The sequence below is a fragment of the Agelaius tricolor genome, unplaced genomic scaffold (genome assembly GCF_023055355.1).
Source record: "Agelaius tricolor isolate 1412-34295 unplaced genomic scaffold, bAgeTri1.0.p SCAF_1, whole genome shotgun sequence".
Lineage (NCBI taxonomy): Eukaryota > Metazoa > Chordata > Aves > Passeriformes > Icteridae > Agelaius > Agelaius tricolor.
This window is the reverse complement of record NW_027269261.1, coordinates 18,280,523-18,402,418: the sequence shown is the minus strand read 5'-3', so window position 1 is coordinate 18,402,418 and position 121,896 is coordinate 18,280,523. Positions and strand designations below refer to the sequence as shown.

At 39.6% G+C, this 121,896-nt stretch overlaps 1 protein-coding gene across 7 annotated transcripts; it reads left to right on the top strand.

Annotated features, from left to right (window-relative positions):
- The first annotated feature begins 5,467 nt into the window (after positions 1–5,467).
- On the top strand, positions 5,468–93,221 carry DISP1 (dispatched RND transporter family member 1). 7 transcript variants are annotated; one of them, XM_071425484.1, is made up of 9 exons: positions 5,468–5,724; positions 61,362–61,898; positions 71,757–71,837; positions 77,483–77,512; positions 81,143–81,266; positions 82,247–82,374; positions 82,810–82,907; positions 84,999–85,096; positions 89,566–93,221. In XM_071425484.1, the coding sequence occupies exons 1-9, from the start codon at positions 5,603–5,605 to the stop codon at positions 93,208–93,210; spliced, it is 4,863 nt and encodes a 1,620-aa protein (XP_071281585.1). In that variant the 5' UTR covers positions 5,468–5,602; the 3' UTR covers positions 93,211–93,221. The 7 variants fall into 7 exon arrangements, with proteins under 7 accessions (XP_071281585.1, XP_071281593.1, XP_071281566.1 ...); XM_071425465.1 differs by lacking the exon at positions 5,468–5,724 and adding an exon at positions 53,753–54,089 and having other exon boundaries at positions 71,772–71,837; XM_071425455.1 differs by lacking the exon at positions 5,468–5,724 and adding an exon at positions 53,753–54,089.
- The last annotated feature ends 28,675 nt before the right edge of the window (positions 93,222–121,896 follow it).

The following is a 121,896-nucleotide window of genomic DNA, read 5'->3' as shown; positions in this document are numbered from 1 at the left end:
AGAACTTTGGCTAACTGGAACACGTAAAATTTACCTATATTCAGCAAAGCAAGTAGTTGAACATTAAAAATAGTGATTTTCTTAATTCTTGCACTCCAGGTTCCATATTTTTGTTGCAGAATAAAGTGTTGGTCAGTATTCATAAAGAAGGTAGATTTACTTTATAGATCAACTAAACTAATAAAAGAAGAATACTTTTATTCTAGTTGATATGCTGCTGCAGTAATCTCCTATGAGATACTTAATATTGTCCTAAACTACTCTTGGTTACACATTTTTGTTTACTGGTATGCCTGAAGAAAGTGACGGGAACCACTGGATTGGGTAAAGTACTATGCAAGACAAGTTTTCTGGACATGTTTTGAAGGGATATTCAAATTATGCTTTTGCCAGACATTTTCATGGTAGTTGAGAAAAAGCATCCCCAAAATTTGGCATGGGCCTGTGTGGCTTCTGGCTAGCTAAACAGTATGAACAAAATTTTCCAGCCGCTGGGCTGACAGTTGAAAATGCAAATCAGTGTTAATACTGTTGCCTCCCCTACCTTTTCCTTTTCCCTCCATTTTTTTGAAAAGAAAATGTCAGTCTGAGTGTAATGGTTTACAGCATGGAGATATTTAGAAGGGCAATATATCTTCCCAAAAGCTGTTTTCTCTCTCAGCTAGGGAAAACCAAGACAGAAATACAATCACTGAAAGGAGAAGTTTCATTCATCCACATGCAAATCGCCACCTTAAGCCATGCTTGAGTCTAACAGGAAAGATTGGAAGTGACACAACCTCCAAAGCAAAACTGAGAGCTCAGTCTTTTTCTGCATAACATGTGCTGTGAGTGATTGAAAGTTGTTCATTTTTCATCTCTCTCACCAACCAGCTGCTGAGTGTCTCATTTCCTTGGCGTTTCTGCTTTTTCCTAATTTCAGAATTGGAGAGTTGAATTTGTCACTTTCTGGCTCCTACTGTATAAACCAGTGGTCAGACTCAGTAAGTGCTCCAGCTAAGACAACACACTTCACAGGCCTGGCTGTATTGCTGGGTGAAATACCAAAACTGAAATTATTTCCATTATACAGAAGCACTGTCTTATGATAATTCTGTTGCACATTAGGTCCCAGGATTTGCAAAAGTAATTCTGTGGTCAAAGCAGTGGAATTTATTCCCATTAGTTATTCTAGTTATTCTCTGTGGGGTTTCTTTTAAATTTTTTGGTGGTTTTTGGTGGGTTTTTTTGGGTTTTTTTTGTTTTGTTTTTTTCTTTTAATTTCACTTCTCTTTAGAATCATATGCCCACTGGAGAGAGAACTTTTACAGCTATGCTCTTCCTTGTTAATGTTCTGAATGACATCTTTCAGTGAGAGCTCTGATTTTTTGTTTCAGCTAAGGCTGCTAAGCACTGTCTAGGGGAGGCTACTGTCCTGACTGTACATGATAAACCTTGGGAAGGAACAGCTATTTCCCTCATTAGTTTTGATGTTTCGCTGCAAGGCAGAAAATGCCCACAGTGCCCCTTTGCTCACAGAGCTGTGTTTGTCTTTATCTTGATTTCATAGGTAAGCAAAAACAATAGAGGACGCCTGTGGTGAGCAATTTCTGTCTGGGTCACATCCACCCCATCAAAGCTTTTGGCAGACTTGGGCAGTCTTCTGGAGTTTTAGGATTGACAGATTGTCTCTGGCTACTGCTGAGAGGCAGATATTTTCTAGTCATTGACAAAAAAGAAAGAAAAAGAAATTCTGGATCCCAAGCTCTGTCCTTGCTAACCATTTAAAATGCTTTTTCTGGAGAATACCCAGTGTTCATCAAACTGGATATTTGATGTGCAATAATCAAAGTGCTCAAACGTGCAACGAGGGGCTCTAATGTAGCATTCCGACAAGCTGCACTAAATGCTTTGACAAAAACCACACACTCTCTGAAATGAAATCTTATTTACTGTGGTGTTATTAAAGTGCTAAACAAACAGACAAACTCAGAAGGGCTGCTAGGAAGTGGGTGAATAAATAAGCTTTGATGCTAATGTCAGTCAATGCTAATTTCTATCCTTTGAAGAAAGTGTGATAAACACAGCTGTCAGAATTGTGATCTGAAATTGCTCTAATTAAATTAGATTTTTACTAGAATGAAAGCAGCACCTTGTTTTGTTTCCTCTTTAGCTGGACCAATTCAGAGAATAGTGACTTTCCAGTTCTTTCATGGCCAGGTAGGAAAGGTAAGATTTGTTACATATAAACAAGGATCTGAATATGCACAATTGTACACAATTCTATATATAGAATTCCATATTCATATTCCTTTTGTTGTATTTGCTACCCACAATTAGCATCTTAATTTAGAATCTGAGATCTTCAAGGGGGAATTATCTGTACTGGCCATTAAGTGATTTCTCTGCAGTATTATGGGGAGGTGACATAACTGTCATGTGCATCTCTCAAGTATATGTGTTACAGTAAAAGACAGACAAGGGTGTTTTAAGGTTAAGAACTATTTCACTGGTGATGAGAATAATAACTAGCATCACTGTAAAGAAAGGCATGAAGGGATAAAAGACATAAACCTGAAATCAGATGATCTCTGGATAACCTTTCATCTTTTGTCTCTTCCTCAAAAATCACCTTGTTCCTTTTTGTAGATGGATAGAAAGACCTGTCACTCCAAGCCTTGCAAACTTACTTTGTAAACGAAATTGTCATTTGGCTCAGATCTGGGGGGCCACTCCTTTTCAGTAGAGCTGAAAATGAAGAAGGTGATAAATTATTTCAGTAGTTTTTTTTAATGAGCCCACTATTTTCCAAAGCAGTCTAATTCATTACAGAGAACAGCATAGCCAAAAATAATTATCTGATATACATACATACGTTTGATTTGTGAGTGCTATTGATTTTAATTTAATTAATGTAAAAGAGAGCTATGTCAGAATTTAGTGTCATAAAAGAAAAATATGAATTTATATATCGCTAGATTTATATAGAGAAATATTATATTAATATACCTTCTACTGGTGCCATCTATCAATTTCCAAAATGCATTAATTATAGCAAATCGATCTGATGAGGAGAAATTCGATTAATTACACCATCTCTTCCATGAGTGGGCACTAGATGGCAGTAAAAGATAGGAGCTGGGGTGTGGAAATTTTCTTGATGTTCGTGCACTTCAGTGAAGGATCACTACATGAATATCCTGTAATCTGTTCTGGGGGGGGGGCGGTGCGGGAAGGAAGGAAAAAAGAGTCATAGGAATTACAGAAGCTTTATTGCATGACTCAGCTGTTTCTTGAGTCTACGGAAGAAATTTGTACAATTAGAGGCAAAGTGGCAGAACATGATATTAAGTGACCAGGGCTGACAGCAAAGTCCTTTGCAGATGGGAGAAATGTAACTTTCTCTCTTGGTCATGTTGCTTCACAGAAAAATCTCCTCCAGAATTCGTATGCTCTCTCCATGTCACCACAGCGCTCCTTGAGTGCAGTTCTAGTCCCAACATGACAGTGTTAAAAACATCAATTTTCACAACATTTTACACTCTGATTCTGACCCATCTGACAAAAGGCAAACCCTTGGGCTGGTGGAGGACACACAGCAATGGTTGTGTTCAGGAGGAGGCCTGGATCAGAACTGGAGATTACAACGAGCCCTCAATAAAAACCACTACAAATGAACCCCAGGGGGAGAATTAGCAGGGAAGGAGGGGATTGGAGTCTGACTCAGGCTGCAGACTCCGGCTCTCAAATCATTAGCAGCCTGACCCGGGTATTTCACATGCTTCAGAAGGGTTTTTGGAGAGCCAGTTACCCTCGGGACAGGATGAAAGTGAAACAGCTCATCATGTGCAAGGGATCACTGCAGATTATCCCATGTGTTACTACGGTTTTAAAAATTACAAAGACATACTTTTATTCCAACTGCAAAAGGAAGCACTCAAAGGTTAGGAAACTCTGCATCTGTGTTTTAGCCCATTCTGTGCACTAAATAAGAAAGACGCCCTTTGGGACAAAAAAGTACGCAACCACGTCATTAAAAATTGAAACCTTTGCACAAATTGGCACAACTTGTCTGGAGCAAGCTTTTCCTAGGAATTCAGCACCAGGTTTATCCGTACAGATAATGTTGTTTCCTCTGTGCAATTTTATGTGCAATATTGACATGTTTTTAGACATGAGGAGTGTTATGAGTAAAAAGTTGTTCATATTTTTAAAAGTTGCAAAGTTCACAAGTTAAACCAATTGCTGCCAAGTTGGAGTTCCAACTATTTATTGTTAATAATTTCATGTTGCAATCTCCTGTTAACAGTTTCCTTTTGATTACCTGTAGTGCCCCGAGCCGGCCCGCCGCTGCCTGCCCGCCCGGGAGCGGCGGGGCTCCAGGCACACCTTTCGGCGCGGGCCCGCCCGTGCCGGAAGTAGTCCGAGGGTGCCGCGGGAGCGGTGAGGCGCCCCTCCCTCAGCGCGGGTCCCGGCCGTGCCGGGGGAGCCCCGTGGGCGGTGTCCCAGGGGTGAGGACCCTCCCCGGGAGCTGCGGGGCGCCCCCCCCTCAAGCGCGGGTCCCAGCCGCACCGGGGAAGCTCCGCGGGGGTGCCCCAGGGGTGTCCCGGGAGCGGGGACCCGCCCCGGGAGCGGCGGGGCGCCCCCTCGCCTCGGCGCGGGTCCCGGCCGTGCTGGGGGGGGCCCGCAAAGACCGGTCCAGGTCGCAGGGGCAGCTGCTGGTCGACGCCCTTACCTGGGCGTCGCCCTGCTGCTTCCGGGAAGATGGCACCCAGACGGTGAAGAGGAAGGGGCATCGAGCCGGCATGCAAATGACATCGGATCCAGCATGCAACGGGAGAAACCCCTCACCAAACCTAGCCAAAACCCCCTAAAAACAACGAGCAAACACAAAATTGAGGAATCAAAGTGATGTCTCGACGTGAGGAACAGAACCTAGTATCCGCTAAGACCCTTTTTACCCCTCACCCTAACTGTTGATGTCGGCTAGACAGAGCACTCCGACTGTTGAAGGAAAGATGTGTCTTTTCTGTAAGTTGGTGAGGACTCATAACCCCCTTTTGGACCCGCACTTAGCGGATAACGCTGCGCTCTTCCTCGTTTTCTGAGTCACTCTTGGGAGTAGTGGTGGCCCGAGTGAGGACCCGTCGATTCTCCCCACCCGAGCTGATCGTTTCTAATAAAAGCAGCATTAACAAGGAGAAAAGTCTTCAGCCCGTGTCTATTTCAAAGAGTGGTCCATCACATGGACCTTGATCTATGTCACTGCCTGGGACGAAACTGTTTGGGGGTCACTGTGGCCCTTGTGGTGTAATCGCCTAAGAGTAAAGGGGAATCCTTTAAACCCCAGACACGACTTTCCGACAGTTTCGATACATTATTAAAAGTGTGTCTATTAGGCTGTGGCTCTTTGGGGAGATTTGGACATGCTCAGTTCATCGCAGCCACTACCGCAGGAGCCCGGCACTCTGCTAGAGGCGGAGAGGGTCTTCACGCCACGCTCAAGATGGCGGCCCGCAGGAGCCGGGCCGGGCGCCACGCTCAAGATGCCGTGTCAGCCGCCCCGCCTTCCCCGCCTCGCCGGCTGTGACTTCCGGAGCGAGCGGGAGAGGGCGTCCGTCCCATGGTAACTGCGCCACGGTGGGGACGCTGCGGCCGCCTTTCGCTTCCTGCCGCCGTCCGGCCCGCGAACACGGGCAGCCGCCGCCTCCGGGGTCGCGCTGCCGGCAGCCGCCAGGTCGCGAGGTGAGAGGAGCCCGCCAGGGCGGGCGGGCCGACCGCGCCGGGCGGTCTTTCCGCGCCGCCGAGGTACCAGGTCGGGCCGGCGGCGCCGGGGGAGGTGGAGGAGCTGGTGGCGGTGGCGATGGCCGTGGCCGTGGCGGCCGCGGTGGTGGCGGCGGCCGCGGCCGCCCCGTGCTCGTGTAGCGAGGGAGGAAGCCCCGGTCCAGGGGTAGCACCCCGGGGAGCCGCGCCCGCGGGACAGCGGCGGCCCCGCCGTGGAGAGAGCCCTGTTGGGGGCGGCGGTGCCCTTGTGTCGGCTGAGCCCTACCTTAAAATATCTTGTAAAAATGAATTAATTCTTCACCTTCACTTCTGAATCTTTTGTATTTATTTTACTGGGACCTGGGGCCTTTTTTTCCCCTTTATTTAAAGGTGTTCAAGCACCTAACTTTTTTCGTTCGCTACGGGCTGAAGTGTGATCAGCCTTTCGTGTGCTCCTGTCCTGCCCTTTGTTCAGACACAAGGTTCTTGTAGTTGCCTGTTTTATTTGTTAGGAGCAAAGACTCCTTGAGAGCAGATATACAGGCAGTGGTTTCGAAAGGGAGCTCATATGGCACCCTTTGTCTTGGAAAATAAGGATACGGTTATTCCCGACTTCTGGTCGTACAACAGATGTTATGATAAGGTTGCTCATTGCTTCCAGTGGCGGTGGAAAACGCTGAAGGTGTTGGAGAGACTATTAGGGCAGAGGTCTGTCCAGAGAGGTGTGGAAACCTCTTCAATTTCTGGATTCAGTGCGAGCAACCAGTTCCTATGTCTTTTGTGGAGCTGGCACCTGCAGCCAGTGCAGGAGCTCTCGCTGTACCCCACTTTGGGAATGGCTTAGTTCCTGCATCAGGGACAGCTCACCTGCTGGTTCTTCACATCCTCATCCTAGGAGAGATTGAGAGGATACTAGAAGCTTAATGAAAAACTTTTCTGTGAGTAAGGCAATATGACACTCTATCTCTTTTTCTCAGCCTCTGGAGGAGATGGAAAAATAGATTTTTGCAGTATGGTTGATGGTTCACGTTGCATGGATGTAAATGAGAACCAGCTTTTCAGGAAAGAGATGAAGAGTTGTAGTTACTCAAAGTGTGTCTGTAGCATGTGTGTGATTTAAATGAACAAAAACTCTCTGATCAGACTTGCAAGTAGCTTGTTATAGAATATCTGGCATGGATAAACATGTAAAATAGTAACAAACATTTAGGACAAGGCATCTCTGTTGTCAGTGAGTTTATAAAAGTGCTCAGCTTCAAGAGTGTTGACTGGTGGAACTACAGGCAAAAATAGGTGGCAGGAAGCAGATGGGATGAATTGAGACTGGAAGGAATGAGGGATTTCTTAACTGAATAAATGAATAAGAGCCTGAAGCAAGCAGCCTGCAGGGATGGGCGTGGAAGAGATCTAGTGTCAAACAGCCAAGGTGGGGCCAGGGAAAAGTGCATTAGAAAAATATAAATATTTCAGACGTTGGCATGGCACTAAGGTTGCCAGAGTTCAAGTGTTTGGACAATGCTCTCAGACACATGGTGTGATTCTTGGGGCTATCCCGTGCAGGTGTTGGACTGGATGATTCTTGTGGTTCTTTTCCAACCCAGGAGATTCTGTGATTTGTAGTCTCTTGTGGCAGATATTTAAGCTTGTAATCAAACCTTCACACTGTATTAGAATGTATATAACATTTACAGATTGTATTTATTTTACATATATTTATGTTTTACTCTGAATATAAAATAAATTACTTGTGCTTCTTCAGTTTTTTAGTAGCTCCTGGAAACTACTACTGGGGGACTGCTGTGCTGATTGCTGAATGCTTGTGTAAATTGAAACACAAAGAGGCAAATATCCAGGTGGGGGCTTTCTTTCTTAAGTAATTGTCTTTAAATGTTAAAGTAAGGAAACAAAACAGCCTTTGACACTCATGTTCTGTTTCTGAATATCGTGGTTGAACTTTATCATTATTGTAGAGTAGGATATTTTGGTGGTCATTAAATAGAAAGAAAAATCAGATTCCACAGGAAGATTTGTTTTCTCCTTTAGAATGAAGGGAGTGATATCCGGTAGTAATATCATAGCCTAGTTGGAGGACAGTTATTTTGAGATTAGAAGCTTAAATATGTATGTTGGTTAGAAGCAGATGGATGTTGAAGTGGGGACTTGACACTAGAGTGGTGTCAAGTATGGAAGAGTGCCTTAGGCCCCTTGTGCAGTCACTCAGGAGGGCTTTTCCCCCTTTTGAGGGACACAGTATATATGTAGGGAATAAAACTGATTGGCTTTTTCCATTTTTTTTTTGCCTGCTTTTGAGCTCACTGTAGCAAAGTTAAGGTTGTTTGCCGGTTATATGAAGTGATAAATAAGGCCACAGCGATGTCTGTTTGACTTCAAGGCACCTGGGAGAAGACAGTGTCAGTGGCTGGGCTTTCCTCTCTGTAGAGCCAAAACTTTGCTTCAATGGATTTGCCTTCTCCAGGGCAGGGGGAGACACAACTTGAGGATGAAGCTTTCTTAGCAGAGTCTCAACATTGCTGAGAATGGGTTTTTTTTTCTCTTCACTTCAATTTTTTTTTTTTCACTCCTTCTTTCCATATACACTACCATCACACATTCCTGGCTCTGTTGGAGCATGCCATGTGAAGCTGTTTTTGACTGCTCAGAGAATTACTGTAGCAGGAACAAAGGACAGTAATTGGGGCCTTGAGAAGAAGGTCCCAAGGGGCCTTGAGAAGAAAGAGATGGAATTCAGATTAGTAGCCTCCAAAAAAATCTTGCCATAGAAGAGGTGAAAAGTAAAACTTTGAAAGAACAAAGGTAAAAACAACATGTGAAAACACTTAGTTCTCGAAATGTTACCCTTTCCCACGAGGAGGCTTTTTGAATGGCTTTCATAGTAATGTTTCTCATATGTTGACCATAGATTTATTTGGGCAGTAAGCTTGACTTTTTCTCTCAGTCTTTAATAAAGATGATTGATTTACTGGCTTTGATAGAGGGATAGAATTACTTTCAAACTTCAAAATACATAATAAGCACCTCAGGTAATTAGCAAGCCTACATCTGTCTCTCTTTAAAGTGATCAGTGGCATGAATTTGGTTTGGTAATCATGGCTATTTTCTTGTTCAGCAGCCATATGGTGTTTCTGAGTTTAGTGTAATTTCCTGTACGTGGTTTTTTACAGAGTCGGCTGGGCTTTGGTGTGAAGTGCAGCAAAAATTAAATACTGTGGGAAGGTGTGAAAATGTTCTTATATGAAAAGAGAGAAAAAAAAAGGTTGCTTTAACTTTGGGGTAAGAGTAGATTGTAACCTCTAAATCACACTTTCAGGGAGACTGTTATGGGAAAGCAGTACAAATTTGTAACTGCTGCTTGTATGACACTGAAGTTTTTAATGCAAATAATGATCAACAGATCAGTGTTTAGTTGTAAACAAAATACTTTTTAGCTTTTCTGTAAAAAGGAGACCCTTCTTCAGTATCATACCCTTTTAAGGGGTTTTCTTCTTGAGGTGATACGTTAATGCTGTTGTTAAATGTGTTATGACATTAATAGAACAGCCATAGGAAATTTCCATCTGAGTTCTGATTTTTTGAGGCCTGCAGTAATGAAAAAAGTGTGAATTGTATTGTCACATGAGAAGTGGCTGAGGGAACTGGGGTTGTTTAGTCTGGAGAAAAGGAGGTCCAGGAGGACCTTACTGCTTTTTACAACCACCTGAAACGAGGTTTTTGACAGGTGGGAGTTGGTTCCTTCTCCCATGTACCAAGTGATAGCAAAAAATGAAACAGCCTCAGGTTGCTCCAGAGGAGGTTTAGATTGGATATTAGGAAAAATGTCTTCATTAAAAAGATGGGTCATGCATTGAAACAGGCTGCCCAGGGAAGTGATGGAGTCACCATCCCTAGAAGTGTTCAAAAAACACGCAGATGTGATGCTTACAGATGGGATTTAGTGGTGGACTTGGCCGATGTTTGTTTAATGGTCAGACTAGATGATCTTAGAGATCTTTTCCAACTGTAATGATTCTAAGATTGGAAATGAAGATCTGAGAAACTTTCTGAGCATCAAGGAGCATAGTCCGTCTTAGCTGAGGAAAGCTAGGATAACAGAGGAGTCTGGTTGGGAAGCTCAGAGCTGTTTCTGAAGCAGTTTTATAAAGTTTTATAAAGGTGGAAAATCCTGGGGTTTTTTTTAAGCTGACCTTTATGCTTATAAATAGCAGCTTAAATTTCTCTGTGTGAGATTCTCCAGCATGCAATATTAACAGAAATAAATCTGTCTGAGGGAGTTGTGGGAAGGGGAACCAGTGTCAGATGATCTTGGAAGGAGATCTGGAAGTGGAAGCATTCAAGTAAGGGGAGTGGGGAAAGAAAAGCAGCAGAAGTGGTATTGGGAAATGGAATGGGGCAAAGCCAGGGATCACAGAAGAGTAAAGGTTGCTAATGGTGTTGTAGAGTAGTGTAGACCTTGTGAGCATAGTTTTCTGGTTAGTAAAGGTGGCATTGAGGAGAGACAGAGAAAGAAACCGTATGGGATATAGGCAGGAAAGTGCCATTTAAAATTAAGTAGAAATACATCTGAAAGGCACCAGAGAAAGAATTAGTGATTGTAAGGTGCATGTTCTTGGAGTGTGTGGAAGGAAATGAGAATAAGGGCATCTGGAGCCAATTCCTATGAGGGGGGAGAACCTCAGTGCTGAGGTGGGAAAGCAGAGGTCTTGTGATACGGAGACAGCTTAACACTTGCAGCCCCAAATGAGAGAAGCTGTATGGTAACCTAGGGGCATGTTAGTGTGCCATGCTGGGTGTTCTCATTGATGCAGAGCCCAGAGTGCTGCTCACAGGGTGTGCAGCTTTATAGAAGCTGTGAAAGAAACATTCTTTTTGTCCTCTCTGTTCTTATTTCCCCCCCCCATCTTTATCCTCTATGGGAGACATGAAAAACTTGCTTTCATGGGTTGGTACAGTCAACATATGACTGGAAATAACATCTTTCCGCGTTCAAATTTCTGAAGAAAGGTCTTGCTGTGTATCTTTTTGTATAGCATTGTTGTTTTTGTAGAAACAGATAAACACAGCATGATAAACACATTCTTGTGCTGTCGAGAGTACAACATAACTCTTGTGCTATGTAACACAAATTAATAAAAATGACCATAACTAATAGCAGATGGAAACTGTGGTTTAGTCTTGTGCAGTCTTTCCTTGTTAATGAACTTCACATGCAGATGAAATGGGAGGGAGATAGGCTTTAATAAGGGAAAATGTTTGCCTTGTCATCTGAAAACACTTATGCTCCTGGGTGAAGCTTGTGTGCTCAGCAGTACTCCTTTCTTGTGCAGAGCCAGAGTGTTTAGAAATTAAACTTGTTACTCCTGGGTTGACAAGAATATGTCCCCCTCCTGGAGCTTTAATTCTTATCTTTCCTCTTTATGTAACCAGGGTTGGTCAGGGGCTGTAAACAGCCTTGTTTTAGATTTCCTGGTATTTCCCTGTGTCATTGCCATCCTTGCATGTGATAAGATATGCCTGCTGGAGCTGAACCAGGAAGTCAGTCTCAAAGGCACTAAGGTTTATTGCCACAGCTAATACTGGGCTTGCGCCTTGCTTTTTAAAAGCATCCTGTCTGCTGTTTACTTCGTGTTTGGAGAGAGTCTCGAGGAGAATTGTTTCAGTATTCAAAGTTTAAGTACAGCATCATCTTCCTGTGACTTGTACATGTCTGGTCAATGAATACGCTTGAAAAATATTTTAGCTCTAAAGTTACTGACTTAAGAAATTGCTTCTTTGAATACATCTCTCTTTAAGGCTTCTTTTCCAATACCTTGTTTATTTGTAACATAATTTTTCTTTTTTTTTACTTATAGAAGATTCATCTGCCGATGAGCTGCCTTTTGTGAAGTGTTTGTGATTAAGTATTTATAGGCAGGATGGAGCATCGGCAGTGAGATTTGAGAAGACGAATTTTGTAAACACAAAATCCATTCTACCTGGAATGTGAGTGGAATGGTGCAGCTCAGATTACACTTGTGCTTCAGGGTAGTGTTGGAATTAAAGCTGGGAGTTTTGGAGCATGTTTGTTAGTTTTTTTGCAAAGCCTCAATTGTGGTCTTCTGAGTTTTGCACTTTCTTATTACTTGTTGTAAGACCTAGAGGGTGCTTGATACTTACAAGCTTAGACTGAAAATGCTTTTAGACTTGATGTGAACTTAAAAGACTTTCTTAGGAATTTCTCCCTGTTGTGTTTACTGAAAGTAGTTGCTATGCTCAGCAATACAGCTGATAAGATCCATTTCTAATGGTAAAAGTATTTTATATTGAAACACCCCTCTTGGGCAGCAGTTCTTGAAGTTGCATCAAAACTGGGTGATGTGGAGATATCTTCGGGTGGGAGGAAGGAAGAGGGGATTTTGAGAACTAGCTGATTAAAGATTGCTGTGGTTATGATGTTTTAGGCTTAGAAAATTACAGAGTGCTATACCACATACTTTGAATTTGCAAGTAAGTTAAAATATTTTCTTTAATACATATGCTGTTCTAAATAATTATGTAAAGCTGAAGGGAATTTTTGCCTTTTGGAATAAACTTTACCCTAGTCTTAAACATATGTTCTCACTTATTGTTGATAGCTTCTTTACTACTATAAAAAACTACGCTCGGCATTGCAAGAATTCAGTAACTTAACCCTTTGAAGTTAAGTCCTGTGAAATGTATGTCATGCTGATAGCTTTATAAAAACATAATGCAATTAAAACCAAAATCCATTATTAAAGCTAAAAGTAAGATCATTAATATAGTTTAGAACTCACTTCTGTGGCAGTGACGTCTAAGATCATGAATAGTCCTGTACACTTTCTGGGCCTGAATTAGGCATCAGGTATTTTCTGCGACAGTGAAACTTTACAAACAAGATTTGCTTTAAGGGTTTTGAAAATGTCATTGTGTAATAATGTTTATACACCATGACAGCTGAAGAAAGTAGTTGTGGATGACTGTGAGCTGTAACTGGGGGGATTTGTGTTACTGCTTAACTGTTGCATCAATAAACTGCTTTTCTTTGCTGTCAAGCAAAGCCAGTTTGATCTGCTGCAAACTGAGTAGTTTGGCAACTTGTTCTCTGTTAAAAAATGATGGAGATGGCATTAGTGGGAAAACAATTACTTGCTTTGTAAGTAGTGAAATTGAGTTATGACTAACTGTATTGATTTGCCTGGCCAACACAAACTCCAGACAATTTTTTTTTCATGGCCTTTCCATAAGAGGGTCACATGGTGGTTTGTTATTTCCCTGTACATGGTTGAATTTTACAAACCAAACCGCTTTCTGGGGAAATTGAAAGGGGGTTGAATTTTTTTTTTAATAGATTTTGATCACTGATGTGTAATGTTGAATGGATTAGGGAAGGCTTGTGCTTCTCTTAGCTTTTGTTACTTTGCAAAGCTCTTTAACTTCTCCTCTTTTATGGCTTTACTAATTGCATACACAATAAAGAAGTTACTGACTTCCAAAAAGATAAGATTTTCTATTTTTTTTTTTACTATCTAGGCAGGAGAAATTGCATCTGTTTGCTTGTGCCAATCATGATTTTGTTTTTTCTTAAACTGGCATCTTATCCTCCAACCCCCAAAGGCAATTTGAATATACTGTTTAGAGTTCTTAGCTGATTTTAGAACTTAGGATGCTGTATCTGTAGAACCTACAAGTTGAAGGCTGCTAAAACTGTAAAACCCACAAACAGAAGCCATTATAACAGGATTATGAGACTCTGAGACGAATGCTTCATTTTGAGTGCTCTCTCTTACCTACTGTTCCTCTCATCATTGCCCTCTCTGGTTCAGGGAAGGCTTTGGTGGTCAGTGCCTTAGTGTAAAAGATGTAGTAGGTTAACATTTAGTTAACTGATAATAATGGGTCTGAATGATAGCTCAAAGCAGTTGTACTATTTTACTCTTCGAGAAATAACACCAGCCCTTCTGTCAGCCCCATTAAGAGGATGTTCTGTGGTATCTTGTTTGTCTTTTCTGGAAATTTGTGTTCATATTTGTGTTGCGAATTTTCCCCATTGTATTACATCTTTGAGCAGAATGACTGGAGTGGAGTAGAAAACTGAAATGCAGCGAGTGAAAAGTTTAAATAAAGTCAGTATTTTGGTAGCTGTGAATTGGATGTGGTTATCTTTTCTGTGAGCTGTTTCTGGGTAGCCTTCCATGGCATGTGGCATGTAATAAACCATGGGCCAAAACAAGCACTTGTGGCTATTACATGGAGAAGGGCAGGTGCTTTGTTCCACTGCTTAAATTCTTCTTTTCTCACAATTACCTCCTTCCAGTAAATTCAGACATGTACAGACAGCTTGCTGAGAGGCTGTCTATAATTTACAATATCAAGTAGTTTTAGGTGTAGATGTGGCTGCTGTGTGCAGTAGCTGTGCTCCAGTGATGTGGTCATCCTTTGTCCTTGTAAGGTCCTGGCTGGAGGCTACAGAGAATGAGCTCAAGGCATGGTGGGATGTATGACAGGAGGCAAGAGACCTCAGTTAGCACCAAGGAGATGTTTGGTGATCAGTGAGATCATTTATGTTTGCAACATAAGACTTTGTTTTCCCAGTTTACCAAACTGGACTGTTGTTAACTTGAATGTGAAATGCTGCTGGGTTTTATAAATCAGGGTGCAGACAACTAATAAAAGACCTGAGTGGTGAAAATGTTCTAAAAAATCAATTGGTTGCAGCCTTTTTGGAAAAGGTTCAAATGAACTTTCTTCCCAGGAAAACATTTAAAAATTCTAGACTGTATGTATACTTGTTTCAGATATATCTTTATTACAGGATAAGCTGTAGTTATACCTGACACCAGAAACAGAAGCATAGGAATTTTTCTTATGTAAGGAAGATGATGAGGAACACTTACAAAAGGGGTAATTTGGAAAGCAGGTGAAACTTAAAGGATAATTTAAGGTTTACCTGCTTCCTGGTCACAGAATTATTATCAGTTTCCATGTAGACAGATAAAATTCTTAAAGTGGGGAGACAAGCCAGGCTGAGCACCTGTATCTAAGTGGGTCAGGTAGAAAAGAAGCATAAGAGTTCTGGAGTCCACTTGCAAAAATATTGCAACAAATGTGAGCTATTGGATAAGTTTTTCAAGTAATAAATACAAAAAGTGTTAAATAAACATAAGTGTGGATTTTCTCAAATCCAAATTCACAACCAGTCAAATCTCCTTTTATGGCATGGTATCCAGTCTTTTTTGGGAGGAACAAATGTGTTCTGAGTTTAGTTAGTTATTCTAATGGCTTTTTATGTATTATAAGCAAGGATGTTTCTCTGAATACCATAAAGTTGGTGAAAAACCTTAAATAGTTTCATGGATCACTGTCAGACCAGAGGATATGGAGACTGAATGCTCTCTGCAAGGTTCTGTCACTAATTTTGACTTCAGTGAAACGTTAAGGCTGTGCAGTATTAGCAGCAGATGGTATCAAGCTTGGAATTGCTGTGAGTGTGTTGGAAAATGTGGATAGGGTTCAGAGAGACTTGAGGACAGAGAAGAAGCAGTCTGGAAGGGAGAAAACCGTGCCTTTTGGATGAGGACAAGATTCAAGGTCCTCCATTTATCATCTTTGTACAAGAAGACCGTGGAGGAGTAGAATTGAGTGTTGTGCAGAGTGCTGGGGATGATGCAATTGAGAAGCCAGATATGATTCTGTTAACACAGCTGCTGCAAACAGCTTGGATGTACTGTGACATGTAAGCAGGATGAGTTTTTACAAAGCACATAATAGTCCTTCATGCCAGGCTTAAGCATTTCACCCCTTGATTACAAGACAGTGTAGAGGAAAGTAGAGAATGAAGTCTTGAAAATGTAATTATTTTATTCACAGAATGATTGAGAAGTGTTTCCCTTACAGAATGGCAGACTACAGAGGGAAGGAAGAGGTGAGGTACAAACACGGAGAGCATTTTTCAGTTTAGTCTCTCTGACAACAGAACCACTGGTAATGTGCTTAAACTGCAACAGAGAGAGTGGAAATGGACACTAGAAAAGAACTGTGACCCACTGAAACAGATTGCTTGGGAAACCTGTGGAATTGCCATTTTTAGAGTGCATTGTAAGGCACAGATTAACTCAGTCTAGACTGTGTTTTTCTCCCTCAGTCCTGAGAGGCAGGATTAGCTGATTTATTGAGCTGCTTTCTAACCATTAGAGTATTAGGAAATCGTAGAAGGCTTTCTAGAAAGCAGGGACATTCAAATTAAAAAGGTATCAAAGTGGTTAATAGCACTGGATGCATGTTAATCACCTTCTCATTTTGTGATAATGGGTCTTGCTGTCAAAATCACACCTCCGTACTCCTGCATTTCCACTCCCTGCTCTTCAAAGAAAGTAATCTTGCGCTGGGGGAGAGGGGGAAATATTTTTATAAATCTTCTGACTCACTTCCATTTCACATCTGTAAGTATCTTCCAGTTGATACACCAAATGTATACTGATGGCTACAAATTTCCAGAATCATCTTTCTTCCCTAGCTGTATGTAAAATTGCTTTGGGGATGAGGGAGAAATTAGATTCTTCAAACTCCATGGTAAGTTTGATATCAGATTCTAAGATTTCTGACCGCTTAGCTCATTCCTCTGAGTCAGAATTAAGATATAAAATAAACAATATCCTCATTAGCAGATAGCAGCCTTTATCTTGCATGCCTTTTTTTTTTCTAAATCTGGCAATTAAAATGCATGAATAAGAGGCAGTGTACTCTGATAGCAGGAGCTGGGGCATGGGAAACAGAACTGTCAGTATCTTAATCTTAGACAAATTGTTGAATTATGATTTGCTGAAAGGAGTGTTTAATTCCTGGCCCTGTTTTCCACACACAGAATGTAATGCTGCAGGGATTAATTTTTGTCTGTAGCTGCAGAGTTAAAACTCTCTGACTTCCCACATTAAAAGTTAGTATATAAGCCCAAGGTTTTCATTCATGAAATCCTAAGTTGTGTTTGAATTCTTCTGCAACAGTATCCTCAGGTTAAAGAACAATAATTTAAAATTCTGATAGGTTAAAAATATCTAACCTTATGGTAATTTCCTTAGTTTTTAATATATGGAAAATGCAATTTTTTTTTCTTCCTTTCCTTTTTTGGTTCCCTGCTGTTGTTGAAGACAGCTCCTTTCTCAAAGACTTCAAATGTATACTGTAGTTTTTTACTTCATTCATGGTTTATAAGGATACAGAAAGATTGCAGAATTCAAATTTTACTGGAATCCCAGTCCTGTTATTTTATAAGCATGGAAGCTGCATTGATATAAGCTGGTTTGTCTTGGAGCATTGATATAGCGATACAGCCAAAGGATTTTTTTTTTTAATTTAAGTTCCTTTAGAGGCTGAGGGCAATGCTGTATGATGTCATTCTGGTTCAACAGACCACCAGTGTTGAAGAGTGAGAGGGTGTGGGGGGTCTTTAGGGCAATGAAATACTTTTTCCAAGGCTGGTAGCATCAGGTTGAAATCCCTGTGGGCTTCTTCCTGCAGGTTTTAAGTTAGGTCTGCACAGACATTTAAATTTATTATTATGGTGTCACCCTACAGGGTCTATAGTTCTTTCAGTGAATTCTTCGTAAAAGAGCTGGCATCATTTTTTCTCATTTCCTCAGCAAGTTGCCATGGATATGTGTCAGGTTCTTAATGTTTGTTTACAGAGGAATGAGGTAGAGAAGGTTTATGGTAGCTATTTTCAAATGCACGTTCAGCGTTCAAGTGATGCTGTTCTCACTGAAGCTAACTGGCCAATGAATGTGAATTCTGCTGTCTGCCTGCTTTGAGAAGAGTTAACACAGAGATGTTCATGTGTATATCCTTACTTGGCATTAACTTGTCAGTTGTTCAGGTTGCTTTATTCCCACTGCAGTAAAAAGACCCTGCTGATTTTGTGTGCCCTGTGTTGTGTGTTGGAGTCCTGTCAGTAAGCATTGAAACAGGACCGCAATGCACACACCTAGAACTAAGGAACTGCTGCTTCAAAATGAGCTGCATCTCCTGCACTTGCACAAAGCAAAGAGGTCCTAGACCTGCTGTGATTGGGAAAAGGGGATGATGAATTTTTCTGGCTAAGAGCAGGCATGACAAGGAAATCAAGCCATAAAACTCCTGCATGCATAGATGAAATGCCCACGAGAGAGCATTTGTATGTTGTATTACATAACACAATACTTGAAGTATGTTTCTGGTCTGTTCTCTGCCTTCCAGGTCATCTGCTTTGCTCCTTTGTAGCTGCACACTTACTTTTCTCCTCTTCCAAAATAAAGCCCACAAAGATAAATGTGCTTATGTAACCTTTCAAATCTTGATTCAGAAATACAAACTGCTGACTTTGGAGCCCATACAAATGACCTGTACAGCACTAGATTCTGCTGTCAAGTAACCACTAGAAAAAGTATGCAATTAAACAGAAGTCAAACTTTAACTTGTTCCTTTCCCAGGTCACACTGGAAGAGGTGTGGGCAGGCATTTTTGAAAGCTGAGGAAAACGAACCCTGTTCACAGCGAAGGTATCATTAAGTGTTGCTCATGTCTCACCGTAAGCTGTGCAGCCCTTAAGGATGAGACAAACAACTGCTACAGGACAACTTGTTTCAGTTTTGGGTCAAATAGCCAAAAGAGTAACAAAAAGTCAAGAGGCAACATAGTGGAAAAGAATGAAAAGGTGAATATCCTGTTGTGGAAAGTGAAGGATGAGAAACACCTGTTAAAGAAGCAGCTGCTAAAAATGGATGACCACTCTTAGTGGAGTAAAAGAATTAGCAGCTTTCTTGGTAAAATTGGTCCTTGTGTACATTCTGTGATTAATTTAGTTGTGAAACTCCACAGCCACAATGATTCTGTTCCCTTCCACTCTGTAATCAAAGGTGATTTCTTGAGTGGGGGAGCATGCCTGGGCGTGGTCAGTCTGTGCCAGTCAGTTCCCATATAAGCTCTACTGTCAGCCTTTTAGAGTTACCTCACATGTAAAGTTTATTAAAAGTATTTTGAGAAAAGTGTGGTAGTCTTATGCCTTGTGTGTTCCAAAACCTTCAAATGTCTCTACAAAGAAGTGTCTTGTGTATTTTTAAAGGTGTAAATGAAATACCCTCAGTGTGCTAATTTTAGTGCAGTAGGTCTGAGTTTCCAGATGAAGGTGACAAGATGTTCTCTTGCTTCTCTGTTAGTATCCATAGCAATAGCCAGAGATGCCTTTGTGAAGTGACAGGTACAGAGATAGCTATGTTTGAAACTGTTTGTGTTTCATAGAAGAGCTCTTTCATTGCTTTTATAGATGTAGTGCAAAATATCTTGAGTGGTTCATGTAAGCTAAATACCAGCCCCATTAACCATTGAATGCATGGAAAATGCATTTTCCATTCAGAATGAGCAATGTGGAGTCTGTACTTTCTGTACTTCTTTAGAGATACAGCTTCATTGGATCCTTCCCTGTAGCCAAACATCCAGTCAGGAGTGTGTACCAGGGAGGGAACCCTTACAGAGCAGTGAGACAAGCTGTAGTCTAGTTTGTTTCACATGAGTTCAGCTTCTTTGGGAAGAAGGTGGGCATGGATCTGAAGACACGTCCAGGACTAAATGAAGTTGTGAGAATCTTTACTGGAATTGCCAAGAAGTGGGTTTCTAGCTTCACATTGTGAGGCCTGATGTGGTACTGGCTCCACGTGCTGCTCTAATATAGTCCATATCCTACAAGTGTACAAACTCAGCAAGATGCTAAAACATGACAGTGCTTGGGGATGAATGTCTTTTGCAGTCCATGATTATTTCATTTTATTAGATGTCGTCTTAACAATACTAATCTGTCTCTTCTGCTGATAATCACCAGTGACCAAATGCTCTTTGGTTGGAATGCTTTTATGATAGTTCAAGCCTAATTTCCAAGTAGATTTCTAGATAAAAAGCCACTATGTTTTTGTTTTCTGTGTTGGGGTTTTTTTTCAATCATCCCATATGTTGATTTTGCATACCTGGAGATTGTGCTGTACACAGAAATGCCACTTGGTCCTACTGACAGGGAAGAAAACCTAAAGTGCTGTGTACATCTGTTCAATTATCTCAGTTTTCATCAATCCTCATGGCCTGACCCAACAGCCAGCTTCCAAAGCTGACAGTACAAACCATCAAGATCCTAATATTCACAGAGTAATCTGTATTAAATGCTCTTTGGTTAACCCTTAATACACTCTGAGAAAATGCCCCAGATGCAGAATGTTGGGATTAAAAAAGAGATACTTAAATTTTTTTCTCTTATTCCAAAAGGCATGACTGCTCCCACGAGTGTTTCAGTGTGAAGGAAGCTGAGCAGCCACCTTGTTCTTAAGTGCTCCTTGCTTCCCCATTGCTCTTCTGGAACAGGTCATGTGGTTTGGGTTATGTTTTGAACTGAATTAGATGAGGCTTTAAAGTGAGAATGCTCAATATATGACAAGTGTCAAGTTCTGTTTTGCTGGAAAATATTTAGTATTTATCTGTTTTTTTCCTCAAGGTGTTTTCACATAAAAGATCCCCTGTTGCATGCAAGAACTGAAGCTTGTTCTATGAACCATAAAAATCAATCTTAATATTCTGAACTAACGAGACTTAATTCTTCAGTATTGCTGTTTTTCTGTAATCTGCTTTTAGTGTAATTATTTCCCTTTGGGAGAGAAATGATTGTGTATTACTCTGCTTAAAAGAGTCATATTTGAGACGTTTGTCCCAAACCATAGGTTAGGTTTTAAAACTTAAAAGTTCCCTTTGTATGCAGATGGGATGTGGGAGTCTCATGAGAGTTCATGATTTGCACTTTTATGCTGCTTTGTGCAAACAGTACTCGATAGCAGGAACTTAGCTCCAACTGTGTTCCTGCAGGAATTTGTTTTTTCTCAATCTCAGGGGGTATTGCTTGTTTGATGCACATGCTCTTTATTAATCTTCTCTGCTGAATGCCTGAGAGAAATTGTGATAGGCAGGTATGGTCAGCTTAATGAATGAAGGCATTGTTGTATCTATTTGAAACGTCTTAAGAGGACCTCTTTGCTGGCTGGGCCTGTGACTGTTCTGTAAGGCTACCAGGTCAAAGAAAATTCATGCTGAGAAATGTTATTTTGAAGGTTCTTGAAGGGTGTGGTTGAATTCATACTTGTCTTATCCACATAAGAAAAATAATTACATAAACAGTATGCCATGATTCTTTCTCAAAGTAGTAAAGAGCAGGTATGTGGATTTACAAAATAAAGGAATAAGAAATTATTCTCAGCTGGTTTTGCATTCTCATTTAAATAGCTGAACTATCTGATCTTATTTCCTGTTGCTTTTAGTGATAATTTAGCTGAAATTTGGAGAAGGGATTCTTTGCTTGTGGTGCTGTTGATGTGATGTCTATCATCTATAAAGTCGTGACCAGGTCAGAGACCTAAAGCCTTGGAAGACTTTTACGTTGCATTGGATTTTTTTTTTTAATACATAAGTGTATTAATTTTAAGTATTCTTTTTTTTTTTTTTCCTGTATTATTCCTTTCTCCTCCTTTTGGGATTAGCAGGAGAGCAATTATCAGCTACTTAGTACCAGAATTCTGTATTTTAATTTCAGGGAAAAAAAATCTCCTAAATAGAGAAATCAAGTGAATTACTGTAAGCATGTGATTTTCTTGAAACTCTGAATTAGGCTTATAAAACGTCACTCTTTTCAATGTCTTGCTGTGCTAGAAAGGAGGATTTTTACACAGGGAGAGTTATGCATACTTTTGAAAGCATGTCAAGAATGTCAGTGTTCATAAGTAAAATGCACTTTCAAATATAGTGGCAATGCACTTAAAGTGGATGTTATCAAGTTTACTTACTTGCTCATCAGTTATCTATAACCTTTACTTTCTTGCTATATATCTGTCTTTACACATTTTGCAGAATAAAAAATTGATGTTTTGAGATTGATTCATTTAAAATTTCTTTTTGGATTAGCATTTGTGCTCTTGGTGTCACTTCTTGAGCAGGCTTTTTGCTCTGTTTTCTGTTTCCGGCTAAATAGGATAGGTGTGCATGTTAGAGATGTGTGCTGGGAAGTCTCTGCTAGGGATTCCTTAGGTCTCTAAAACTCTGGAAGTGCACAGGCAGCCTGCTCACCCTCCTGGTCTAGAAGCAGTTGTTGCACAGAGGCACTGGCATTCCTGCAGACAGAAACACTAAGTTTTGAGTTATAGTGGTGGTGAAGGGAGTCTGAAAAAGTGCAAATTCACGTTACTGGGGTATTGTATGTGTTATAATGATTCATAGTTAGCAAAAGACCATGGCTTGCCTCAATCCTGCATAGCTGCTGTTACACTTTTATTTGTTTTCCCTGATATTTTAGACTTTTTAGCAGCTGTCATTAATCATGCGGTTGAACAGTGTGAGAGCTAGTTGGAAACAGGTGGTGCATGCTCCAAATATCTTGAGATACAAATGATGGTCAACAGTGTTGTTACTGAAATGTAGATATTTGTGCTAGCTTGTGTTGGTTTTGCTTCAGCAGACCTTCTGTATTCTTTGCTGTGGAGAACTACGTACAAAGCGTTCAAAAATGAATTTAGGCATAAAATGTTGCTGAAACATCAATTTATTTTGCATTGCTAAGGCTGTACAAAACCAGCATAGAATTTGCTGGCTTTATTGTAGAAGGTATGGGTTAAAGCAGCAGCAGAATGTCACAACTCTCAGCTTAAAGACAGCTTTGTATGGAGCATTTCATTTAGCTGCAATTCTCACCCCAAATATTCCCATGTCTAGTGAATGTGTGTATAACTGGGGGATACACTTGCATAGCACAGTGATATCTTTCACAAGCAGGTACTTTGGAAAGGCTCAAACTTCAGGCAGGATCTGGTATTTTGTACCTTATTTAATTTGCAATCGTCTATCCTGTAGCACAACATTAGTTTTTTGTCTTAAATCTGTTTGCAAATTGAGCCTTGTAAAGTTGCAGCTAAAAGTGCATAGTTTTGAGTGTTCTGTAATGAAGATTTTGGAGAAGAAGAAAATTGAGGCAATTAATTGGAGCTCCTTAATTGAATCTGTGGCTGAAAGACTCTTATTAAACCCTTTAAAAATATTATCTTGTGTCTCTGTACAATGTTGTTTTGCTATTCAAGTAAATGAGGGTTGATTCAGAGCTTTCTTTTAAACCAAGTCCCTAGACCATTAAGCTGGCTAAAATAAATGTAGACATTTGGTTTTCATTAGTGCTGTAACTGAAACAAAAACATTTTAATGACTGATCCCAGAGTGTTTTGAGGTTTGTGCAACTTTGCTAGGAAGGTATGTAAACTGTAGTATCAGTTGCAAGTTGGCCATAAGCCAGCGTTTCAAACCTGTTTCAAAGCGAGATGTTGGGTTTCCAGACTGTTACAAAACAGGAAAACTTTGAGAGGGGAGAAGTACTGGAAGGTAATTACAATAAAATTTGCACTGAAATGAAATTATCTGCTAAAAGGAGACAGTGACAATGTTCATGGTATACTACAGCCTGCTGCTTTGTTAAAGAGATGTTTCAGTTATTTGGAAAGAAACATGATTTTGAGCTTTAATACTTACATTTACAAAGAATTAACTTTGCTGAAGAAATAATGTGCATTTTTAGGTGAGCTTTTGGTATCTTAAACTTGCACAAAATGAGATCCTGCTTCTAAGGGAAAGAACTTAATGTATTGCTTACAAGATGTAATTTAAAAAGTACTTTTTGGGAAAATATTTAGGTTGGTCTTGAAAAATGATGTCAGTGAAACTGGACAAACATTAGCATGTGATCTTGGTCTTGGACAAATAAAATAATCAATACCTTGCATTTGTGGGAGAAGCTGGAGATTGTTAAAGTGCTGTAAGATGAAGATTGCTTATTCTGTATCTTGTAGTCACAATAATGTCTAGGGGCAAACCTGCAGAAATTGTTGAAATGTTCTGGGTGATTGGGGTCAATCAGGGAGGCCAGGACTGGATATCAAGAGCTTCATTGTGGCCAGACTGCATTCTTGTGGGTGCTGCTTGGCTTGGGTACCAAAAGTACTGTTTACCAGAATAGTCTTAGTTTTTTGGTGTTTCTGTTTTATTTTTTATCCTCATCGTAATTTGGGCCTAAGTGGTAATTAGAAAAAGACTTCAGATGATTTCATTTAAAATATTAGAAATGGGAGCTATTTGAGCTAGGGAAAACAACAACCACTTCTAGGAAAAAACTCCAGAACTTCTCAGATGGAATTACAGAAAGGTTCATCTGAGCCTGTTTGAATTTTGATGGGTTCTTTTGCATAGTTATAACCTTAGTGATTTGTCTGTAGTTGACAAAAACCAAGTGTTCTTACGAAAATCCCTCTGTCTTAAGCAAGAAGCAGAGATCTGAGAGTTTCATCCCAGTTTTCCAGTTGGTATGTTTATACTCCACTTTATATATTCACCTTCTTGGCATCGTGTTCTTATGTAGAGATTTTGCATATCATGAAGGTTTTATTTGAATGCCTGAATTAAAGATTTTTGCAAATGTCAAATAATAAAAAGTTGCTGTCCTTCTGGGATGGGTCAGAAGGGCAGTTTGCCTTTCCTCTTCTCCCATATTCTGTCTGCAGGATATTACTTTGGTGGTTTCACTCTTGGGATGTTCTAGCTGAATTGTCCCATCTCCTAAAGTTTGTGGAGAACATTGTGTATTTACACCTTCATGTTCTGCAAATGGAAATAAAGAAACAGATGCAAATGAATGTTTACTTTGGTTCCCTTAGCTATAGGTTAGAAATATATTCACATTAAAGTTGGTTTGTCATTTGACCACAAGATCATAATAGAGATAAAAAATTTTGCTAAAGATACCTTGCCTCAGCTGAAGATTTTGGTAGTACCAGTTTTGTGTTGTTCTACACCTGAGAAGGAACAGTTTGTCATAATTCAGTTTAAGATAACTTCTTTTTGTGATCCTAAAATGCTAGAAGCTCATCTATAATTACACAGTTCTTTGAAACCACTTCAGTCAGTTTTCCTTTTTTTTGTACCTTTCCCCATTCTAATAGTTATTAGAGGTTCTAAAAGAAATATTACTTTCAAGTCTAATTTTAGAACTTAATTTCTTGAGAATGTTTAGTTGAGATTTACTACTATTTGGTAGCACCATAGTCTTCGTGTGCTGAAAGGAAATACTAACTTGGTGCTTGTACTAACATGAAGAGAAACGTCTGATCTAGCCTAAGGCATTAAAAACCTTATTAGAAAGGGAAGAGCTGTTCAGTACTATTTCACTGTACCATTTATTCACTACTTTTTTTTGGTATTGTGGTAGTTTGAGGAGAGATGAGATGGAGAATGGCAGAAGACTGAATAACTGTGAGAAAGCAGAAAGAAGCCAAATCCTTATTTGTACAAAGCCTATCAGAGTGCTGGGTATGTATAGGAGCAGTGATGTTTTTTGCAAGTGTGGAGGATCAGAATAAGCAGGAGGAGAATGCACCATTATTAAGCTGGAGAAAAGGCAAGTTGAGGAAGAATGTGGAATCTTACTGTCTCAGAGGATGTGAAGTTATTTGAGCCAGAGGCATGAAAAGCTTAACATGTGAAACAGCAGATATTCACCTCTCTTCTAATACTCCTTCGGTTTGCATTGATAGTTTGAGCAGCTAAAAGTTCCTGACAACCATAAAAATTTGCAGTGCACTAAACTGCCATATTCCATGGTTAGCATCACGTGGCAGGGAATTTTAAAGGCTGATTGATTTCAAAGACATTAAGGTGCCAAATTTAGATTTTTATTGAATGTTCTTTTGTCAGGAGCAGACAACTTGCTTTGCTTCTGTTGTATTTCTCTCCACTTTTAGGCTGCAACTGGGAGCAATATTCTTTCTAACGAGACTCCTGAGCATGGAGCTGCAGTAAGAGAAGCAACATCTGCCTGTAATAAGGCTTTGCTCTCTTTCCTGCTTTGTTATTTCCATATGCCAAATGCCTGGTGGCTTCATGGAGCTGAATCTTGCTCAAAGCATGTGAAGTATGGGGAAGAAAATGAAGGTGCTGTGTGCAAACCCAGGAGATCCAGGCAACTGAGGGGGGAAAGAATGTAAGGTGGGAATATAAATTGCGAGGTCAGGAATGTGTGAGGCTCTTAAGTCTTTGAGACTGAGGACAGAGTTTTCCCAGTTCTGATGAACCTCTCTGTATGGTTATTCTCCATATAACTTTTAGTAAGTAGTAGTAGTAAGCAGGGGAAATAAATTCTCTAAGTTCAGTGTCTTTTGATATGGAGGGGCTTTTTTTCCACTTTATACCTGGGAAAGTCAGAATGACAGGAGTGTTGTTTTTACTAAGGGAAATTAGGATGGAGGGCAGATAGAAATTCTGTGATTGGGAATTGGTTTCTTGATGCTGATGGAGAAGAAAAGCAGGGACTTGGGGAAAGGTGCTGCAGTAATGATAAGAATGCTTACTTGGAGAGAAGGACCAGAGGAATCAATCAAGAACAATGATGAAGTGGTCTTGGGTGGCAGTTGCATTAAAGGTAAATTTTTACAAATACATTAACTGACTTTTAAATAACAACATTCAAATGAGCCATTATCGTCTCTAAAGAACTGGAAACAGCAAAGTTGAATATATGGGATTTGAAAGACTATTAAGTAACTGAGGAATCTTTTTACTGAATCTTTTTGTTATTTTCATTGTTCTGCTTGTAATTATTGTTATGTCTGATTTGACTCTGTTAAAAAGCAGATAGAACAATTAAATTATTTAAAATATAGTGCAGCCTGCTGGAGAAGTGCAGACCTAATGGATGTGCTTGGGTGGGATGGAAGCTGGGCACAGGCTGTGGAGGGTGACGTCCTGCAGAAGGGGAGGGTGTGCCACTAAAATTACATCAATGCTTCACTTAAACATCGATCCTGTCAGTGGAAGCAAAACAATTTTTGTATGATTCGTGGAATTGTTGACTTGGTCGGATTTCTTCCTTTGGTTTACCTCATTGCTTGGGTGGGTAATTAACATGGCTGTAGGAGTACTTACTTGAAATTTGGAATTAACCCTTTTTCATTTGATGAAAGAAGTACTTTGTCTGGGTGAAGATACTGGCATGGTTTCTTTGTAGAAACGGAAAATTTATAGTTTTTAGGTGACAGAACTGGGGGTGAAAGTTGCAAATAAAACTTGCATATGTGTGCTTTCCTGTTCCCGTGTTTACGTTACCCACTCAACATCTCTAAAGGGCCAGTGGCTGAAAATATTTACCTTCTACTTGTCCAAGCAGAACTGCACCTATATAATAATACCTATATATTAGAGAGGTACTGTGTGTTCATGTAAGCCTTGACAGTTTTAGTCATTTAATTGCAAAGTAGTTCTATGACGGGGAAAGCAGCATCCAGCATTAACTACTTCTACAAATTTATTTGCTTTGTAGAAATGCAAAAATTGCAGTTCTTTGTTTATAAGAGGCATAGTTTGTAGATCAGACAATTTGGTTCCATGGTGCAGAAGTGATGATGCAGAGATAGGACCTCTGCCATGTCTGAAACCTACCTTAAAAATGTCATAGACTCCAAAAGTGAAACATTGTTCAAACATTATTTTTAAAAAAATCATAGTTATGGACTTACAGCTCAAATGACTCCTAGGGAAAGCACTCACTATAGAGTTGTCCATTTTGTGGTAATCATACTTTTATCTGAAGAATCAGATGTTTTGTTGGTTTTGAGGCTTATAAAGTTCTTATTTTGTGGATTGAGTCAGCACAATCATTCCTATATTTCAATCACAGAAATGTAAATACCTACAGTTGTTTACACTGCAATGTGTAGTATTATAGCTGCTTTCTATGACAGACATGATTTCACGAGCTGCAGAAAACAGGAATGGCTTTTCTATTCCATAAACAGATATGCTTCAGTATTGCTAATGTTTTCCCCTAACCTGATAAATATTGGAGAGAACTCTGTTATTTCTGTATTGATTTACATGTGACTTCTCCTCCTAAAGGTGCATGCCTGTCTAAAAACATGCAAATGAAACTAACCTGTCTTTAAAATCCTCAAGAAAAGAGACTTCTGGCTCACTTTTCTTCAGCAAGGAGATTCTTAGTTTTCTTTTTGAGTGTTTAGTTTCAGTGGCCTACTACTTTTCAGTTGAGTGTTTAGTTTCAGTGGCCTACTACTGCCACTGATGACATTCAAGATTCCAGAGGCAAAATTTTAACATGATTAAGCAGAGATTAGAGTTTCTTAAGCATTCTTTGTTCATGGAAAGTAGAGCAAATCAGCAGACTGTGAAATAGGAATTAGTCTGCCTTGAAGTTTTAAGCTGGGAGTAGGTGTGCTGGAATGACAGATTTCTGCCTCCTCCCTGACTTTTACTTTTTGAGACTTTGCACTGCACTTCTTCAAAAAAAGGTCATGAGTAGGAACACAGTCCCCTGCTAATTCTGAGTGCTCTGAGTCTTCTCTGAGAGGAGAGTGAGTGGGGTGATAAACTGTTTTCTGTCTTTCCATTACCTCATCTTCCCACCTCCTTGTTTTTTCAGTATAAGCCAGTGTTGCAGACACCACTTTTTTTTTTTCATCCTCCTACAGTGACCTGATGGGCTGATTGCATGTTTTAATGGTTTGGTACAAAAAGACTAATTCTTGTTTGTGCTATGCTGTAAAATAAAACTGTGCACTTTGTGTTTCTGCTTAGTTTAGTGATTACAGGAGGAGGTGGTGTTTATATTTGTCTTTTCAAATCTCAGAGCTGGATGAGTATCTTTGCAGAGCTCATTTCAAGAGATGTGAGGTGGTTTGTCATTCCCCCTTCTACTTGCATCTACTTTCTATCCCATCCAGCTCTGCTGCAGTGCATAAGAGCAGGTCCTGCCTAGGGAATGGAGCAGTTTCTCATATGCATTTTAGCTCTGTGAGTTTAGTGGCAACAGCTGCTTCCATCTGTGTCCATGTGCAAGAAGAGATGTTCATCTGAATAGGCAGCTTGCCTTTTTATTGTAGTGTGTATAATGCTCACATATGGTCTCAGTTTGCAAAGCTGCAGAATATGACAGATTTTTTATAAAGCTCATTGAGCAAAATATGACTGTAAGAGTGTGTATGTTTTTATTTAAAAACAAACAAACAAACAGCTTCAAAAAACCACCCTGGATCTCATAGTGGTAATTTGAAGCTATGACCTATTTGGTCATCTCTCCAAATGAATTTCTGTTATAAAAGGCAGATACATTATTTTTCTTTCTGTATTCCACCTTAAAAGTGAAATACTGTTTTCTGTCAAGGTCTCCAGAGAGGGAGCCAGGGCTTTTGGCCTGTATTCCCAGTATTGACAGTGCACACAGACTCTATTTGCGACTGGCTGATGTCATCACAGGCAAAGTTTCTATTCATTGAGTCTTTGCACCTCAGTCTACAAAATATATTTTTGATGCAAATATATGTTTGGGCATTGGGATATATAGGAACTGTGGATTTAGTTATTAAAAAAAAAAAAAAGAAACCAAACCAGTAAACTGAGAAGTATAAATTCTATTTTAGGATAAAGACAAGTGAATTTTCACTTTTCCTTCTAAAAAAATATGGATATTGTGTAGCACATAGAAGTCTTTTGCTTAAACAGTGGATATTTGCTCTACTACTTGTGCAAGCTATTGCTTTGCAACATCAGCTAACTTGGAGCCCAGCAGCCAATTCTTTTCTCAAATACTGTGATTAAATACTTGTTTTACTTGTGCTTGCAGACAGAGGGGAAAGAATGGTGTAAGTCTTACTTCTCCACCAGACAGATTAATATACTGACAGTTTAGCTTTTGTGAAGAGGAGCTGTGACTTGGAAAGCTTCACACTAGTGAGTTCCAACAGGACAAGCTGAGGTGTGATGCTGCCTTAGGTCAGCAAGACTGAAGACTGGATCTTCAGTCCCCTGCAGTGGGACTGCAGAAGGGTTGAAGAAGCATGGCATAACTGAAGTTTAAAAGCACTCTAATTATGTTAAGGTATTTGGAGCCAACAGCTTAGTTCTGATGCTTCCAAAGAAGCTTTTGATACAGACGTAAGTAATGTTAGCTGAAAAAAATGAAAAGCAGACCTGCTCAGATATTCTCTCAGTCTCTTCTTATGTTTACTGTAGAGTACAGATTTTTTTTAAAATTCATGTTTTATTCAAGTATTGTTAAAAGTACTGGCTCCCTTTCTGCAGTACTGTGTGTTTCAGTGATCAGTATAGACATGTCCCACTTTGAAGTGGTCTATATCTAATTCTTTTGTTGAAATTCTAGGCAGAGCTGCACTTAAAAATTTACACTGAGATCCCCTCACAAGGCTGATCAGACTGTTTACTTTCAATCCAGGTACAACTGCTCATTCACTCTAAGAAAAATTTGATTTCTTAGAAAAACTATGTAGAAAGTGTGAAGTGGCTTGGTATTCTGATAATGAGAAACTTTGTTCTGCTCTTTCTCATAATTATCCTTTGCAGAGATGTTATTTTCCTAAATGAGCACAAATACTTTGTACTAGTTTGTCTTCCACATCAAATAAAGAATAGATAAACAAGAGATCATATTCCTGATGTTAATCAGGTATTAAGAGTATTAGAAATCTGCCATCAGTCGCACACCTTTTGATTGTTTCAGTTACACAGATTTGATTACATTCTGGGTTTTGAGTAAGGTACTTTATATTCATGTAGTAGGCAAGATCAGCAAGATACTTCAGCCAAGGAATTACAGTTCCTTAGAAAGCTAATTCATGTGGCTTTCCACACCCAGGACAAACTGCATTGTAGAGGCCTTGACTGGAACATCCTTGGGAATCTTCTGCCCCAGTGATAATCTCTGAGGGATGTTGAAATAATATCAGGTCATTTTTGAAGGCAGGTCTGCTCCCTTCCCATCACTCCTGATGTTTCCAGTGAGTAAAACTTTTTACTCTCAGTTCTGAAATCAAGTTCTTTGTTCAATTTGCATGAGCAGTCAAAAAGTTGTCTGATAACTTTTTTTTAATGGACGCTGCCTGAAGCTGAGTATCAACTAGCATGCTAGAGATCTTCCTCTCCTACTCCTAGTATCTAAGCTTTATAGTTATTTTCTGAACCATTTTGCATGCATATATTTAGTGCTTTGGTATCTTTGTGAGTTCTCAATCCTTGTTTTCAGGTTAAGGCATTTAAAATTTTCTTTTTTTTTAATAGCTTTATAAATATTTAAGTAGACACTTGCTGATAATTATTTTGTTGGTAATGTCTAACCTCAAATATGGAGTGTAGATGTTGTCTGCTTTTACTGTGTTGTTTCAGACTTGAAAATTTTTGCTTGAAGATAGTATAGATGAAATAATAAATCCATACCAGTTAATTTGTGGAGAGAATGAGATTGAGATGATAATTTCTATTAAACTTACTGTCTAAAATTTGCATCTTGGTCTAGAAGTCCCAAGATAACATAGTTCTGACAAGAAGTCATCATCCAGAAAATGCAGGCATCAGACAAACCAAAACACGGGGTCACTGGTGAAGCAGCGCGAAAAGGGGAAAAAAGTCATTGTTAATCTTTTTGACAGAGGGGTATGCAGGGCAAATTTTAGGGAGTTGTGCAGATATTGGGCTAGTAGTCATTGGACTCCCTGTGTAATGGCAGGATGAAACTTTGCCTATTGACCAAACTTGGTTGGCTCAAAAAAATCTACAAAAATAAGTGTCAGAAAGCTGATGGATGTGTCTAACTACCAGTAGTTCCAAGACAGACACCTGTTTTTCATAGTGTAAAATTTTCTGTCTTTTTTCAAGATTGACAGATGAGGAAATTGATGTGACTGTTACTTTCAGATAATGCAAATTATCCACACATCTTATCATTGTGACTTCTCCAAGACAGTGTTTTCTTCCATAATCTCCACGATTTACAACCATTTTCTTGTCTGCTGCATCCCTACTGGTATGGATGTCACCAGCCAGTGCACATCTGTCCCATCTGTTGGGTGTTTCAGCTGACACTATGCTGCTTCACCTTAGAAAGCATCATCCAGATATTTGTACCTAGCAGTTTACAAAGTTAAAGGTAGCTGAAGGGCCAAGACAGGCAAGCTGCTGTTATCCACCTACTTAAACAGCAAATTTGGTTCATGTTACTGCTGATGGAGAGAACAAGGTACAAAAAAAGGAGTGGGGCCAAGAGCTGCTGTTGGGATTGGATGGAAATCAGTGAGTCCAAGGCAGGACATGCAGCTCTCCAAGCTCATGATGTAGCAGTAGAGGGAAAGCAAGAGATATCCTTTGTTCCATCTTCTTTGGAGATTTAACTCCAAAGAAGATGGAACCAGTGTAGGTAACTGGTAACTTGGATTATCAATATTTTATGTGCCCATGCTTCTCTGGTCTGAGAGTTTATTAATAGGTTTGTTTCTCTAGTCTTCTCTTCCTCCCTGCTCCCTGGCATGAGTTGTATGAGGAGAAGGGAGAATCTGCCCTGACCAAGGAATTTCTAAACATCATCTTAAGCTTCTGTCAAGAGTGGGCAAAAGTTTCTGCCAACACAAACACGATGATGAACTTGGATGCAGAATGTTGCATGTGACAGCAATCTTTGCAGCACATGGATGAAAACAGTGAATCAGAAGTGTCCAGATAGCAGACAACAGCAGTCTTGTGGGATTTGTTAAAACTGTATGTCATGCAACAGGATTTATGACTTAAAATATCTCAGTTCATTAGGGCTGGTTCTAATGTGCAAAAAAGCATGCAAAGGTTTGCATGGTCAAGTGGTCAATAAGTTCTACTTGTTAACCATTCTCAAGACAGTGAAATTTTATGTACAGCAGTTGAGACACAATCTCATTCCATATTCTGATTTATCTTTCTGTTCTGGAAACTAAGAGCAATGTATTTGGATGGATGTCTGTGCTCCCTCTGCCTTGTGATGCTTATAAGTTTTCAAGTAAAACAGATGTGACTGGCTAAAGACCCTTATTTTCTCTGCCTACTTGGAATCCATTTTGGATTGCCTGGGATGTAGGAGGGGAAGTCAAATATTGCAAAACTTTGTTTTAAGCTGTGACAGTCAATGCCTGATTATCTTACGTTTCCAATGAGTGTATTGATTGAACCAGCAAAATCCTTCCACAAATACTAGTTTCTCTCAAACTGATAAAAAAGTTAACTCAGACTCTTAACCTGTGACAGGCTGTTTTGGGGATTTTGGCCTCTTTTTTGATTTTAGGGAGGGAAGTAAGTTTTGGGGAATTTATTATTCTCTTAGGTTCCAACCTGATGATGACATGCATTCAGTCTCTACTCTTCTCTCGTGTTACTCTTGCTCCCAGACAGGTTCACCCCCTTCAAGTCCTTTCATTTTCTTCTCAGAAAGTTTGTCCAAAAGGCCAAAAGAACGATTTTCAGATGTATAAGATTTCTAGATGTACTTCCAGCAATGCTGGAATGTTTAACCAAGGCCATCACATTAAGGACAAATTGAAATCCTGCTTTCCCATGAGTATTGTTGTCGTGAATGGCAGAAGAAATGCCTCACACAATATGCGTGAATTGCAAATCTCAAAGTTTATTGAAAGCTCACCCATATTTATATTGGTGTTAATGAAGCTTATACATATTGCAAAAGCTGAGCTCATTATTGGTTAAAACACACTTAGATCAACCACACCTACTTCTATGCTCTAATGACTATTCTGTTTCTATGTTTACATTCTTCTAGCTTCTCTACCTAGACTATCTTCATTTTCTGGCAAGCGATTTTCTCCCCCATCTTTCCGTTTCAGCGAAGGTCACTATGACCTTTGTCAGTGATTGGACACTGGTTGCATAATCCCCAGCTTGTTTCCCCTATCCTTATCCAACGGTATCACATCGAAGTGGCCTTTCTCAGCTAACCAATTATCTGAAAAGCTCTCTACATTTTGTCATTTTTATTTGTCTGATCTCTACCAGTTTCTGCTTATTCTTGTGGCTATGAGCTGTCCTTTAGTGGCCATACCAGTTTGGGTTGTTCTCCTGCTGAGCTCCCATCACCAATTCACAGTGAATGTCTGAGCTTCTGGCTGGCAAGCTGTATTTTTGATATCCACCTTGATGTCTGTTTTGTGGGGAACTTCATTGAACCGGGTGCTCAGAATATGAGGTATTTGTGCACAAATAGTGGCTTGGGCCAAAATCCTCAAAGAACCTAAACATGGTGTAGTGAAAACATGTCTGTAGCTAAAATTGTACCATTCCTTCCTTGACAAGGATCTGTTTGAATCATATTCCCCTTTAGTTCCGTTGATATTTAGGATTTTTTTGTGTGTCAAAACAGTTCAATTCAACTTCAAACTCTCATTGTTCAGATTGTTTCTACCTGCCTGAGACCTATTGCAGAATCCCAGATTCCTTGGGGTTGGGAGGTACCTCTGGAGATCACCAGTCCAATCCCCTGTCAAGGGGTCACCTGGAGCAGGTGACACAGGAATGTGTCTAGGTGGGGTTTGAATGTCTCCAGAGACGGAGACTCCATGACCTCCCTAGGCAGCTGTTCAGTGCTATTGTGTTAAATATTTGAAGAAGGAACACTTTCTATGACACTTTAAGGCAATGTTCTATTTGATTATGTACTGAAAGATCAAGAGAATTTGCTTCTATTGTCAGTAATAATATTGATACATAAGTTTTGACATTTATTTTTTCAGTGGTAAATGCACTAAATGCTTAAAAAAGCTATTTCAGAATCATGTAGTGGAAAACTGCTGAAGACTTATCTGTTGCCTTTTTTTTTTTTTTTTTTTGTAACTTTGCCGTTGGAAACACAAAACACATAGGTGGCCAAATAGTGTTCCAGCACAACCTGCTAGCAGGCAGGAGGATTTCTGCTTCAGAGCTGCAGTTCATTTAAAGAGTTGTAAGCTGAAATGCTGGAAAAGTTTCCTGTGGGAATGTGACGGGAGATTTCTGATAACCTCAAGGCTGCCTTCCAAATGATTTTATTAATTCTGTGAGTAATCCAGGGAAAACCAGTTTTCTTTGACTTTTGCCCTCCAAGGTTGCCGTTTTTTTCAGCTCAGAGCAGCTATTAGTAACAATAGCTCTTGAAGTGTGATTTAAGAAGCCCCAGGAAGTGTGTTCCTGTTTTTCTTTCCGGTACTCTTACAACTGACAACTCCTCTTCCTTTAGCCCCTAATTCAGTGTGCAGCTGTTCCTGGAAACCTGTTTTGAATGTTCTAATGAAGTTCTTCACTTGCCTAAAGTACATCAAATGTAACACATGAGCCTGATTTCCAGCAGAGACTTGAGTCTGTGTGCAGTCAGCTGCTTCTCAGGAGTCACTCTTGTGGCTGGGTATGGAAGGATGGGGTTGCTTTGTGCAGGCTCTGGGAAGTTCATGATTTTAATTTTGCTGTATTAGGAAGGTGCTGTTATAGTTGTCAGCTCACTTGTGTTCAGTCCAGAACCAGAAAGTGACTTCTTTCTTGCTTTCATTGAGGAACATCAATGGAAATTTAGATTATAGGACATATGGACCTAGAATGTCATGGTCTGCATTGATGATTGGAAGAAAGGGCAATAAGTGTTTTCATCTCTTTTTGTGAACATGTTCTCTTTTTTATGTAGCTTGAGGTTAGATTTTTTTTTCAGATTCCCTTATTTTCATTATCATTAAAATCTTCTATTGAAGAGTAGCACAAAGAGCTGATTAAAATTGCTTTTTCTCCTTATGCAGTAGCTTTCAGTGTGTTATCATCCCAACTAAAACTGGGCTGCTTCTTTCTAGGTGCCTTGTCTTCTCCTGTTCCTTTTGCCTTTGCTCTCCAGAGTTGACATTATACATTCTGCATTGCAGAGGGCAAGTTTCCTGAGAATAGCACACTATTTGGAAAGGATTGTATCTGTGGTCTGTTGTCTGGATGTTATTTATTATGTACGCAGAACTGTTAACTTTCTCTCTAAACATTTCCCATTTTAAGACTGTTCCTTTCCATGCATATTCACCTTGACTGCTCTTTAAAAGTGGTTTTCCAGCTGAAAATAGGACTCTTACCTTGCTAGTCAGGATTAGCAATGTATTTATTTGCTGCATATCTGTGTAACTTTAATGCTATTATAGTTTCCCATTCAGCTAGCTGTCTTACCTCTCTGCTTTTAATTCAGTTTGGGGAAAGCATACCTTTTAAGTCAGATAAAAGGGAAAGGCAGAATAAAGATTATTAAAAAGTTTGGTCCAATCCCCAGTAGTGTTCAACCTTTGGTTACTGCAGTTGGGAGACTATGAAAAGTTTAGCATTGTTTTCAGCCAAAAATTTTCCTCATAATTACTGGTTTTGAAGCCAGCAGCTGTGTTACTTAATGCATGAAACCCTAACTGTTCAGCTATGAGTTTTAAATGGGAGAGGTAAACAATTGTTTATTTTTTTAATTACTTCTAAGGCAACCGTTATACCTATTACAAAAAAAAAAAGGTTAAGAAAAATACGTGCCTACAATTTGTGAATATCCACTGTTATTTTCTGAAGTTCTATTTAAGGGTTTAAAGTTCCAACACTGGTTTTTCATATTTTCTAAAGATAGGAGCTTCTATGATAAGTAACTATTGCTTGTTCAGTGGTCTTTTGAGAATTTAAAGTAGCTGCCTGGCTTGATGTGAAATTGTTGAAATGTAACTGTATTGTAACTTACCAGTTAAGTTAAAACCCTTTAGAAAGGGTTTTCTGAAGTATTTTTTTGAAGTCAGTCTGTAAAAACAAAGTCATTTTAATGAAGACTTTGAATATTACAGTTTCTCCCTAGTCTCATGAATAAAACTTCAGATTTTGTTTTGCAGCTCTTTCCCTTAGGGGTTAAATACCTTGGAAATAATCTTACCCTAAATTGGAGAACTCAAGGAATGCCTAATGAAGGAGCATTATGGTGACTGGCACTTGAGTGTTTTGTGAGATGCAAGAGCAGAGTACAGGTCACTGCAATTATTAAAAGGTGAAAATGTTTAATGGGGTCTGTAAAACCTGTGTGCCCACAGCAGCTCCTTGGTTATTTGTTCAAACTGTCCTGCACACCTAAACTGCTTGCAGTGATAAGTGGTTTTTATGCAGACAGGTATTCTACACAGGGAGATTGCCTGCAGGACAGAGGCAGATTTCTTCTTCTCTATCTAGACTGCTGCTTCTAGAAATTATTCATCAAAGTTTCTGATTCCTCTGATTTAGAAGGCTTTGTAATTAGGGAAATTCAGGACAAGAGGAGATGAAAACAGAAGCAGGAGATGAGAAAGAAGCAAAGGTCCATGTAAAGTGAGGAGGAATGGTGCAGTACCAGGAGTATAAGGAGAGATTGCTTTTGATAGACGGGTGGAACTGTGTGAAGTGGGTTTGGCAATAACAGCCATTCCTTTGAAATATTTTTTGTCCTGTTTTTTTAAAAATGATGACTTGGTTTTCTTCCTGCCTTAGACAGAAAAGCAGACTGGGACAACCTCTGTTTTGTTCCCTCCTTTTTTGATTTGCCTGTGTGTTCTGAGTCCAGTATTAAGAAACTGTAGCTCCCCACTGTGCAAGAACCACTTTTATTTTAAGTTTCTTTATATTCCTCTGTCAATTACTATGCACTTGTATGGATTCTTCAGGAATTTTGTAATATGTGGAAACAATTATTTCATTTAGATTCTTATCCCCCAAGTTTTCAGCATCCATAAGGGGGCAAGATCCAACTTTATCAGACAGAATCGACACAAAGAAATGTTTACTTTGATAACAAAAGAGGCTCAGTGCTCACAAAGATTTTCTGGAAGGATATTCTTTAGTTAGAGTGCATAATTTGACAACTCCAAAATAAAGAATACTATAATATGTTGATACATTTATTCACATTATTCAGAGCTTCAGCTAAAATGACACAATCAATGGCTTTAGCAAGTTTTAAACAGTCTTCTGTGTATCCTTAGCAACAGATTTCTGTTAAGTAGGAGGATATAACTCGGTGTGTGCTTACAAAAATAGGAAAACTGCTTTTGTCTCAGATTACTCTGTAGTATTTTACATGTTTATATCTCCATTAGATTTACTGTAGCATGACTTTCTAGACTATGGGGTTGATTTAATAATAAACAGTATATGGAGCATTTCTCTTGTAGGTCACTTTGCTGGATGTGTGATGCCAGCAAAGACCAAGCTGACTTCCCTCTTTGATGCCAAGGACTCAGTTGCTCCTATGGAGACTCCAAAAGATTCACTAGACATAAAAATGCATTTTTTCTTTTTCATGTTGTTTATGCTTGCATTTTTTTAGTACTGCCTTCACATTTTTGATTAAGCTTTTATTGAATCCTTATCTATAATGACAGTTTAACTTTTCAGAAGATAAATTGAAGTGACATATACAGAAACTAATTTTTCAGTAGTGCTAAACATTTCCAGCTTTAGATGCAGTTTATTCATATCTACACTTTATGAAAAATGTACATCTGCAGTTCTCTAAGGAATGTTTCCTAATACCTTTAATGTTTATCATTGTACATAGGGAAGATATACATAATCCCTCTGTGTTAGAACGACACTTCAGTTTAAATTTATTAAAGATTACTTTCCTCTGTCAGGAGCAAAGTGTCCCCTAAATCCAGTTCCCTCCCATGAAAGCGTGAGAATTTCTGCACTGCTTGGGGTCTGTGCAAATCATCTGCACTACAAAAGAGCCCTGGCTTCTTCTATTTTAGGAATCTGGGAAGGGTAAATATTTAGAAGTGCTGGTGTAACAATAGTAGAAGGAAATTAAAGTGTAGGATCCAGTGCTGATACACATTTGGCTTAAGTTTGGGGTGAAAAAAACATAAACTTTTTGGTGAATTGGTGAAACGTTACAATTTTTTTACAAGCTTTTTTGGGTGAAAAAAACATAAACTTTTTGGTAAATTGGTGAAACATTACAATTTTCAACTTTGGAGTACAGAATCAGCAGGAACTGTTCTATGTAGAATAAACCACCCAGTTTTGAAAATATGTCCTTTTTGTTCTTGTTTAGGTTTTTTGTTGGTTTTTTTGTCAGACCAGAGTGTGTTGTTGTTCAGTCCCTTTCTGACAGGTTGCAGAAGCTAATATTTCACTGAGCAAATACTAGCTGCTGGTATGAGAACTTCTTGAATATAAAGCTCAGGGGCTGTAGGTTGAATGAATATACAAAGTAAACTGAAATTAAGGCCATGGCATAGAAATTGATTTCATTATAGGAACTCTGGTGTTTAGGTTGCAAAGTAATTTGCTCTATAAAAGATTTTTGTAGAATCTCTTAGAGAGTTTTCAGCATCTGTTGTTTTCAACAGCTGTTCAATATTGAGCAGAAAGATTCATCTGTTCTCTGCATAGCAAGAAAAATGTATTCTTTATCTTGATAAATTCAATTGAACTTGAGTAAATCTTTGGATATTAAAACCAGTTTTCCTGGTGTGTTTCACTTATCTTTGGGAGATTTTTGGCACCATGTTCAAATACTTAAATGTGTCCAAAGACTGAAGTCTGTTTCTGCCAGAATTTGCTTTGTGACATATGAGCCTATATAAAGACGATTATAGTAACTTAAGTTGATACTTGGCTTGTGTTTATGCAAGACAACTCCAAATAATCCTTTAACTTAATTTTGAGCTGTGTTTTTCAGAAAGATACTATATAGAGTTGGCTGGATAAAGAGAACTGTACTTTTGGAAAGAACTTAAGTATTTTGAAATTAGATTTATATTTTTCATCCAATTTAAAAGCTAAAATTAAAAAAAAAAAAATCTGAATTTCATTGTAGAAGGAAATAGAGTTTAACCTCCACAGATAGGAGACTGCTTGGGTAGCTTTATCTGATGCCTCAGGGCTTTTAGCTCTCACTCGGCTTGCTTCAGGTTGTATGGGTCTTCAGAAAAGGTAGGTTTCCAGTCAGTTCTATTGGAAAATTGTCAAGGTTTACCATCACTGTTGTGTTTTAGTAATACTTTTTTCATGTCCCTTCCTATAATTTTGATTTTTACAGTTTCCACATGGCAGAAAATTCAGCACAGCCCCTGACAGAGGTTGAATTTTAGATCACCTAATGTCTGAAGGCTAGGAGAAGTTGCTCTGCAAGAGGACCTAGACTCCTGAAATACAATATAAAATAATATTTGGAGATAATTTAGACCACTCCAAGACTTCAGTGCCTCAGTTTCCTTGCAGACTTTCTCAACATTTTGGTTACCTACTTTAATTAATACTGTTACCTCTAAGTTTCTTTAGCAGGATAAGAAACACTTCAGTATTTAAATGCCTGTCCTTTCTTGGCTTATTCTTACTGAGCCTATTGTGCAAATTCTGAATACTGAGAGTATTTTGCAAATTCTGAATTAGAACAATTCAAAGAAATTCTTATTCCTGTCAGGTCATTTGCCCAGCCTAGACACTGGAGAATGTTTTTTTTTTTTTTTCAATTTAGTCACTCAGTGCCAAGGGGAAGTGGAATAGTACAGTCTTACTCTCTACCACAAAGATATGGAGACTAGTGCAACACAGAGCATGTTTGCCTTCCTTATTCAGAATCAGGTATGTCCTATACAAAAGGTGATATTGAATATTAGAGTTGATTTATCAAGCTCTTTTTCCAGCCTTTTGCATCTTTATCTGTTATGGGTATGTCTAGTTGTTCTATGAGATATATTAGTTATTAAAACAAAACCCCTTACAATAGTAAGCAGAATAAAAGAATTACAAAGAGAAATGAGTTCATAGTAAACTGAATTTAGACCAAGAAACCTGCACTCTATGGTAAGTTAGTCTCTTAATTGCAAATTAGTATCAGTCTGCTTCAAATTCAAGGTCTCTGTCAACTGTGGAATTTTGGTAATAGTTCCATGGAACTCGTGACCAGGGTCAGTGAGATTCTTTGATCTTTGCATAATAGTGTTCCACTGGTAAAATAAATCACAACAGAGCACATTTTAAATCTACATAAGGCTTGTGAGACCATAAGAACTCTGTTAGATTTCTGTTTAATACTAATGAACAGGGCTCAGCTGTGACAGGTGACCCTCATTTGGTGTAAGACTTACCAGGACCATTTCATGGGGTGTTCCATTTCTTCCCCAGTAATTCAGTTATAACCCCATTTTACCTATCAATTCCTTATGAACCAGTAGAATTCAAAGTATTTGTTTTACACTGTGTAAAAACAGACATTTCAAAATGGATTTGGCTAGGTTGGAATGACATTACTTCTGGGAGTTCTTGAAGTAACCTCTGACAAAGTGGATCAGAAGTTGGGAGGCACAGCAGGGATGAAGGCTCTCATTGCTTGTGGGAGGAGTGGAGAGCTTGGTGTAAGCAAATGTGACATCCAGTCTGTCGTGGTTTAGGGCAAATTTGGAGGAGAATTTCCAAATTAGGGCCCCTCCAGTAAGCAAACCCACACAGCCCCTCCCCCCAACCGGTTCGGGAAGGATTCCTCGGCGAGGAGTGGAAAGAACCTGTTTTATTTAACAAGCACAGCACCCCCCAGCACACAAAATGAACAATACCGGATGACACCGCTCTGAAAAAAGATGACAAATTCAGAAAGTCTCTCTTGGGGGATGGTCACTCTGTTCTCAGTCCCTCCGGTGCTGGGGCAGCTGCTGCAGGCCACAAGGTGCAGAATCTTGGTGTTTCCCAGGTCCCAGTCCGGAGCAGGTTCGAAATGGTCAGAAAAAGGAAAGGAGAAACAGTCCAGGAAGAAATTGGACAGTTTAGCTAAACTAGCTAATGAGCAAAAGCAAGCAGAAGCGAAGCAAGCAAGAGCGAGAGAGAGCAAAGCAAAAAGCAAAAGCAGCAAAAGCAAAAGCTGCAGTCTCTGTGTCCCGCCAGGCTGATAAGAAAACCAAAACAAAACTTTCCCGCTTCAGAGCCGGTCTTAAAGGTACAGAACATAATATCCAACATTAACAGAACACATGAATGGGGATACAAGCATCATAACGTCACCCTAGGACACAGCCCCTCTGTGGTCCTAGCAACCAGGCAAACTGGGTGTGCTGGGGAGCACATCTGTGCCCAGTGCTTCTCCTGCCAGCACCCCAGTATCCCAGCACCACACCAATGTCTGCACATGCCCTGCAAAGCTGGGATATAATTGCTGGGCAGCTGTGTGATAACCCTGAGAAACAGAAGACTTGGATTTAATGCTGAAATCCAGCTGAAGGATTTCAAGCTGAGGTTTCTCACCAAGTAGTGGACTCTTTACTCCTCAGCTGTTTCCTGCATTGGGATGAAGGGCATCCTTTGTACTCCTAGGAATGCAAAATTTACGGGACCAGAGCAACAGAGAGCACTAGTAAGAGAAACAGGACTTTATGATCTGGTGGTGAGGTCACTTCCTTAGAAGGGGAAAACACAGGCTGGACTTTGAGGACTCTGTATGTATTTTACACAAAACAGTATACAGAGTATATGAACTGTCTTAGAAGATTAAGCATAACTAAGTGTAACCTATAAAGTGGTGAATTGAACAATTTCTGTCTAAGGTGCTTCATCAATAACTGAGCAAAACTTCAAAATGGTGGTAATAAACATAGAATGAAAGTAAGGTTTTTGTACATGTGGTTTCTTTTTGTTTTTTTCAGATTCTTAATATTGCAAAATTGATTCATTTCATAATAGAATTGTACATGGCGAAAGCTTTTTTTAATCCTGTTTTAAGCCTCTGTATAATCTTATTTTAAATGTGCTAATAAAGCTATGGTTTGTGTACTTGCCAGAAAAATTATTCTTGATTTGTGTTATAGTTCAAAGAGAAATAAGCATATTTAAAATCAACAGAAATTCTACATCCACATCTGTGGATATAAAATGTTGATGTAATAGTGGTGCATGTCAAAACTCTTCTGTTTCTCAGTTTATAACTTCAAAGTGAAGAAACGAAAATGTATTGTACTACAGCATGATGAGATTAGGGTATTAAAGCAGGTTCTTTATTATGTTTATCTCTAATTTAGTTGCTTTCAAAAACTCAGTTGTTATTAGCTAAATTTACAGTGGCAGTTTTAGTTTCCTAGGAAGCTCCAGTGACTTCTGTAAAGAGGTAATTCAGTGAACCTGTCACTAATAATTTCATTCTGCAACTAATAGTAATGGATTTAATTCAGAAATTATGAATTGAGCCACCCTTTCCTGAGGGAAATATTTATTTCCACCTTTAAATATAAGGAGGCGTGAGCATAGGAATTAAAACAGAACCTGTTCTTTTATTTTTGCAGTCATGAGGCTTTTGTGAAGTACTGTGCAGAATCAGTAATGTGCAGTAGAGTTTTCTTTGAATTACCTCCTTCTGAAGGTTTCACTGCTGCCATTTTAATGGAATACAGCTTTATCTGCTGTCACTCACATGTTTACCTGAAAACTAGCTCCTGATGGCTATGGAGTTGGGGTGCGTTCTGTGCACAAGAAGCCTGACTGCTCTCAGTCATACTCTGATAATCTGAAGAGCATTGATGCTCCTTGCTTAGTGTTTACAGTGGCCATTCAAGGAGCTTAGTACTGCAGTACTTGAGAGGAAAGTCATAGCAAAGGATGATGTTGTTGAATTGTCGACTTTTTTTTTCTGAAAGAAAAAGTCATTCAACAAGGAACCTGGGAAAATGCCCATCAGTGCCTTTACCAATTGTACCCCACTATGTTTTAGTATTGAATTCAAATGCTAATCACTGACTTGTTTTCCATCTTGTCCTAATGAAAGAAAGTCCTGTATGTAGGGAACTGGAATTGTAGTTTGTCAGTGTTTGAACACAGCTCTTTGTTTCTGCTTTGTTATTTTGTGAGAATTCAAAACTAGTTCAGCAGTAAGTTTTTGTACAGAAAAATTAGAGGCAGAGATTGTGCATCATGCTTATCCCTATGATTTGCATTTCTGCCTTTTAGATATATTCTATGTACTGCATGCTTTTTCTTAAGCATTTTTAAAAATTTTCTCTTTAGTCCTGTAAAGGCTTTTGCAGTTTGTACTCTAATATACACATTATATGCCCGGGCTCTCCTAAGCGAACCTAAATCATCAGTGCCACTGAAAGAAATGCATCGCCCCCATCTGGTTATCCTTGCCTGCTGTAGCAACCATCCTTACGCCAGAAACAAGCTTGTGCAAGTATGTGGGGAGTTGAATTTAGAAAATTTATTTGGATTAAAACTAATCTCTGAAGAGGAAGTGTGTGGGTGAACATGATTGAGCACATGTTTGCGTGATAGGCACTTCCCTCTTAAAACTGCCACCTAGCTCTGAAATTCTTTGTCCTCTGACCCTGGATAAGCATTCCAGGTTTCTTTCTCTCCCTTCTTCCCAGCCCCCTTCCCCTTGATATATGTGAGCAGTTCGCTCTCACCCCTGGTTTATAATGTGCCAGTAACCAAGGAGCTCAGGGTTACTCAGTGTGCACAAATTGTTGGTCCTGCCTGGCAGCTGACACTCAGCTGTACTGGAAAGGTGGAAGGAATGCTGGCTGGTATTACAGTCTCTACTAGTGCCTAGCAATAACTCTGTGTGCCTTTGAGTACTGTGACCAGATCCATGTGATAGCTTTTTTTTGTCCATTGTGAGGAAAAACATGGATGTGTCATACGAGTATGAACAAGTCATGCAAATCCCAAAGGGATGATTCCCTCAAGGTTAGATTATTTTTGGCTTTGTTTCTAAAGCAAACTCTTTGAGAAAGATTTTTTTTTTTTGCTGGTGGATTTATACTTCACTTGTTTTGGAGAGGGCATATGCAAAGATTAATATCTTCTGACAAATGGAGCAACGTTTCTGAGGCTGGTATTTTTTTTTTTTTTTAATAGCTGGGCTGTGAGCTCTTGCTGGGAAGGTCAGTATATTTTGTATGCATTGCTCTTTAAAATGATATCTGCTGGTGATTGTTAAATCTGTAGACTAAACAAGGCTGTTCTGTGAAGTAAGATTTAAAATTATAAAAAGACTAAAAAGAATATTCAGGTTTTAATATCTGAATACTTGCTATAAAGGTTCAATGGCTTGGTAGTAAACAGATTTCTCAGGTTCATTAAAATTGCCAGTGCCCATGCCCTGGAACAAGTACATGGTGCAATTGAGGGAGCTGGAAGGGAGAGAATTGCAAAGGGACCAAACTTCCCTTGGAGGCATGGAATGGCTGTGCAGCTGCTGCTGCCTAGGGCTGCCAGGAATCTTCAATAGCTGCTGTTTCCTCGTCTCAATGTCTGATATGGAGGTGCTTTGTTGGTGTTAACTTTGTACAGCTCTGGTACTGCTGGCATATAGCCAGGCACTCCTCTTTGCCAGGATATTAAAAAAAAACCAAACAACTGCATAGTTGTAGTCTCTAATGACCAACACTGAGTAGTGTTCTTTCAATTCTCATAGCCTGGCTTCCTTTGCAGATTGCTATCAGTCTTGCTGCTTTTGAGTCCTGATCCTCAAATCCTGGGGTATGGAAACATACTGTACTCCTAAATACATTTCAGCAGCTGATCCTCCTTAGATACCTTAATTCTTGTGTGAAGAGAGTTAACCTGATACTAGAGCTCATACAACCAGTAGAGAACCAAATCCTATTACAATGAAATTCCTAGAAACTGAGCATGTGTAGCCTGTATAGGAATTTGATAAAATGGTAAAATCAGTATTGTCTGAATTTCTACATACATCACAGAATATATAAAGTAATCTAGTCAAAGTCTTCTCTTGAATTCCATATTTAAGTAGGTATCCAGCTGTATTTATTGAATGTAAATCTTAAGAGGTACCCTTAAGCTTGAAAAGCACTCAAGTACCTCACCTTAGATATTTTGGTCAATACTGGGTCATCTTCTGCATAAAAATCTGGTCTGATAAATGGACCTCATGCAGAAAAGCAATTTATCTGCGTTTGTATTACAACTGTAATGCAATGTTTCTGTGCCATGTGCTTTTCTAAAAGATTTTTTGAGTCAAGTATTGATCAGGAAGGTTTGCAATTGCAGTTTTGTACTGACAGCACAAGTTTTGTACTGTACAGTCAGAACTGCGTGGCTCCAGGGAACCTGTGCACAGTAGAAAACACCAAATCAGTTTTTTGAGAAGACACCTCACAACCCTTGGGCATAATACAAAAGGAATATAGATAGCATAGAAAAATCCATAGGGGAATGTTATGTAGGTGTTTTGTAGTCTAGACTTGTCTCGTGGTTTTTCCCATAGATAGCAGGTGAAACAGAAGCATATCAAACTTGGTGAAGAGTTTTGGAAATTATGTGACTTGCATGATTGTCAATAACTGTATTTTAGTCTAAGTAGTGTGAAATCAGAGGCTTCTGCAGAAATCTGACATCTCCTTCTAAAGCCACAGAGGCTGAGGCTCTGAACAGTCTGGTTCTTGATTTATCTGAATGTATGAAGAATTCCCAGGCTCACATCTGTTTGCTAAGAGACAGCCAGAAAAGATTGACTTCACATTGCAGGGGCTGTGTTTGGGTAAGCCTGTGGCAGGCAAGCAGCCTGGTGAGCAAACATTGAGGTTGTGCTCAAATACCATTTTCTCCTGCCTTGTCTGTCAGGCCTTTGTTAGTGTGTCAATAAAGCTCACTTCAAATAAAAGGTCCTCTCTGGGCTCTAGCAATTCTTGTTTATTCCAAACACTTAGATCTCTCTTTTTTTCTGGGGGAAAAAAAAATATTAGCTCTGGTGCTTATTCCACTTTCCTGGTGAAGAAAGGTGAAGGTGTGATGTTGGTTGAGCACAAAAGGAAGGGGAGGTCTTTCATGTATTGTTTGAAGGTTTAGGCAGCTAATTTTGAAAATCTTTAGAACAAAAAAGCTGGTAGGGATTTCCTCTCCCGTTAGTTTTACTAAGCCAAGGGAGCTAGGCTAAGCTGAAGGAAATATGCTGAATGTGCAATAGGTACAAGAAATGTTTTAGAAATGTTTCAGAATTGCTATTGTTACCCAGTTTACTCTTAAATGAATAGCAAGAACCTTCTACTTAGCTAAGTGAATGAATAGCAAAATGAATAGTTTTCTGATATCTGCAACATAAAATTTATTTTGCCCACAGCTGTTAATATTGCATAAGCATTATATGGCAATACTTATGCAGTTGTGTTAAATATGGATTTTACCTTTTTAGTTTCCCTAAATTAATTTCAAAATAGTTGTCCCTATCTTAAAAATAATTTATATTTTTTGAAAGAATCCCATACATTGCAAGACTTTCCTGAACTAAGAATATGAATCTGAAAAAAGTGACATTTCCTTTACTTCCCTAACTGAAATGGAAATAGTGGTACTTGTAGTTTCTGGACTGTTGCTATATGAATTTCTCCAAATGATGGGAGAAATACAGGTTTTTATTACTTCTTTGATTACAGACAAGTTAATGTGGTGGTTATTAAAACAGTATTAGTAAAATACATTTCTCCTGTCTTGGAAAAAAAATTACACTGCAATAGTCTCTTTCACTGCCATCAGGCTAGTGGTTGTAATTTCAGTGCTGGTGTTGTACAAGTGGTAGAATTACTGCTTTTTATGTCACTTGTTTATTTTATACTCAGATAAAGCATTCTGTTAGTTTTCCCCCCAGTCAGTCTGGACTATTTTACAAGTGACATTATACATGTGTGCACATACATAAGATACATTTAAGTTTACTTACTTCATAGTGGAAAAGGTACACCTGTGAGAAAGGAATGTGAATGAGAAAATATAACCATGTGTAAACATGTTTATGCAGCTGCATTTTAATGTAAGTTATTATCGGAGCAGTCTGTTTAGAGAATGAAACTTTTACAGCTGAAGACAAGCTATTAAAAGTTCCTTCAAAATATTGTAAGCTGTAGATAAATCAAAAGTATAGATACTCAATTCTGCTTCCAGATTTATTTGGTTTTTTAACAAGTTTTCTTTGTTTTAGTATTTGAAAACTATTTGAGATGCTAATAAAACTGTCTTATAAATTTTCCATATTAAAGCTTTTTTGCAGAGTATTAAATCTAATGTTTTCTTCTGGTTTTCATGGTTAATACACAACTTTCAGGGTTTTTAGTAATTTCCTCGATATAAAAGCAGTGAGCAAATATTATGTGCCTTTTGTCATTTCTTTGAGGTGATTAGCAAATACAAGGGACACAGTACAACACATAAATAGTTTCATCCAATGTGGGGAATTTTAAATCTTAATAGCTTTTCAAGGCTTTTTGTGTGATGTGGGACTTGAGTTACTGTGGAACCTCAGATATGCATTTCAGTTCAGAGTACATGTCGTTTGGAAACATGGAAAATAAAAGGTTCATGTCTGTTAGATATCCACCAAAAAAAAAAAAAGTCATTAAATCTATATTAGTATTTCTGTGCTGTAAGTAGATAAAACAAGACAGTCTTATATGTCATAAAACTCAGCCTTCACATTTAAAATCTCAGAATCTCAATGAAAAAAGGTTAGGGAAATGCTGACAGTAACTTGTTTCAGTTGGGAGAAGAGGCAAGGCTGTAAAATGTCATTATCATACATTGAGAGCTTTTTTAAACAATCAAAAAAGGCCAAAAATCAATAAAGGAAATAGTTTAGAATCAGGCTCTGTTTTGTGGGGGTCCCAGTTGTCAGTTTCTCTGGGTCTGGATTGAAGGCACTTGAGACGGTAGTTCATATTCGGACTCAAGTGTTTATTATTTCTTATCAGTAAAACAGTCTCATTACTGTGAGTTCAGCAGCTTTTCATTAGAAGGCACAAAATGGCCAACTATCTCTTTTTACAAGGTCTTTTAAGACTAAACTATCCAATTAAGAACTGACACCTAGATTATTTTCCCTTTTAACCCAATAACTGATCCCAAAGAGGCTGCAATGCAGACTTTTCTGCCCAATTAGAAAATGCCACCCAAAATCAGAAGAAGAAGGAAGAAGCATGAAGAAGAAACGCAGGACGACACCCTGTGCCCTCCATCTTGCTTCCATCCACAACATACTAAAAATCCCAAAACCTAAATTTCTCACCAAGTGATACACCTACACTACTCTCTATAATCTATTGCACACTTTTGTGGATTCTAGTTTGTCTTGAAGTCTAGGAAACTTTCTCCATGAATGAGGGTCGAAGTCAGTGCTCCCCAGGGGGTCAGAGCACCCCAGAGCAGATAGAGAAATATTCCTGGTGCCTTGAGTTTCCACAGTATTTGTTTGCAGATTCATACTGAACTAACTTTTTCATTACACTAGGGACTGAGAGGACATTGTTCTAGGCACTTTGTGAATAATGAAAGACCCTCTTTGCCCCAGAAATTTATTTCCGTGCTTTGACTTTCAGTTTTATTTAAGCTGATGTGACCTTAAATGTCCAGTTTCCAGCATATTAAAAAGAATAAATTGGTATCTGGTTTATTGAATGTAGTGTGTGGAGTTTAAATTTCCCAAATCCAAGCAAGATGTCTTTTGCATATCTTAACCCCAAATAGCCAAAACAAACAAACAAACCAAAGCCCAAAAAACAACCAAGGAATAGAGCATGAACAGTGAGCATGTCTGAACTTTTCCCCTGTCACTAGTGCTGGAGAAAGACTGCTTTGCAAGGTTTAAAGATTTCTCAGCCTGTAAACTCACTTAATTCTCAGCCTTTCTCCAGGTTATCAGTTATGAAAGATTTCATTATAAAGTCTGGATGAGTGGAAGCTGGAGAAGGACAATGTACTTCATGTCCTCTATTGATCAGACAATATTTCATCTTTGTGGAGGCAACAGTCTGTAAGTAGAGTCTGTAAGTGCACTTAAGGCTTCTGCCATAAGTATATGATGATACTGAATCAGTTTTGCTTATAGTATGACCTGTAATTATAAGAAGGTCTGTCTTGTACACTTCAAGGGGAAGAAAAAACTGTATAGAAGAATACCAGTGCAAGAGGATGCAGATTTTAATACCTTGAATTTCAATCACTGCATTTTCTTCATCCTGTATCTCAAAAAAATAAATCTACAGATTAAAGTGACAGATTTTCATTGCTGGCTACTTTTGTTTTTATATTTTGCAATATTTTGTTTCTTCTTTGGATAGATAACAGAGGTTGCCAATTAACTCCAATGTTCAGAGCCTTCCAAATGCCAATTTTGAGAGTTTCTGACTTCATTTCCTTATGGACACAGGCATTCTCTTTTCAGGTTCAGTTTATGCTTAGGAGCAGACAGCTCGCATTGGCATGGCTGCAGTCTCAAGTCACTTTGTGTCTGTGCCTCATATTTCTGGACCCAAGAACACTTGGGAACACCGTGTAGGCTCTTGGATCTCTGCAGGTTGTGCGGTGTGAGGATCACTGGTGGTCTAGACCTTGTAATCTCTGATGGATCAAGCTGACTCAGCCCAATTCTCAGTGCAGTGCTGGCATTTCCTAAGTGCTGCTAGAAGCTGGAAGTTCCTGGTCTGTGCCCTGTGTGCCCCTGAGTAAGGTTCTGCTACGTTCGTATTATCTCAAGTGTTGCACAAAAATATACTTCAGTATGAAAAGTAGTAAATGAATGGTTGGTTCCTACCGACCAATATTTTTCCTGCTATGTTGTTTATTTTAAAAGGCATTTGGTAAATTGCCTACTGTGAGTACTGTGCTATGGCATCTAAAAGGCAACAGAGACTTTTGCATCCAAGAAATAAAAAAACCCACCAGCCAGGAAATTCTGGAGGTGGATAGGAATAGTAATAAAAATTCAATGTAGCTGCAATAAAATATGTGCAGAGTACATGTGCCACGTGCAGAACTCATTTTGTTATTTTAACCTCTAATTGGTTCTTTTATTCCGTATACCCTTATTCTCCCCAGTTCATTAGCAATTCATCAGAATTTCTACAGCACCTCTTGTGCCCTCTGTCTGGTTTTTAAAGATTTTGGAAGCCTCTGTGCTTTTTTCCTGAGCACTTGCTGAGTCCTTCATCACCCATTTGTCCCCAGAACACCCAAGACTTCCGCTGGCTCTCTTATTAACGTGCAATGTTCAAAGTCTTTCAGCGTCTTCTGGATCTCTCTTTGGAAGAGTGACACTGTGACAAGAAGAACCTGTAATTAATGTCATATTAAGCTCAGAAAGGCAGGTGAGGGCATCCAGCCAGGAAAAGGTTCAAGGTGTAGCTGCACTTCCTGTGGTAGAAGGGTAGCAGCTTAGTCATGGCTCTTGATCATGGGCAGACAGAGGTCAGAGAAGTGGCTGGCACTCAGTGTCATTGCCTGATGTCTTCAGTCTAGGAGAGGCTATGGAAGGGTCATGACCAAGTACTGCAGCTCTTTGTATCTTGTTTGAAGAGAGAAAACTTCATGCATTACAACACTCTGTCCTGCTTTGTAAATACAAGCTTCAGTTTTTTAGGCTCATTTTCTTGCACAGACTACAGCTCCTTTGAGTCTCTACCATGGTTATCTTCATAATCTTTTTCTGAAGTATTGTATACATAAATCTGGGAACTGTATTAGTCTTTTTACTACTACTTGATTTTATTCATGAAGTATACTGTGAAAAATGTTATTTTAAAATCTCAATTAAAAAAAACATGACTTACGATAGAAAAATAGTTATCATAGGAAATGCTTTCTCTAAGTTAAAGAGTTTTTCTTTGCCTGAACAATCAAAGTACTTGTAAAATGTATTGGCAGATCTGTATACCTATGGACAGAACTTCCTGATACATTGAGGATCATTTTGAATTAAACCAAGGCTGAATTAGTAGTGCAGATGTCCTCCAGATTCCCTGCATAGATGCATTTCCAGGCAGTGAATAGCACAGTTTATAGGATAAACTCATTTATCCTCTCGAGGCTTCCACAGATCAAATCTGACACTCTGCCTTGAATCACTTTAAGTTCTTCTGGTTTTTTTCACAGGATCCTGCATTCCATATGCTGTAGGGCTTAGTTGTATTTTTTAATCACTTGCAAATAAAGAAGTCAGCATTTGTCTGCTATTGCTGGAGATGAATGGTGGGATAAGTAGCAACATTAGAAGTGGTGCAGAAGGGGATGTTAAAGGGTGGATGATGGAAATGTCCAAACCAGGAATATGTTGGGGGGACCCAGGGCAACCAAGGCTCTGCAGGGCCTAAGTGTAACATGGGGAAAAGGTTTTTCAGCACTTAGTGTTGAGTTTGGTTTTCAGGTACTGTAAGGGCAATAATCTACTACAAGGCTGTAATTCTAATATATGATACACTATTTACACATTTGGACAAATACTTTTATTAAGCATATCTCTGAACATAGATTATACATTTGTTTTACAGTCACCCTTGGGAACAAAGTATCTGCATTAAATTTATGTGCTTAGAAACTAACACTATTTTCTGCAGTACATATAATCTTAAGAGTCTTAATAGACTGTAATCCTTTAGATTTATATGGTCCCTTTCCTCCTCGATATAAAAGCGGTGAGCAAATATGTGCCTTTTGTCATTTCTTTGAGGTGATTAGCAAATACAAGGGACACAGTATCTGCAGTGAACTGATACACAATAATACTGACACATTTCAGAAATACTTTTATTAGTAGATATGTTTTTCAAAAATACATGGAGTTGTGTGACTTTGGAAAAGTAACTTTGAGATTATTCTTCTGGTGCTTCCAGGCTATATTATGTGTTTCAGATATTCAGAAAGTGAATACTGTATTGCCATCCTACTTTCATTTTGAATTATGGTTGAGTTACCTGCTTTGTAGTAGTGCTGTTTTGCTTAATAAATAGATTTGAGCAAAATACATTTCTGACATAAAATCTGTCCTCGGTCGTTAACGCTGAATGGTTCTATCTTGGATAGAAAGCAAGTTTTCTGTTAGAGAATCCATTAATGTTAGAAAAATTATGTTCTAGATGGGATACTGATGTTGTGGGGGAGGTGGAGATGGCAGCTGATGCTAGTGAAATTTCCCAGTTTAAGCTCAGTGAGAAAGTCAAGTAAGACAGGTTCAACAAAAAAAGTTTCCCCTTAGAAGTGGGGAAGCAGCACGGTTTTTCACCACCTGTTAAAGACCAGATCCAATTAGCAGGAAAAACTACCTTGTGTGATACAAGCTGACTTGTATCACAATTGGAATGCATAATTCTAAGGTCACACTAAGGGAAATTGCGCTTCAGTGTTTCCTTTGGTTACATCTTTTGCTTTACAAAGAATAAAGGTGTTTATAGATGAGCAGTTAATTTTGCTCCAACTAGTTCAACTTGACTCTGAAATCAGAACTCCCATATTTCAATAGAGAGTACGGAGAGCACTTCTGAAAGCCAGTCAGATGCCTGTGAATTGTGATCTACTTTGGATTTACAGAGACTGATTCACAAGATCTGCCCCAGGAAGATACCAGTTCTGAGTTTTGTATCTGAGATACCCAGAGCTGAGGAAAAACCAGGAGTCAGCTCCCAAAACACAAGGCTTGTGAGCCTATGGGCTTTTGTAGTTTGAACGTAATATTCTAGTAAACCACAGACTGAGACCTGTTTGTAGCACTTCCTCTGGTAGGATTTAAGCTCCTCATAGAACACTTCTGCTAAGTGAGCGAGTACCATGTTCTCCACGTTAATACCTAGAGCTGAGTTAACTATCTCCAGACTTTGGTAATCTCTATTTTTTCATTTTGAGTTGTGAACCATGAAATTTTCAGTTTTCTGCAGTAATAGTCTGTAATAATTATTTTTGTATTTATAAAGTCTTATAAAGAATGGTGATCTGAGATATACGTGGAGATGAACTGCAATTACTCCTCTATGGGTGAAGCTTTTTTAGGTACAAATATCGTAAAATCTGGTGGGGTGAAGGCCCTTAAATCCCAGTAGGTATTCTGTTGCTGGAGACCTGTTGGAGATTTGTAGCCACACACCAATATTTGGCCTGACAACTAAAGGATGAAGTAAGAGCTTGGTGCTTGGGGGAAAAAAGCCCTTGCTAGGAGCTAATGAGGGCTGAAGTGAGTTTGAAAGGCACTCCAAATGAGCCCCGGAGCTCTTTTCAGTCTTCCGCCTTCCTCGGCTCTTTCCCTTTGCAGCAGCCGGTGCCAAGGCAGTGCCACTCGTGTTCTCCATGTGGAGAGGCTGGCGCGGAGCCCGCGGGGCGCGCAGTCCCCGTGGGCGCTGGCAGGTGTGGCGGCAGCGCTCGGCTCGGCCCCGCGTCCGAACCGGATCCGTGGGGGCCGGGAGCGAGGGCGAGGAGCGGCCCGGGGCTCCCGCGGCAGCAGCAGGAGCAGGGAGGAGCCGCCAGGCGCTGCCAGAACCCGGACCTGCCGCGGGGAGGGGCGGCCCCGGCTGCCGGCGCTCCCCGCTCGGGGCCAGTGTTGGGGTGAGCGGAGCAGCGGCTCCGGCTGCGGAGACAGCGGGCTCGGAGCCGGGGGATACCTGGATCGAGACCGGGCTGCCGCCTCCTTCCTGCCCATTTGCCCCGATTTGCGGCTGGTGAGTGGCCAGAGCTGCGTCCTGTTGGGTCGCTTTGGAACCTGGCCGTGCCTTCAGAAAGCGCGGGGATGGAGATTTAACTCTGCGTTATTTATACTGCAATGCTACTTTGTAATGTAAGTGGGCTCCTGGGATTGTGAGAGACTTTTCAGCTGGGTAGAAATGCCGTAGAGTTTAGCACCGGACTCTGCCTGCGCTGAAGAGCCTGGTGAGGAAGCAAACTTCCCCCCGCCCCGACTCGAGATCCGGCTCTTGGGGTAGATACGCTGTGATAAAAGTGCTGTACGAGGTTTATCATTTGACCTTCAGAGCACGGCTCAGCGAATGGGAGAGTTTAAACCCACTCAAGCTTGGGAAATGAAGCGGGGGGGGGGGGAACCAAACAACTTCCATGTTTACTTTTCGAAGAAAATTATTCTGGATTGATAGTGTAAAAGTGCTTTGCTGTGTTTTCTGTAGCCAAGTGCAAAAATGCTCTGTGTTTATCAAATAGGTGTGACTGCCAGTGTGTACCTGCCTGATGTGCCCTGACGGTCTCACTGATTCTTTGCCTTATTTAATGTACTGTAGAGGGAGATTATATTAGTGCTCCTATTAAAATTGGAAGAAAAATGCTAATATTAGTAACAATTCTTATTACTATGTTACTGTGTTCAAACACAGCTTTTAAATTTGGACAGAAAACAGTCTGATTCTAAGAAGATGGTGGAGTGGTTTGTTAAGCTCTTACGTAACATTTATATAGCCAGGGTGCTGGTAGGTATCGCTGGAGCTGTAGCTTAAAGTGTTGCCTTTGTGTCCCTTTACAACTGTAATAATTTCAATGTTAGTCCCACAGCATAATGAAGTAAAAAACCTGTGGAACTGTCAATGCAAGTAACTCTTCTTACAGCCAGAAAGAGCCGTATTTTAATTTCTTCCTATCCTGTGTAAGCACATTAGAGCTATTTTGGATCAGAATATTTGCAATTACAAAAACTTTAAAGTCTTTCATATGGTAATGAAAGTCAGTAAGTTGTGTAAATAAGATTTAGTGCAATGACAGTGTGGCAGTTGTAAGCAATGTTTGGGGTTTTTTAACAGCTTTCTGGGCTCTTAAACTCTGCTGAGGTATACACCTACTTTCCAGAACTATGCACATTTTTTCTTGAAGTAGAATGGTTCCAATAATTTCTGATTCTAGCAGTATCTCATTCCAAAACTCAGAATATTTGAAGCTTTTTCAGACTTTAATACATTTTCTTCCATTTTCCCTACATAGATATGCTTTTTTTTTCTTTTTTTTTTTTAATTAAAACTTTAGAATCATACCAAACTTCTGGAAGAGAAGTCAGAGCTCCTTGTTGTTGCTTCTATCCATAGTCTGATTATATCTATTGTAAATTTTGACTTTGAAAAGACTTCGTAGTTAAAGCACTACCATTGATTTCTGTAGTCGAAGCCCTGCAAATGATTTCTGGAAATGGTCTGCTGTTGTTTGTTCTCTGTGCCAGAAGAAGTAACTTTAGCTTAAAAGCAAAGGAAAATCTGCTTCTGAGGGTCTGAAGAGGTTGGTTTTTCCCATCCTTTGCAGTCTTTCCCAGCTCTCTCACCCCACAGCTGTCTTTGGTGGGTTGGTTCTTGTCAGCTTGGCAGCACTGGTTGCCAGTGCCCATCTGTACATGAGCCGTGGTGCTGGCATGGTGACATCTGGAAACTCCCTGTCACAGGAATTGCGGTTCCGAGCCAACCTGCGACACAGGAAATTAACTCATAGAGTCTCAGGTTCAGAACAGGACAGCTTCAACGCCTTGAAGGCTGTGGAGAGGGATGGCAGGGACAGCTGGCTCTCAGAACACTTGGAGGAGGGGAAATTTCCCCTCTACAAACCTCTTCTGCTTCATAATTGTCTGCTAATTACTACCTCATGGAACAAGGACTTAGATTGCTGAAAATCTGCTTGTTAATAGGGTGACATTAGTTGAGAATATGGGTATTTATAGACTGTGCAGAAAACACACTGACCATAATGGCATTTCTCAAAAATAGGAGCTGTGTTGTACCAATTCTCAAAGTGAAATGGCTGCATTAATAAATACACCAGGTAAACTTGCTCGTTGATGAAATAAAAATTTGAGACTTTCTGAAGCTGAAATGCTTATATTTAATGTACTTGAAATACCTGGGAAAAAAAAGGAGAACACAGGGATGGCTCATTCTGGGAAGCACCTGTATTTTGTACAGAGAAAGCTTTTCAGGGAAGAGGTAGGGGTTAACAGCTGAAATGGAAGAGCAAGAATTAAGGTATTGAGAGAAACCAAGCACCAAATATGATAGCATTGGAGTAAGAGCTGGAGAATTTGAAGAATGTCTAGCGGGGAGCCAAAATGGAGATCAACAACTGTGAAACATTAAAAAGCAGCTTGACTTGCTAAAAACCATTGCAGTGATAGATACGTAGACATCTCACATGAAACCCAGTATCAAACACCAGACACCACCTGTTACTTCTCTGGGCATGGAGAAAAAGCAAATATACAAAGAATTCTGGTAATGTGAAGGAGGAGCAAACCCTCCTTTAGAGTGGCTGTGCACTGGCTGGCAGAGCAGACGAAGGCTGGAGAGGATTTAACTGAGTTTACAGACAGTAAGACTGCTGGCTACATTGGAAAATTTCAGCATCTTGAAGGACTGCAAGGCCATTATCATATTTCATCTGGAAAGAGTCTCGCCAGTTAGCACTGGGATTGTTAAATGTTGCTTATTTTAGAAATGCACTGCTTCTAGAATACAGCTGGTTTAGATGAATTTTTACATGAAAAGACATTTTTGTTACTTTGGACGTTGTGTTTATCTCATAACTATGATGCTTTGTAGCTGACAGGTCTGTGAAGTTCATAAAACCTGGGCTGGTTCAGCTGGCTGAGTGGTGCAATGCTGACTACAGCCGAAAAGCTTTAGGTAACTTTGAAATGAAATTTGAATTCTTTCCTACCTTAAATGAAAAATCTAAAGTCTTACAACAGCTTAGTTTTCATTTTGTGCAAGTTACAGATTTGGAATATTTTTTTTTTCTTACATGGTTAAAAAAACCCTCAACACTTGGCTGTTCTCTCTGTTGTCTTCTAAAAATCTATAAATTATCTGTACTAATATATTAGGTTATACCAAATTTCCGCTACGTCATTCCTTTTTGGATTTGCATTTCTATCATTCCCAATTGCAGACATTGAGTCCAGATGGGATTTGTTGAACCAATGTTTTTTTAAGTCTGGTTGGGTTTTTTTGTTTTTGTTTTTGTTTGGGGTTTTTTTGGGTTTTTTTTTGTTTGTTTGTTTGGTTGGGTTTTTTTGTTTTTTTTTTTTTTTCTTTTAAAGAAACTAAAATCAATGAAAAATTGTTTCAGTTGCAGCCAAAGGAGCAGGTGAACTTAATCCAAGTTTTAAAAGAACATGCTAGTTGGGGAACACCAAATCCCACATAGTTTGTGTTGTACAGGATTACTTTGTTTCCTGAAGCGCTTGCAATGCTTGTCTACTGGGTGAGCTGTTTTCCCTGTTAGCTCCACAAATAATAGATGGATTACTCCATAAAACTGTTAAGAATGAACATCGCCACTGCAGACCATGGTACATTCCAGATATTATGCTCTTCCAGGAGTTATTTTGAACTGCATGGCTCAAGTCCTTTCTGAGCAGTTACTGCTATCAAGAGTGCAGTAATTAAAGACAATTTTGGTTTTCTTCCTTTATCAGTCCAACTGGCATAATTTCTACAGAGATGATCACATTTAAAATACCTTGTGTCCAGCCAGAGACGTGGCACATATTAAATGTGTAGATTAACATTTTTTCTAATTGTATTTAATCTTCTATTAAGTAGAAGATTCTGCCTGCATTGGAACCTGTATTTTCTACCATCTCATTGTTCAGGCTACCTGTTCACTGCTTCAAAGCTTTCAGGTGTAAATTTTTATAAGTCTGAAACCCCACTCTACTGGAGAATGCCAGGTCCTAGAGCAGTCTGACGAATGCAGCAAAAATGAACTTCAACATTGAAGGAATTCAGAATTTTCAAAGACTAAGTTTTCAAAGATTCCTATTTTTAGATTCTTTTTTTTCAAGGTCAGCATGTTCTTAGATTTCCCATCCCATGTCATCTTAAAAATCTTACTATGCTTTTATGTGTCACATCTTAGTTGGCTTATTTATTCATCCTCTAAAGGAAAGACTCTCAGTTAACTATTTCATTGAGCCAGTTTTACATCTCTCTAAGTTCCCAGTCACTGCAATTATGGCAGAGGAGACAAAATGCATTGGAGAGTTAAGAATATATTTTGGTGTGACAGCTGCAGGTAAAGTTTTGCTGTCAGTGGATTTACAGCCACTTCTGTAAAGAGGGACACAAATGAAGTACCACAGTACAGAATTTCTAATCCTCTCAAACATGAGTGAAACAAAACTCTGATGACATTAGCCTGGTCAAATTCAATGACTCAAAAGAGAAAAGTTACCAAACCAAATGAAAATGTACAGCCCAGCTCACATTCTAGAGAATTGGTTTGAGTCCCAGTTCTTCATAGATGTGACTGAATAAAATATTTAATCCGATGGCTACCTTAGCATGCAAAGTACTCTTGCTTTAATGTGTCATTGAAAGAACTTCAAGGCAAACAGGTGCTTCCATTGCCTTTCTAAAAGAGTCCATAAAAATGAACGGAACTCAAGAGTTCCTCAAGGCTTAAGAAAAAAGAATGAATTAGCTCTATCTGTTAAAATTTTAATGTTTGAAATGGTTCATTAATTGTTTGTTCAACAGGAGAACAAACGCAGAATTATATGTTGTGGTACTGAGGATCTTTTCTTCTATTTAGTAGTTCTAAAACATTTCTGAACAAAAGGTACACAGGTAGCTATTATATCTGTGGAAAATAAAGCATTTATCTTTGATTGTATTAAATGGAGGCTGCTGAGCTGTATGGACAAAAGTTACAATTGCCATGTCAGTGTTCTCAAGGGGCACAGATACACTGAAGGGCCAAGGCCATGTGTCTGTGGTGGGGTTGCCCAGCAGTTGCGGGCACGATGTTGGGCATCTGTGTTTGGCACAGAGATGTTTGGTTTCCTTCATGAAGTGGTTGAAAACAGCTACTGAAAATTAATGTTTTAAGTGTCCTGGATTTAAAGCAAAAGAATATGTGTCTCTCTTCCTGAAATATCTGTGTCTCTCTGAATATGTGTCTCTCTTCCTGAAAGATATTTGCAGTCTCTCTATCCCTTCTGTTCGATTATTAGAGTAGACAGTAATTTTGACCAGTGTACAGCAGTTTTCAAGTGATGATATGGATGAATCCAACTAACTTAGAAACAAATGAGCAGCATCACTGTGCAGCCTATCTTTATGTGAGTGAATGTAAAAATAAGCAGCCAGAAATTACAAAAATGCTGCCAGACACCTGGAGAGGAGCTTTCTCTGCCTCAGTGTCCAGCTCTCACAGTGTCCACTGAGGTTTGATGTTACCTGCAGTGTGAGAGAAAACCAGACTGCTGATACACAGTGGAATTTCACATAACTGATACATCTCTTCTGACCAAACTGAAGTTTAGCCAGCCCCTTGAATTTGCTCTCTCTGCTCAGCAGAAAGTCCTCCTTGGGCTTGACTTTCCTGGGCCAGAGGAGGGGGTACCTGTCAGGAATGTGTGGAATTGAAAGCTGGAAAAATCTGCTTGTCAAGCAGCATATTCTCCTCTTGTGAGTGGGTTTCTAAGTGAAAGTGATTTCCCAGGGCATCTGGCTCTGCACATGATCTAGAACAAATAGCAGAGGATTAATTTTCGTTTCAGAAGTGGGGGATTTAGCTCTGTCTCAGGGAGATGCTACACGGAGGGCTGCCAGGGGGAGCATTCCAGTCTGCAAAGCACTTTGCTCAGAATTAGCATACAGGCAATTAAATAGCTCAGCTGGCTGGGCAGTCTTAGCTCTCTGAGCATTAAGCAAAGGTACCAGGGAAGAAAATGAGTTAGAAACTTCCTTGCTTATCTGCCTTAATCTATGTATGTTGTGTCTCCTGCAAAGTTCAGTTGTCTGTAATGCAAGCCTTGCAATTTGGACTTAAAATGATGTTAATTAAATTCGGTATTAAAAAGTCAAAGCAGTTGTAATTAACTGATTCTGTTTTTTCAGGAAGTGTTGATTTATTCTTCTAAGTAGCACATAATTAGTGTTTTTCATGCTCCCTCCTCCTTCCCCCAGGGTCATGTAAATTGGGTTGCAAACTCTTATCTGAGTGTGGTGTTTGACCTTTCATGTTATTTATCAAAATAATGATCTCCAATTTACCTTTTTATCTTATTAAAACAAAGTTATAGTTAAGATGGGAAAAATTGGCTGCTGTAAGCACCTCACGCAAGTTTTGATCTTGAGCTGTGATCACTTCTACAATGTTAATAGTTCTCATTTATCTACACATTGCCTTTAAACCTTAGGAGAAAATCATATGCTTTATTCATATGCTTTATTTATGACACATTACATTATGCACTGCCTTTAGAGTACATGTCGCCGAGAAGTGAAAGCTTCTCAATCAACAGTTATTCAATCCTGGGATTATTTTTTGTCAACCCGGTAAAAACATGTGGTTGTATTCTATCTTTTTAGTATTCACAACAGTTCATTTTGAGCTTCTGCTAAAGATCTAATCTACTATTCATAAAATTTGATATGTCTCCTGAAATAGCTTGATTCATTCAAATAAGGCATATTAAAATTTCTTTATAAACATGAATATGCCTTGTTTTTAATAGAAATTGGAAAGGAGGTTACTGAAACCAGCACATTATTGGTTATTAAATAATCTCTATTGTGTGGGCTCATCTCCTGCAGTTTTTCAAAGCACACAGGTAAATTGCAGTGCAAGGTGTGGTGACAATGTTTATACCAAAATCTGTTTTTATAAATAGTGGCTATAGCTTAGTTTTTTGCACAATGATTTTGCTCTGTGCATGTCAGCCATTACTTGTTAGCTGTGACACAGACACTGACAAATCTGTATTAATCTGATTTATAACTTGGTGTAATCACTGAAAATTGACATAACTTCACTCTTTAACATTTTGTTGAACAAATTTAAGTACTTTAAGACATTCCTGGCAGTGTGCATGGCTCCTTTCCCTGTTTCCCTGTGTTGCAAAAGGTGAAGCTCAGAGCAGAGCTTTACTCATGTTAATTTAAAGTTATTTCTGAGCATCTGAAAATACTGCAGCTCTCTAAACTATGCTTTATTTGTTTCCTCAGGAACATCACGTGTCCACTGAGAACTTGGAGCATGGCTATGAGCAACACCAGTGACTCTGTGGTCCTGAGCAATGGCAGCATCTTGTCAAATGCTGCTGGCCCAGGGGTTGTTGCAGCTAATGACAGAGACATCACGGTCCAACAACTCCCATCCAAGGAAACACCAAGATCAAAACCAAGTCCAAATGGCTGCCTGCAACTAAATGGTACAATCAGACCATCCTTTCTGCCTTTAGACAACCAAAGAACTCAGCAGATGTTGTCGCAATGCTGCCACCCTTGTCCATACCATCATTCTTTAAATAGCCATAATAGCAAGCAAGAATGTCATTCAGTGGTTGGCAGCTCAGCATCATCTCCTATGACCTCGTGCTGTATGCAGCCACACACTGAGTACTCAGCCTCTATTTGCCAAAAACACACCCCTGTCTATCACCCTGCCTGCTGTCTTCAGCCCTCCCCATCCTTCTGCCTTCACCATCAGTGGCCTGACCATTTCCAGCATCAGCCTGTGCAGCAACACCTAGCCAGGATAAGGTAAGCAGGTTGCATTATTTCTTAGTTCTCAGTATGGATAATCTTTCCCTGAACTATTTTGTTTTCTTACAGAAGTAGGAGATCTGAAAGGAAGATGAACCAAATTTCTTTCCCAGTGATTTTACAGATCAATTTTCAATGCATTACCAAGTCATTATTTCCAGGAGAAACCAAGTCAGGACATTTGTTTTGCTGGGTTCCATGAATATTCCTGAAGTGAAATAGTTCTTTCTTGGGAGAAAAAAAACACTGGTGTTTTTTTTTTTTCTTCTTGGGGATTGTTTGGAAGCTTATTAGCTCTTTCAGAAGATACAGGGTACACCTCTATTGTATAAAACAAACCAGTAGAGATAGCTAGGAATACACTGAAAGATCTGGTATGTCTGCACAGTCTAATCAAAATACATATTTCCTTAAAAAGATGCATTGAAAAATATTTTCAACAATCCTATTCTCAAATGTTCAGGGTGTTTTTTCTTTGTCAGGTCAGCTGGTTCCGTGGGTTGCCCTCATGTCTTTTCAGTGTAGGTTATCTGCTAAACTTCAAAATTGTGCTCAGATTGAGGAATTTGGGATTGCTCTAGGTTTTAGTCCTTTCTGTTCTCTATTTCATAGGAATCTGCCTCTTTGTATTTGTTAGCTTTGGAGTTCCAGAGCTTCAGGGAGCAACAAACACAAGAACAATCTTCTACAGCCTCCTGGTCCTGGGCAAAATCAGCCAATCTAAGAAGCAATTTCTAAAAAGCAAATTCCCATTGAAGGAAGACACCCTGAAGCTTTTAAGCAATGTTATTATTTTTTCTGAGTTGCAGTTGGGCTAAAAGGGGTGGATTTTCATGGGAGCATTAAAAATACCCTTCTCCCTGTTATCCAACATCTACACCCATATACAAGAACATATACAAGAGCTGTAAGTGTTTCTCGGTCAGTTACAATGATTTTGTCTTTATGAAATATATGAGCTAATTTTAAACTCCTAAAAATATCAGATGGGGAAAAACATGTAACGTGGAAAAACTCAAAGTGAATAAAGCTTTTTTCCCCTAAGATAAAAGCAGATGAAAATAGGGATGATAACACAGAGCACAAATCAGCGTTCTCCTGCCAGTTATTCCACTTAGAAATGGAAAAAATCTTAGTTGTCAAAACTGCTTATAATCAGACATGTATTTTCCACCCCATTCGTCAAGCAAAGACATTGTATAATTTTGTATGCAAAGGTATGAGGGAAGTTGAACTATTGTAGGATCATCATACTTTTCAAACTGTTGGAATGGTTGCATTGATTTCACTGTTTTTCTCCCTGTGCATCAGGGTTGTTAAACTTCATCTGTATTCCATAGTCATGAGGAAGGGAACAAATGCCATCCATAGTCTGGGTTTCTGGCTTTAGTGTAGAAATAAAAACAGTGAAAATTTCTTCTGGATATGATAAAAAATTGTTTTCAGTCATGCTTCACAGATGCAAAAAATGTTTGAACTGCTCTGATTGGGCTCTTGAGCCAAGACACTGTTTTTTCATCTTCCTTGCCATACCATACACTTCTACAAAAATGTACAGAAATTATGAACAATGATTTATGATAAATGGTTTGTCTTACTGCTAGCAGTCGAAAGATGCAATCCAACCTTTAAAGCACCTATACTTATTTAACCAGCTCTATCTGTTAGCATACCCTGCATATCCCTATCAAATGATTGCTGTACTGCTTCCATGCCTTTTCACTCTGTAAACTGCCCATGGCTGCAGTAATGGACAGTGTACACTGATCTGACTATCACTTAGCATGGAACCAAAGACTTCTTTTCTCTCTTCATACTCAGCAAGGTGTGTCTAAATACAATAGTCTGTCATTGCATTGTGAAGTTATCACCCAGAAAGGCCACTGTCAATGTAGACATGTGGGAGATGGTAAAAACTGGGAGCAACTGGATGCAGTCTTGCAGGTGGATGGATGTGCACTGAGGAGGAAGCAAACTGCCTCATTTGAAGCTCCTTGGCAGGGCTGAAAAGGAGAGGGTGATAAATGTGTATTTATTTTTTACGTGTTCGGGTCACTTCCTGTAAACAGAAGAGTAAGACTTCTGTGATATTTCAATGTGATCATTGTTGCACACTCTTAATTTTATTGCAGTTTGAGCTTATAATCTGCACAGCAGCTTCTCCAGGTATTTTTATTACAAGGTTCATTGGAAATCATCCAGCTTTATGAAATGTGCGTGTTTCAACAGGGTTATTTAAAATGCAGGTTCTTATACTCTACATTAGTTAAATTCAGTATGTAGTCAAACAACACTTAATTTAGCTTCTTTCTTTAAAAAAATGAATTCAAATATTGTTATAATTTTAAGAAGGGGGAAAAGTTGTGATTAGATACAGGAGGGTGAACACTCTGCAGACTGTATCACCGATGCTTACAGCTCTGGGTAGGTAACCAATTGTTTCAGCACAACAGGCTTTGTCAGGTTTTGAAGCCCAAGGCTTAACATTTGTCAGTGACCTAATATTAAAGGAAGGTGGCTCTGGTATATCATTGCAGATTGGAGTGAGTAAAGACTAATTGAAATAATGCCACACTTGTCCTATCCTCTTAAAGCTGGCTGGATCTGGAATTTTGTAGAGGGTTCAGCTTTGAAGTTTAACTAAATTACATGGAAACATCATCTATCCACTGCATCTTGAGAGTCTGGACAACTGATAATTTTTTTAGGTTGGTGAAAACATTCTGTAGCATAAAAGGAAATATTTTTAGTGGTTGGTGTTTTGCAGGATGATTGTGGTAAAAAATTCTATTGTAAAAATAGGTAAAAGAGGTCAACATTTGGTTGTAATGATTCTGATGTTTTTTAGATGTTTTTCTGAGGTTGGAAGATCTTGAGTAAAGTTTCTTGTGTTGGTTTGTGCCCATATTTAAGAAGTAGCTTATGTGAACAGGTTCATACTTCCTTATTTCAGTGGCCATAATATCTTGATCACACAAACACTCCCTGGGAAATTCCAGCCATCTCTCCATATCACAATGCAGTTGTCTTGAGGTTTGATTTGCTCTAACCATTTCTAAATTTACCTGTGTACAAGCATGGCACATTTAATTCTCTTCAGTACTGTTGGATGGTTTTTTTGTTCCTCTATCCTGCCCCTTTGGAGAGCTCATGCTGAAGTATCCGTTTTTGTTGGAATGCACTTATGTATCTCAAGAAACCTGGGGGCTGGGACACCCTGGAAGATATGAGTTACTGCCCCTCCTTTGCTGCAGCTTCTGTAGTCATCAGCAGCCTTCATCAGGGTGGGTAGAAATAGGGGAAACCAAGCAAGTAAGACTGTGAAAGAAGCATGAAAATTGATCCCTAATGACTGGAAGCACTGAGTTAGGAGTCCCTAGGGAAAAGTAAAAATGTGCAGCCCAGTAGCATGCTTAGTGGGATGAAAGGAGGATGAAATAAATAGTGAACAGTTGCATAGTTCTCTAGAAGAACTAAATAGTAGCATTTTTAAAAAGCCAGAAAACTCTTACAATCTTTCCTGGTATTTTTCAAAACCGCTTCTTCATATAGGAATGTATACATATCAGTAGGAGTGGCAGAGGAAGGATGTGCAGAGATCATTTAGGAAGTTGTCTCAGGATTGAGGAAGGCACGTAATAACAATTGTGATATCTCTGGGGCCAAATTGGATTGCTTCCTTCAGACATGTATGGGAAGTTTTTGGTGGGAAAACACCAGTTAAAAGCTACCTGTGTGCCTCTTAATCTTGATGTCAACTCTACTGGAATCTCTCTGATGATAAAATTTAGAAAGCTTAGGTCTGTGGACTCAGAAATAAAAGGTAGGGCAGAAGAGGTCAGGGAGCTGTGAAGGAACTGCTGGTGCCGCTGCTAAGGAAAATGCTCCAGACTGCCAGTTTATGCAGTGCTTGCACTTTCACAGTATCAATCCAATAAATTCAAACAAGCCCTCTTGGATCAGGGTGAACCTGCTTTGTGTCACCCACTGTTTACTTTTTTAGACTATACTGTTGATGCTTTTGACTACGGCAGACAAGTAAGGAAAACTGTTCTGAAAAGCATCTGAATTATCTGTGGTAAAAAAACAGGCTGAAAGGATATATGGAATGATCTCCCCATGATCATGCAATCATCTCAAGCTGGAACAGGAAAGTAAAATCTGTTTAAAGCCCCACAGAATCCTTACTTTGGATAAAATTTAAGAATTGCTCCTCATCCCCAACCAGCCTACTTTGGAGGTTTTAGCTCCTAAAGCTTAGTTTAAATTGCTGAATTCAAAGCTTTTGCTTGTTAGACCAATTTATATTCTGAAGAAGGCAAAAGACAGCATCAGGAAACTGGTAAAACATTCAGACTTTTTGTACATCTTGCTTTTAGTTTGATTTAAACCTTCTTTTGAAGTGTTTCGGCATTGCAGATTTATGTGATGGTTCTGGGACTCTGGGTTCTGCTCTGTCTCGGCGTTCTGTACCACACACTGTTCAGACAGTATTGCAGACACAAGTGAATACTTACACTTTATTTAATACTTTAAAACAAAGCTCTGTAGAAATGAAAAACCTGTGAAGTGAGGATAGAACACTACAGCTGCCTCTTACCCATTTTAGATTTTTCTTTCTAGTTATTTGGCATAAAGATTAGAACCAGAAAAAAATAAAATCTCCTCTGATTTTTCAAAAAGCAAGGAAATGTTTGTCAAATACCAATCTTAATAACAAGACTTTGTTATGAAACTGCTTTCCCTGCTTGATTCCAGGAAAAGGATAATGGTTATCTAGTACATTCTGCATGGCTTGCGGAGCTGATTTTGCATATACACATGTATAAAATATTTTCAAATAGCCTCAGTTCAGCAACATGAACTGTTCACAAAAATTTTTCCACTGAGCTTTTTTAACAACCTATCCTATTTTGAAAGTTGTTAGCGTCTGCTTTTTTTGATGCATTAAAAGATATTTTAGTTTTCACTTTTTATATGAACTGTATACTAATGTCTTTTGTACAAAATACATGTGCATATAATGATTAAAAATTAATAAAGGAACCTTTCTGCCTTCCCCTAAGAAGATTAAAAACAGGAATCTTTAAGAAGAAACCTTCAGGTCAGATTTCTGGAAGTGGGATTTCTGAAATGTTTTATCAACCTTTAGCAACTAAAAAGCAAAAGCTGGGACCATCATTTCATTCATTGTTCAGAGTGTTGCAAATCTTTTGGTTCACGTTATAGATCAGGAGTTCCTGAAATAATATAAATTCTTTCTCTGTTCTCATTTAAGCCATTTTTTCTATGCCAGAGTAGGAGTTCTCCTTATTATGAAGCATTAACAACCCAATGGCATACTTGGGATTTTGATGTAGTTGAGAAAAAAGAAAAGGAATGTGAAGCCATCTCATGCATCCATCTGAGTCCATATGTGGGATCCTCTGTTGAGCCCGTGTGGAAAAGTAGGTTTTCCCTGTGACCAAATGAACTGGGTTTTTTTCTTTCTTTGAAATACTTTTTCATGTCAGTCTAATTTAAGCTGTGCTTCTTCATTTTCACACATTTTTATTTTTAGTCTTGCATGATCTCTGAGTGTGATACCTTAAGAGTTTTATTCTGGTTTTATTAATTCATTTACTCTTCCCATGATAAATACTGTGCATTGTTGGCTGTTGAAACAACTTGCTGCACTTTCTGGAACTGAAAGCAAAGAGCTGACACACAGAGAGTAGAATGCAAATAAAAATGCCATTTATAATTTGGTGGCTGATCAAATTAAAAATAGCATGGCTAAGAAAGTATTAAGTGCATTTAAAAAAAAACCTGTCATTTTGAGCTGTCCAGGGGATTTTTGCAGGCTTTGGAATTGTACTAATTAAATATTAGTGTTTGTCTTGACTTCAGGTTGTTTGGAATCAAGCAGTTTTGCCATGGGGAGGTGGTGCTTGGTGCTTTGGTGTGAGTGCAGCTGAGGACCAGCCTGGCTGTATATTGCTGTGTAGATTCTGCTCCTTAGGAAATTCAGGTCCTGTGTGTGCTTGAATTTCCTGTGCCCTGTATCCCTCACCTTTCCCTGAACAACAGAGGAGCTCACTCATAACTAGCAATCTGCTGGGCCTTTGAACTGCTGTCCTTAGAAGATGTAAAGCTGCGGGAAACTCAGCTTTATGGGAGGGGAACCATAAAAATATGGCTCCTTTCTTTTGTACTAAATTGACTGGAAAACCACCATCAGCTGTGCTCATTCTGGAAAAGGACTAATTGGCGTGGGGTTTGAGATGACTTTTAAAACTGAGCATTTATATGCACTTAGAAAAAACCCACAACATCCAAAATTATGTCAGTTTGTTGGAATATTTTGATGATGTATGGTTGTTTTCATGTACTTTTAATTTAGTAGGACGTTGTAGTAAATGTCTTATTCAAATGTGAATAAGACAACACCAGTAAACAAAGAGCAACAGTCTAAACTATGCATGGCCAATGACCTGATTTACATCACTCTTTAAGAGATGGGTTTTGAAAGATTTGCATATTCCTACATAAAAGTTTTGAGTCTTTCTTCTGATGGGGGAAAGTGCATCCTTCTGATGGGGGAAAGTGCAAATTATCAACATCACCTTTAGAAAGCTCTTTATGAGTTACCATCATTATTTCTGTCTCTAACTCCTTCTAAAATCACTTGTTCTTCCTCTCTGATAATTTCAATGTTGTCTTCATCTCCTAGTGAATAATAGTAGATGTCCACACTTTTAATTGGTCAGTGGTGCTTGAACAGCAAAACAAAACAAAACGCCTAAACACAGTGCAAGAGGGAAATACAGAGGGTACCTGAGCAATTTGGCATTGATTTTGCTACACAAAAATTACAACGAGATTCTACTGAATAAAGAAATCTCTTAAAAACTGGACTATCAATGCAAAATAGAAATGAGTTGGTACCACTGACAGATCAATGGAGGTAAGGGAAGTTACAACTAGAAATCCTGCTGATATTTCAGAGAGCTTAGTCTCACTATTGGCAAATTAGGATTGGTTTGGTTCTTTTCTAGTAAAATCATAAATAGATTTATGTACTGGACTGGAAAAGCTGATTTGCATCACTTCTTCCACTTCTCCCATATTTTCTAGCATGTGAATAGGATCCCTTGCCTCAAAATTCTTATGTTACCTTTCCAGTTTGTAAGATGTTTAGTTTATTCTGTCAAATGGATGAACTTTTGCAAACATTTTGCTGAACATGGATTATGTTAAATCTGTTTTATAGTCTGTTCAATCCTAGAGCGCTTTTTGGGGGTTTTAGGTACCATACTGGATGTATTTAGCTCTTAAAGGTTCAGTAAATATTTCCTTTTTTTTGCTTGCTTTTTACTGAGCATACAAAACAAATTTCATGTCAGGAGATCCAAAAGATAATGTTGCATTATATATGTACAAGTTTTCATTAGCACTAGCAAAAGCTAGAGAGCCTTCTTTGTGCAATTACATATTAAATCCTTTTAAATATATTAATTGTGTTGAATAGACATTTGTTTTATATCACTTAAAAGTGATATAAATTACTAAATTCACAGATATTGGAACAGGACTTCAACACTGAAGAGAAATATTTGACTAAATTTAGAACAAAGATCTGAAGTAACAGTATTTTCATTTGCTCCAAGAGAGTAAATGATCAGAAAGGTAAAAACTATTGTTTGTCCCCATGGTTAGATGAATAATCTGGAGAAATTTTAAGTGCTTTTAGTCTATCTTTAGAAAAGTTCTCTGGACAAAGAAGGTTTTCTGAGAGCAAAACTGAACTCCCTGGTAGCTTATGATCACAAAGTTTTATATCTATACAGGAAGGAAGACTGAAGCATGTATCAGTGTGATTTATGACACTCCAAGTCTCCCCACTCCAGAGCCAAACTTCCATGTGCTTAATATCAGTCTTTAATACTTACAGGAACATGTACTTCAGCCTGCGTGGACAGATGCCATCATAAAAATAGGCACTCCTGGACATTTTCATTCTTGGTGGTATCATGAGATGGGGGTTTTCTTCTGTGTATGTTGTGATTCCTTGAGTCATGTTAATTTCCTGTTTGTCAGAGAAATCCAAGATGTGGCCATAACCTTGTGTTGCTCCATTCAACTGGGAAGTGTGATAAAAACAGCTTTGAAATAAGGAAGGGACTTTTTTGCCAGTAAAAATGTTGAAAACTACTCTAGTCATCATTTAAATCCCAAAACATATCTATTAATTTCACTGTAATTACCAAGAAAAGAGAAAAGACTAATGGTTTTAGACTTGTGAAAGATCTTGAAATAATATTAGTCTGCTACAAATTAGTTGTTGGCTTGTTTTCAAATAATGATTCATGGTGGTATTTTACTAAGCTTTTTTTAAATTCTCTTTAATAGATCAGAACTTTTGTTTAATTTGCCAGGCAGTGCTCTACATAGTCCTGCATTCAGTGCTTCAAAAGTTTAAGGAATATGTATATAGCTTCAATTAAACCTTTTGAAGAAGTATATACTTTAAATTGTACTTTAAATTTATAAACTTGGTCATTTAAAGCAGGGAGAATCCAGTTGAAGTATGCTTGATGGCAGTCTTGTTGATAGTTTTGGAGCAGTGTTTAAAAGTGGCTACTAGTCGTTGGAGAAAAGTTTAGGGAAAGAAGAATACAAGAAAAGTGTTTGGAGAGTCCATATTACTTGTCTCCTTCATATGCTCTCAGATTTTCCTACAGAGAAGATGATTTAATTCCTTTTCAAGATAGGTGAACCAAGTAGATGCTATAAAGGAAAAGAGCCAGCTTTCCTAGTGGTTGATAATACTTAGTCAGTTGTAAAGATAAAAGAGGAAAGACATTAGAAGTCAGTATTGCAAAAATGGGTTTCTGAGGAGCCTTTAACTGAAGATTTGGTCAGTAAATCCTGGGCTCATATGTGGATACCATCCCTATAGAGCAGTGAGAAAAAGGAGCGGGTGGAAAAACCCAACAATACCCCCAGCCTTGGAGTTGATTATAATAGGATCATTTCAGTTTCAAATGACCTGTTATAAGTTTATAGAAGTTTTAATTTTAGCATATAATGAATTATACAGGGTTAGAATAAATTAGACTGTTTCAGTTGGGAGGGACCTGCAAGGATCACCTGACCCATTCAGGGCTGACCCAGTTAAAGCATCTTGTTAAGGGCATTGTCCAAAAGCCTCTTGAACACTGACAGGACTGGGACATCAGCACCTTCCTAAGAAGGTCTGGTTAGGTGTTTGACCACCTTCTAGATAAAGAAGTGTCCAGTCTAAATATCCCCTGGCTCAGCTTTGAACCATTCCTGCATGTCCCAGCACTGGATTCCAGGGAGAAGAGATCACCTCTCCACTTCCCTGCCTCAGGAAGCTGTAGAGAGCAATAAGGTCACTGCTCAGCTTCCTTTTCTCCAAATTAGACAAGTCCAAAGTCCTCAACCCATCTTCTTAGGACATTCGTCACAGCACTGTTACTAAACTTGCAAATGAGAATACATTTAGCTTCTTAATAGGATTGCAGTGACCTTTTCCATCTCTGGTGCCATGATGGAAACATATTTCCCCGTTGTAATCTGGCATGAGCCAGAGTTTTGTCCATGAGAGGTGTCAAAACTCCCTGTTAGTTTTGCAGAGTAGGTTAATAAAGTTTAATATTGATTATATAGCAGAAAGTGAGTGAGTGAAATGCTGGCTTAGTTAAGGATATAGGGTTTGCTTCACTCCATGGAGTTTTATCCAGTAGGCACGCTGTAGGTCAGTAAAGCTTAAATTTCTACGCTGAATTTAAATCAGTAAGAGCAAGAATCGCTCAGACAATTATTTTATTGTTAACACCTTCCTTACAGTTGCTTTCTTCACAGAAAGGCAATCTTATTTGCTCCTATTTGCTGTGAAAGTAGAGCAGATGCTCACTTGGAACTGAAGAGGTAAGTAAGAACACAGCAAGAAAAGCAGATGGGAACTTTTATAAAACTTGATGTCTCAACTGTAAAAATGTGAATTGACATCTGTAATACAGTTGCCAAATAGCATATTGATTTTTGGTCTGCTAAGTTGCATTTTGCTTAATTTTAAGCAAAAGAACAGTCATGTGTACAACATTAAGAGAAGTTGCAACATTGACATTTTAATGGATGAAATAGCAGTTAGTTTCAGATAATTTCACCCTGATAATTTAGACATTAAAAAATATTAAATCCTTTTGGATTATTCCTTGATATTTTATATGGGGAAAACCCATGAAAGTAAGTTGCAATCTTCTTTGTTTTAATAAAACCTTAAAAAAGCAACTTACCAAAAAATGGAATTCTCTCTCTCCTCTACAAGATCATTTTGCTGTGGGTTGTCCTGTTCCTTAGAGATCCAAACAAGTAAAACTAAGTGCAGACAATTACAATGAACACTGCATGTTTAAAAAAAATCTAGATAAAATTCATTATTAAAATAATGGAAAACTGCTCATCGTAGCAAAAAAATTAAATTGGGAGGCTTATAAAAACTTTTTTGGCAATCTAATCTGTTGGATTTGTTGTCTGAGTGATTGTTAAAATGATAAAGCACATAGGTGCTACATCTGATGTAACAGCAAAAGCTAACTTGATATTTAGGAGCAATTCAAATTGGGTCAATGACATTCTGAAAACACAAGGATTTTCTTCCCGTTCAGGGATTTAGTTTGTATTGTATGTTCTGATGGAGAATGTACAATATGATGCATATCTCATTCTGTCCTGCAGGGATTTAGCTTATCCAGGAGTATAATAATGACCAAAAGCTATGTTTTATCACTTCTGGTAACCAGATCTACCAACAAAGGGAATAGTTTCCCTCTGGCAAAGTAAAGCATTGAGGTTAAACACCTCATAATCCTTGGACAGAAGAGTCTTTTTTTTTTTCAGCTATTTATTGCAATGTACCATTTTTGCCTCCAGTGAATCTTTAAGTGAAAAGCAAGAGTGCAAAATGAATCTGTTGCCCTGTGTAGGGCCAGGAGTTGGACTTCAGTGATCTTAATGGGTTCCTTCCATCTCGGGATATTCTGTGATTCTATATTGAGTAAATCATTTTATGATAAATATCAGTAAGCTGTGCATTTATTTTCAAAATTTTTTGCAGCTCAGCACCAAAATGACAGTGCTGGAGGAGCAGCCTCCATTTCCCTTAGCTCATGTCTCCCAGAATGAAACAGAGGAGAAGCACCCACACTGACACAGTCTCAGATTTATCCAATGCTGTTTGCTGTTTCCTTACACCTAAAAATAGGGCACAACAATCACAGACAGTGCCTTTGTGCTGCCCCATGTCAGGCTGGTAGGCATTAATTTCAGCTTAAAGTCTAACTGGCTTGTTGTTCCTCCATGGAAAAAAAAGAGGAAAAGCCTTTCTATATCCAAGTTCCAGTCTCTACATCTGCTCTTGGTGACATAGAAATTAATTGCAGCTAAGTGAAATGGCATAAGTCAGAAATCGAGTGTTTAGCCAGGGCAATATCCAGAATTGTAATAGGAATTTTAGGAAGGTAATGTTTGGATAAGTTAGTACAAAGTTATGATTTGGAATGTGTTGATGCTTTTTAACTGACTCAAAAAAAGACCCCAACCGACATTACTGTCAGTGTAAGCAGGAATGTTCCTATTTAAAATCATATTAATATCTCTTTCAACCTCTTAGGTTATTGATAGCTGCCTTTTTAACACTTCTTTGAAATGATGGGTGCTTCGCAACTGCTAGAAAACTCTTCAAAGTATGCTTCAAAACACAGCCTGTTTTCCTAATTTTCTATTTCATGGCTACCTTCTGCAGGGTTTCTTGCACCCACTAAGGAAGCAGCAAGCATTAATTCCTTGGGGTGTGAGGCCAAGGGGTTGCTTACATTGAAACCTTTCTCACAACCGAGGTTTGTGAAGAAAGCCTGAAAAAGAATGCCTTGGAATATCTAGATACTTTTGTTGTCCTCTGATACATTCAGGTTTGTATTTCCCTTAAATGCATTAGATTTATGAAGCACGCTGCATATGAAGTAAATCAACCATAGTATTATTATTAAGTCCCATGCTGTGGAACATGTTTTGAAATATTGCCTTGTGCCATGCGATGTCCCGGTGACATGAAAGTTCTGAACTAGATTTAATAATACATAGGATTTCCAAAAGCTTGTTTTCCAGTGTGATACTTGAAATTAGGACCAAACTCCCCTCTCTGATGTACCCTATTAACTTCCATGAGAAAACTCATTCAGTGCTGTAATCAAAAGGAGGCTTTGGCTTCCCTGGGAACTCAAAGTCAGGATGCTGCCATGTGGCACAACATGTTCCCCTCCAGGAAGCTCAAGCATTGGTCATTATCTTTCTCAGATTGAAAAATATGTAAAGCAATCATATTTTTTACGCCTGTGAACTGCCCCTATTCGAGTAGGTTTGTTCACAAAGAAATAAATTATTTCTACTGCATCACTGTTCAAAATACCAGTAGAACCCTGAGGTTAAGTGCTTATTTAGGCTGGAAAGGTGAATAATTGGAGCTGTAGTAGTCCACTCCAAAGCTGATTAATCCTCCTGATACTCAGTTATTTCCTAGAGTAAACTCACTGATATTACAGCAGCCTTTTTTAAAGACACCATTCCTCCTTTTCAGCATGTTACGCAGTAGGATGCTGGGCATCCAAAATACATTTCATACTGAGAAACATTTGGGAGTTTTAACCAATCAATTTATCTTTTCTTTATGTATTTCTTAATTCTATGATGTTCAGACAAAACTTGCCACTAGGAAAGGACAGGATGAAGCAAAGCATGTGTTGAGCAGTGGCTGACACTTGCAGTAAATGGTGCTAGAACAGAGCCTGTCCTTTTCTTCCTCTTTCCCTTTTCTCCTCTTGTTGCAGAGTGTTTATTAGATTTTATCAGTGACTGCAGTTTGTGCAGTAACTTGGTTGTGCTGGTCTTGTCACCACCAACTGTGATTGTCACTTTCTGCTACCAGACTTGTGAGAACTAAGTACAAAGGTAATTTAATACACAGATCAACTTGGCTTTTGTCCCATCAAAAGAGTGGAATTCACAACTTCTTTCTCACGAAAACTGATGAGGACTCTCTTTGTCCACACTTTTTTTTGGAGGCTGATAGTGTTGTTTAAACTGGCTCAATGAAAATATAATACTTCAAAAATTAGATACAGCAACATTCATTAAGTGGGAAAGATCTGGTTTTGCCATGCATTTCTGTATTTTAGAGCATAATTAAAGAATTTTGGGTTGTAGTTTTCAGGGATAACTTCTCCTATTGACCAATATAATAAAGTCATCACAACAGCTGCAAGGGATTGGTTACACTGCTGGAATTTACCCGGGTGTACCCAGGTTTTTTCAATGTATGCTTTTCAAAACAAAACAGTTTGATAGCAGGTGTGACCTTTAACCCTCCCTAGCTTTGAAGAACTTAATCATCATCATTTCTTCAGCACTGAATATATTTTGCAGGTGGAGGAAACAGAGGGAAATGTAGTTTGGTTTTGATGGGTCCGGGGGAGGATGTGGAATAATTGTGTTGGTATTTTTACCCACTTTGTGTAAACCAAATTAGACAAATTTAATTTTAAAGTAGCCCCCATGCAGAAGAAAACAATTTAATCTGCTAATATAAACCGGAAGTCATAGAAGCCTTTATACAGGTCAGCATAAACACAAAGCCTGTACTAATCGTTGTTGGGTGGCTCTGCTTGTGCCAAAGTGTTGCCTGATATTATTACTCATGGCAGAGCCTATTATGGCACAGACAAAAACAAATGGCTGAATATATATGGAAATTCAGATCTTTACAAGTGAAAGATAGAAATTAATGTTTGAAATACCTTACTAACAGTAAGTGTGTCTGCTTATATTTTTCTCTCATCAAACCCAGGAGATTATGCTGCAGTTTAAAAAATTGTTATTCCCAGCACTATGACTTTGCCCCCTTTTCCATACAGTCTTGAAGGGACATTCAGTGTGTACTCTGCCTTGGTGAAAGTTCATAAAAAGGACTGTCTGTGTAAACATTTCTCTTCATCCAGAGTCCTGTTACTATTCACTTCAGATTCAAGTTGAGTGAGTTCTGACTTCAGTACCTGGTTTCTGATCCTCCAGTCTAGCCTGAGTTGGGAAAAGTTGATTTTGTGGATGAGGCTGTAGATCAGACAATGAGCAGTTCCCCAAGCCTGCCACAGCTTCTTTTCAGCCTTGGGTAATTTACTGTTCAAAGTAATTTCAGAACTCAGTTTAGTTGAGTTTCTCTACATTCTGGCTGCTGGTGAGTCTGTTGTAGTGGTACCAGCAGCTTTTAGCATCAGTTGGAAAACTGGGTATGTTCTATACCTCTGGAAGTCAGATTTGTGCACCTAGTCTGAAGGTTGGTGACACTTCATAAATTTAATCTTTTGTGGCTGCATTCAACTGAGAATCTTTGTCTATACCTTTCATTAATCCTTGAGTTACTCTGCAACTAGAGAATGGTGAATCTGCTTTTCTCCAATTTTCTTGTGGCTGAAAAGAGCAAATCTTACTCTTGTGTAGTAGTAAACAACTCTTACTACTTTGAAGAACAGCAAATTTCATTTCTATTTAGTGGATTAAGTTTTTCTGAAAATCTCTGAGGAGTCTGACCTGTTTATCTGTGTGTGAAAGCATGCAAATCTATGCTTTTGGCAACTTCATTGTGATGTTACGAAGTGATCTATATTATGCAGGTACCTGCTTCTTAACTCAGTGCTTTCCATACTTTTTAAAAGAAGTAATATTAAATGTGTCCTTGGTGGTAAAACAAATCCATAACTTAACTGAAGTCGTTGTATGGTTACAGCTTTGGAGGGATTTTATGTCACGTTCTTGAAATGACTTGCAGATTGTTTATGAAGGTTTTTTTTTAAGTGAAATTTATGTGAATCTTACTGGTCCAGTAGCTAAGAAATTGAAGTGCACGATGAACAGTGTTAGATAAGAATAATTCTCACTTGGGTTTGCTACCTCCTTCTCAAAATAATATACTTTATATTAGACATTTAAGAAGTAACAAAAAACTTGGATAAAAATATTTTATAGAGGTATCCTATGTCATTCTACTTCCTGTATTATGGCAAGACAGAATTTATGGCCAAAATAATTTTTTGTAATGAAATTACAAAGGACAACTATGAAGTTTTGTGAATTACACTCAGAACATGGTGTTTTTCATGGTTGTCTGTTTCCATCATATGCAAACTTTGTAATGATTTTCAATAGTATTGAATTTTTATCATATTAGTTTATTTGGTCTCTTGTTGAAAACTGGAAAAGCCTCAGGAATAGTAATCCCAAAAATCAGCTGCATAAAATTCCACTTTTGAAAACCCAGCTGCCTGTAGCTGTAATTGTTCTCTGAACTACTTGTTTGCAAAGACTCAATTGAATATGATTGTAGGCCTTTCAAAATAATTCATATCCTAAAATATCTGATTTTTATAATTTATTTTCTTACGTATGAGAATAATTAAACTAATTGGTGTGTGCATGCATATTTCATGCATTCTCAATTACTCTCTTTTTTTCTCTTCTTTCAGGCCAACCAGACCATTGAAGTTACCAAAAAGGTAAGGTTCAGTGCTGTCACAGCTGCAGTTTGTGGAATTATAAAGGTGGTAGATGAGGTGATGGCAAAACTGTTATTCCCCATACAAAGCAAGAATAAGGAATATTCAAAGAAAAAACATATGCATTCAAATTAAATCAGACTTTAAAAGTATTTCTTTAGGCAGTGGGTAGTAAACTTCTGCAACTGCCATGGGAAACCAGATACTATCAACAAGGTCAAACCACATTTAGAAGAATTGATCTGCAATGGGTCCCTAAATAAACTCTGAAACAAGGAGCCAGGGCCAAGTTCTTTTACATCCATAAAAACACATCTGTGAATCCTACAGTAGCAGGAAGGGGATAGAACATGCAGGATATCCAAATTTAGGCTCCATTTACAGACAGAAAAGCAGTCTCCTCATTAGTACTAGGCCAGAATTCTAAAATCTATGCAGATTTAAATGCTTCTTGTTTTCAACTATTTTAGGCTTTTTTATTACAATCTGTGCCTGGATACTCCATGCCTCAGTACTTTTTTGGTTAAGTTTTTTGGTTAAGGGTTGCTCTGAGAAGTGGCTTGGTTGTATCATCAATAGTGATAAACAAACCTGACAGACAAGTTCTGAAAATTTTGTCATAGTAGTTTTTAATTCTTCTAAACCCCCATGCAATCTAGAACACTGGGCTTGGATTCTATAGGCTCCGTAGAATGGCACGGTCAGAGAAAATAACAGACCATTGTATCTAAAACAGTGCATCAGAATGGCGACAAGAAACGATCTCAAGTGAAAAGACATTAAAAACACAATTGTTGGAGTTTATTTATTAAAAACACTATTGTCCACAAAGATGGACAATAGTCCGTCTTTAGGATTTGCTTTCAGTAAAGAGCAAGCCTGTTTGTTAAATGTCATATAATATGTAAGTATTTGAGTAGAATAAGTATTTCTGTAGAAATCTGTGTGTTGATATGATTTGGGTCACACAAATATCTATTGTTAATCGTGACCTTTTTACAATACAAAAACTATATATGGTACATTTCTGTCTCTGTACAAACCTGAGGAGTGGTTGAACCTGAGAACATATGTATATAGGAGCTGAATTGAAAAGTTTTTCACTAGCCACATAGTATGCTTAAAATGGGAAAAGAACCTAAACATTCTCTTTTTTACCTTCTCCTTTCAAAGAAAATATTTGAGGTCATGGATCACCTTTAGACAAATTGCTTTATAGCAGTGGTGCTTTTAGTAGTGCTAAATATAGATTGAATTACTGTATCTCCTAAACATTTTGAGTTACTTAGAACATGAATTAAAAAAAAAAACTACTAAGAAGAAATCAAACCTTTTTTAGGTGTGTGAAACACATCAGGAAGAAATAAATTAGTGAATGCTACATTTTAATGGTACATAGCTAGCTAAAATTAGTACCATTCTAACAGACTGAAAATAGAAAATAGTGAAAAATGGCATAAAAATGGTATTTCACTCAGTGTCAAACTTATATGAGTTCATCATTCAGTGCTGGAATATTTTGGATGAAACAAAACCAAGAAGTTGTAAGTGTGGCTGTATGTCTAGGTCATTGCACGAACAAAAAATAGTTTTAATTAGGCATCCAAAAGTGGGAGGTTATATACTGATTTAGAAAAGTACTAGAGAATGTTCTTAGCACTAAGGATATCCTTTCTCAATGTGATTCCTCCACTGAGGAATTGATTTAAGCATTTTCAGGCAAGTGGCCATTTATGCCCAATCTGTCAGGGTGGTGGCTTCCTCCTCACAGAGAAAAAAAAAGTAATTAAACTCATGTTATAGCTTTTTAATTAAATTATAGTTTTGAATAAAAAAATTCAAAACCCACCATTTCTTTAGCCATGTACAGTGGGTTGGGGTTGAGGCTGGTTTTAGGCAACTTGGTTGGTTGGAGCTGGAGCCCTCAGCAGCATAAATAATGCTCAGACAGGTAAAATTAAAAATAGAGTGGTCAGTCCTCTTGTCAGCCAAGGTCAGCTTTGCTTATCTTTATTTCAGTATGTGGTAAAAGAAACAAGAGAAATTTGCAGGTGTAAACAAGCTCTTCACTGTTTTCTGTATGTGGCTTATTATCACTTAGGACAGAGTTTATTTTATAGCTGAAAGAATTTACCCAATTTAAGAGTGCTCAGCTGAGAATGGAACTGTAGAGACAACATGTCAAAGTGGTAAATCTGGCACTAGTGATAAATAGGAAAATAAATCTTTTGGGTATAACTTTATGACTTCAGAGCAAATGTCTGTAATAACTAGTCAGTCTAGCTTGGAGTTTAGAAAAACATTTGGTCCTATAAATAGGAAAATTCTGTTAGGTCATTTACTTCACTTCTACTTTGTACAATTGCTCATTTGGCAAGCTGCCCCTTTGTGATTGACTTTAATGAAAATTTTGACTTCAGATTGCTTTTCAAGCTTTTGCTAATTAACTTCTTGTGTGAACATGTCAGAATTATTCCATGTTTACTTAATGGGAAATGGAGAAACACCCAGTGCTTTGGATTTCTTTGCTCCTCAACGCTGTACTTAGACCCCTAGAGGTGCCTATTTCCACATGCAACGGAAAAACAGGAATAAGCTTGCATATGCCATTGATTTTGCAGTCAGAGCACTTGGAACCCACTGGGAACCTGGAGTGGGGAGATAGACAATCCCTCCCTTCTTAGCAGCAGGACAGAAAATTTCGGTCAAGATGATAATTGTATTGTGATTAATTAACAAGTTGCTCTTAAAACTGAAAAAGAGCCATAATCTTTCAAGACAGTAGAAATAAGTAAAGGAGCTCTCTGCAGTAAACTTTCATGTTATGCTGCTTGAAGTTGAGGAGGAAATAAGAGTGGAGATCTTGATCAATATTTAATGTTTACAGAGACCATTTGTATAGAAGGATTCATAGCCTGTAATTACTTTTCTAATGCCTTTATGGAACTTCATATACTCTCTTTGCTCCCAGTATTAAACAGTGTTGCTTTTGAAACATAAACTCTATGAATTCAATTCTTTATTGTAAGAAAAATCATTTAGAAATGAAGATTTCTTGATTTCACTTAATTTTCTGAACATTTCTCTTGAATTAACAAAAATAAAAATATTTTACAAAAATAATGAAAATTAGGTTTGCATATAATAATTCTTCCACTCATAAAATTTAGAATGAACTAGGTGTTAAAATCCAAGGATGGATGTTATGCTGTAAGACTAGACAGTTAACGTTAGTTTATATATCATCTTGCCAACCCCTTGCATCTTTGAACTATAACAGATTTCATGGATCATGAGTATGTAGGCTTTGAATATTTTTTAATGACTATTTTAAAAATAGAGGAAGTGTTTTCTTTGGGTTCTACTTTAAAACAGATCTTTTTCTTTCTTGGATATTTTTCTCAAAATGCTTAATTTTTAAAAAGATCCCAAGTAGTCACGTTTTCTCTCACTAAATTTTTGACAAATCACCTTTTTCTAGTGGCTTGCAATCATGGATAAGCTTGCATTTTTTGTCCAAATCCTGGGGAAAAATAATAGTCTGATCTGAAAAGCTCTTGAGAGAAGTATAGATTAGTTCTGTGGGCAGCTTTTGTTGCTGTAGCACCTCTCCCTGCTCCTCTTCCATAGCTATGCTGCGCTCATCGCTGACTGGCCTGTGGTGGTCCTGGGCATGTGCACTGTGCTCATAGTGGTGTGTGCACTCGTGGGAATATTAGTTCCAGATCTTCCAGATTTCTCTGATCCACTGCTGGTAAGTCAATACCCATCAGTTGTCCTGTCAAATAAGTATTTTTCGTTTGCCATGTTTTCCATTGGAACCAGTAAACAGCAAATGCAAATACAGCAATTGATACAGTATTAAATCTTGACATTGGAGCAGCAAGTGATAATAAAAAGCTGCAGTTGCCATCAAAGAATATTACCCGCTAGTTTCCATGCCCTCTGCATTTTGCTAAGATCACGTGTCCTTCAACAGAACTGCTTCAGATTGAATAATGTAAATTCATCCCAGTTTTAGATGTACAGCACAGACCATACATTCTAAATCAGGTTTCAAAGAAGGCCAGGAACTGTTAAAGGAGAGGGTATTCTAAGTCCCTTCTGAGGATAAAGTGATAGCCATATTGAAAGGATAAAAGTTCTTTTTGTCAGATTCTATTAAATATTGCACTAATTTTTTACTTTTATGAGTTGTCTTAAGCATGAGTAGCTTTCAGGATTTTTTTAATTGAAAATATGGCATTTAATCATTATCCTCAAATAAAAATAAACTGTTCCTGTAAGTCATTGATATTTATAGTATAGAATGTGTACCTACAAATCCATATCTAATGAATATTTCTGGAAAAGAGCCAAGTTGTTAAAATTGTTTCAAAGTCACTTTTAAAATTATTTAAATATTTGCCTTATTCTTAATTAAGAGTGATTATTGAGATACCGAAGAGTACTTTGTAGAATGCCCTTCCTCTGAAAACCAAGTGTTGAACATTGGATGAACTAAATCATCTCTTCTCAGCGAGAGCAGTAGGACAGGCAAGAATTCTTAATCCCTTGTCACTCTCAACAATCAGTCATTATTTTGTCATGAAGCATTTTACTTCTAAAAGTAGATGCCTGGAGTAATTATGCTTCATAGTGAAAGCTATCCATCACTTTGATCGTGTTTCCACTCTCCTGTTTGAGCTGAAGAATGAAAAGCATTAGTGGAATTTTGTGCTTCTCTCCCCTTAGGGTTTTGAACCCAGAGGGACAGCCATAGGACAGAAACTGGTCACATGGAACAACATGGTGAAAAACACAGGGTACAAAGCAACACTTGCAAACTACCCTTTCAAATATGCAGATGAGCAAGCTAAAAGGTAAGACTTTATAATAAAAAAGTGAATTTTGTTTTATTGGTGGTTTTGTATGTACATCGTGCTTTCACCAGTACGCTCTGAAGTTAAAATATATACTGCCACTGATTTCAATAAATACAGAATCTAATATTCTGCAGTATTTAAGGCCTTTCATACCAGGCTAGATATTTCCCACTGCAAGCTTTTTTAAAAAATGTATAATTGTACTTTTCTCTATGGATATTTTTGGTACTGGACTCAATGTCCTTTCATTTGAAGTCTCTTAATTTAAAGAAAAAATTAAATTATTGTTTCAGTTTTTGTATCCCAAAATCACATTGGTAAAAATATGTTTTCTCAGGTGTAAGAGCTGTTAAACTGTGTGACTTGTTTGGATGGTGCTTCTTTTAATGATTTCTTTGCTAAGGTAAAGTGAAACCCTTTGTTCTGGTTTAGTCATCAAGATGACAGATGGTCAGATGACCACTATGAAAGAGAGAAGAGGCAAGCAGACTGGAACTTCCACAAGGATACCTTTTTCTGTGATATTCCAAGTAAGTGGAGAAATTATACAAGGAAAGCTAAAAACTTCTGAGAGTTCAGAGTTTTCTGAACTCTTCTGTATATTGTATGCCATATTAGGAAGTTTTTTTTTAACTTAATATATAAACACAATAAATACCTTCTTTCGCCGTGCAGAAATCTTGGTAAAATTGGATTGAAATGTTTCAAAGTCACTTTCAGAATTATTTAAAGATTTGCCTTATTGGTTCCATTCTACTGACTCTTTCTCAGAAAAAAACTGTATTTACTTGAAGTGCTTCCTTTAAATGTTTGCATTTCCTGCAAGGAATTTTATTAGTTCTTGATAGTACTGAACATTGTAAAATCAGTGTTTTGTGTGTGGCTAGAGATCTAGTTCTTAATTCACGTTTGGGAAGAAGTTATGTTTTGTCCATGCCATTAACTTAATTCTAAAAAATCTAAATCAAAAAATACTTTTCCTGTGTATGTCCTAAAGGCATCCACCAATTGTATTTTGTACAGAATGTAGGGGTTTATGTACGGAAAAAAAAAATAGACACAAAAAACCCAATGAAGAAAACATCCCCCTTAAAGAAACAGAAATAAAAATAAAATGTCCCCACCTTAAAGCACTGTAGGCTATGAAGCTGACTAAGTTAAACTAGAGGACAAAAAAGACAAAAGTCTTTTGACATTTTACAAGGCAGACTGCAGAACTTTGATAAGTCCTGTTCTGACAGAGAGATGTAGATCTTGCCTCTATTCATAGAAGGACCTGAGCTCTTTAGTGGCTACTTCCACATGTGAGGACTGATAACAGAGCACAAAAACACAATTGTGAAATTGTTTGTTTAGATTACTTGGTCTAAGAGAGCAATGACCAGGGAAAACCAGAGTGAAAACAGACTTTTATTCTTTTTTTTCAATTGTAGTATAGGCTTACATTTAAGTGAAAGGATGGGAGCAACATCATCATTTCTGCTCCTGTGAACAGAACCATATTAACATATCATGAGTGAGGGACAGAAAATGTACTTGGTACTCTGCTGAGCATTCTTGAAGCAGAATTGACTCCTCTTATCCAGGCTGCTGTTCTACACAGTCTCACTCTCTTCCTTTCCTCTGCTGTTTCTGCATAGTCTCAGTTTGTGACAGTCATGAAGGAATTGCATTTCTCTGGGAAAATTTGCCAGTCCATTATGTAAAGAAAACAGTTGATTTCCTCTTGACACACTTTTGTCATTCCTGGTATCTTTCTTTGTCTGCTGCAGGACCTCTAGATTTCAGTTCCCTTGATCGTAAAGCATCGTTGGAGATCATAAAGCACTGCCCCTGAGTCTTTTCATTGCAGCCTTGTGGAAGGCGAAAATTCTGCAGCTTCACAGCAGTGGGGGAAAATTCAGCCTTTTGGGTTTTTGGAATACTTTAATTAATGTGATCATGTTTCTTAACCCAGAGTACCATACTGTGTTAAACAGTTGTGTATATTTGTGTTTGTATATTTGTTTCCCTTGTGAGCTCTGCAGACAGATCTCATTGCCACTAAGTAATTATTTGCTTTCCTAAATCTGTCTTCTGATAAATATGATTTAATTTGTAATTTAAGCTCCATGTTTCTAAACTGTGGAATTCTTGAAAATGGCCTCAAGGATGTCACAACAATTTCCACTGTAGTCATTTGCTTCTAAAGCAAAAACATTCTTGTAGAAACAGCTTTATAATTATTATTTATATTCCCAAATGACATACTAAATCAGCCTTTGATTACTGTTATCAGTGTACTGCCATTATACTGTGCCAAGAATTTAATAGTTTGCTGATTAGATCTTCTGATTTTTGTTTGTCATATTTCAGAAGATAGTTTGCTTGAATGGAAGTCTGTAGAGCTTCTGAGTGGTGTGTAGTATTGAAGATGCCATATTTACTGTAAGCTCCTTAAGGAAATGGAAACTTTCACGTGGATTGAGTGTTACAGATAAACAGGTCATCTTGAAAAGGAGGTGAATTCCCATGGCTCGACAAAGATTTCCCATGTGCCATTTGAATGGTGGGATTTTGCCTCAGCCTTTGATACCAGGCCCACCCAAACAATCAGTAAAAACCCCTTTCTGTAATTCCAGGTGATCGCTATTCACGAGTGGTGTTTACATCAACAGAAGGAGAGAATTTATGGAATTTGAATGCAATTAAGTCAATGTGCAATGTAGACAACTTGAGGGTAAGTCAATTTGGCATTTGTTTCACTTGCAAATACAGAGCATATATTTGAAACTTTGGTTTGCTGCCCACTGCCATCCAGTAGCATATGAGAGGACTTTATGTGGTTCAACTTCTGTCAAATGATCAGTCAGCATGTACATGCTGTCAAAAAACAACTTTCAATTTGTAGATCAGGTTATATATTGGGGAATTTCTTTGAGTTTTCTACTAATAGCATCCAGATTTGGGTAGAATAAGGTTGCTTCAGGAAAGAATGATCTTAACTTTTACTGTGTGTTTCCTTATAAAATATTATTCTATGGAGTTTTGTTCTTGGGTCCCAGCAAATAATTGATTTTTCTTGTGTTTTCACCTCCAGGTGAACTAACTATAGTCTCATAATATATGCATTTTTCTCTGACACCCAGTGGATCACTCAAATTAATTTCTTTTTGTTAGTTTAGAATAGGCTGTTAAATGGACAGCAAAGGAACTTAGGTAAAATAGCTAGAGATACTAATTTTCATTTAAACTTTACTTTATCTGTAAAATATAAGCTTGTCACTTGCTGGAGTAAACTCCTTTGAACTGAGTAACAATGAACTTTTGGTTCACATACTGATGACTTTGCATGGAAATGAAGCAATATGTTTTTCATCTGTTAATACTGAACAAATTATTTCCACTTTGCTCTTCTCCAAAACAAAAATAATCATAGACAACTTAATTCATATTTCTCATTTATTTAATAGGATATATTTTCATTATTGGATTGATCATTGCCTATTAGACAACTGTATTAATTTAGCAAATTCCCAAACTGTTTTCTTTACAACAGCCGTCATTTGCTGGCTTAAAATGTTGAACTGTAGTGGAGCGTTGTATAATGAATCTCCCTTGGCAGTCTGCTGACAGGCATTTTGTCCTGGTTGGCTCCCTTGTTGGAAGTGAGTTTTGTCCTCACATGCTTGTTAAATCTTCCATATTTCCCCATCAGAGATGATTGCACTGACAGGATGGCTCATGTGGTTTTATCCCTTTTTTCTTGCAATCAGAACAAGCCAGGTGAGCAAGAGTACGGGATCTAAAGCAGCCCAGCTCAGTTTTGAATGAGCTGAGCTAGGGAGTCATCACATCACCAGTTCAATCAGGAGATCCAGGGGAGAATAACCTTTAACAAGGGTAAAAATTGAGGCTAAGTGAGGAAGGAGATGCTAATCTGTGCATTTACTGTAGAGAGGTTCAGTTGCACAGGCAGCTGATGCAGGTAAATCCCAGGTAGTGCAGATCGTTGCAAAGCAATGCAGTCTGAATTAAAAAACATCATTCTGTTTAACAGAGGATAGTTAATTACCTCTGAAGAGAATCTCTCCAATGATTACATTACTACTGAGAATTGTTTCTTTTGTTCCTCCTCATCTGCTCACCTTGATAAAAATGTATTATATCAAATATGGCTGTACCTTCTGAGGGAAGGATGAAACTACTTTACTACAACAAACAAGGCCTATAAAACCAACTCTTCCTTTGAAATAAGAACACTTCAGAAAATGAAATGTTTGATGCATCATCTACACCCACAACTGTGTAGATATTTATAAAAAATTTTGTTGTAAATAATGACCTTGCAGATCTTTCTTTGTAAATTACTTAGGAATAAAGTAATTTAAGGCCTCAGCTGAGCAGAACAACAGTGCATCATGGTAGCAGCATTGATTTTTAGCTAGTTAGTATGGAAAAACGAGTATGGTTAGGTTTTGGTATTTTTGCTGGTCTGTGCATATAAATTTATTTTAAAAATTAGATACTCAGGGCTCAGAAAGGGATGAAGTTTTTTTCATAGTTTCTTTTTAAATGCTTGTTACTTATAAATAACATTTTTAATTATTTGAACACTTTCTGGCAATTTTTAAGTACATCTGACACTTCTTAGAACTCACAAAGTGCTGTGATTATGTCCCACTTTTAAATGCTAAGTTCTGCTAGCAGCCAGTCCCTAGGGAGGCAGAGGATGCTGACTTGCACTGCAGTCATAACAAAAAAATCTATGACTTTGGTGACCTTCTGGTCTTACAGACTCTTTTCTGGCTGTAGTTATTTTTGGTTTTGAGCTCATGCTTGTTCAGGGCCACAGTTCTGTTGAATTAAGTGGAAAAGCTTTCTGTATTCAAAGACAGGAAAATCAGGCGCTCTTTGCTGGAAGTGCAAACCTTTGAATTTATGTATTTTTCTGATGATAAGCAGGATATCAGCACCAACTAGTATTGGCTTTAGTATGGGACTAACAGCATATCCTCTATGTATTAATTGTATTCCTATCTACTTGAAACTACTTTATAGGTTTTACTGACATTTAGGGGCTCTACCCTGCAGCTGTTCAGCATATGCAAGTCCTATAATCATCATGGAAACTTTATATACAAAATAGTTATGGGAGGTCTTCCAATTTTTTTACTTCTTGGATAAGAGGAGCTTTTTTTTTCCACCTGTTAATTGCAGAATGTTTTCCATATAAACTGTAAACAGCTATTTTATAAACTTTAATGACTGTATATTAGGTCTTAAGACTGCTTCCCCACAGCAGTGGATTTGTGATTCTCTGTCACTGCAGAGAGCCATTTGGGCAGATCTGCCCACTGATGTGTGCAGGTTGCAGAGTTTCATTTCTTATTTGTTCCAAAGTAAATTGAAGTGGTGCCAGGGACAGAGCAGGTCTGGAAACACCAGAATGACCTTTCCAGTTCCTTTGGATCACCAACAAAGCCCAATGCTACAATCTATTAACATTTAACGTAGTATTTTAATGAACTATCAGGAGCTAAATTTTGTATTTTACTTTCTAATTTCCAGCTACCACCTCATGTTACTTTATCTTTGCCAGCAGTTACTTTGCCAGTGAATGCTTATGGCCTGCAGCAAGCATAGAACAGTGTATAAATGTCATGGTCCCGTCTTGAACCTGAATACATAGAGAAGACAAATCAATCCTTTCCTCCCAGTTTGCCTATTACATCCTCATAGGACTAACCTGGAGATGTGCCATGAAAAGCACAGATATGCTATTCCAGTGCTTCCTTTTATTTAGTTGATTGTTCAGTTTTTCCCGAGTTTGCATGTGTGAGAGTTTTTATCTGGAAACAATCAAATTTGAATTATCCTGGTTTTTTGGAATGCCAATTTGTTATTGTTCAGAAACTGGTTGACAAAATTTGGTCCATATTAAAGCTTTTATAACTGCTGAGAGAATTCCCAAGTGTATTTTTTGGTCTGCATTATGAAGGATTGCTAATAATAAGCCTGAGCAATTTTGCTGAAGAAAAAAAAAAAAAGAAAAAAGAGGCTAAGTGGTTTCTTTCAGATCACTTAAATTTAAAGCATACATGGACAACTGTTTCAGGATGCACTCCTATAAAATCTGAAGAACATGGCTTTATCTATGTGACTGTATTAATATGTGTAATATTCAGTGTAACTTGATCAAAACATAACTTTGACATATATCTTAACTATTTGAAGGGCTAATTCTACTTTGTCACATATAACAGAAGTTCTGGTTTTGGAGACTTTTATTCCTCATGCTCTCCAAAGATTGAGTTTTCTCATCTTGAGAGAATTTCCCTAATCTAACCTTGTTAGAGTTTCATTTCTGGTTTATAGTTACTTTCAGTTTGTTTAGAAGTGTCTTGAGGTCACATAGCTAAGTCATGCTCTTACTGTCTTCAACTAAGTCTGGAGTATTCTGGAAGTGAAAGAAAAATATCCCCATAAGGGATTAAGACTCACTTGGTTGAGGAGTATCTTTAACCAGAACGTGCTGTGCACTGTGGGTGCAGTGTTCAGAGGCATGACCTGTTATTTTGGGGTGCTTCATGACAGTGGAATTACCTTGTGCTTTGGAAAACCTGCATGACTTAGGGACATGCAGTGCCTGGGTGGCAGGCAGAGCTGTTTGGGGACAGTGCCTGCCAGCTGTACAAGAGCTAAAAGAGATTAATAAAATCAGGGTTGTAGAAGAGAGATCAGGTGATGAAAGTTATGGTAAAGCTGTCACATCCTTCCTTTCAGGATGGTAAGTCCTTGCCTCTCCTAGGAACTTCAGGATATGATTACAAGCAGAATGAAACTTCACTGATGTATGGCTGATTGTTTATTCTCAGGAGAATAGCATGAGAAGAGAGTTAACAGATCTCAGACTGGAAAGAAATACAACATTTCAGTGGATCTTCAAATAATACTCTTTAACACTTTTGCCAATTCTGTGCCACTGTGACAAGTCTGTATACTGGCTGGTTTAGTCTGCTGCATGTAAGAGGATACTGATCAAAAGCAGTGTATGTGGAAATAAGAATTTAATATGTTAACGGCAAATATTAACATAAACTGAAATTTCATAATTTAAAGAAATTTTTTGGGTTGGTTTTTTTTTTTGGTTACTGAATGTTTCAGACTGTTACTTTAAATTGGATTTGTCTCCCTGTCTTTATACAGATCAGATCCCATTCCCAGTTTGGTGATCTCTGCCAGAGAGCCACTGCTGCTTCATGCTGTCCCAGCTGGACACTGGGCAACTATATTGCTATTCTAAACAACAGGTCATCGTGTCAGAAAATTGTCGAACGGGATGTCTCTCACACCCTAAAGCTGCTTCGCACTTGTGCCAAATACTACTACAACGGAACCCTGGGGCCGGACTGCTGGGACATGAATGCCAAAAGGAAGGACCAACTCAAGTGTACAAACGTGCCTCGAAAATGTACCAAGTACAATGCTGTTTACCAGATCCTTCACTATCTAGTGGACAAGGATTTCTTAAGCCCAAAGACAGCTGACTATGTATTACCAGCTTTAAAATACAGCATGCTCTTCTCTCCCACTGAGAAAGGGGAAAGCATGATGAGTATTTACCTAGATAACTTTGAGAACTGGAATGCTTCTGATGGTGTAACAACCATCATGGGGATTGAGTTCGGAATAAAACATAGATTGTTTCAAGATTATCTGTTGATGGATACTGTGTATCCTGCCATAGCCATTGTAATTGTCCTGTTAGTTATGTGTGTGTACACCAAGTCCATGTTTATCACGTTAATGACTATGTTTGCAATAATTAGTTCCTTGATTATTTCTTATTTTCTCTATCGGGTAGTGTTTAATTTTGAGTTCTTCCCATTCATGAATCTCACGGCATTGATTATCCTTGTTGGGATTGGAGCAGATGATGCTTTTGTCTTATGTGATGTTTGGAACTACACAAAGTTTGATAAACCTCATGCTGGCACCTCTGAGACAGTGAGCATCACATTGCAACACGCTGCTCTTTCCATGTTTGTCACAAGTTTTACAACCGCTGCTGCCTTCTATGCTAATTACGTCAGCAATATCACAGCAATCAGGTGTTTCGGTGTTTATGCTGGCACTGCCATTCTGGTTAATTATGTTTTGATGGTTACATGGCTGCCTGCTGTAGTTGTATTACATGAACGATACCTTGTCAATATTTTCAGTTGCTTTAAGAAACCTCAGCAGAGGGTATGCAACAACAAAAACTGCTGGACAGTGTTGTGCCAAATGTTCCACAAGATTATTTTTGCAGTCTCAGAAGCATCCAGGATATTTTTTGAGAAAGTTTTGCCATGCATTGTTATCAAATTTCGGTATATTTGGCTTTTCTGGTTCCTTGCCTTAACAATTGGTGGAGCATATATCGTGTGTGTAAATCCAAAGATGAAATTGCCGTCATTGGAGCTCTCAGAGTTTCAGGTGTTTAGGTCTTCTCACCCATTTGAACGATACGATGCAGAATACAAAAAACTTTTTATGTTTGAACGTGTCCACCACGGAGAAGAGCTCCACATGCCGATTACCGTAATCTGGGGTGTCACACCTGAGGATAATGGTGATCCTTTAAACCCTAAAAGCAAAGGAGAGCTGCAGCTAGATACCAGTTTTAATATTGCTAGCCCAGCTTCGCAGGTTTGGATTTTACGTTTCTGTCAAAAGTTAAGAAATCAAACCTTTTTTTATCAGACAGAAGAACAAGACTTCACAAGCTGCTTCATTGAAACATTTAAGCAATGGATGGAGAATCAAGACTGTGATGAGCCATCTCTTTACCCCTGCTGCAGCCACTGGACCTTTCCATACAAACAAGAAGTTTTTGAATTATGTATTAAGAGAGCTATAATGGAGCTAGAAAGAAGCACAGGGTACCATTTAGATAGCAAAACCCCAGGACCTCGCTTTGACCTTAATGATACCATCAGGGCAGTGGTGTTAGAATTCCAAAGCACCTACCTCTTCACACTGGCTTATGAGAAAATGCATCAGTTCTACAAAGAGGTGGACTCATGGATTTCAAGTGAGCTTAGTTCTGCTCCTGAAGGTCTTAGCAATGGTTGGTTTGTGAGTAACCTTGAATTTTATGATCTTCAGGACAGTCTTTCTGATGGTACTCTGATTGCCATGGGCCTTTCAGTTGCCGTTGCATTTAGCGTAATGCTTCTTACAACTTGGAACATAATCATAAGCCTTTATGCAATCATTTCAATAGCTGGAACTATTTTTGTCACAGTGGGTTCTCTGGTTCTTCTTGGGTGGGAGCTGAATGTGTTGGAATCTGTCACAATCTCAGTGGCTGTTGGCTTGTCAGTGGACTTTGCTGTTCATTATGGAGTGGCTTATCGCTTGGCCCCTGACCCTGACCGAGAGGGGAAGGTAATTTTTTCTTTAAGCCGTATGGGTTCTGCTATTGCAATGGCTGCCTTGACTACATTTGTAGCTGGGGCAATGATGATGCCCTCGACAGTGTTGGCATACACTCAGCTTGGCACTTTCATGATGCTTATAATGTGCATTAGTTGGGCTTTCGCAACATTCTTTTTCCAGTGCATGTGCCGATGCCTTGGGCCCCAGGGCACTTGTGGCCAGATCCCACTACCAAAAAGACTGCGGTGTAATGCCTTCTCTCAGGCCTTTTCAGGAGCCCAAGGGGGCAGAAGTCAAAACAAATCCCACCCTGTTAGCAAGTACCAGATGGACTCCAGAAGCCAAAAACCAGAAATGGAGCATGAGCACTATGAGCTTGAGCCTCTGGCATCACAAACTGGAATCTGTAACCCTGCAGAGAAAGTGACATATGGGGAAACTCATATCTGCTCAGAGCTTTTCAGCAGCAGGCCCCAAAACTCATCTGTGCCTGTGCATCCAGCCTATAATAGTGAAGTGAGTAAAGGCATCAAAAACGTTGCTAATTCATCTGTGCTCCAGACCTCTATTGACCAACACACCATATGCCCAATTTTCTCTCAGAACAGGCAGTGTAGCTGTCCTGATACGTATAAACAGGTGACAGTGAAGTGGAGTCCGCACTCCTGTCAGCAGTTAAGTGACACCTTCTGTTACCAGTGTTCTCCCTCCCCAGGGACCGTACAGATCCAAAGCTCTGTAGTTCCTATAAATGCTTTACAGCAAGCTGCCGAGGGTTACGTGCATCCAGTCCAGCATATCCTCCACTGCGACTGCCTTCAGGGAAGGCTCAAAAGAACAATGACACAAAACTCTCTGCCTAAAAATTTTTTCCTCCGGTCTGTGCAACAGTTCCAGGCACATCAGAGAATAAACAGGACAGATACACATGCTCATCAAAACCCAGAGGAAAACGTAAGAACTGTTCCAAAGGTGATGAGCTCCTCACAGTTCCTCTACCGAAATGCAGCACCTCTAATAGTGCGTTGCTCGGAATGTGAGAACAGTGTCCAAAATAATCAAAAGGGATTCTGTCAGCAGACAGGTAAGTGTGATGAAAAGGGTGGTACAGAAGCAAACGAGGTGGAAAGCAAGAAAGCCTCTCTGTCAAAGCAGAAAAAGAAAGCTGACAGCAAGACAGATCAGTGTTCTTCGCAGAATGACCAAGTTTTGAAAGCAGACCAAAATGATAAAAATCACCTGCTGACCAGGTCAGGGAGAGAGGCTCGCTCCGAGGGTTGCCGTGAAAGTTCACACTGTTGTGGCAAGGCAATTGCTGTAAAGTGCAATTCTGTTGACTGTCAAATGCCAAACATCGAAGCCAATGTGCCTCCTATGTTAATGCGCCCAGAACTTTCCAATGAAAGTTTGTTAATAAAAACACTATAATAAACCTTTAATTTGGCAATCCTGCGTCTTTCTTTTAAAAGTAAGTTTAAAGCACTAGAAAGGAAAGTCCTGAATAAATATGAAATATAATTTGCCTTTTGGAATGAAAAATGTATTTTATAGAACAATAACATTTATACATTTCATAAAGCCATTACATGTAGTAAAACCTGATGTTGTCCAGAATGTTTTTTTGCTATAACTCATAAGGTGGATTATGCTTCATTTAGATTTTGTTCCAGGGCTTTAGTGTTTGATTTCTCCTTATAAACCATCTCAAGAAATAAAGCATTACAAAGAAACTCTTCCCTGTTCTGAAGCCAGGGCTTGTGAGATCAGTATGTGCAATCTCAGTTTGGGGCAGACTGAGATTGCACATTTCCTGAGTACATCATTTACCTTTATTCTTCTGCTGCCTTGGCAGGCTTCTGCACACTTTGAAACAGCAGCAGAACTGTATCTGTGTTCTTTCAGAATTGTTTGACAGACCAGCTCTGCAGGGTAGCCTGTTTGGGGAATATTTTTAACTATTCATCCTAACAAAATTTAAAGAAAAGCTCCTGGAGGTCTGCATAATTTGCACTGCCTGTATTGCATTTCTGTATATATAGTGCAGTAAAACATTTTAAACTGCCTTTCTGGCAGTTTCTGTATAGACTTTACCATTACATACCAGAGAATACAGGTGGAAGCAGTAGTTAGTGAACATTATTGACTTTTCAGTGATCACAACAAAAATACAGTTTATGTAGCTGACAGATGTATGTAAAATCATGACTTGTAAAATTGGACATGAAGTGCCTTGCAATACTGAACTTTTTCCCACAGAGTTAATCTACTGTGGAGAAAGGCGTAGTTAATGCACAGGCTCTAGACTTACTGCCAACAGTAAGTATCAGATTAAGTCAACTCAAAAGGCTCAGAAACATAAATTAAAATACTGTGTTCTGAGTGTTCTATCTGGAGAAGTTCCCAGATGAATATTTTATAAATACTGAGCTAAACCATGTAACCAAGATGTTGGATTTCAGATGTTGTATCTGTGTAAGACTAAGCAGGGTTTAGTAACATGATAGCTGTGGGTAATCATGGGAATACTTGCTGGTCTTATCACTCCAGGAGGGTGGATTTGAGAGCTGGAACGGTGTAGCATGTCATAATTTCTGAGTATCTTAATGACAAATCTCTCTTCATTTCATTGCTTGGTTATGCTGATGATGTTGATTTATGAGACACAGAAGATAGATTTCATGGGCTGGTGGTGATATCAGGTATTTGGTGTGTAATGAAATCACTGGAGGAAAAGCCTGGATAATCCTGTCCTAGTATACATGTTGGAGGCATGCAGAAGGTTCATATCATGCAACAAACCACTTTGGTTTGGCTGGGAGTAGTGATGTTAGTGCTCATACGTCCCAGTGACTGGAAGAGGTTGAAATCTGCAGAAAAACCTAAATTAGTTTTACATAGTTTAAGAGTATTATTCTTTCTTAGTTATAAAATAAAACTCAGTTTTAGTTACCTTGGAACTTGTCACTCAGTTTAGAGCCTGATTCTTTAGCCTGTAACGAGAGTTTTCTGTGCACTACAGACACCATTAATTAAAAGCTAACACTTGCAGTGCTAGCAATCTAAAGAAATTTAAGGGAATAAGAAATAAACTGAACTGTTGCTGTTGTCCAGCTTTTTTTCTGCCCATCACACCTGCTTGAGTGTAGTTTGTCAGACCTTGTCAAAGCAGCATGTAATGCTTACTACAGTGCCTGTCACATGAGCTGTCATTCACAGCTTTGAGACATGGGCCTTCGGGGAGGTCCCCAGCCAATGTGTCTACAGAACAGAGAACTTTGTCAGCTGATGAGCTCAAAATGAGATTTTTCCCTAAGCCAGTTTTCCATCCTGCATTCTGGGTAAGGAAACCATCTTTGATTGCTTGTATTAATAACTGGTTTTGAAACGGTGATGTAAGTGATGGAGATTATTGTTACGTTTCCATAATGATTTATATGTTCTGAAAGGCTGATACAGTGAGAAAAATGGGGCAGATAAGGAGTTCTGGTGTAATGCACTCTTAGGAAAGATTAAAATGAATGAGTGTGCTTGGCTAGTGGGCAGGATCACTGCTGTATCTGCCTTTTGTTGTGGCAGTTGTATTAATCAAGTTATAATAAGCAGATAAGCTCAGCTCCATGAGCAGCCTCTGGCCTGACTGACAGAAGCTCACAGCCAATGGAAGCTTTCCTAGGATGCAGGCATCTTACTGGTTCAAAGTCTGGACCAATGACCTGTCCCAACCCAGGAGTTTGGAAGGGGATAAAAGAGTGCAAGACACAATAAATGGTACTGTTGTCTGATGACCAAAAGGGAGTTTATCTTGTGTTACGTCTCAGACATACGGACATCATGGATGCTTCTTAATATTTTGTGACTTTGCCATTTCCTCCCTGCAAACTGCTTTATCTTTTCCAAATCAGTTAGCTGGACAAGGAGCAATCACTGGCTTAGATAAGTTTGATAGTTATGGATGTAGCACCGTGTGTGTGCGTGTGCTGCATCTGTGTCAATTCAGGTGTAGACTCTAAAACCCAAGCCAGCGCAACTCCTGAAGAATGGAAGAGAATAGGAATTGGTTCCAGTGACAGATGAAGGTAGATGAGGGTATGCATTACTCCATCCCTAGAAAATCCAGGAGAGAAATGAATAAATGCTAATAATTAAGATTTTACAGGCGACTAGGAGCAACCAAGGGTAGGTTCTGTTCCACTCCAGGAAATTTTAACAAGAACCATTACATCCTGCTGAGACATCTCTCAAAGACTTGCCAGTGATGGCCAAGTCCCAAGGGAAGCTGATTACATTAAAATACTGGAATTTCCATTAACTAATTTCCTGTTACTGAGGTCCTGCCTTGCTTTGGGGTTGCATGGGGATGTGGATGTCTGTGCACCACACAGATTGTCTCAGTGAGGTGCTTCTCCTGTAAGCTGCCCAGGTGGGCTGAGGGCCCTGACACTGTAATGAGAGGCCCAGAACTGGATGAAGCATTTGAGGATTCACTCCTCCCATCCAGATCACTGATAAAGTGATCACTAACATTAAACAGGGTTGGCCTCCAACACAGAGCCCTGAGGAACACCCCCAGAGACTGGCCACCAGCTGGGTGTGACTCCAGTCACCACCACTCTGGCCCTGGCCACCCAGCCAGGTTTTACTCAGTGAACAGTGCACCCATCCAAGCCATGAGCAGCTGGTTTCTCCAGGAAAATGCTGTGGGAAATGATACCAAAGGCTTTACTAAAGTCCTGGTGCATACATCTACTGGCTTGCTCTTCCTCTGGGAAGTAACATGGTCCTGGATTTGGAAGATGCAGATATTTCCATGGATAATCCATGCTGGGATGTTTGGGAATTGTTCTGCCAGTGATGACACATGTTGCTTGAGACATGACACATGAGCTTTCTGCCTTTTCAAAGTCTTGAAAAAACTTGACAGTAACTTGTACACGTTACAAGAGAGTCTTTAAAGTGACATCTCTTTGATTATTCAAGGAAGGAAAGAAACTTTATGTGAGAAGACAGTGGTCTCTTCGTGGGTCTTAAGTTGCTGGTATGCTTTCTTCAGGAATAAAGACTACAAGCTAGAATCTTCCCAAGAGTGGGGCTTGTATCTGAGACCAACTCACTCAAATTTGCAGGGGAAAAAAAATTATATTTAACATAATATAATATATAACTTAGTTATCTGTATTGTCCTTGGGATCTGTGTTTTTCAGGTCATAATCACATTTATTTTATAGTGTGGGTAATACACTGATCAGTTTAACAAAAAAGATAAAAAAAATTACAGTAAGTTCTTTAAAATATTAAACCTGGCTCAATATACAATCACTAGAAATGCAGCTACCTCATACAAAGGACCAGGGGCTGCGTAGGTAGCTGATAGAGTAACATAAAAGAGTTTTAAATTGCTGTTTCATTGTTTGTGTTTTTAAAGAAAATTAAAATCCATCTTTTTACAATCACCCATAATCACTTTAATTTGTGATGTGGGAGAATTGTTTTGAAGTGCTTTGAATTAAGAATACCCCTCATATTGCCAGATGGAGTCCTGGCAGTTAGTCTAAGAGAGCTCTAAAAATACAGGTTGACAAATGACAAAAATTTTAGCACGGTAAGAAATGTCAAATTTGATAAAATTTGAATATATTTTATTTATACAAAAAATGTTATACTACTTAATACAGGCAGTAGATGGGTGATGCAGGCCAGAATCACACTGACTTCATTGAATTGGACCTTAAACTTTTTCCACATGCTGGCAAGGTGTATTAAATTTCACTTCTGCAAATAACACCTGAAATGCCTCTACATGCAGCATTTGATTTATGATGGTGAGCTGGGACACCATCCTACTAAGTGTTGCATATTCCCACAGTGCAAAACAAGGCTTGCCTTTGCAATAAAAAGCTAATAATGGAGAAGTTACAGTCTGGAAGAAAGGTGAGAGCTTATCCGATTTCATAACAGATATCTGCAGACTCATGAATTTGGACTTGGTGACACCATTGCAGAGTTACTCTCACTTTAACTGTGTTATCCTTTGACTATTTATTCACTCACTTTATCAGAAAAAATCTCAGAGGTCTGCAGAGCCTGTGACATAGATCACGTACAGCTTAGAGAGGCCACAGCTTTTAGGTAGTACTGTCTGAATACTAAGTAGTCTGAAACCAAGGACTTTGCTGTTTCCCTTTATTTGGTGGCCTGTATTCCAAGAGTTTTTCCTAAGATCCCCACCTCAGAAAGTTGCATGGAGTCACGTGTTTCCTGGAGACACATAATTTGGGGTATTTTGGTGCACCTAAAATGTATTAAAGGTAGTATATCCAGCTGGGTTTTGGATTCCATTATTTTAAGTTTTGGTCAATGTCACTTTACCTGCAAATGGATAGACATATTCCAGAGGAGCGGCTGCTTGTTGCTTTTATTTAAATTCTGTTAGTTAGAAATGTATATTGAGTCTAGTTCTCAAGCTGTTAATTTAAAACTAATGCCCATCTGTCTTAAAAGCAGCAAGGTAGCACTTGCTCTCTTGCTGAGAGCTGCCCACAACTGGTGGCAGTGTTCAAAGTTGAACCCTTCCAGCAGCGAGTCTTTAGAGCATGATGGAAGGCTTTGCTTTGAGGCCTAAACAAACTTTCTTAAGCCCTTAAGCCTTAACCAAAATTGTCTGTAGATTAATCTTAATGGCAATTCTAGAAATGTTTCTCTGTGGCTTAGGAAAGGAGCAGATCATTCATGGCTGACTAGTTAGTTAGTCTGGCTTTCTTACAGTGCCCTGAATCCTTGGAAAACAGTGATTAAAATACACACTCAGTATTGGCAGGCCCTTAAAAATTTGACCTGAGCCATGTCTTTTGCATACAATAATATTTTTACAATATTATTCAGTAATTGGAAATGTTTAAATGGTAGGATTGATGATGTACTGAAGTTTACTGAGTTTATGTGTATTTGAAGTCATTTTCAGGACAAGAGAAGGACAGGTGAGGACAGCTTGTCTGACGAGGTGGCACTTCTGGTTGTCTGCTCTCACTCAATCCTCAGAGCAGGTCACTGGCATCACCTGGCTGTGGTGGCAGCATTCAGGAGCTGACAGAGGAGCAGACAGGTATCTGCAGCGTGGTAGGGAGCAGAGGGGCAGCAACTCCAGCGGCCTCCTCTTCTCCCCCTCCCTCACTGGTAAAGTTCTCCACTTGGTAATAAAATCCCCTTCAGTGTGTTGTGTGTTGGAGCAATAATTCACCTCTTGTTTTAGTGGTATAAATCAGAGGTAAGTTAATTGGAGTTATTTGAGCTGTGTTAGCATAAGAAAGAGAGGTATCACAACTGCTGAATTATTGGCTATCGTAAAAAGTCCAAAGTGTTTGGCCCAAAATCCACTTTTGAGGAGATATGTTTATGTGCAAATGCAAAACCCATCGAAGTTCTTACAGTCCAGGTAACGAACAGAAATTGGCAACTGAAGGCATGTGAATCTCTGAAAAGATTTGACAGCACAGAAAAGCAGGTTTAGCACTGCTTTGAGTGGAGAGATCTGTTGGAGTCATCCTGCAATACAAAATTAGATATTTTCCTTCACTTTTTCTTACAAAAATAGTCTGTTTCTATATATATATTTAAATCTGTATTTTTAAAACCTATGTTTTAAATATCTCTTCTATAATATATGATAGTATTGTCCCCAAATTTTCCAAGTGGCTTGATATGCCATGGCTGAACACCAAGCCTTTTCTCTAAAAAATGTTATTTTCAATCTGATGGAACTTGAACTCATGACAATCACATCAGCAAGGTTGTCCAAGTCTGTTATTCACCTTTTTCTCTATTCTGTGTTCTTAGTTAGGGTTCTGTCTCAACTGACCCTGAAATTTTGAGCCTTTCTTAGGTGCCCTGAGAGCTTGCTTTGTTTCCTGACATAGTACTGAATCTGTTAAGAGCCAAATGTAGCTTGTTCTGTCATTAGTGTAAATTAAAGGTAACTAATTTCCCTGTACCCCATGGGTTCATAAAACGGCTTGTAGCAGGCCTTCTCTCCTTTTGTTGTTGTCTTTTGTCTCGAGCTCCTGAAGTACAGCTTGTGTAGTGGTGTAGGATAATCTCTTTGAGCCTTTCTTATTAGAGAAGCTTTATTTACATTTGGGGAGTATAATGGGTCAGCTTTTTAAGACTTCACAGCAGTATTGCACTACAAAATAGGGCAGAAATAGAGAGGGCTGTGTTGCACTGAAACTGGCTTGAATACATGGAGCAGTAGGTAGTTCCATTACATGGAGGTGTTTTATTTTGCATAGCACTAAAAGAGTATAATCCTCACAAAGACAGGCATTGTAACATAAATGACAGATAATAACTTACTCTCACCTTTTGTGTAGCATAACCTTCACACAAAGAAACTTAAAAGAAGTAATTCAGGAAGTATTAAGCAAAACAACATAAAATTGAAAAGTGCTTAGATTACAGTGGCGTGCCAGGAGGTAAACTCTGCTGCTTTTTCAGTTCTGTAAGGACTTTTTAAACCACCTTGCTTAATATGTCCCAGGTGAACATCATGCTGTTTTTGAATGAGAATTCAAGAAACTTTCCTCTGATAACTCTAGACAGTATCACTTTCCAGAGAAGTTTGAGTATGCGAAATAAAAGGACTGGGGAAAGATTCCTTACCAAAATAAGGTGCTGTAATGAAACTATCATTCAAGAGTTAATCTGCCTTTTTCATCATTTGCAGTTGAGAAGTATTATGGAACTTGAACTAATGCATTTTGACTGCAAGGTACTCAACGCTGTACACAAGAATTTGAGAGAGCTCAGTAGGTGGACTGGATAACTTAGATATAAAACCTTCAATTATTGTAGAGCAGGGGAGAGAGAATCCCAAATTCTTATTTGTATTTAAATACTCTTGTACACTACACAGAGGGATGAAATGTACTGAAAATATGTTTAAACTACAATATTTGAGATGATAGCAACTTTTATGATCTCAGAGTTATAAGCATGAAACAGAGTTACAAATAATAGCATGTATAATGTGATTGATTAGGGAATGGAAACTTCTGTGCATTTGAAAACACCAGTATTTGAAAAGGGAGCATTCAAAGAACCTGCAGTAAATAAAAGAATCACTTAGGTTGAAAAGACCTTTATGATTATTGAGTCCAAGTGTTAACCCAGCAGTGCCAAGCGAACACTAAACCATGTCCTCAAGTGCCACATCTACATGTCTTTCAGATACCTCCAGGGATGGTGGCTCAACCACTTCCCCAGGCAGCCTGTTCCAGTGCTTTACAACCCCTTCTGTGAAAAAAAATTTTCTAATATCCAGTCTAAACCTTCTGTGGTGCAACTTGAGGCCATTTCCTCCTGTCCTATTACTTGTTACCTGGGAGAAGAGAACAACTCCCACCTGGCTGCAAGCTCCTTTCAGGTAGTTGTAGAGAGTGAAGAGGTCTCCCTGAACCTCCTTTTCTTCAGGCTAAACACCCCCAGCTCCCTCAGCTGCTCCTCACAGAATTTGTGCTCCAGACCCTTCACCAGCCCCATAGCCCTTCTCTGGACACACTCCAGCCCCTCAATGTCCTCCGTGTAATGAGAGGCCCAGAACTGGATGAAGCATTTGAGGATTCACTCCTCCCATCCAGACCACTGATAAAGTGATCACTAACATTAAACAGGGTTGGCCTCCAACACAGAGCCCTGAGGAACACCCCCAGAGACTGGCCACCAGCTGGGTGTGACTCCAGTCACCACCACTCTGGCCCTGGCCACCCAGCCAGGTTTTACTCAGTGAACAGTGCACCCATCCAAGCCATGAGCAGCTGGTTTCTCCAGGAAAATGCTGTGGGAAATGATACCAAAGGCTTTACTAAAGTCCTGGTGCATACATCTACTGCCTTCCCCTCATCCATTAAGTGGATCACTCCTCAAAGAAGGAGATCAGGTTGGCCAAGCAGGACCTGCCTTTCATCAGCCCATGCTGGCTGGGCCTCATCCCCTGGCTGTCCTACTGATGTAATGGGAACCCAGCTGATCTACTTCATGGTTTCCCCGGCACTGAAGTCAGACTGACAGGCCTGTAGGTCCCTGGAGACTCCTTCAGCCCTTCTTGGCAATGGACTTAGTCATATTTGCCATCTTCCAGAGAACGGGGACCTCCTCTTTTAGCCAGGATTGCTAGTAAATGATAAAAATGGCTTGGAGAGCACATCCACCAGCTCCTTTGGTACCCTTGGAGGGGTCTCATCCAACCTCACAAACTTGTGTGTCTGAGTGGTGCCACCGATCTTGTTGGCGCTTGTTCAAGTACATCCAAACAGTTTTCAGTGCTATAACTTCTATATACTCCACTTGGTATCTGTTACACAGGTTCACAGGTACATCAGTGCAGTGAATTCAGCTGTCACCAGTCTGGACTTTGGATGGGGACTGAAGTGCCTCCTGAATGAGCAGCTCAAAACTGAGAACACCTCTGAAAGCAAAATGTGAGTATGCCTGTTCAGCTTATGCCAGATACTGGTTTGTTGTGGGCAATGGACAAGGGAGATTGAAATCTCTACTTGTGTAGTAACATTCCTGGCTTAAACTCCTATTATTATAACTGATGTTTAATGTTATTATTACCTCCGTATTTTTATAAATGGGCAAGACCAGTAGAGACATATAAGCTCTGATTTAATTTACCAGTTTTAGTACTTTGTGATTGTATTTCACGAGGCCTTTAAAATAATGAATTTGAAAGGCTAGGCCTGGATGCATAGATGATTTAAAGCACCTGAACTTGCATCCTAAAAGACAAGAGCTGGTTATGATAGAGCAAGGGGAGAACTAGTTCTGAGGGGCTGCACCTATGCCAGTGTATGCCTGCTTTTTCAGTGGGTTTCCAGACACAGAACTTGAAAAAGACCCACTGTTATATCTCTCCTAGTGCTTTGAGCAGAGGGAGGGGTTTATCTCAAGCAGCAGAGTACGTGGTGTGGCCTGTGCAGCAGGAGGTCACTGGGCCATGCAGTCCCTGAGGATTAGAGCTCTCAGCAATTTATCTGTCCGATACTAGGTCTAAATTTGCCTTTTGTCCCTTGCCATTGTGTTACCCTGCAAGTTATTCCCCTTCCTTTGGGCAGCTGAAAGCGACTCCCTCCTGGTGCTTGTGTTCCTCAAATCCCTGCAGTTGCTGCTGCCTGCAAGGAGGCCCCACTGAGGAAGAATCCCTGCTGCTCCCAACATTATGTGCAGCCTTGTTGGAACCCCTTGTTAAGGGGAAGAAGTGCTGGTGGCATTCATTTATTTCAGTGGCCTTGCCCCAAAGGTAGCTGTTAATTGTACAGTCACCTCCTCGGCCTCCTGGGGTCTGGGAAAAAAGCAGGGGTGCTGTGAGCTGCTGAGGTGGACTGTAAATGTAAGGGCTTTGAATTTAAACCTCTTGTGTCTTCTGATCTCAGAAATCATCCTGACATCTCACATCTGCTGTCTCACTTCTGGGTTTTGATACACTAAAATAGTGTATCCTGAAAAGCCTGATTGATGTGACACCTTGCTGGAGTTTTCAGTTTCTGCAGTTGCTCTGGTTTCACATTGCATTTTAAGACCAGAAGAGCAAGATTCATGTCAGATGTTGCTGCTGGTGTCTTCCCGCTTCCCTCCACCCAAGCCGATGCTATCTGGAAATGGGTCCGCCCTTCCTTAGGAAACCCAGACAGTGAGGAAGCCACAGCCTCTTCATGTTTTTACATTTAGGTGTTCCTGGCTGAATATAGATTTCCTTAAAGCCATCACAGCTCTCAGACTGGTTTGTTTTTGCTTCAAAGGGTCTGAAGTCATATTTCAGTGTATTGAACTAGATGCAATTCTTGTAACCTCTCCTACAGTGGGAGAGGGGAGAGACATACAGAATCTGTGTCAAAAGACTTAGTCCTTCCATCCCTTCTCTGCAGAAGAGTGGCTGATTTCTAGCTGATGATCTGAACTGGGAATTTGACTCATAGCTACTAAATTTTGCCGTATAGTGAATTAGTAAAGGAGATCTTGGAGCTCCAGCCTGCCAGGGTACATATGCAGCACCTGGAGCTGATTGCTGACATAAGGAAAAGGATGTGCATCCTGGGCTGTGCTGTGCTGCCTGAAATCCCTCTGTTCTCACTGCAAAATACTCCAAATTAAATGTGGGACAGGAAGCTACTAATTATGGAATAGTAACATGAGACGTACTCCCCTCGTCTTCTTCAGACAACCAGTTCAGGTACAACCTTCTGGAAGCACGTGTGTCTTTCCCCAGTGACTGTCCGGAGAGCCCAAGGTCCTAATTCAGGAGCAGCGAATCATACCTAACTTGGAACATCACCCTCTGAAGGTTTTCAGAGGTTGCAATGTCTTTTTTTTTTTTTTTTTTGCTAACATTGCAGCATAGGCTCTTTCCTGTTAATTCACAGACAGCAGATTTGACACCTGAAACTGGAATAACATGGGAAATTTGGAAAAGCACAGGAACAGGTGACATACTTCTATCTTCTTTAAGGCTGCAATATGTCAAAGGGGCTTCCATAAATCTTTCTGTTTGACCAGACAAAGGAAAAGGAGGACAGCCTTACCTGAGATATGTGCTCTGCTCCCCTTAGCTACCAAAGGAATCCAGCTGGGACAACACAAACTCTGGCCTGGTTTATTTATCCTGCCTTCCCACTCAGCTCCCACAGGTATCTCTGTGCTGTGGAAATTAAATCATAAGCCAGTGGTGGCTCTGTGGGAAATCATCCTATGCAATGGTCTTTAGGAGTTGCCTTTTGGGGACAGCGCATCTCCTTTTCAGGGTAACTGCTTACCTGTGTCATGATAGGGTTGAATCAGTAGTTGTGGTAGTCCCTGGCTCTGAGCCCAGCTCTTGTCTCTTGTCTTTCCTGTGTTGATGCTTCAAATCCAGTCCATCTTCGTCCCAACACTCAGCCCTCAATCATGTGCTGGCTTGGGAAAGCTTGATTCAGTTGACCAATCTATTGTTCCCATTTGTTTGCGTATGTAGTTTTTACAGGAGAAGGTGTGGGGTTTATGCATGGCATCATGCATGGCACTCACCCAGCACAGCTGGTACTACTGCTGTTCTGCGTGCAATGTGCATCTTAGCAAATCTTTTGTGCTCTTTGTAAAATAAAACTCTGGATTTCCAGTTCAGAATGTTCCAGTGTGTAAATACAGATGTTAGGAAATACAGGTGTTCTACTCTTGTTCTTGGGAATGAGCAGTTTTCTTGCACACCTCTGTACTTTTATGTCAGTGCCATCCATTTGATTTAGATTTTGAACAAAACCTTTCTGACTCTGGAATTTACAGTCATCCTTTCTGTGATGAGAATTTAAATGGGAAATAGTTTTTCTGGTAAAGTTCTATCATTATATACATATATGTAAGTGTATGTATGAAAAGAAAAGCTAAATAAGCTGGCACACCTCTGAATTTCTTTAAATGTTACATCTGGTCATAAAAGTTGTGACTGTTAAAAAAAAAAATAAATCTTGTCCTTACAGTATTTACTCACAGTCTTTAAGCCAGCTGAAGCTTTGAGACACACCAGCATACTTTACTTGAGAAAGGTCAGGTTTATGTTAGTTTCTAAAATTCTAGTCTTTCACTCCCAGCTTTCCAAGAAAGAAGGCACTACAAAGTATCTGCTTCATTTCTGCAATATCAAAGATAGGGCAGATGTGAAAAGAATGCCAAAATGAGGTAGATTTGGTTTGGTTGTCCAGAATTTTTAGTTCTGTATTTCTTCTGCATCCTTTTGTGGATGTTCCAGGATTCATAGGTCAGCTCTGGAAGGAAAGGTTATTAAGAGATGGATAGACGAAAGAATTAGGGAGAGCTAGGTGACTAATATTCATATTAACTACTCCTGATTCAGAACTTGCAGAGCTCCAGGTGAAGGCAGCATCCCATAAATTATATCTCCACTATGATTGTATGATTGTAGTTATTAAAAACCATGTATAAAATAAAAAGGCAAGCCTAATTCTCAGGTACTGGGTTAAAGCTATAGCACTGGCAGACAGATAAATCCTTCTTCTGCCTGGTAAATAAAACAGAGACAGAAGTGGCTGTTTAGAGGTGTATTTAATATTGACTGCAAGAATAAAAGGGGGAGAGAGAGAATAGGAGAGGCTGAGTTGCAGATTTGCCTCTGAGAGAGTGTATTGGTTCCCCAGGTGGTTAGGGGTCTTTAATGTGTTGAGTTAGGAAGAACTGCCCTGGAACACGTGGAGTTAAGCAGTGTGTGCAGAAGTGTGACATGGGGCCCTGGTGGATGTGCAGACAATAGGCTGCACAGTAACTGGAGAAATGCCTTCACACACACCTTTTACTGTGTTGGCATGGATTGCAGCATGCAGCCATCTGGGGCTCATCTGCCAGCATTTCAAGTGGAAAGGCAAAATTCCTTCATTATCTTGGTCTGGATTGCTGCTCTGCCTGGATTTTGCACTGCTATACAGAAGGGGTGAGTGAGTTGTCTGGTCAAGATTTTTCCTGACACTGCTCCCAGGTGTGGCTGTTTCAAGAAAGGTTTAAGTGCTGATTGTGTCCCCATTGTAATCACACTGAGGTGTTGTATGGGTGAGGGTGGGGAAGCTATCTTTTCATGTCTGGTGATCAGTTTGTCCCCTTGAAGCATGACAGTCAATACCTTTGGCCATTTTTCATTAGCCAGAGTAATATTAGATACTATTCTTATTCCTCCTAATGTCTAATCCAGCTTTTGCTCCCTGCCAGAGGATATCCAGGCAGAAGGGAGAAGAACTAGGAAGACACTGTACTGATGTGGTTGTGATTGATGTTATCAGGAATCCACAACAGTAATTGCAGGGTTTTTCTGATCTAGTTTCTTTTTCCTGTTGGTACTGAAGCTAAAGAGGACTTGAAATAATTCTTCAATCTTGTGCTTGCATAATAATTATTGATATTCTGAACAATGAAGGCAACAGAATGATGTGCCATCAGGAAATGCTAAGGGTTGTTGCTGGGAGTCTCACAAAATACAGTACAAGCAATATTTCTTCAAGTAAATCAGGAAGTCAAAACCTTCCCCAGGCTTTTATAGTTCAAGAATTCATTCTAAATTTTGCCAAGAGAGCAACTTGTCTAAAAAGTCGGTTTCTGGAATAAATCAAAGTCCTTTTTGCCCTTAGGGCCTCACTGAGATGTTCTTCTCAGATATCAGCTGTGTGAGAGATGAAAATAAGTGTGTCTTCCTGACTGGCTGCTGTTGTACCTTGTCTCTCCAGCAGCCTGGAGAGAATTTACAGAGTGACAGGCCTGGAGTGAGTGGGGTTGTCAGAAACTGCAATATTTGGCAGTCTTGATCTTTCAGGGAAAACCTCAGAACATGGCTGAACTGGAAAACTCTAAAGAGAAACACAAATACAAGAAATTTAGCCATTTAATGAAACAAACTCTGTTTATCAATTCTGGGAATTACTGTCTATATCTGCATCTGGCCATGGATTGGCAGTAGCAAATGTTTTCTTCTGCTTGCCATTCAGTGTGCGGCACTAGGCAGGAATAAGAAAGAATGAGCCCTGTACCCCACCAAATGCCATTTTTAGAAAGAGAAGCTGGAAAGAAAATAAGAAATAAACAGTCAATCATGTTATGGTCTTTGTTTTCAAAATGATGCTGAGTGATACCTAAATCCAAGGGCTCGAACCTCCAAGATTATTGTTTGTTTCAAATATTATTGCTATGATTTTATTCAAGTGCAGTTTGGACAATTTTGAAATGTCAGAAATGCTTTGTATGACTCAGAGTGTTATTACAGGGCTTGTAAAGTGCTGTGGATAGAAAAATTATCTTTAAAAATGTTTCCGTTTTGAAGGCCTTTATATACAGCATAAACACCTTATTAATTCAAAATATGTCACCAGCATTTATAAAGAAAAAGTCCACATTTCTTTGTGCCTGCTTGACATTTTCTCTTTTTCTCTCTGAGTCTTTCCATTTTGCCACTGAAAAAGTGTAAATGGAGGGAAAGATATAAAGGAAATCAATCAAACAAACAAAAGAGACAAGAAAACTGAAGCTGCTTTAGTCGAGGGTTCTTTTTTTTTTTCAGAAGGTGATTTTGAATATATGATTTTTGCTGGAAACAAGTATTTTAAATGTTTTCTGAAATGAAAAAAGAACCTCAATCTGATAAGAAAAGCTTGTTTTGTTTAAGACTTTGATATTTTTCCTGCCCATGGCCTTTGTCTCCTCTTTTCACAATCACAGACTGGGTCTTTTCACTCCAATTTGGGAAGAATGTCAAGTATGCCTATGTCAAATTGTCCACATAACCTTCTCTGCCTTAAGGCACACACTGACATTAATCTGTCTCTGTGTAACAGCGTCCACCCTATCTGGTTTATCTCTGACACCTCAAGGTGAAGTCTCCTTCCACACTTTTCCAAGTAACAATTAAAACCAGTAACTGCCCAGACATATCAGCTCTGCCATGTGTGCTTGAGGTTTAGCAATGTAAATCCCTGTGAGCAGAAACTGAAGAGGAAATGCGGCTCTAGTGAAGTCTGGATTCCTGGTATTTTTAGCACCAGAGGATATGGAAAAAAAAAAGCATTTATTTCTCCTATATTGTCAATCTTTCTATGTGGAGATGCCTGGATCTCCCAAATCCTTCAATTTTTTTCCTTCTTTTCTCTTAGGAAAAGTTGCTACTTTGTCCAGATGCTGGCATGCACACAGTTTATCAGTACTAAAAACTATCTGCAATCACTCTGGTTTCAGTGAATTTTTTGGGGGCAATTTTGATTCCCATCAAGATGTCTGTACAGCATTGTGCCAGGTTCCTTTGCTGTATTCCCTAATTTCTGCTTGCAGCTTCCCTCCCATCTCAAATTAGCCTATACCAGTAATATTTGGTTCTGCTTCTTTGCTTATTTCCATGTGTTATAAATGATCAATTGAAAGCCAAATTATCAAGAATGCGAAAGATTTATTTATCTTTTTGCACGACCAAAATATGGTCCTCAAAACCACCACAGCCTAAGAGACAGCGTCGAGCCTGGGATCAGCGCTGGGTGAACCTGGATCCAACCTCTATTGCATCGAATCCCCCCCCCCCCGTTCACGAGAATCGCTTCTAGTGATGAGGTTTTATACAGTTTATTGTGCCCGAGGTGAAGGAGTCCCAATTTCTTTTGTAACTCTTCACTTTCATAGCTGTTTCTTTCACTGTGCAGAGCTGGACAAAGGCCATCTCCTGGTTGATAGCCAGTGTTGATCGAATCTGGGGAAGTCATGTATTCACGTGTATCTTCCTGGTGACTTTGGCTATCTTGATTGATGTTATCCACAGGACGATGATCGCTCTTAGACGGTTTCTGATGACTCAAGATACTGGTGATCATTGTGCTGGGAGCGTCCATTCTTACACTAAAGTGTTGATCTTTATCTAGCCGGGAATCTTAGAGTTTGACATCGGTCCCTCAGGCCATGTGTGGTCAGAGACTCGTTTTGATTTCAACATCTTTATAAAATACATTCTTTGATAGCATGTATTATTTCTACTATATATTACAATCCCTCCCCTTTACTTTCACCACATTAATTCATGCTCCCTCTATATCCCAAAAATCACTAATATCTATTTATTCTCTACTTCTACCCTCCACCTTTAAGGGTCTCCTACAAAGAGAAAAACTTTATTAGATCCTTATTCCATGTTCTCCTTGTGGGATTCCCTGATAACCAGTATTATTGTCCATATTCGTTTTGACCCATTTTTCAAATTTTGCCAATAATTCGGCAGCATTGCTTGCATACTTTCTCTCTCCCAAAGTCATGATCTTGGATGTGTTGTTTCCGGAAGCCAACTCCAGGTCTACGGGTACTATAGCTATCTGCATACCCTGTACCACAGAATGAATCAGTCTAATAAAACAAGGAATTAGACACAGGAGAAATAGGATTCCTGCTACTGAACACAGCAGAAAGAATATTATTTTGTTCCACCAGGCCCCATCAAATAATCTGTCCCACCAGGATGATTGCAAAATCGAATTACATTTTTGGCCTGGGACATGGGCCACCTTCTTAAATTTGGCTGCCAATTATCTTATGGTTTCCCCATAATCATCAATTTCGATACAATATTCCGATTTATTGAATTTTCCACACACTCCCCCTTCTTCAGCCAGCAAATAGTCTAAAGCTATTCAATTCTGGTACACAAATGCCCATACCTGGGTGTGCTGCCAACTTAGTAAATCCAGAGCCTCTGAAGTGTGATTTGACAGAATTTCTACCACTGCCTGCAACCTGATCAGCCGGTTCAGTAGATAAATTGGAGTCTTATATCCATAGCTTCCATCTTGAGCCCATGTGGCTGGCCCATAATAATCAATTATTCTTGCTGCTGGCCACTTTTCCTCCCCCCAAGTTTGCCTACCACTTATGACAGGTGTCATTTTCTTTAGGCTTCTTTGCTCCCTCCTCAGGGTCTCATACAAAGGAGCCTCTAGTAAGTTACTTTTTGTATGGGGGAGAGTGAAGAAGACTGGCCGGATCATGCCCAAAGTGCATGATCCATTCCATCTTGGAGGCAACTCACTGTATGCTTTCTTTCCACAGATCAAATAAATTCCATCTGGGGCTTTCCATCTAATGTTCATTTTCCCTGGGTCTCCCCAATATTCTCTCAGACCCTCCAAGGATTGGTAAGGATTGGCTCCAGGACTTCTGACCCAGCAAAGTCCTATTTGTCTGTTCCATTCACAATTTGTTTCCTTTTTCTGGCTCCAGTACCCCGTAGGAGGTTCCGGCTGCCAGACTTTGCCCTTATTGTTCGAATTTACCATCAGGGTAGTTATACATGGAGTGTATCCCACCATTTCAGTATATTCTTTCCCCTCTCGACTGATGCAGATCGTTCCAATCACCCTTTGATCCAACACCCATCCCTCAGGTCTCTGTGCCAATTTTGAGACCCTTGGGTTGTCCCATTTCAAAAGCTGTCCTGGAGCCAAACTCTCACCCTTCCAAGGCCATTTTTCTGCCGATTTCAGCCCCCCACAAATCCAGCAATTTGACAATCCCAATTCCGTGGCAATTTCCTGCATTAAATCAATGAATATGTTCCAGTCTGGGAAAGGTAGTTCCCCATCAGCGTATTGTTTCTCAAGCAGCTTGTACTGCTCTCCCAGAGTTTTCAATCTTTCTTGCTCCACTCTTCCTCAGTTCTGACTCCCTCCTGTTCAATTCCTGAGTAATTTCCCTCATCTTTCCCTCAGGATCCATTCTGTCTTTGTTTCTCACAAAACAGACAACCCTATCATATTGCAGGCAGACTCTGTCATCGTTTGCCTGTGCTAAATCCAATATGATCGGTTCCCTGCTTAGGGTGAATTTGTTGTCGAATTTCATATTTATTCCTACCAAGTACATCTTTCCGTTCATCACACGCATCCCCAGTTTCGAATTGTCATAACACAATGGATTCACCTGGTGACATGCCACAAAAATTGACTCTGTCTTTCCCCCAACCCACATTGTTCGATTACATCGATTGCAAACAGGGATTGACATTATATCCACATTCCTTTTCCGTATCTGATGTCGGTGCTTGCCTGACTGTCCACTCCGTGTCCCTGCCTTCGAATCTATACATAAGATCTCTTTGCCTGATTTATATAATCTGACCCTAGTGCCGTTCGTCAAACAGTACCTACCAGCTCCCTGATGCACTCCTCCGGGGCTTGGTATGCTGAGGTTCTTTCGTCCCTTCATTCGATTGGGACTATCTGAGTGCACTTATTGCACTCGTCCATGGAGCTCTCATTTCCATCACTGATCAGGACCTCAATGTGCAGACTCTGTCCCACACATGGCTAGGCTCAGGCCAATCACGATTCCCACCAGGTGTACTCCTCTGCCTTTGCCTCTGCCCCCTGGGGTGCCACCAGCGGAGGAAGACCATCTTCGTGGCAGCAGGAGTATTCTTCAGGGAATACATTCTCAAACCTTGCCGCATACCAGGTCTTAAAGGTGCCCCACCGTGAGACCTTGATGGCATCTGAGTTGCACGGTACTTTGATTGACTTCCGACACTCCACATCCAGAATCTCTGCTTTAGATCTCAGTTTTCCATGCACCCCATTCTGAAAAATGTGAAACCACTCCTGCGAGTCTAATTCAATGATTCCTAAATTTTGGCTAGGGTTAGAATACTGTCAGTCAGTTCAAGCTCCTCTTCCAGACACTGGGTGCACAATCCCTTTGGCCTCTGCCCCCTTATGCAATGTATAACAAAAGTTCCCTGACAATATTCAAAGTGTACAAATGGATAGCATACACAATCAGACAGTATACAACCTATCGGTTCACCATCAGTCATTTATGAGGATGTTGGAGTTTGACTTTCAGGTCGCCTGAGGAAGAAGTGACCCTCCACGCGGGTGCTTCTTCCTGGTGTTTGACGTTCTTCACTCTGGATGCGTGTGTCCAACCTTTCTCCGCAGTCCGAATGGCCGTGTCTGTTGTCAGAAGGACAAGAAAGGGGCCTTCCCAGTGAGGGGAGGTACATCCTTGCACACTTTCACAAGCACTCTGTCACCCGGTTGGATTTTGTGGGTAGCAAATCCCAGAGGGGTGCTCTGAGATACTATCCCTTGTTTTCTCAGTTCCTGCAAAATTCTGTTTATCGCTACCAAATATGGTTGAATCTGGCTGTCTTCCAATCTGGGGTGTCCCACCAGCGTCCCATGCTTATATGGCATCCCATATAGCATCTCGAAGGGTGAGAGCCCCATCTCTGAATGAGGCATCGTCCTGATATTAAGCAAAGCCAGAGGTAGGCATTTCAGCCAGGACATCCGAGTTTCTAAAATTAATTTAGACAACTGTGCTTTCAAGGTCTGATTCGTGCTTTCAACCTGTCCTGAGCTCTGGGGATGACATGGAGTATGGTATTCCCAACGAATGCCTATCACCTCCGCCATCTGCTTAATGATTTTTGAAATAAAATGAGTCCCTGGATCTGAGTCAATATAATTCACCACCCCATATTGGGACACAATTTCTTCCAGAAATTTCCTGGACACTGTCTGAACCATTGCCCTTGGACTGGGGAAAGCTTCCACCCAGTGGGTCAATTTGTCTATGATTACAAGCACAAATTTGAACCGTCCCACCTTGGGCAATTCAGTGAAATTGACTTGAATTCTTTCAAATGGTCGGTACATGATGGGGTGACTCCCCAGGATTGCCTGTCTTGCCTTAGTTTTGTTAACTTTCTGGCAGATCAGGCATCCTTGTACCTCTTGTTTGGCCAATTCGTAAATTCCTCTGTACCCGAAAAATTTCAAAACTTGTTCAGCTAGGGCCTGGGCTCCCCAGTGCGTTCGCTGGTGCAGCTTTCTCAAAATCCTCCTGGTAAAACCTTTAGAGACTAGTTCTCTCCCATCGGGTAGTTTCCACTTACCTTCCTCCAGTTTTCCCCCAATCTTCTCATAACTTTCAATCTCCTTTGAGGAGGGTTGAGGAGGGTCATCTGAGACCTTGATCACTTTGATCTCCAGGGTACTTACCATCATCAGTGCTGCGGTCTTGGCCTCCTGGTCTGCCAAGTTGTTTCCCCGGGTTCGAAACTGCATCCCTGCCTGGTGTCCCTTCACATGGACAACTTACTGCTTCCAAAATTTACCGGATCAATTCCCTGTGCATCAGTCCCCATCCCCATACGTTGATCAACCCCCTTTCTTCCCAGATTTTCCCAAAGGTGTGAATCACCCCAAAGGCACACCTAGAGTCTGTAAAAATTGTTCCCTTCTTTCCCTTCAATCTTTTCAAGGCTCTCAGGACTGCATACAGTTCACAAGCCTGTGCTGACCAACCTGTGTTCAGGGGGCCTGCTTCTATCACTTTTCCTGTTTGCCCGTCCACAACTTCATATCGTGACATTCTTTTTCCATCAGTCACCCTGCTTGAACCATCTACAAACAATTTTTCCCGCTCATCTAATTCCTCTTCTTCCAAATTCTCCCTAATCTTTGTCTGCAATTCAAACACTTCCACACAATCGTGAATGAGTTTCTCCGAAGATCCCCAAACAAGAACTGCGCCGGGTATTGCGCAGTTGTCCGCAATTCCAAATCCTGTGAATGAATCAAAAGGCTTCATACTTCAGCAATCTGTCATCTGTGAGCTACTTATCTGCTTTCTGTTGTAGTATGCCCTGCACATTGTATAGTGCAAATACTACCAAAGGTGCTCCAAAGGTTACTTTCTTAGCTTCCTCCACCAACAATGCTACAGCGACAATCGCTTGCAAGCATGTGGGCCAGCCCCTGCTGCCCGGGTCCAAAAGCCTAGACAAGTAACCCACTGGTTTCCTGACCCCTGCCCAGTCCTGTGTCAGCACACCATGTGCTGTGTGATTGCTCACATCCACAAACAACTGGAATGGCTCTCTCACATCAAGGAGGCTCAGCACTGGTGCCGCCGCGAGTGCTTCGTTGACTCTACTGAATTCATCCTCATCTTTTTCTGTCCATTTGATCCTGTCCATGGTGAGTTTCTCATACAAAAATTTCACCTTCTCACTGTATCCTTCAATCCACTGCCGGCAATATCCCAACAGCCCCAAAAGTTTCCTAACTTTCTTTTTGTCCATGGGGGTGGTAAGGCAATAATCCCTGCCACCCTTCCAAGATCCAACTTTTTCCAATGTCCCAAGTACCTGACCTTGGGCTCTGTGAATTACAACTTTGACACCTTCAATCCCTTTTTCCCTAAAAAGTTCAAAAGTTCAATTGTACTTGTCCTCACCACCTCCTCCCTTGGACCTGTAACGAACAAATCATCTATATATTGTAGCAATTTTGTTCCCTCAGTGGGTACAGAGTGACTCAGCACCTGTTGGAGTGCTTGCCTGAAAAGTTTTGGGGAATCAGTGAAGCCCTGAGGCAATGATGTCCATCTGAGCTGCTGCTTTCTCTTCCTCTCTGGGTCTTCCCACTGAAACGCAAAGTAATCTCTGCTGTCCTCCGCTAAAGGACACGTCCAGAAAGCATCCTTCAAATCAATCACGCTGTACCACGTGTCCTCGGGAGAGATGGTATTCAGCAGGGTGAAAGGATTCGAGACCGCAGGGAACAGTGTCTTAGTTCTTTGATTCACAGCCCTTAAATCTTGCACAAGCCTGTAGCTACCATCCCTCTTTTTCACTGCCAAAATTGGGGCGTTGTGCCGGGACATGCACGGTTCCAACGTTCCTTTCTTTATTAATTCATCAATCACTGGTTTCAGTCCCTTCCTCCCTTCCATGGGGATGGGGTACTGTTTGACCCAAATGGGGTCCCCTGGCCTTTCAATTTCAACGTGGATTGCCTCTATGTCCAGCCTCCTTGCCTCCCCTTGGACATACCAAACCTTTGGATCAATTTTCTTCTCATCCTGGGTGGTGAGTTTATACAACCTCACCTTGAGCTGGGAATTCTCCACTGCTAAACCGATTACCAAAGCCACCATCACGTTAAAATCTGCATCTTTTATTAATAACATATTTCCTATACACTTTTTATTTTCTATCTCTATTTTGACATCCTTTATGATCGGAACCTTGAAAGGTTCCCTCTTTGCCCCAATTACCATCATTGTATCATCGCTCAGAGAGCAACCTCGTGGTAAATGCTGCACCGTGGTCCGTTCTGCCCCAGAATCTACTAAAACCTAAATTTCCTGCCTGTGGAGTCCTACTCTCAATTTTATCAAAGTTTCCCTCAGTGTTCCAGACCCTAAACTGAAAAGCCCCTGATACCCCTAATCTTCCTCAGTGCTCCAGACCCCAATCTGAAAAGTCCCTGACGCCACTAATCTTCCTGAAACATTGCTTGATTCTTGACCTTGTTGGGACAATTCTTTTGAATGTTTCCATTCGCTTGCAGTAGTAGCACTCGATGTCCTTTTTCTGGTTGTTCGAACCTTTTCCTTGGGAAGGATTTTGCTTCTTTGCCGGTGCTGTTTTTGCCAAGTCTCTGACCTGTTCCTGTTTCTGTGCTTCCCTCACTGCAGCCACCAGTACCTTTGCTTGAATCTTCTGCTTTTCTTCATCTCTCCTCATGTAGACTTTCTGGGCTTCCCAGAGCAAATCCTGCAGTTCCCTGTCTTGCCATCCATCTATCTTTTCTAATTTTTTCCTTATGTCTTCCCATGATTTTGCCACAAACTGAGTTTTCAGCAAAACCGCCCCAATTGGAGAATCGGGGTCTGTCCCGGAATACATCCTCAGGCTCTTTCGGAGGAGCCTTTCCAGCCATTCTGTGGGGGTTTTGTCCTTTCTCTGATATTCCCTGAGTACTTTACTCATTTTTTGCCCCTTAATCACCACCTCCCTGATACCTTGGATTATCACGTTTCTCAAATTTATCATTTTCTGCCTCCTTTCCTCTGTCTGGGTGCTCCAAGACGGCTTTTGGTTCAGCCACCTCTGGTGTCCCCTCTCCCCCTGGGGATTCCTGTTCTCCCAGTCCCTGATCACAGCTTGTCTGATCATTTCTCTCTCCTCATTGTTGAACAGTGACCTCAGGATTGCATTGAGACCCTTGTAAGTGTAGGTGCTGGTTCCTAGAAATTCATCTAGTCTTTCTGCCACCCCCAAAGGATTGTCCATCAATTTCCCCATTTCCTTCTTGAAAGCCCTCACATTCACGGTGTTAATCGGCGTATGTACGAAGCCATTAATTCCCGGAGCCGTCGGCACTTCCTGTAAAGGAAAGATACGGGGCTTTTCCTCCGTATCATCACTGTCTCCAGTGGTCGCCCTCCTTGTTCGCCACCTCGTTTGATGGGCCAGGGGAGAGCTAACTTTCTTGGGGAAAATTACCTGTTTTTCTTCAGTCTTGGGGAGGGTTGGTGGCTGGGACTGCTCGCATGGGAGTGAAGGCGCCATTGCCTGCCCACATGGGAGAGAAGGCGCCGCAGCCAGCTCCAGTGGGAGCAGCGGCGCCGAAACCTGTTCCTGTGGGATCGATGCCTCGGGAGGCAACGTGGGCACCAGAAGTACCTGGGCTGGCACAGGCTGGGGTGGAGGGACAAGGTAGGGAGGTGGAAGGTTGTCCAGTGGTTCCCACTCCTTGCCCCGGTTTGCCGCGTGTCTAAGAGCTCGGATCGGGTATAAACCCGTACAAGTGTATCTCCACATCTCGGCATATTCAATTTCCTCAAAATCCTGTGGGTGGCGATCGACTACGTGGTGATACAGGGGCTCGCACATCCATGTTTTGAAGGTGCCGAACACTGGCCAAACCACATATTTTGCGATCTCCTTCCCTCCCCACTTTTCCATGCAAAACTGTATCATCTTTTCCTTGGATTTTCCCATTCTCCTGGGGCTGTCATCCCAATGTTCTAACATCCATCCCAATGGGCTCTCCCTCGGGATTTTGGGCAGAACCTTCTCAGGACCTTGGGGAGATTTCTCTTGGGGCTTATTCTGGAACCTACTTTTTCCCAACCCCATTTTCCCAAAAAACCCTCTTGTGAATTTTCTCACCTTGTCTCCTTCGGTTGGGACGCTTGATACAAGTCCCAAGTCTCTGTCCGATGTCAATTTCCTGAGTTTGTGAAACGTCACCAGTCAATTCAGCCACACGGAGAACCGTTCCGCGGGTCTTTTGACTGGTTTTGAGTTTTCTTACCTGTTTCTCCAGATCAGAAGGCAGACTGGCTCCCGAAATATTTTGGGAACATCTTTTCCCCTTCCTGACCCAACCTTGATTGATTCCCCGAAGTACCTACGAGTCCCAGGTCCCACATATGTTTAAGAAAAAGCACTCACTTTCCCCTTGACCGGCCACATCCCTCATGGGAAAGTGGAAATGCAATTGTGGGGTCCACACTTGCTTCGTGATAGAACCACGTCTCACACACATGCTCCATCACACCCCACCCAACCACATGATACTTACCGTTCCTTTTGCGCGTGGATTCTTCATTCACGTCAATTTCCGAGTGGAAAAGAAAAAGCACCATGGTCTCAGAGATCCTTCTTCAGATTATTCTGAGTTTCTGAGAGCTGGGCCTGTTTTTAGCCCTCTTTGGCTCTGGTTCTGGTTTAGGTATGGTGTTTTAATTGGTTTCGCGAACTCCCAGTCCCGTCAGATTGCTGAAATCCGCAGGGTGCTTCCTGACTAGAAAGGGGTCCCCGAACCCCAAATTCAAATCACGTTGGGATATCACCAGAATTGTTATAAATGATCAATTGAAAGCCAAATTATCAAAAATGTGAAAGATTTATTTATCTTTTTGCACGACCAAAATACGGTCCTCAAAACCACCACAGCCAAAGAGACAGTGTCGAGCCCGGGATCGGCGCTGGGTGAACCTGGATCCGACCTCTATTGCATCGAATCCCCCCTCGTTCACAAGAGCTGCTTCTAGCGATGATTAGGTTTTATACAGTTTATTGTGCCCGAGGCGAAAGAGTCCCAATTTCTTTTGTAACTCTTCACATTCATAGCTGTTTCTTTCACTGTGCAGAGCTGCACAAAGGCCGTCTCCTGGTTGATAGCCAGTGTTGATTGAGTTATTCGGGGAAGTCATGTATTCACGTGTATCTTCCTGGTGACTTTGGCTATCTTGATTGATGTTATCCACAGGACGATGATCGCTCTTAGACGGTTTCTGATGACTCAAGATACTGGTGATCATTGTGCTGGGAGCGTCCATTCTTACACTAAAGTGTTGATCTTTATCTAGCCGGGAATCTTAGAGTTTGACATCGGTCCCTCAGGCCATGTGTGGTCAGAGACTCGTTTTGATTTCAACATCTTTATAAAATACATTCTTTGATAGCATGTATTATTTCTACTATATATCACACATGTTTCACACAAAACCTATTTATGATATTTTCCTTGGCAAAGGCACTTTGAAATCAGGGGTGTTATAAGAATAGCTCTGCAATGCGATGACTTTTTTTAATTTTGACCAAATCTTCCTCCGCATGAAGCAAAAGCTTTTACAAGTTGAAACAGGACTGGTTATCACGACTGTATAGTGAAATTGCAGTCACAGAAAGTTACTTATATTTCCTTCTGAGGTGTTCAGTGTGTCCAACCAGTTCTTGGGCAAAAACTGAGTTTGATGACTCCTCTGAGCAAAAATGGAATTATTTGATTTTTCTTCTGTTATAAATGAATTAGCCAATTTGATTAATAAGGAGAATTTCTTCCATAATAAAATACAATTGTAAAAAGGCACCACAAGCAAGAATCAGATTGGCGCCGAACCAGGCTAACAGTGTTGGGTGAGACAGGGAGGGCATTCTGGCTCTTCTCCTCCATACATCACAAAGACATAGCTCTCATAAAGTCTTTTTTTATACATTTCTAAGCTCCAAGGGTTGCTGGGAAGGGTTTCTTGCTTTTTTATTGTTGATTTTATCCTTTTAGCATATTCATGTAGTTTTTCCTTTCTTGCTGTCACTCTTGCTGAGAGTTTCCTGTAACTGTTAGAGGAAAATCTCCTGCAATATACATTCTAGGAGACAAAAATTTATCTTATCGATGATGCATATCAAATGCATACTGCTGGAGTTTGGTCAGACAAATAATCCTCTGGAATCAACATTTCTGGAGACGAATATTCAGGCTAGGATTTTGGTGCTATTCGCTGTAATCTCATCAGAGGGAATTTCCCGGAACTCTTCTTTGGTATGCTAGGATTTTCATCTAGTGAGATTACTGTAGCCTCAGCACGAATTTATACATATCATCTATTACACTTCCAAAATATTTTGGATGGTCCACGTGGTGGTTAAAGCAAGAAACATAGGGATTGTGATGATCGCCCAGATTCTGAGTTTTCCAACAACTTGTACTATTCAATTTCTCTGTGCTCTCAGGTATGAGCAGTGGGGGGAGGATAATGCTCATTATTCAGGAAGTTTACAAAGTACTCAATAACTGCAGGCTACTGTTACATGCCATGAATTGTGAACAGTTCACCCAGACATTCCTAATCTGTGCTGGGAAGGGACTACCTGTTTACTAAAGCCCTCTTCCCTAGAATCCCAAAGGAAAAATATCAGTGGGATGATATGGCCATGAAAAAACAGAGAGAAAATGTGCAGGCACATAAGCAGAATTCCATGTTGTTTTTCATCTTGGAAGTCAAGAATTTCATGTTGGCTTCCAGAGCCAGCAGGACTGAGATTGGGTCTTGTCTGTATCTTGGACTTGTCTTTTTTAAAGCACAGATTGAAAACAACAGTCTGAATTTTTGATGGTTTGCTGTTGTTGTTCCCCCACCCCCCATATGAATTCTTTAATTATTCCCCAAAGTTTTGTAGCCAATTCCATTTCCCACCTCACACTTTGCAGCTCTTCAAGAGCTCTGTACAGTTTTGACATGCTTGGAGATACTTCACCTTAGATACATCCCATATGTCAGATATTGCCTGGAAATGAGACAGAAAACACTGGGTTGGAGTGTGATGACTTCCACATGATATAGAAATCTTATATGTAATATGTAATGCAAAGTAATTCATGCTTAGGTGGAAAATGTATAAAATAAAAATTGTAAAATAAATTAAACATGTAACGAAAATCCAACGAGCCTCTGACCATGGACATCCCAGAGACAGATTACCACACTGAAGTTGCAAAACTCCTGGTGGCAGCAGGAAAGAATGCCTCGTTAACAAGTAAAAGGACATGGCTGGGTGGCTGGTGCGGAGATGGGCTTCCCCCAGGATGATCAGAACTTGATAGATATCAACCAAGATAACCAAAGTCGTCAAGAACATACATCTGAATACGCGACTTGACTTCTGACATGATCAGTGTCTTCCACCACCCAAGAAACAGCAATTGTCCAGCCCTGTACAGTAAAAAGAAACTTCATACATATGCAGGGTGACAAAAGAAATTGGGGCACCTCTGCCTCAGGCAGAAAAAACTGTATAAAACAGCCCCACTGGAGAGGCATGCATGAACAGAGGGACGTCTGATGAGATAGAGGTTGGATCTAGGTTCACCCAGCGCAGATCCTGGGCTCAATGCTGTCTCTTTGGCTGTGGCATTCAAGGATCATGTTTTCAGTAGTGAAAATAAAATCTTTCACATTCATTAATTTGGCTGTCTTGTTGATCATTTAAAACATTATATGAATTTTATATAGCATGTGATAATAATGCTATATAAAAAGTTATCACAGATGCTGAAAAAGTTCCACTGCCTAACAGACCTCTCAAGGTACTGTCACTTAAGCATGCTGTGATTCTTTGCTATCCCAGTGGATACTTTGTCCAAGGAGAGTTATAGATGTGCTTAGGTTTTGGAACAAATTTTGGTTTGTAGCATGTGCAAGTGGAGTGGAAGTCACAGAAGCCACTGTGTGTAATTCAAAGACAAATATTTTACTCAAAACTCTAAGAATTTTGCCTTTAAGTGCCCTTTATCGATTACCTGGTTCTTCCTGTTCCAGTAACAGCTTTTCTAATTCTTTCTCTGAAAAGTGAAATCACATTATGAAATTGCATTAGTGTGCATTGAGAGAGCACCAGTTATCTCATCTGACATTTTATGTATTGATTGAAATGCTGAGAGACTAGAAAGTCATGATTTATAAGAGTACAGTGAAAAACTGAGAAACAAGTGAGGGAAGGTTACAATACATGAGCAGTAAATGCGGTCTGAGCACACTCAGATGAGTCTGACAGGCTGACAGGGCTATTCCATGATGAGAAGGAAGGAATACTGGCGGGGGGGGCAGATGGGGTGTCTCTTATTCCCCAATCCAAGTTTGGTTTGCTTAGCTGTTTTATTTTTCTAGGTGGTGTAATATATGTTAGAAATAATTCATGCTATCAAAGAATGTATTTTATAAAGATGGTGAAATCCAAATGAGTCTCTGACCACACACAGCCTGAAGGACGGATGTCTAGTCATACTCCAAAATTTCTGGAGACAGCTAGATAATGATCGGCATTTTAGCCTAAGAATGGACGCACCCAAAGCGATGATCACCGGTATCTGGAGTCATCGGAAACTGCCTAAGAGGGATCATCGATCATCGTCCTGCGGATAGCATCAATCAAGATAGCCAGGGATGCTACATGACTTCCGCGGATTTGATCAGCCGCTGGCT

Excerpts from the sequence above, each read along its gene's own strand:
- DISP1 (XM_071425484.1), top strand. The coding sequence starts at position 5,603 with ATGGTAACTGCGCCACGGTGGGGACGCTGCGGCCGCCTTTCGCTTCCT. Across the intron at positions 5,725-61,361 it reads GGCAGCCGCCAGGTCGCGAG|GAACATCACGTGTCCACTGA; the intron begins GTGAGAGGAGCC and ends TTGTTTCCTCAG. Across the intron at positions 77,513-81,142 it reads CCATTGAAGTTACCAAAAAG|CTATGCTGCGCTCATCGCTG; the intron begins GTAAGGTTCAGT and ends CCTCTTCCATAG.